Raw genomic sequence first — 142,136 nt, 5'->3', positions numbered from 1 at the left:
TTGGTTTCTGTGTTTGTCATTGTCATTTCCATCTTCATCTTTTGCCTGGAAACCCTGCCAGAGTTCAGGGACGACACTGACTTTTTGCCAGGTGTAACCCAACTCATCAACGGAACCCAAGACAGTTCTGTTCCTCACCCCGCCTCAAAGGACCTGGTGGCGTATTTCACAGACCCTTTTTTCATTGTGGAAACTATCTGCATCATTTGGTTCTGCTTTGAACTTGGTGTCCGTTTTGTGGTCTGCCCCAGCAAGAGTGACTTCTTCAATAACATCATGAATGTCATTGACATTGTCTCTATAATTCCCTATTTTGTAACCCTGGGAACGGAGCTGGCTACTACCCCTGATGAAGATGTTAACTCTAGTCAGAACATGTCCCTGGCAATCTTACGAATCATCCGTCTAGTGCGAGTTTTCAGAATTTTCAAGCTCTCCCGACACTCTAAGGGCCTTCAAATCTTGGGACAGACCTTGAAAGCCAGTATGAGGGAACTTGGGCTGCTCATCTTCTTCCTTTTTATAGGAGTCATCCTATTCTCTAGTGCCATCTACTTTGCAGAAGTGGACGAGCCCCAGACGCAGTTTGTTAGTATCCCTGATGGCTTCTGGTGGGCTGTGGTGACAATGACCACTGTGGGATACGGGGACATGTGCCCCATTACTATGGGGGGTAAAATGGTCGGCACTCTATGTGCCATCGCTGGTGTCCTGACCATCGCCTTGCCTGTCCCTGTAATCGTCTCCAACTTTAACTATTTCTACCACCGTGAGACTGAGCAGGAGGAAAAGCAGATGATGGATGCAGCGACAGAAGCTGCCCAGAAAACGACATCAGCTGCAAACAAGTATGGAAGCACACCCTCACTAAACAAAAGTAATGGTACCTGGCAGAATGAGAAAAATGGCATGCATTGATAAACTAAATAAGGCATTTGTATGAAGGGCATGAAAAAATGGACAAATCAAACATATCTAACAGCGAGATGCACTGAGTGATATCAGTTTATCTTTGTTTCTCACTATTTTGTACTGGCAGCATTTGTGCATATTATTACAGTATTAACAGGCATTACAAAGTATTGATGGGACAACCTTTACACAAGTTGTCTGACTAAGTAATCTGCATGTGGATGTGTCAAAGTGCAATTAACACAACAGCAACTATTGTGTCAGTTAACTGTATGACATGTACTGAACGGTGTTACTATATTGACTTTTATCCAGTGCAATTATATTTGAAGCAAAGTGTGATGGCTTATTTGTACTATAGACAAATATTTCACCTTGCTAATGTAGATTATTAGAGTCAATATAGAAGTGAAAGGCAAAGCAAGTTAGAACAAAATTGTTCCTGTGGTCTATATAGCAGTGAGTTTATCCCAGAGAAGAAATCAAATCGACAACTATTTTAATAGTCATAGCATTCAAACTGGAAGTATATTCAGAGCTCATATTACATTGCAGTTTCATGTTAGTCTATCCTTTGTCATATTCAGCAAAATCTAGATCGAACTTGGCATGATTTTCAAGGACAGGCGAATGTGACTTGGTAAGGCAAGAGGACATCGCACACATTGTGTTATCAGCAAATCTATAGTTGTAAATGCTCAGCCAGTGCTACGCAGCACTTTTCAATACGATACAGCGTAACAATATCTTTGTGATAAATAGTTGGCACATTAATAAATCTGCTATTAATCTTGCATGTAGTGCTACAAAATATAAATCAAATCACAAAACTGCTTCACATACACAGTTCAACTTGCTACTGTACATGCAGTAGTTGCATGGTACAGTTTCACTTACTAAGATCACAAACAGTATTTTCATACATGGTTTTGTTTTAATTATTAGACATTTTTATTATTCAGTACTTTGAATTTATTCACCAGATTATATAGATTTATCTAAATATGCAATCTATCTGGTTAGCAATTTTTATTAATATATACATTTTTCCCTTTAAAAACCATATCAATTTATTGCACTGAAAGTCTTTTTCCCAATCTCTTAAGGACTTTTTGGGCTTTACAACACCAACTTTTGGCAGGGAATACATATATAGAATGTGAGAGAACCTAAGTATTTGTGGTCTGACTGAGGCAACAAAAAGAGGAGAGGGCAAAGGCGAAACCAACATTGCACTCTTGTGACTGAGAATTTCTCCATTACCTTTGTTCTCTCATTTTTGTTGCATGGCATAGAGTGCCGAAATGACATATAACTCTGTCTTATTATCAATTACTGAAAGTTTGACATATTAACTGTAGCTAAATATACTATAATGTGTTCATCATATAGTAATGATCATTGTATTCCATGTGATAGAGACAGCCAATAGCTCAACTGGGTTTGTAAAATGTTGAAAACAAGTGATGAAACCAGGCATTGGTGTCACGTCAGGAGAATATGAACTGGTACCATATATGCATGCCACATTTCAAACTTGAAAATGTACTGTATGTGTGTGTATTATACATATAAAGACAACCTGTATAGAAACAGCAATGGATGTAGTCATAACTCAATGCCTTTCTAATAATCCTACAATTTGCAATGATGATGATGTATGGGTGGACAAACCAAAACTAATGTATTTTCCATCAGTGGAAACAGCAATACCTATAATCAACTAAATGAAATGCAATAAGCTGCAATGGTGACATTAGTTAGGCACTTAGGTATTCAGCACTTTACTATTGTTATCTAAGCACTTACAATATCAGGACTGTTACTGTGTGTGTGTCAACATTGTACAGTATACAGCATCATAATTTGCTATATTTTATTTATCCTGTAAAGAGTGCCTTTCATTAAATGTGTATCCTAACTGTGTGAAGTTTCCCTCTGTTTCCTCCACATATGTAAGCGATCCCATATTTACAATGCAGGACAGAACAAAATCCTGACCAGAAATGGATATTTTGAATGAATTCATTGATCTTCAAGATTTAGCTTGTCTCATGTGACGCTTTCACTTTTGAGACGAGCTCCACCTCTCACATCATTACACTGAGCAAATGCCAAGTTTTCCTTCTCAGATTTCAAACTCTTTCAAACAGGTATTTTTTGGTGATGAAAGGAGGTGTGAGTGTTGTGTCAGCGTATGGCTCCGGGGCTGAATACTCGTTATCACCCTATGTTAGCTGTTATTAACGCCTTCTCACTGCTGGTTCTCTGCACCGGTGTGATGATGGCATCCCTCTCTTTCTCTCTCTCTCTCTCTCTCTCACAAAAAAATGCTCCCCGGTGAGTCCTGTGCCTCAGAATGTGTCATTCCACAGGAGGAGAGAGAGATATGGGGTTCTTTTTATATCCGGTGCAGTAGTGTATACGGCAGACTGGAAGAGCAGACGTTGTTGCTGTGTGTTCTGTAACAAGCCTGTAATCTAATGAAGAAGTGAGTAGGATAGCTAAAAATAGGTGGCAAGATCAAAAAGGATTATCAAATCATGTGAAAATGCAACAGATATGGAAAACTGGCACATTGGGGAGTCTTTGTTGCTGTCCAGGATATGAAACAGAAGAGCTGAATAATGACTGATGATAAACATAATTAGTGCGTCCATCTATTAGCACGACTCTGTGCTAGATACAGAGAAACGCTAGTGCTGTGTGCTTGACAATGCCTTTGACTGGGACAGCTTCAAAAGCAAAAGCACCAAATTAAATATGCAGACCAAATGAATCATTTATAAGATTATCTATCTTGGCCTGCAAAGCTAAGAGCTGGGTGTTTCACTTGATGTATTACTGTCCCATACAGGCACATCAAGAACACATTCTCCAAGTGAGCCTGTCAATATGTTTGAACACTGGCTAACTTTGATCTAAGCACATTTTATACTATGTCTTATGCTTGTGATTTCGGATGTGCTGAGCTGTCCCTCTTAACTGCAACCTAAGTAGGACTGTCTTGTTAAATTGATTTGGTCATTCTCATATGGAAAAAACACTGGCTGTGTCTTTTCGCAGTCTGTTCAAAGGTCTTCTACTCTTGTCACTAGTTAACGGTCAGGTCAATTGTCTGCCCTTCTGCCCTGATGATCACTGATTGTGTAGTGATATCCCAAACACGAGGCCCGATAGTATTTTGCCATTTAACAGACAGGTGGCTCTCGCAAGGTCAGCCCCAATGTGAGTCATTTATAATTCATTGGGTGTTCCATCAAGAGATCAAATCCATCCTGCCTTTGATAAGGATTCAACCAAAGAAATCCACTCAAACACCAGCAGATGGTCCAATCGTGACACAGCAAACTATACCGCAATGCTTAATGGATCTAAAAATATCACAGTTGCATGACTCCATTCTCCCCCTTTCTCTCCCAGTAAGTGACAAACTGTGTCCCAATCTTGTAGAAGAAACAATGGATGGGTCTCACACTGAAGCTCAGACAGTGAGTCTCACATCAGTAGATTGGGTTACTGTTTTGTCAGCAGACACGCTACAAGCCAATTTCAGTCCTGCACAGACAGCAGCTTGTGTACTGTAGTTCATGCCCTCCAGAGGGCAAAGTCTCTTGGAACTGGGCAGCTTCTGTTTGTATTAAATCCCTCCAAAGTCTCCTGTTTCTTCCAGTGACTTTACCTTATCTGAATTTCAGAGCAGCACACAGAGACAGTGGCATCAGTCTGGATCACCGCTACAGTGACCTTGCTTTTACTGTTATAGAGCTCAGCAGATCTACTACTGAGTGGCAAAGCAATTTTTATGGGTTCACTTTTGAGTAAGATTCAACTACCATGCTCACCTACGGTATTACTTGGGCCATTGATTCTGTGCCCTGACTTTGCTGACCAAGAACATTCTGACAAGGGTTTTGCATTACTCTTATAGCTTCCTTATCGACTGCAGGTCTAATATAATGAAATCACAAAAGCAAAATATTTTCAAAAAAGGCTACACTATAACAAATGAGCAGCAAGTATCTTGGACATATTCTTGGCACGGGTTAAACCAACCGTGCTTGATATTCCATCTGCTCTCTCAGCATTGGAGGGAATGAAGGACAGGTGGACACACCCTGCTTCTTGGTGGGTGACAGAGGCTTAGGCACGCTGACGTAGCGTGACACAGTGTGACACAGTGTGACACCATGTGCTACATGCTCCTCCTCTGGAGAAGTATGTTTGGGAAGTAATTTCAAACATACGTATGATATCTGCTAGTTGTAGTTCCACTAACTTACTGGAAAATCCTGATGTCATTCAGATATCCCTCACATTTGTTAACAAACTGTCTCAAATTTCAAGGAAATGCATTGTGTTTCCTGCCTGTTAACACTCAACCTATCTGTTTTACATGACCAAGTCTGAACCAACTGAAAACAGCTATTCAAATATAACTGAGGAAAAGTACAAGCATTACTCTGACAGTTCATACATGTACTGAATCAGCCTGAATATGACTGTAATAACACTATCTGGATAATAGTAATACTAATTATAATAATAATAATAATAATAAATTTGATTTAAGAGCGCCTTTCTCAGACTCAAGGACACTTTACGTAGTTCAAGAGTTAAAAAATCTGAAAATCAAGTTCAAAAATCAATTAAGCTGCATTAAAACTGCAAAAATTAAAAAGAGGATAATAGTAAGACACTCAGGTTGTCATTTTCCTGAGTTATTCCTCTTAAGTCCATTTGTAAAGAAAACAGACAAGGAAATTGTCTGTATTTGCATCGTGGTCAGAAATCTCATTACATATAACCAGACTCACAAAAGTCCAAGTTTGAGAAAGATCTTTCTCCAGCTGTTAAGATCTATATTATGGGTTGTTATGGAAGTGTAAAGATGTTTCCTGGAAAACTACACCTAAGTTAACCATTAACAGCTTTTTCTTTCTTGTGGTGATGTCAAAGGGAACTCCTGTTATCCTAATTGAGAATTCATTGCAGCCAGACTTTGTTACGGCAAACTCTTCAATTATTCAAATGACATTTTGGTCTACCTCAATAATTCAGAGTGGCTTAAGGGAAGTTTGTGATGACCAGTCCTCTGTATATCAAATAAGCCATTAAAATTAATATCACATTAAATAAATAAATCATTTAGGGTATACTTGGGATGCTGACATTAATGGTGGACATTGTATTCTCCATTTTCAGTTTGAACATGCTTCTGTAGCTCAGTTTTTGTCTACCTTAGTGTTGCTACACTAATTCCAATCTATCATTTTTAAAATAGCAAAATTCAGTGTGTGTATTTATCATATAACCTCCAGCACAGTCACACAGGACTCCAGAGTCCCAAGATGGAGAAGGTAGGTAATGATTCAAGGAGATAAAGATTTATGACAGGTACCTGCACAGTGACTGCACAGCGCCCTCTCTGCCGCGGTGCGCCAGCCTGGAGGTCAACAGCCAGACCTTGTGGGATGAAACGTGAGTCTCACATTTGTCCTGCTTAACGCCCATGAAAAATGAAGCAGGTGACCTGAAGTATCACCCTGGATCAGATAGTAGACTTGTTGCCTTCAGAGGACCGCAGGCTGCTCTTCACATCTGCCACAGACACAAATCTTTACAAAGCCTGATTATGAAGTTGAAGTGCAAAGAACACTGGTCATGCAATTCCAGTGCAATGAAAAAAATAAATCTGGGGGATTCTACATAGATAATTACCACAATTACTATGACTGTGGTAGAGTCTACATTAGGCTAAGGCAAACCTGCCAGATGAGAGAAAACTCAACCCACTTAAGGACTTCAGTTCAGATTTCAGTGATCAGCTGGATTGTTGTTGTACTTTATGAAAATTATATTCCTGCACTTCCAAAACACAGCAGATCATACACTCCATGCTAATTGAGAAATGTAGGTAATTCCTGTGAAGGTTGCTGGTTTGAAATGTGGGTAGGCAAAGTCAATGAGTAACGCTCTCCCCTCCTTCAATAACTACTACTGAAGTGCCGTTGAGCAAGGCACTGAACCTATGGGGGGGAAAAAAGCTATGATGTGAAAGACAATTTAGGGCACAGGATTGCACTTGTTTACCACTACACATCTACTTGTGTGATCTCAGTGCCATTGTGGTGACAGGCAGGAGTTGTTTCACAATGTTTAGTGTGACACCATGTGGTATTACTTTGCTACTGCACATTGTAAACAGGTTGTAACAGGTTTGTCACTCATTTGTTGGCTTCTGAGCAAATTTGACATATAAAAGGCTCACTTGCAATAAAATGGAGCATAGGAGTACATTTATTTGGGCCCTGTGTACTTAATCAATTTTCCTGGGCCATTATAAACCCATTATTCTTCCCTTCAGTGCTCAGCAGAGGATCAAACAAGCATGGGCTCTGTCTATCTAAAGCCGACAAAGGCCCAATTATGCGATAGTCACAATCTATTTTCTGTCTGAATGTCTGGAGGAACGATTGTGGAAATTTTGAATCAGTCACTTTTGTATTGGGATGAATGAGAAAATCTCTGCATTCAGCACAAGGTTGTTGGGAGGAAGAAAAGTCATTTTTAATCCTCCAATCTCCCTAATAATGGAAAAAAAGATTAGCAGTATAATGGAGAGATTTGTAGGCTGGTTGGGGTTAGAAGGTCATTGGAGGGCGATAATTACAATTACAGGCTGCTGCAGTTTTTCCAAACAGTGTTAGAAATAATAAAGAAGCTGATTTGTGAACTATACTCACATGATGAATCCATTTGTAATACAGGTTTGGCAACTACTCAGTAATTTAACTTTATGGTTACATAAAGGTAACCAGGTTTCCCATAAACAAGCCAGACATGGCGTTACTCATAAACTGACACACTGCCCTGATGTTTATTAGTGTAATTATGCTGTTTGCTTGATCAAACAAATGAACAAGGGAATATTTTTCTGCTATGAAGACAGCTTTACTGTGAGCATAATTCATAAGCATTTCCTGGAAAACTTTCACAGCCCTACAGAGTAAACTCAGCCCAACTTGCAAGCGATTACAAATTCAGGGGAAACACCTTTTGTGGTGAAGTCATGGCTTTCGATATCAGTTCACCGCCATGTTGCCATGTTGGAGCAAATGATTCTCAAAGTTAAAACAAGGGAGAGAAGTGCGAATTAATTTGTTAATGAATTGATTTGAACCATGAATCTAATTGTCTGAAGAAAACTCTTTAAGCATCTTTGCTTTAAAAAAAAAAAAGAAAGAAAGAAAGAAAGGAAAAAAACATTGATATAACGATCCAAAGATCCCATAATATTATTATATTATGTGAGTTTATAGCGATTATTATCTCCTATGGTATCATTACAGTAATCCCATGGAATATTATGATATGTATAGCATCATTCTAACATTTACTACTATTATTTATATAGGATTATTAAAGTTCTTTTTCGTAAAGGTGCAGTGGTCGATGACTTGATTGAATCAAATGATCTGACAACCTATTTACTTCAATAGGTTACAACCACAAGGCACATGCAGTGAATATTGGCAAAAGGCTTTACTTATCATAGAGACATGACCTATTGATCTCAAGCCTGCGGGAGGAAGGAAATGATGTCTTCAGCATTTGTAGCTCCTTCCTGTAAAGTTACTGCCGAGCCATCGCATGCGAGCGACAGCACAGAGAGCGGCGGCGAAACCGTAAACAAGCTGTTGTGTCACCTGACGCAGCGCGCGCGCTCACCTGTCCGGGATACAGGTGTTTTTCCCGTCACTCCGCCCACTCTCTCTAGTGTTATCTGAAGATGACGATAGGCTCCAGGTCAGAGGAGGAGGCAGGGACTTTTCACTACAAGTCCAAACAGGGGTGGGGAATGTGATCGTCGCGGCAGTTCTGTGGAAACTACGTAGCCTACACCTTCATCAGTCACACTGTCTCAGTCCAAGCTGCTGCGCGTCAGTCGCATTTAATAGTTTTACAAATCTTCGGGAAGTGAAAGCCGCCACTCTGTAGTGTTGGTGAAGGAATTAAGGTGAGTCCATGTTGTTGTTTGCTCTAAATTATATATATGTAGGCTACAGCAGGGCAATTTCTTCAATTTCTTCAGTGTTTCTCATTTTAACTATGTTTCTGCAGTTCTTGCTTCCGCAAGAATAGGCTAGAATAGAATAGAACAGAATATAACTTTTCTAAGTCAATGCTGTCCCACAAAACGATACCTGATGTGTCCTGTAGCTTCGGTCATGTTCAAGCTTTCAGTAGTGCCTTCCTGAATTTTGCCTATTTAAACACAGAGGCGTTTGTTCTTCATTCTTTACACCCACGGCAAAGCCTCTGCTTGGATCACAAGTTGTTGCTTCCTATTTGGCATACATTAAATGCTAAAAAAAAATATCTAATGTTGAATGTGAGGTTGATTTTTTTAGTTTGTTTGTTTATTGCTGTTGTTGTAGTTTTGCCACCATGGAAACGCAGACGGAGAAAGGAAGGACGCCTAATGGCCAGTTGATCTCTGTGACCCGCAAGGATACAACCCGTCTGCTGGAGGTGTACGTCAAGCGCAGCCTCAGCCTAAACGATGGGGCACTGTTGGATAAGAAGACTGAAAGGAGAAAGAAGTGGGTGACGATGCCCCAAAAACGAATACGCAGACACTCCAGTGACCCTTCCGTTCACCTGGCCCCGGATTCAAATGATGGGGAAATTGGTGAATTTGCTGCTGCTGCTGCTGCTGCTGCTGCTGCTGCTCCCGAAACCCCCCCCACGAATCAGCCTGAGACACAGCCCGATGAACCTGAGAAAATGCCCAAAAAAACGAAGAAGAGCAAAAAGTCCTCGTTGTGGAAAAGTTTCTTGGGCTTATTCTCGAGGAAGGGGAGTGAGGAGAAAGAAGGAGAGCAGGAGAGTCGTCCGGACGCGTCGGAGGTCTCCACATCACAGGAGGCCTCCTCCGACGCTGCTGGTGCCGGCTGCCTCCCTGCCACCCCAGACTCCGTACGCAAGAGAAAGTCCACGAAAAGAAAGTCCATGAGAAGAAAGTTCTCCAAGAGGCGGCTGTCTCTGAAAAAGTCATCGAAGCCAGATCCTGCTAAAGACCTCAACACGGTTGAATGTAAGTTTGAAGGAGAGACAGGATTATGTAACCTAATATGTTGAATGTAAGAAGTAGTACTGCATGACAAACAATATGATCAAATGTTATTTTTAAGGTGTACTGGCCATCATACTAGGAGTAATGTGGGCCATAACATTAACTTTTTTGTTGAAATATACTTGCTGTGTGCTGTTTTTCTATTATGTTTTACAAATAACTAATTGTTGATTTGCAGCGGTTGTGATTGTTGAACCTACCTACTCCTACTATGAGAAGGTGTCAGAGGAAATGGAAAAGATCGTCCATGAGGTCAAGGAGAAAGAAGAAGTTCTCACAAATGGTAAGACGGGCTACTAAGCATTTACACTTTCTCTTACATCTTCTCCTTATGAAAGAGCTTCTTGTTTGGCTCGTGTGCATGGCAGTAGAAACTCATGTATGAAGACATGTTTTAGGTTGACAGCACATTTGGCGAAACATTAAATCGAACCGCACGCCAGCCAGCAGAATGTATTTGTCTGCCAAACGCAGCCCCACCCGTGAAAATTATAACCAGCCTGTCATTTCTGTTGGCTCCGCATCCCGGTTCTGCATCCTCCCACTCCAAAATAAGATTAATATCCACCCACATTTAATCCTTCCAACCATGCTATATTAATCGGCAAAACATATACGGGTATGGTAAGAAATAAGCGACAGTTGTTTGACATGTTTGACAGTTGATTGATTGATTACATTTATATAGCGCTTTTCTAGGTACTCAAAGCGCTTCACGTATCGGGGGGGTGGGTGGGGGGGAACTCAACTCATCCACCACCGATGTGTAGCACCCACCTGGGTCACAGTTAACATTCACTTCTCTTTTGTCTTCCCTCAGAGGAAGTAATAAACAGGATCATTGCTTTGACAAAGCAGCAGGGGGATGCCATAGATGACAAGGTTGGTATTCATGGATAATTCAAGCAAAAATTAGAAGGTGGACACATTGTACTATTAAACTAATTTGTTAGTATCCATATAAACGATAGATCATTCTAAGTATTTCTGTCTTTGTCTGGTTATACATGACATTGTCTCCTCAACACTCAAATGAAAATGAAAGTATGTCGTTAATTATTAACGATGATCAAGTCAAGATTGTTGATAGAGCATAGAACAACCAGGATTGTCATAAAGTGCTTTACAGAAAGCAAAGGACACAATAACAGATTAGAACAAGGATTATAAAATCAAGAGATAGAACAAGTAGATCATAAAACCCATGACACGACTGCATTAAAAAAGGAAAAATCCACCCTCAGGTTAAATAGATTTTTTGTGTTGTGATTTAATTTTTGGCGCACCCACTTTCCCTCAACCTGCCTCGTCTGCTTCTACTTAAAGGAATAGTTTGGTATTTTGAACCCTGGGCCCAAATAACATGTTTTCCGTCATGATCCCTATTAGTAGAAACCATCATAGAAAGACTGTCACGTATGCCCCTAGGTTTCTATTACAGTAGAGTGGGAGGGGGCAGCCGGTTGTTACCGGACGGGCAGAGCAGGCGGCTAGCGAAGTTATGGTTTCTACTAATAGGGATCATGACAGAAAACATGTTATTTTGGCCCAGACCTCAAAATACTGAACTATTCCTTTAAGCTAGTGATTTCCTACATTTCCCAGAATGCCTTTTGACAAGAGAAAGTGCCTGAACTTGTTGCATTTTGCTGTAAAGTTATATGTGAAGGTGGAGAGAGCGATAGCCGTAACTATAGTGGGGACATACTAAGAGCAAGAGAGCAAGAGTTTTTTCCAGTAAAGAAAAAGTGACTGCAGCATGTGTTGAGGCTGCATTGCATTGTGGTCTAGTGAGGCTACTGTCGATGGAAAAATTGATTGATTTGAATGTCGGTTCACAATAATGGGTCTAGAAAGAAGTCCTTGCTCTTTGATTCTGAGGAACTGACACCAAAACCTGACATTTACGGTTAGATAGATGAAACATTTTCTGCTATCAAACTTTTCTGCTATCAAACGCACATCACTTCGTCTGCGTGTGGCCAGTTATCCATGGAAATAAGAAAAATACAGAAAAGCAAGGTGCCAATAGCTGTTTTTTTTTTTTACAGTGTTAAATGTCCTAGGGTGGATTTTTTCTTTAACCATGAATGTTTAGGAGCAGTGAGATTCCCAGTTGGTCCAAGTTACTGACAGCAGTCTTCTCCCTTATCCCCATCTAGCTGAAAGAAAACCCCGCCCTGAACAACTTTTTCCAGAAGATATCGTACAGCTGCTTCCAGCAGTTGGCTGATGCCTATGTAGAGACAGAGACGACACCTACCAACAACAACCACCCCAGCGTCCTACCACCAGCTCCTGAACTGGTCAAGCTGGCCTTCACACTCGACTTCACTGCCAGGGTGGCTGGCCTCTCCAAGCAGAATATAGGTCACATTACTGGCTTGGGGAACCGCTACCTAGAGGACCGATTTGAATACAAACAGGTGATTAGTAGAAACACACCTACAGAAAAGAGATAAAGCAGAGGGGAGCACTAAACATTTAGTAGACAGCTTGGGCGTTCTTTATACTGCATGCAAATCTAAGAATTTGTCTGTCCTTAATGTTTCAGATGGAAATGTAACTGTTAAAATGTGTCTCTTTGTCTTACTTTGTCTTTTTGTCTTTACAGGCATGCACAGATCATCCGTGGTCCGACTGTGATGAAGATAATGACTGAGGCGCAGCCATTCAAAACGAAACCTCTACTGCAAACGAAACCAAACTTTATCTCAGCGTCACTGTTGTGCTTAACAATATGTTGCAAGCATCGGTTCCCTTTTACCAAAAACAATTTTTTGTCCATACAGGGAGCAACTTAACACTGATATCCAGACTGTAAACAAGCAAAGATTATAGACATGTTCATGTGGCTTTTTACTGTTGATTTAGAGAGGAATGAAAGGATGTTTGTGTAATTATCCTGCAGCAGGATATTTGCTAACACGTCTTTGTTTAAAAACCAGTTGACTGGCCTTGGTAAACACATGTGAGTACCTTTTGTAATGTGAAGTGTTGACCAATGTCACACTGTTTACTCCATATGGAAGACCAACTTCAAAAAGGAGATGTTAGTAAACAGTTTTGAATCATGTAGCAATATTTCAGGATGATAAACAGCTGATTCTGCTAGTGACACTAATAATGTGATTCACGATTAAATTAGCTGCACCGTGCACATTCATTTGTAATAATACAGATGAGCAATGCAATATACTGTACATTGTAAGCTAGACACCTCAGTGCAATACCTTTGTTTACATTTGTAGGATGTAAAGGTGAGGAACATCTTACATATTAAATAGACAATAGCAATAATGAAATGTGATGTGATTGCTATGTTTGTTAGATATGAATGCTGGCGTTCATATTATGTAGTAAAGAGATCATTAATTGAATGCACATTTTTATAACATTTTCTATTATGAAACCTTACATCACTGTCAGGATTTAGTTTGTGGTAATTAAATAATGTTATTGTTAATTATGTATGTCTCACTGACTGTGGATGATGATGATGATGATGACAGCAACTGCTTTAAATAATAAAGCCATACAAAATCAAGGCTTGTTTGGGTCGTGTTAAGACAAGCCTCACCCACTACTTGCACACTCCCATTCCATCAGGCAGTTACTGGAACTATCAACCAGATCCACTTTTTCCCTTTCCCAAGAAAATCCTCTCTTCCTCCTCCACTTACTAATGAGATGCATGGAGAGGTGAAGTCTATACTGAACAGTCATCTCTAATAGCTGCAGGCTAGTATTCCAGCTTATTTGACTGGATGCCCTTTTCTAGACCTCAGGATGGGAGTGTATCTTGTTATTGCTGTTGGTGGTGGTGGTGTTGGTGTTGGCGATAGGAGACACGCTAGTGGTGGAAAGCTGGAAGTAAAGGAAAGAACGACACCTTGATTCTGTGGCTCGTCTGGAGACAATCTGCCTTACTGCAGGGACGAGAGCCTGGCAGGGATACGAGAACATGTATCAGAACAAAAAAACAGATGTACATTCCTGTCTAATAGCTGAGCCTGAAATCAACATGCCTTGACAATACTGGGCACAACCATGATACGTGTAAGTGGATCATTTAGATCAATTTTGTTTTGAGTGATGAGTCATAGGGGCAAAGATGCAGAACATTTTAAAGATCCAGAATGATTTCAACTGGTGTTGATTTCTAACACAATGAGCATATATACTCTATATAGATGTATATTGTCAGTTTTTGATAGATGGTTCAAAGCCTGTAGGAGTGAGTGAAAGTCTAACCTTCCCTATGATTGTGCCTCCACTGCAGCCAATATTTCTCTCTTTGGGGAACAAATGTCCACTGTTGGAACTTCAGCACCCAGCAACAATGGAGGCACAGAGATTTTTTGGCTAGCTTGGCAAGTAGCTGGCTGGTTATTGTCTTGACAGACACCTGATTAACTACGCATACCATCGACCAATCAGAACATTCAAGAAAACCTGGGTCTAGGTGACATCATTTACACCAGGAAGTAGGCTGGAATTCGAAATCTCTTTGATTCTGTTGACAACCAGATGGAGAGATTTACAAAGGGGTGTTAGTTCAAATTTCCACAATGATGTCAGTTATAATAATGTGGGTAACTTTACATTAACAGGTCCTTTGTTAAATTATGCCATGAAATTGGGAAATACAATTCTCATTGCACTTGACCTTTTTTAGTAAAAAAAAATAAATAGAGATTCCTGCACACTGTCTGTACTGCAATTAAAACATTTATTAGAAAAATAGGCAACATTTCGGTACTGAGACCTTTGTCAGGCAAATATCAGATTGGATATGTTGGATAACCAGGGAAATGGATGGGCTTACATTGTCAGCGTACATCACAATTATTGAAGACATGAGAAAATGTGTTCTTGTCAACATTTATAATGGATTGTGGGTGCACAGTCCGCCAGGTGATTAGGAAATGGAATGTGACAGTCTGTCAGCTCCATGGCTGAGGCGTGCAGTGATGGGTCTCACCTGTGAAAAAGGTTCCTTCGCAGGCAGGAGACCTTTCTAAGGAAAAGGAGGAACTCTTCACGGTCCTGCCAGTAGCAGCGGGGCCCTTGAAGGAATTTCCTGGAAACCAGCACAGCACCATGATGGCACACATGCACACACATAAACCAGAGACAAGAGAGCGGGAGAGATAAAGAAAGTAGACGCCCAGGGAGTTGTATATTGAAAAAAACATTCCCAACAGTCGTGACTCACTGACATGTGGCATGAACCACAAAAATCTCATTGGTGTTACTATGACAGTGCCCAGTTTTAAAGTCAAATCATTCCGTAAATGATCTATACATACAGTATTTCTTATATAATTGTGATTGTTCAGTACAGAGAAGGGCAGTGATTTATTTTTCTTGTGTTTTCTTATGTTTCTTTCCCTCCCATAGTAGCTGATAATCACATCTAGAGTTGAAAACCTTATGATGAACATAAAGTCAGGCGACTAGCAGGAAAGACAAACAGGCAGGATTACCGGACGTGCGAGGAAGCAGGTGGCGGAAAACTTTAAAACCACATCGCTTCCAAAGATTACACAACAGCGCTGAAATGATCAGTGACAAAATAAGACGTCATACAATCAGCGCTGAATGAAAATAGGAAAACAAAAGCTGTATTGTAAGATAAGAATCTGATGATTCACATTTCACGACTGAGTTTGTTTTTCCAGTCTTATTAGCCGACATGCATTTAGGCAGGTACTCAGTCAGATCTGCTTAATTTATAATGTTTTATTAATGCCCATAAGGAAATTCTGTTTTCACTCTCCCCTCTTTACTGGAAGGTCAGACCAGGTAGCAACAGCACAGCAGTCCTGGCGTTGGTAGGGATTCAGTAGTTGATAAATGGGTTAACCAGGTGATTTGTTTTGACAGTAAATTAATAAAGGGGCAGGAAATATGTAGCTGCATTGTGCAAAAGAAGAAAAATATTTAACCTGTAACTGATAGCAATTGAGTTGTGATACTTACAATGTAGATATATACCCGATATAACTAAGGTTTAGCCTATATAATTCTAAAGTATGATTCTTATATAATTCTTCATCAGTGTTGTTTTATAGCGTGGCCTGGTCATGTGATGTACTGTTCAAGTATAGTGCAATCTGAATGGTCCACTGGTAATCCTATACTGAAAAATCACTTCAGAGTACAGTATGTACTGATCAGCATGTAGCATGTTAGTATCCAGTTCCTCTCTGCATGGCTAATTAACAACTAGGAATATGTTTTGTTCTTAAACCTGAACCATTGTAAGTTGCAGTTTCAGCTGTGTGGCCAACAGTAAGCCAGACAAACCACATGCCACTGTCTGCATTGCCCAATAATGATGGGTTGCAAAGTCAAGCCTATTTTTAGCCAGCAGCAAAATAGCTTTCAGCATTCGATTAGGATTTAGTTTCAGGAAATTCATTTTACAAGCCCTGACACCCATCTTATTTACTTCTGTAGCAATAAAAAATGTAAGGTATGGGAGAAACTCAAGCTATATATGGGTAAAAAGATCATCCTACCACCAGTGACAGTACAATGTGTGTAACAGTGTTGAAACTAACTTTGCACAGCCGTCATTTGTAAGTGCTATTTTAATCCGACTAAAGTACGACACAACAGTGTTTTGTGTAAACCTTTTACATTTTTATTGCTTTTTAAACTCTGAGAAAGCAGATTAATCAAAGAGTCCGAAGCCCATGTCTTCATCTGACTCTTCTGATTCCTCTTTCTTCTCTTCCTTTTTCTCTTCCGCTGGAAAGGGGGGAGATAAAGACAACAGTCAATACAACAGACAGATGGCAGTAGGAACATTCAGCTGCACTGGGATCCAAATAGTCAAAAACTTTGTGTTGCAAGACATCCAAGTGCAACTAGGCATTCATTTCAGAGTCTATCCAGACTGAGAACCAAAAACCTCAGTTTACATTTGCCATACTATTTGCATTGATAACGCATTATAGCATAATGCTATTTAAACTTCAAGCAAACCTACAGAAAACAAAACCATCCATTTTCTAATGTACACCAAGACTGGAGGGAAAAAAAACACTCACCGGCAGCAGGCGCAGCCCCGGCTCCAGCGGCTCCGCCACCACCACCAGCAGCAGCAGCAGCAGGAGCCGCTACAGCACCACCTGCTGGTACGGAGGCTAACTTGGAGAGGCCTGTGGAAGAAGTACAATATGTTTAGTCAGATTTTCCCTGTGCAACTCCATCGAATCTTCAATGTGTGGCGTTGGGGATTTCACTGAAAAAAATAAAAAATTCCCTGCAGCTTTACCTGAGTTCATGACTTCATTGATGTCTTTGCCATTCAGCTCACTAATGACCTGTGGAGAAATACCAAGCCTTTGTTTCAGCCACACAGCATCTTCAGCAGACAATAAAGAACACTTCTGGTAACGGCACAGTACATCTTTCTTATATGCCACACCTTGTTTAAGCGTTCATCTTCGGCCTCAATTCCTACGCTGCCCAAGATGGCCTTGATGTCCTTTGAGGAGGGGCTGGTGTTCCCACCGAGCACAGCCAGGAGGTAAGCGGCCACGTAACGCATTCTACATAGACAGAGGAAACAGGACAACGGTAAACAATTTCAATTACACTGCAATTTATGCCACCTTCATGTCATGTCATAAAAAGTGAAAGAATGGGATGATATAAGATCTGGCTGCTATAACTTTCAGCCTTTCACATGTTTAACTTCCACATCCAAAATCATTTATAGATTGAAAATCAACCATAAACAAACTGCAGCACACTTGCTTTTTGTAAGCAGAGTTGATTGTATTGCTGTGAATAACATACTTTTGATTTTTATTATTTTGAAGTTATTATTATTTTGACATCAGTGGATTGTCTCTGTTGACCAAGGAGGTTTAATAGTGTTGACACATTTCTGCAATTCATGAGTGGGAGATATCAGAGCCTACAAAATAAACCCCATATTCTTTTCTTATTTTATTTACATCAACCTGTGTTGACATTCATCTTCTCCCACCCTGGCATCCTCTGTTCATGTAACACTGTCCTGTACTTTAAGTCAATGTGTCATGATTGTATTAGTACCGTTTTCAATTAAGAACGAAATCCCACATATCCTCCTTGTAATTACCACTAGGAGGCTGGCGTGAACGTTTTTTCCTAGTCGGCAGGTCGTATTTACGGTAATTCCTGCCGTAACTGGAACGCAGCATAAACGCATACGGTACAAGGTAGCTAAAACTCTTCCACAAAAACAACACAGACTTAAAAATAGCACCACTTGAAATAAACATGGACCCTAGTAGGATTGAATACTGTGGTGAATCTACGGCGAGTGGAGATATGTGGGAGGGCCCAAGCCTGACATTAGCATTTCTTACTGTCATCTTTTTTTTTATATACAGGATTTAAACGTCTATTAGAATTCAATTCCACATGGATATTAGTAGAAAGGGAAGCGTAAGGTTTTGTATTTATGTTTTGGGGTCTGTAATGACACTGCGGCAGCGTTCAACATGTATAATATGCGGTTATTCAGCAAGAAACCGGAGCGGCATGGCGCCCAGCGTCCACCGTCCGTGAGGCGTTCATGAGCTCCAGCTTCGTCCTGTTGGTTATTAATCTCAACCGCCCGAACCATGTAATATGAAAAACTACTGTAAAACATCGACGAATCGACATTTGCAAGGTTTCAACACGTTAAATTTACACTTACTTTTAAGTCTGAACAGACACGAAACGTCGGTCACGCTGGTAAATCCGGAAGAGGGAGGGCGGCGGCACAGGAAGTTGTACAAGCGTTCAGTGCGTCGATTTCATTGGTCCGTTTGGTTGATGGACATGCATACGTCGTCATTTTGATAAATAGATAAAATTACTATTACTAGGCCTATTATTATTATTATTAATGGCAGTAGTTGTAGGAGGCTAGTAGTAGTAGTAGTAGTAGTAGTAGTAGCCTAGTACTCGTACTTTTTAACGGAATTGTAATGCAAAACAATAACCTTCACTAAAAAAATATATGTAAAATGTGAGATTGTGTTACATTTTAATGTATGCATGTGTAATTTCTTTTCCTTTTTTGTCTATCTTCCTTTTTTCTCACCTCTTCAGCTCTGCACCCATTTTGTTATTTTTTCCCCCTGATAGACAACATTGTCTTATGCAATGTGTGTCTTAATCACTCCATCTTGTTTATTATTTTAATGTATTTTATACACAAATGCAATGGAGTATTATCCATTTTATTCAAGAAAGTAAAATAGTGTTAAAAAAAAAAAAAAGGACTGCCTGTAGATTGTTTTTACAGCCTAAACTGCAATATAGGTGACAAACAGGTCCTCTTGTGGTTTCCAGGGATTTAGTCTAAATTTATTAGAGCTCAGTCTGCAATGGTGTCTCCAAACTAGTGAGGTCCCCTAACATGAAAATGGCATCCTTAGAAAATTACAATACCCCATTCTGATTTCATAATTAAAAACACATGACAACCTGTCGCCTGACTGTGAAGAATGAAGAGTCTCCTTTCTCCATCTGTCATAATGTGTAACAATTTTCACGTGTTAAATATGACAGTAGCAGGAATCTTAGATAGATAGATAGATAGATAGATAGATAGATACTCTTTGGAGGCACACAATTGTGTCACTACACTGAATAATTAAATTTGCTGGATGGAAACTTGTCAAGTAAAATGTTACTTTGCTGCGAAGGAAATGTCATCTAGTTCAGATGTAAAACATTTTATAGTTATATTTTGCAAGAAGCAGTGTCATGTCATCAGCTTTAACAGAGCATGCTAACTGTAAAAACCCAGAAAAAAAAGTGAAGGACACCAGGCCACTGTCAGCATCTGACCAGAGGGTGGAGATACTAGAGATCAGGGTTCATGAATGAATGGATGAATTCCAATTCAGCTGAGGAACTGGAACTGGAATTTGAGAAAGACCTACAGGAAACATAATTGGAAGTTAATTGGAATTACAGGAAGTTGTATTTGATTCAATGAAATTCTATGAAATTCCATGTTTTTTTTTTTTTTTTTCTGCTTATCTGAGATTACACATAGTGTTATATCTTATCAATAGCCTACTGAATATCATAAAGGGACCTTTCAGGTGGTATTTGATGCATAACACGTAATCAATCTAAATACAATACATTATGAACAAATGCAATTGATTGAAATGTCTTTTATTTGATTCCTAATGTTTGATTTATAACATTTAGCAAGTCGAGACAAACTCTCTTAGAAATGGAATTTAATGGAATTCAATTCTGTTTCCTGTCATTCCAATTCCACTTCTGTTTCCAGCTGGGTGACATTCAAATTCTAATTCCAACTCCAGGAATTGAACTGGAATTTACCATGCATCCTCAATTCAATTCATGAATGCCCCCAACCCTGCTAGAGATGTCTAAGAACATGCATTGCAGCAGCCCAGTGAGCCACACCGATCCAGTTAATTGCATACTTTGTTTATTTTTTATCAATTCACAATCAGAATTGAAATTCAGAAATCAATAATACATGTATCTCATCCAAGTACATGCAATGCAAATACATTCTCCAGTGGAAATCTGGCCTAAAACAATGTAGAAAAACACAAAAAAAATAACAATTAAATCAAATCAGACAGTAATGTTGAGCATGTGGTTTGAAGCGCTCTGCATCCAACCTACAATTCAATCAGCTCCTCCTGCTCCTCCTGGGTGAAGAGCCAACCAACCAGCCTGACCGCTGAACCTGACACAAACGCTGCAATCTTCCTCACATCTGTCACAAACCATATCTTGTAGCTAACTTCTCCAAACAACATTAGGAGAAAAATTATTAAGAACCCAAGGAAGATGCGATCTATGTAATAGGTGACCTTTTCTCTGAAGGTCCACTGCTCCCACGGCAGGGCGCGCCGGGCTTCACAGTATCGGCTAATGTGTATCAAGGCCTCCACGTCGTCTTCCATCTCCTCCACCTCTTGGTTCTCCTCAGCTCCGTCTGTGTCAGCCATTTTATAGTGCTTTCTTTTTCAGTTTGGTACTGCAAATCAAAGTTCCCTTCAGTCCTCTGAGGATGTTAAAACGAAGAAATTATTAGATTTGCTTTTTTGGAAAAAGTCAACGAGAGACTGATGTGCAGAAATAGAGATTCATTTACCGTGTGTCGCTGCTGTCTTCTTCCAGTAATAGGATGAATTTCGGGGGCTTTGCCTCAAAGTAGATTAGTCTTTTAGATGGTATGAGGAGAAGATGCATACAGAAACCAGACTCTTGGTTATTTGTCTCCACACCTACACCATGCTTGCGCCATGCATGGTAGTGCCGCTGGTCAGGACAGTGCGGAGCGAAGGCAGTAAATGGCAAGTTAATTACAACGTGTACGTACCTCACTAAGACGAAGGCTGGGGATTAGGACACCCTCAGCAGTTTCAAATCCCTCAACAGGGATGACAGATGGTAAAACACGTAGTGAAGAGTGTGTGTGTGAGTGAGAGAGAGAGAGAGAGAGAGAGAGGGAGAGAGGGAGAGAGGAGTGACAAAGAGATGGCGGGGGGGGTGATTAGGTTAGATTGAGGATGAGGGTTTTAGACACCAGCTTACTCGTGTCAGTCTATTCAAGCATATTAGGGTCAGTTGGTCAGCATACCTGAGGGGTGAATACACACAAATCTAAGTAAAACAAATATATTTCTGGAGCTCACTGGAATACATATGCAATATTGTGTTTTATACCATGGTCTGGGTGAATACTCGATTCTGATTGGCTACAGGGTGCCCATTAATTCCTGTTATACCGTGGTCTGGTTGAATATTCGATTCTGATTGGCTGCAGGGTGTCCATTAAGTAAGGGATAATGCCCAACATGGTGTCCATTATCAGGAATTAATGGACGACGGGGAGGCCAGGCCTCTGCTTCCGCGGAGTAATGGAACTAGTAAAGCTGGGACTAGTAATGGAGCGATCACTGCACAGTATCTGCCTATTACACTGAAATATACTGTAGTGTGAAGGTACAATTCATCACATATATAGCAATATATGCTCCTCTGAACACATGCAGCCATTCAAATTATAATGAAAGTGTTTAGTCAAAGGTTTTTTTTCATCTAAAGATGATTTAGCTTTCTTATCTTGTGCTGTACACCAGTGTAACAAAATAATGTATATGATAATTCCTGATAATGGACACCTACTAAGTAGTTCCAGTGAAACTGTCTGTTCACCGTTCTAAATTAATGCGCTGGCTATGTAGTATCAGCCTGTATCTAAAATGAGTAAACATAGCATAGTGCCTCATCATTCTCTGAACACCACAGGATGGCGACTGTAACACACAAGCTGCAAGAAGTACACTGCCCCTCTGAACTTACTGATACTTTGTGTCACATACGGTAAGCGATCATCTCACATCCCATTCGCTATTCAACTTGCTACTTCAGGCTGCGGCCGACAGTACACATGGTCTATCTCATTTGTTCGTGTTGGGGACAATATGGCTGGCTAGCTAGCTAGTCTTGTTGTTAAACATACTGTCAAATTATATTTACTGTTTGTCAACCGTACGCAATGTTATTGACTTTGAATGTTGCTAGCATAACGTTAGCTTTCTGGCTCATAGCTGAGCCAAAGGGTTCTATGAGCTGAGCGGACTAGAAATATCTCCCGTTGCCAAGTCGTATCTAAGGTTCGTCCTATTTACTGGAGTAGTGAACAACGTTTCCATTGCATAAGAACCTTATGGGATGGTAATGATTGTTCCAGGTATTAGTCAAACCCTCAGGTGTTACCAGGGAAACTGAGTTATGGCTTGTGAAAAACTTTAGATTTTGATTACCAAACGCATAAAAATATAAATTAATGGTCTCAATTTTTTTTTTATTTGGCAAGTGACCATGGTATAAGCGGGATAATGCCCTTCGAGGTGTCCATAATCAGGAATTAATGGACAATGGGGAGGCCAGAACCGTCCGATGCGCAGCGGACGGTTGCCTCCGCGGGCATTATCCCTTACATACATTATTGCATCCAAAAAATTGAGTATTAAGAAATCAAATGACAAAATATTCAATGCATATTCCAAACCAGATTAGATGTGAGGGTTTTTTTTGTATTAAATATTGAACATGCGTGGAAGTAGTCTGACATGGACTAGAGCCAGGAAGAGGTTAAACTGATGACAAAGCAGAACTGATACAGCTTTAGCAGAAGCTTTAGCAAGGTGGGAATAAATCACTTCACCATAATGCTCTGTGTGTAATTCACTCAAAGGCCCGAGAGCCTTTTCAACACCCCGTCACAGCTATTGAAATATGGCTCAAACCAGCTGAATTAGCTGAAGAGGTGGTCTGGATCCTGTGATAAACACAGATGGCTCAATTGCTTTGATGTGGGAGCTGCCAGAGTTTTGTTTTATTTGGATTTGGTGATTTGATTGGTGATTTGTTTTCTAGGCTGAACCTTTTAACTTCCCTGTATATTGAATGGTCTTCCATGAAAACACTGAACTTCACAGTATGCTGTACTATGTATTGATCTAAATCCTTCCTTTCTCAATCTTAAGTTATTACCACTTTTGTTTACGTGTGATTTCTCAAAGGCAGCAGTAAAAAATTAAGACAGAATTACCACTATGCGCTGAATTGAAACTCATTATGTAAATTCACATTTAAATCATTATTCAATGAGCAAACTTGAAACAAGAATAATTCAATTAGCAAACAAAAGCATGTTTACTATGGTGAACTTACCAGCAAGCTTTTTTCCTGTGAAATGTTTGTTTTACCACTTATTATGTAATCGACATATAAAATTCAATATGAATTAATAAGGACAGCAGTGAGTCAAAACATAATGCAGGCTGATGGGAATATTATTTTTTTCCCCGTTTTCAGTCAAATTTTGACTGTCAAATGTGAATGGGTCAGAAATGAACTTGTCCTGTGACTCCATGAAGTGCTTTGTTGTGTCTGTTAATGGGTCCATATCCCACATTGCAGTCCTGTAAGTCTCATCACTGCTCCGTGGCATCATCTCACTGTAAATCATGTGCACGGGACTGAGGCAGTCCTTGTTACAGGGTGACAGCCGTTTTCTCCGTCAGGACCACTGTGCTGGTGGGGCAGGGGCTGGGCTCCGTGGGCTTACACAACATGCAACGGCGAGCGATCTGGATCAGCGTGACACGGAACCGCTCTATCCTAAAAGCGTAAACCAGTGGATTGAGAGCCGAGTTCACGTGGGACATGAAAATGCCCGCATACATGGCAAACTTGGGAATGTAGCACTCTGGGCAGAAGAAGTTGACACAGTTCATGATGTGCAGCGGCAGCCAACATAGAGCAAAGAGGAAGACCACCAAGGCCAGTGACTTGGCCAGCTTCAGCTCCTTCTGATAGTACCTGTCCCCATCACAGGTGGCCTCCGCACGCCGGTTAAGCTGTCGCCGGATCACCCTGAAGATCTCCCCGTATAGAGCAATCATTATGGTCAACGGTACCACCACCCAGCCAAAGAAATTGAAGTACACCATGTAGTTCATGCTCATGACAGTGGTGAATTTACAGACAATGTCGCTGGAGCTGCTGAGGTTTCCACGGGCGTCCTGGTTGTGCCAGCCAATCATTGGAACCAATCCTGCGAGAAAGGAGAGGATCCAGCACAGGCAAACGGCCACCCATGCCCTCTTTTGGGTCACTATGGTGCTATACCTGAATAGGGTCAATGGAAAAGAAATAAAGGCAATTTTAAATGCAGGCAAATGAAGACAAAGTCACCCAGAGTCGAGCAGATCACTCTTAACGAAAGCCAGTCCATTTTATCATGACTAAACACTATGGTTGCTACTACTAAACAAACAAAAAGGAGTATGGATGACTGCCAAAATCCCTTAACAAACTATCCTTACATCACTCATTTAGGCAGACAGGGCATTTTAATTTACCTAAAAGCTTTTGATGTCCAGCCCATTGATTTGCATTAAACTGGGCAGAGATATATGGCGCCATGTCAGGCATAGATTCCAGCAACAGTGGGAACCACTGCCGAAGGAATTACTTGCTCTCTGATGCCAAAAGAATTTTGAAAAGACAAAGAATAGGGAGCCGAAGCAGAAGACCGCTCAATGGTTTACTAGCGGCTAGGTGGCTAGCGCAATTTTCCAAAGACATGGGGGGGCATGTCTTATATCAAGTAAACAAAGTGTTGAAAAATCATCTTGCAGGACGCACAAGAGGTACGAGACGTACACACTTTTGTAACTTTTGAGGGAAAAGGCTTGGGCACCTGACTGTGTACTTATACGTGCAGTCAGAGCTACACCCGTGAAATGGCCTCTGTTAACCGTAAGGAGTGTACCAAAACAAGAAAAAGAGACCATAACTATCACTAGCTATAAAATTTTCATGGTATAACATTAACGTTACACCGTACTAGGTTTACTAGGATAATGCTGTTGGGGTCATCACCAAAGAAGGAGTTCAAATGAATGATTGTGTCATGGTTGTGAGTTTCTACCTTTGTTCATTGTCTAGGTTTTGTATTTCTTTGTGTATTATATTTCCCTGTCCCAGTTCCCAGTTCTTTTAGTTCTACATGTACCATGTTTCCTGTCTACCCCAGCTATGTTTCATTTGTAATCACCCCCCCATGTGTAGATTAGCCTTGTTCCCCAGTCAGTCTTGGTCGGGTCATTGCTTTCTGTTACATGTGTCAGTTTATGTGTGAAGAGCTCTCGTTTTTGGTTTCCTGTGTCACCTGCAACCTGTTACATTAAACACCCAGTCTTGGGGTTTGATCACCACCTGCCTCGCTGTCCTGCATTTGGGTCCTCACCACACCTCCATGTAATAGATTGTCACGAACAAGTTGTGCCTTGCCAACAGATGTTGGGTACTGTAGTGTGGGAAATGTAAATACATTCATACATAACATCAATTGAATTCCACAGAAATCAGGCTAAAGGCTGAGGAATAAATATCAGTTAGGTCTATGGGAGCTGGACTGTTCTCAGTTTATGCAGTCCTGGAATAGACAGGGTTAGACAGTAGACAGTTAACCAGGGCAGGGCTGATGTCAATTCCGGCTCCCTGTAGCTATCAGCCATGAATATTTCATCGTTCTTATCAAGAACTGTATTGATCATACTTTGCCTGTCATAAAATATTAATCAATAAAAACTGAACCAAGATGATCCTCCCAAAACAATCTCTGCTTTCCTTTAATCAGTTCATACCTATCTAAATTCACAGAAAACCAAGTTACACGTGTTGAGAGAAAGAGTGACAGAGCGGTGCGACGACAGAACTCACCTGGTGGGAATCTTGACCCGCAGGTATCTGTCGATGGCGATGGCCAGCAGGGAGAGGATGGAGCTCTGGGTGATGATCAGCAGCAGGCAGGAGAGGAAGAGGCAGGTGTAGAACTGAGTGTTTAGTCCCAGGCTGATGATGACAGCCAGAGGGATGACCAAAACCCCCACAGCAATGTCCGCCACCGCCAGAGACACAATGAAGCAGAAGGTGGTGTCCCGCAGAGCCCGGTTCACACACACCGCCAGAACCACCAGCACATTCCCCAACACAGAGGCCAGGGCAATAGCTGTCTCAATGGAGATGTACAGCATGTCCACATGCTCCCGAGGCTTGATACCAGGAGAGGAAGACATCTTCACCATCTGCAGGTCTCCGTTACCTTTATTCCGATTCTAAATAGGTTAAATTAGATTTCTGAAGCTTCTGTTCGCTGCTTTGGGTTGTGGCTTCAGCATGGTGCCATCTTCCATGTTGTATGTTCTCTTGCTGAGAAAAGTGTGGGTTTTCTCTTTGCCACATTTGCACAATGAGTGGCCCTTGTACTGATGAAGGGATGCTGAAAGATGAAATCCCAGCATATTTTTCCAGCTCCACACAAGACAGGGAACCTCTGCATCTCCACTCTCTCTTCTCCCTCCTCACTTGCTCTCTCTACCCCCCACCCCCTATATCTCTCTCTCTCTCCCACTCTCTCTGTTTCTCTCTCCCACTCTCTCTCCCTCACTCTCTGTCTCTCTTCCTCTTTCTCTCTCTCTCCCTCTTTTGCCCAGTCTGTATAAAGCAGTCGTTAAATCAAGGGGAGGGACTTTGGTCTCTTTGCAGCACCCTGCATCAGTACCTTACTCACATTAGTGTGTGTGTGTGTGTGTGTGTGTGTGTGTGTGCATGTGTTTTTTGTGAGGAGCTGCAGTGTTTAGTAGGCTGTAGGCTTTGGTCATATTAAAACTGACGGGAAGAATGCCCCATTGAAGATGGAAATGCGTAGGTGCATCTAAAGTCACAATTCACTTATTGCTGATTAGATTCTCGCTGATTAGACTTATTGCTGTTTGGACTTTGACACTGACCTACAAAGGAACTCAACAGGCATTTGGCTTCTTACTCATTGGCATAAACCCAGAACATGATGTTTTCATGTGAAATAATTGTAAACTGTGCCGTATGAATTATGTTTTTGCATGTGCAGGTCTATGTCAAAAGCTGAGATATTCTGTAAAGTGCATTAGATAATAACACAGAGGCTATGGATGCAAACCTAAGTAGTTTTTATTGTTGTAATGCATATTAGATTCAGCTCTTTGCCTTTAGCCTGTGTCATGTGGGTGGATTATTGAAGGAATTCATCATCTTTAGTACGACTGCAGTCCCCTCTAGTCTTAATGCTCACCTACACTCCCCACATTGATTTCCCTTTAATCATGCAACATCAATACCTTAGAGACATGGGGGCTAATTGGTGTTATGTAATGAGTGAGTTATGGTAGTACTTCAGGTACAATTCATGACTTACTCAACCCAGTTCGATTAGTAAGAAGCAAGATATTTCAGCAAAGCATTTAAGTGTAAAATAAATAATTAGAATTCTATCAGTCAATTGCAAAATGTTATATAGTTTGTCTTTTTAATCATGAATTTCCTTTCCTTTCTGTTTCCTTATTTTTTTTTGTCATGCTGTATCTCTTTTATTCTTTAAACTGCACACTGTAGGTCTAGGTTTTCTGTAACTTGAAAATTTACTTCACTTCAACCCACATTCTTCATTTTTGCCGGAAAATTACATATCAGAAGTAAGTGCAAGGCACACCCAAAATTTTAATTACTTAAAAACTTTACTGGTTTGAATAAGAAAATGTCCATCTGTGGATCCAAAAACTTTGGCAGCAAGTACAAAGGATGGATTAATGAAGCAATCACTGAGATGGGCTTCAATCCATTAAGGAGAAGTTTTCGATGTCTGCCTGTAAACACATTCATTTCATTCTCTGGCCTTCGTTTTGGAGGAAAGTGATGAGTTAGGATTTTGTTTTGGGACACTGCCCCTGATCTCAGACTGTAGTCTGTTCATCAGTGTGTCAGTGAGCGAACACTAGCTCACGTTTACAGGGCTTGTAACATCTATCCACAAGCCTTAATTATCTCAAGTGGGAGTCCACGTGAATTACTGGCACTTCTGGACATTTCTGAGTGTCAAAAATTAAGATGATTTACAATACTGTGGTGTGTATCATGAACATACAGGTTGAGCACACAGGGATACTATTTAATCATCATGTCAGCTTGGATCGATCAGTAAAGTAAATCTTCTCCATCAAGTGGTTGTGGTTATATTAACAGTATGGCTGAGAATTGAGAAATGGAGATTCTGTTGGTGTAACAATTATTATTTTGTCAGTATCTGTAACTGTCCACTTGTTACAGATAGAAAATATTACTTGAAATCTTCGTTTTGGTCATGCCACATGACATATATATCTATATCTATATCTATATATTTATATATATTTATATATATATATATATATATATATATGTTCTGTGTGGAATTCAGACCAGTATTAATGTGTTTAGGGAGCACATTACCCCATTGACATAGCAAAGCCATCTGTGTACGATTTCTACACTGAAATTTCTTCCATTTATGTTCCTCCGCAGAATGCTGCCTTTGGTTGCACCACACCACCTATCAATGTCTGTGAATAGAGGTAATTAATTTGATTATGGCCTTGCAGGGATCCGCTAGCGCATATGTGCCAGAAGGAGTATGCGACAATGAAGCTTCTATTACCGGTTTCAATTAACAAAATTATTCTCAACATCCTCACCAATCGTCCCATTGTAATGCAGAGCTGACGGATGCCTCAGACAGGTTTATTTCACCCTGACACAATGATCCTGCTTACTGTGCTGCTTCTGCATGCGTCTACATCAATCGGCCAACTTCAGCTATTTTAAGATGGATAACATGGGTGTTCAAATTAATCAACTGAATGGTGTAGCTGAAATCAAAACTAAACAGGCTCTGAATCTGTACTAAGTGTAGGACAGCAGTGACTCTACAGCAGTGACTGGAGATAAAAAGATCTAGTTGGCACCAGTCAGATATGGTATGCAGTCACCCTATCCGAAAAATAAGAAGGCTATTTTTTTCTGTGGGAGGAGCCATATTTGTATTTACAAGACCAACACCTTGTTGAATGACCAAAAATGGCAGCACAGATGCCTCTGAAGTTAATAGAGGTGAAATATTTTAGGTGCTTCAACTCATGTTTGATATGTATCTCCAAGGTATGGTTTAAAAGATGGAAGTAAAAGTTAGAAGATGTTTTACTCAATGTGTACAACAAGATTATTAAAGCTACTACCAGTAGAATTTGAAACTTGATGATTTTGGCGACCCCCTGTGTCCTTCGCGGTTGTATTTTAAGTCAGCTGTTGCAAAGACGACTTGCCACTTTGTAATTTGAGAATGGTATATTGAGGTAAATATTCTACACTTAGGGGCTTTAAAATGTCAGGTAAACAAACACTGGCATTTGCCGAACATTTGAGAAAAAGTGGAGACACGCCTCAATGTTTATTGGTTGAATGATTGATTGAAAATGTCACTGTGATCCTGGGGCAGCGGATGTATAGGAGAGTGTGGATGTTGATGTTTTACTCTTGCCGTTTTTAACAGGGTGTAATCCTTATTTTGTTGAACAGGCCTTGGAGGAGCATGATGAGTCAAATGGAATCAAGCCTGCGCTTAATTGCCCTGCTGAATAAGCCATCAGAAACCATTAGAGTAATCCTGATGATTTCCATTAGGGAGAACTATTAAAAACCATTATAAACCATCATAACCCATTAGTGTAGCGATATGAGCTTCTGCTCTTTTCTATCTATAACTCCTTTCCTCTGAGCAGCTGGATGTGTGTGTGTGTATGTGTGTGTGTGTGTGTGTGTGTGGGCTGGGTCAGTATATAAAGTTTAAATGACAATAGGCCTGTCTTCACAGTTATGAAGTCATTACAACAACACTACAACAGCTGTCAAATCCATCATCAGTTGAAGAATCTGCCAAGTGACTTTCTTCCGTTGACTGTTTGCTATGATCATAATTTCTAATATTATGACAATGTGGTATTGTAGGCCTATCATGTATCGTACTAAATTGTGAACTGAACATATTGTTACACCCCTAGTAAAGACTTTACAATATTGTTTCTCAACAATATTGTTTATTTCTGTTATGTCTGTTTATGTCTGTTAATCCTCCTGGTGTCCTTTAAAGCTCCAAGTGATTTTCCACAAGATAGTGACAGAAACTGCAACACATTTGTAAATAAACCCACAGCAAAGCTGCTGGACTATGGAAGCCCCAACAGGCAAACCTAGTGAAGGACTGTGCATAAAGGCTAATAGCTAAGATAAACGTACCGACAGAGAATTGTTGCCGGTTACCAGTCTCGCTTTGCCAGATTTTCCTCCCGCTGAAGGTCACATGTCCCACAATGACAAGTGAAGAGGCGGGTAGCAAGTTTACTAGTTGAACAAGTTTACTCACTCGCTTCATTGATTCCGCTATTACAAGATTTTTTTTCAGGAATGGGAGGGAGAGAGCGCCGCTTTCATACAGCGAGGGAGGAGCTTGGATGGGTCGGGAGGAGCTTTGATTTGGACTGACTTTGACAACAAGCTTTAGAAAAGACGTGAAAACAGCAACACAGGTGGCCCATGTGTGTGGCTATTTGTTGATATCATTAGATAGCATAGTTCAGGATTGGTTATAGGGTCTGAAATCACTTATTGCAGGTTTAAGATTACTTACTTACTGTTTTAGCCCCAGCTTCTCTTTTCTTCAATTTGAGCACGTTCCTCTTTCTCGCAGTGTGAACTAGTTGCTTGCTTTAGCCTAATTCGCGGTTCCTGGTGAAAAATTAACGATGGACCTTTATAGTAAAAGGCTTGAAAAAATAAGCCTCTCATTTATAAAACATTTGCACAGTTTTGCATTGATGATGACTCATGATTAGGTTTTTGAAGTGTCAGCACGGTTTCAGGACAACAGTCAATATGCGTGGGTGGTAGAGTTTCATGCTTCAGTAAATCATTATGCTTTGTTAAGGCAGCAAATTCAGAAAAAAACAAATTCCTTCGTAAAAGACAGGGAAGTAAGCTACAGTGTTTAGTTCCTTCTAGTTCTGCGCCTATCACTTTCATTGTTATCTCTCTTTTTGACTTGTAATATGTAGCACTTTTGACAAAGTGATTGTTTGCTTTGCTTGCACAACTTTATTCTCTGTCATGCCAGCTCAGTAATGCTGGGGATCCATTCAGTGATGGGCCGAAAAAGGAAGTGAAATTTGTGGTCCCCTTGTGACCCTCTAGGGCTTGTGGGTAATCATCCAATTTTCTGATCTCTTGACCAAACAAAAGTGGGATATGAGCCAGCCCAAAAATGACTTAGCTGGAACATACCGGCTATACACAGATCAATGAGAATTCAATCAAGAGAGACAGAGAAAAATAAACTTTGTTCTGAAGCTGCATATACAAATAACATTCAACATAATTCTTTGTGTAGTGTTGAAATGTTCAAATCTATAATCAAATTTTGCATCGTCAGAATAGGAAGTGACTGGAGATGGCAACAAATCTGGAATCTGCAATCTGATTAAGTGTGCTGCATAAGAGATACTAGACTTTGCAATCACGTCAAAGCTGGAATCAACTTTTTTTTTTATTACTCTCTTTAACTCTAGACCAGCATGCCAAAAAGCATCTTCCTTTTAAAAGACTGAGCCAAGAATAAATCCATTCTGTACTGCTCTGTGTGTAGGCTGTGTGTGTGTGTGTGTGCGTGTGTGTGTGTGTGTTTGTGTGTGTGTGTGTGCCCGTGTGCGTGCATGTGCACACACAAGAGAGAGAGAGAGAGGCTTATTATTGTGTGGGGATTATTGTGGAGGCTGGTTTATAATATAATAAATATAATATAAATTGGTTGGCTGATGAGCAGACTGAGGGAAAAGCAAAAACTTTGCACTCACCCATCACTTTTCCTTTGCTCTTATGCGTTGTGAGACACATTTCTTGTGTGACATTTTACATCAATAGGAAAAAGTGTATTTTCAGCACGTTTTCACATCAAATATGTAAGGGATACTGCCCGACGAGGTGTCCATTATCAGGAATTAATGATCATCCATTAATTCCTGATAATGGACACCTCGAAGGGCATTATCCTGCTTATACCATGGTCACTTGCTAAAGAAAAAAAATTAAGACCATTAATTTATATTTTCATGCGTTTTATAATCAAAATCTCATAGCCATAACTCAGTTTCCCTGGTAACACCTGAGGGTTTGACTAATACCTGGAACAAGCACTACCATCCCATAAGGTTCTTATGCAATGGAAATGTTGTTCACTACTAAAGTGAACAGGACGAACCTTAGCTACGACTTGGCAACGGGAGATATTTCTAGTCCGCTCAGCTCATAGAACCCTTTGGCTCAGCTATGAGCCAGAGAGCTAACGTTATGCTAGCAACATTCAAAGTCAATAACATTGCGTACGGTTGACAAACAGTAAATATAATTTGACAGTATAGACCTTTTTTGTGTTTGAACAGCGATGATGTATTTTGTGGGCGGAGCCGAACTGGTGGCAGAAAATGAGAGTTAGCGGTATCAGGTGTCAATTTACAACATAGGAATATGGATCATCCGGACGCCTTCTCCAATTATTTTAATGGTTTGCCAGCAGAAGACAGGTTGTCTTACACTAATAAACTAACCTTTAGCAATGGGGTGAGGTTTCCTGACCCGTAGCCTACTCACTGTCGGATCAATGGGTCAAGGATCCAACTAAATGGTCAAAGTTACAGTGGCCGGACATCTTCATATACCTTGTGGAAACACCCAGCGTCTATACGAAAGAAAACTCAAGGCATACAAATCTCTTGACGCATACAATTTTGTACTTTGCGGTCATGTCCAGGACCTTGAATACTGAGATTTATCGAATGATTTCTGTGTGTTACGGACCGACATGCTGCCTAGCCAGCGGCAAGGACATAAAATGCAGCTATACAAGACGTGGGCTATTATAAACAAGTCAAACAACTATATACTGTATACGTCTAATTTTTCCAATTCTGTGCCAGTCAAATTTAAGACAACGTTAAAAACTCCGCTGTAGACTGTTAAAATATACATAATAATAGTCCATACATCCATACTGATCTCCGTTCCAGCGCATCCCGTCTCCTCTCTCCGCCGTTGTCCTCTCCAGATTTTACTTTTCAAGCTTCAGTTTATCACATGCATGATATTGGTCAGCCTGCTTACTGAGAAACGAGCTACTTCCCGATCTCAGCGGAGTCAAAACATTTGACAAGTCATTTTTTTCACCACAAGATGGCACTATGACTCTTTAAATCTCCATTACATTGGGCTGGGCTTTTGATGTAAATAGATGACATTAGGTGTGTTGTTATATAGATCTGTTGCACCAGTTTTTCCCTTATTCCGGGGATCTCGCCCGTTCCCCTCTACTTGTTTCCTCTGTTTTTCTGCCACCACACTGCGCGCGCAACTGCAGTGACGTAACTGTGACATCCGCTCCAAATTGGTCTATGTTTAACAACAAGACTAGCTAGCTAGCCAACCATGTCATTGTCCACAAATCAATATCAAGATTTTCACGAACAAATGAGATAGGCCATGTGTACTGTCGGCCGCAGCCTGAAGTAGCGAGTTGAATAGCGAATGGGATGTGAGATGATCGCTTACCGTATGTGATGCAAAGTATCAGTAAGTTCAGAGGGGCAGTGTACTTCTTGCAGCTTGTGTGTTACAGTCGCCATCCTGTGGTGTTCAGAGGATGAGGCACTATGCTATAGTTACTAATTTTAGATACAGGCTGATACTACATAGCTAGTGCATTAATTTAGAACAGTGAACAGACAGCTTCACTGGAACTACTTAGTAGGTGTCCATTATCAGGAATTAATGGACACCCTGCAGCCAATCAGAATCGAGTATTCACCCAGACCATGGTATAAGAATACTTATCCCACATTTACACTGTGATCAACTTGGTTGATCGCTCTATTCAGAGCAATTGTGAGCTTTGCGAGAGGGTCCAGTTGCATCTATGTAATGGTCTTGTGCAGCTACACAGTTTTGACATCATGTATTTTTTTTGCTCCTTTGGTGGCTTCCATAGCATTGTATTGTATTGATGAGTTACAGCTAGCTAGCTAGCACTTATTATGTAGTATTAATTGAAAAGAAACAGGAAAAACACTCAATAAAATTACATCACCATTAACCACAACAATGGTGCAAGCATTGTTTTTGAGATGTTTATTTCTGAAGTCTTTCAAATAACAGTTCTAGAGGACTGGGAAACTTCCAATGGTCCTAATCAACTATTGTTTATTAAACAAAATCACATCAGTATAGGGAGACAATGAAGGGCACAAATCTGATTGGCTGTTGATGGCTGATGACCACGAAAAGTTCAGCCATGGCCAGCTTTTCTCGGGCGACAAGCTTGTTGACCGTCCACACATCGGCAGAGTTTCCCTGGTCGCTCAGCCCTACTGGGAATGAATGGACTTCTATTGACTTGTTGATCGTGTTTGCAGTGTTAATGTAAGATTATGATAAACTTGTCTCCAGGTTGGTTATATCCAAACAAGATGTCGCTAATTAGGCAGAAATTTCTTGACAAATTTCTTGTAATTAATCACAAAATGATGTCGTCGTTATGTGGAATCTATTCAGTGTGAGCTCAGCCTTCATCAGTGATATCAGTGATAACTTAAATGGTTAAACGCTACAAATTTTGAGCCGCACCTAATGAAAATGCATCGCTTCAAATGTATTGATATGGAATTATCTGTAAAACAATCTTGTTTGGCGACAAGAAACTAGTCTCATTTCCTCCTGACAGAATTTCTGTGAACACTCTTATCATAAACTGCTGCAGCAGACCCCCTACAATACAGTTTGAATGTTTTGTCAGACCTGGCAATGGGACATACTGTATAAGTTAAATGCAACCTTGCAATTGCAAACAAATGAAATAACATTAAGAATGTGTTTCTCTGAATCTACGAATCCTGCAAACGCATAGATACAAAGCTTGCAAAAAAATAATCAAAGGGTGACATCGCAACTTGAAAAAAAAAAAAAAACACCCAAGTGGTTGAGGACTTCCTCAAAAGTGACACAAAAATAAGACAAATGTCACAGCACAGCACATTCATACTCAGGACATGTTACACCACTAACCAGTAAAAGCATCAGCTGTATAGGAGGCAAAATGTGTGTGGGAGAGGTGATCTACACATTGCTGGAGGTGATTATTGCCGTTAGCTGCTGTCTGGGTAACATGTTAGTGATCTGGGCAGTGTGGTCCAGCAAAAGCCTACAGCAGGCCACTTTCTGCTTTGTGATCTCTCTGGCTTTGGCTGATTTTTTGGTGGGTTGTGTGGCGATACCGCTGGCTGTGGTGGTGGACGGACGGGTGCAGACTTCATTCCAGGCCTGTCTCTTCATCAGCTGCACGGTGATCCTGCTGACCCTGGCCTCGGTCTTGTCTCTGGCGGCTATCGCAGTGGACCGCTACCTCCGCGTCTTCATCCCTCTCAGGTAAGCTGTCTGCTGATCTGCACTCAGGCGCACAACACACACATCCATAGGTATATGTGGTCCTGGATAGCTCAGTGTGCAGAGAAAGGTGGTAACACTGATATGATTAGGAATCCAGCACCCACTTGGCTCACCGTTACAAAAAAGTAGTAAACTTGAAATGTATTTTTTTAAAGTATACCTAAGTGTGACAAGGGCAGTAACTACAAGTAAGTACAAGCCTAAGTAACTATTCTCAAGTGTACCTTTTGCAAGTACAACAAGTAAAAGTACACTTATTTTCTTCACTTCTTTTCTTATTTTCTGTCTTATTTTTTTAGTTTTAGTATACTAACCGTGTACTAATAAACATATATTTTTTTTAAGGGCACCCATGCTAAAACTGTATGTATGATGTGTTTTGGATAAAGCATACAAAAATGTCATATGATTATAACTTTTATTATTGATTTCTTCTCACACCAACCAGTTACATACCATGTCAAGCATTGAAGTGATTACAGTGACCTTGTGATGTTTTTTATACACTGTATTGTCTACTGAGATAAAAAGAGATTTTACCAACAATTTCTAATTAAAATTCTTTGTGACACTGCAGAATGAATATATAATAATGCATGGATGATACTCGATGATACCAGTAATTACTGCTGTGCTCTGCAGGTACAAAAGGACCGCAACACAGAGACACACTTGGCTGGTGGTTGCAGCAAGTTGGCTTGTTGCTGTAGCGCTGAGTTTCACACCCATGCTCGGATGGTACAAACAAGTAACCCCCCTGTCTCCGTCAGACAACTCTACTATTGTCTGCAGGTTCATAGATGTGATCCCCATGTCATATCTGGTTTACTTCAACTTTTTCCTCTGCACCCTGACACCTTTGTTGGTTATGGCTGTACTGTACTGCTACATCTTCTGCACAATCCGGGGGAACCTTCGAGAGAAACCGGGGAGCGGCATCCAAACCCAGTCTCACGCCTACCTAAAGAAAGAGAAACATCTGGCAGGTTCTCTGTCTCTGGTCTTGGTCCTGTTTGCCCTTTGTTGGCTCCCTCTGCACATAATGAACTGTATTGTCTATTTTGGTGGGCCATCAGATGTACCACAAATTGCTTTCTACGTTGGCATCCTGCTCTCCCACGCTAATTCAGCTGTCAACCCGGTCGTGTATGCGTTCAAAATCCGCAAGATCAAGTTGGCATACCTGAGGATCTGGAGAGAGTACATTGTATGTGGAGAAGAACAGCAAAGATCTCAGACTAGCCAGACTACAGACAACAATCCCAGCAACGCTAACAGTGTGGCCAAAAATAACTGAGGGGAGACTTCATGTGCTCCTTTGTTCTTAAAGGCATGGTTGGATTTAGCACTTTTTTTTTTGTTTTGCATTTATTTGCTAAGCTATTGATACAAAGACTGACAGTAAAGGACGATGAGTTTTTTGAAGATACAAAAGGTTAATAAAGTCAATTAAGTGAACTGAAATAAAATAAAATAAAATCCAGAATGTACAGTATCTGTAAAAGATCAGGCTGGTGTTGGAGAATATTATGATTCAGCACACACCTTTGCCGCAATGTGTGTGTGTGTGTGTGTGTGCGTGCGTGCGCGTGCATGTGTGTGTGTGTGGGCATGTGTTTGTGTGTGTGTCTGTGTGTATTGCGAAACCTGTCTCGCTGAGGAGAAGCAACTTCCACTAAGTTTCATATCACTTGTGTTTCTGAGTTCCAGTTCTTCAACTTTATTTCAACAGAAAGTGTGGAATTACGTTGCCTTTCTTTGAGAAAAGAAATAAACTTTCACGTGAGTGTAAACCAGGTTTGAAGAACCAGGCATTGATTGAACAGTTCACACATAACAACTCACTAACAAGATTTCAGAGGAATGTGTCATTTTTACTTTGGGGACAAACATTGTACTTTGTGTTTGCAGATTGTAGCTCCATAGATGTGATGGCATATACAGTATAACATCACCATAACATGAAGAACCAACGTTATAAACAAAATGTATATATATATTTTCCTGATTATAACAATGATTTATTTTCTTCTTAACCAAGCAAGCTCAAGAACACTTATTTATAGAAATGAAATATGCCTACTAAACAACCGGCATCATCTGCCAAACTACATGGCAAAGTAGTGTCTTTAGACTACAGCACAGTCAAGAAAGTACCAATGCTGCATGTAATGTACAACTCGCCTAAATGTTTTATTCACAAGAGTCATCTGGAATGCATCATAGAAGCTTATATGTTTGTCAGTGTGTGTGTGTGTGTGTGTGTGTGTGTGTGTGTGTGTGTGTGAGTGTGTTTGTACATTAGAGTGACAGACAGAGAAAGACATCACAGACCATGTGAGTACTGGCAGGCAGAGACAGAACAGAGGTCAGTGCCAGCAGAGTGATCGTACAAATTATAAAAATACAGGCACTGAATGAAGTGTGGTTCTTTCATTTCATTAGAACGGAAGGTAGCTGAAGTAAAGGCCTTGCCACACAACCCACAAGGAAGTCAGAAACTGGGTTGCTGTAGACTTTTACTGGACCATACAGCCTAGATTACTAACATATCACTCACTATGATTACTTATACAGCAGATAACATAACAAAACAAAAAAAAAACACCTCCAGTACTACAGTATGTACATTTATATTGTATTTTTTAACCTTTATTTACTCAGCGAACGTTTTCTAAGCGCTTATGATCTTTTTCAGCAATGCCCTGCATCAGATTCTGTCACGATTACACTGAAACACACTCACACTTGGGAGTTGCTCCATACAGCCACATTGTTGGCCACAGAGCAACTCTACTGCAGCAGTTGGGTACAAAATGCCTTGTCCAATGGCATCATGATGATTGTTGTTGTCAAAGGCATAGAGAGCAAATTAAATTCAATTTCTCTTTCCAGATTTTCCTTAACCTTTATCCTACAGCTGCCACTATATAAACCATCTATATAAACCGACTACTAAGCATCATTTCAACTGCAACTCCTGCACTATAGGTGTGGCTGTGTACACTTACACCACAAATGACTTATGTGTGCTTTTTAGAGGAAGTTATTCAAAATGGCATACTTCTCCTATAACCTATTTTCTGAGCTGGAAACCACGTGTCCTAACTTACCTTAGTTCTATGAAATTCATGGAAGACACACATTTAAGTTTAAAATATTTGACTAAAGCTTTTTAATGCAAAAACTACAAGTGACTTGTCAAGTTTTCCTTTTACATTTTTGTCGTCATATATCTTATCTATATGTGTGGACACAGCAGTAATACCAACTTAAATACATAGCACGACAAATAACAACAAAAAATATACAGTTTTCAATGCTTTAAATACAACTTCTGGAGTCAGTTCTTCCATTTTGAGACAGTAGATGCACAGATGTCCTGTGGTTTAGATGAGAGAGGGTTTATCTCTCAGAGTTTCTGGAGTGATCTGATACTCTTTGGCCACAAGATGGCATAAAAGTGGCTCCACCGCCACACAGTCAGCAGATACCCGGGTATCATTGAGCTTCATTCTACGGAGTTCCAAGCATTCATTGTACCTCTCAAGGAAGGCAATAGACTGTATAGTTATCACCTGAATAGGATTCACTCCATCCCACAAACTATACAACCTACTACCTCACCTTGCTAGGCTCTGTTCATCTGAGTATAGTGAATAAACAAACCTCAAACACAAATCAACATCCTTGAAAATCCTTGCGTCTGCATTCTATTCCCCAAAAAAGGATCTCTGGAATATTTACTCAGCGTCTGATTGTCTTTATCCATGGAGCTTGCCATGTGAGCAGAGGTCAGTCTTCAGCATCACAGGAGATCAATCTGTCTCTTTAGGAAAGACAGTAGATTGTATAGTTATCTCAGAGGGAGGACACAAACCCCACAACTATTCAATCTACTACCTCAGCCTCGAGGACAGATATTATTGCTGCGAGGAGCTGGAGAGGAAACTTGTCCGTCGAACTGTGAGACAAAAACGAAGAGAGAACAGGTGAGTTTTCAGGTGTTATTATAAACCTGGGTCAAAAAGTATTTGCAAATATTTTGCATTTGTTTTAACGCAGATGGGTGGGTTTTACCACATCAGGACAATTCAGATAGAGTCCACATCACAGAAAAATTATTAAATCGTCTTTCAAATACTTTCCCTGTGATTTCCTGTGACTTATGCAGAAAAACTACACCAATTTTGCAGCTAAATAGGCTAAAACACATAAAATATTTGTAAATATTATTCTACACAGGTCTAGTTTTCACTAATCATTAAACAATTCACTCACATGGATAGGCATACATGTATGCATACACTCATGCACATCCCCACCAAACACACAGACAAACACACACAGGCACAGACAGACAGACACACACACACACACACACACACACACACACACACACAAACTCACACACACACACAGTCCTCTGACCAAATTATTCAAATGACACCCCCTGCCATGGAGTGAGGTAGTCTGGTAACAGTTTTATCAGGAATTACCTTCAAGGAGCAATTTCCTCTGTAGACTAGCCACAGAGTATGTTGTAAAACCAGGGCTTAGTTCACCAAGCTCACAACCAGCACTAAAACACTCATTCTTTGAGAGCTAGTGTGTTAATGTAAGTGATGATCTGATCCCTTGCATTTGTCAATGCAGATGTATTTGATCAGTGTATGGGAATGACAGGTGTGCCAAGTGTCACAACAATAAAGAGTCATACATTGGTATAGCTTGAAAATGTGCAAAAGAAATGATAGTTCCTGAACATTAAAGACAAAATACACTTTTGTCGCTGCAGAAAGTGTGCTAATTTGTGCAAGCCTAAAAGGTAACTCACTTGCATCCAGAGAAATTGGCATGTAATAAAGGAATGCTGCGCCAAGAATTAGTGCCTATTTTGCTCAGGAACTTGGCTTGGGTCTTTCCAGCTCTACTCTCCAACAGGCAGAAGTAAATAGCTCAATTTAAGCATGGCTTCCCCCAGTTACGTCCCTTTAGTCTGTACAGCCAGCAAGCAATGCAAAGCAAAGGAAGAAAAATGGACGAAAACAAAATGGCAGTACCTCGGCCATTTTAGGGAGTTGCTTGGCACCCATACCCAACATCTGTGGTGCAACCTGTTAACTTCTGCCTCCTTCTTATCCCTATCCATAACCTAGACTGGATGTGTTTTGTCCTGAATAATGCTAATTTATTTTTAATGTCTCTGTCATTGCCTGTTTTCACAGATTGGTATAAGGAATCCTGAGATTGATCCAAGGATTTGCTTATTCTTGTTTCTTATTCATAAATTGTTTCTGAGAGTTGATTCATCCTGATTCATTCAATAATTCATAAATGCACTTGAGAAACACTCAAGAAATCTTGCTTGAGATTTCTGTTTGTGGTTGAGATGTTTTAACAGGAAAGCCCAAGGTTACTTACTTCTTTGACTTCAAAAACTGGCCTTTTTTGCACAGTGTGAAAGCCACTTCAAGTCCTTTGAAAAAGCACTCTGTTTACTGTGCCAACTAGAGTCTGGGATACAAGCTGGGCAGAGCTGTCTGGGCCCCGACAGAGCCATACTTTGGCTGGGCTGACTGAGCCCAGACACTGTTATGGTAGACGATGGTCAAACCATGCAAAGGCTGGGACACTTTGCATAAATTAGCATGTGAACCATGGTGGCTGAAAAGCGGCTGGGCAGTTCATTAACATTCTGAATTCCTCTTTGGCCTAATTAATGCCGACAGTGATTGAAATGTTTTGGCAGGCCGTGGGGCTGTGGGAGTGCCAGGGCATGCTCACTGGGGCAGAATGAAAAGGCACAAGGGCAGCAGAGAGTGGGAGGCCTTAATTGAGATGTTGAATTAATTAGACGGTAAATGGTATCAAACTCTTCTGACTGGCGGGCCAATACAGAGGTGACGACCGGGGGCAGAAACACATTCAACTTTTTATACAAGAAAAGTTATGTGGACTATAAACAAATATTTGTTGTATTGCTATGCCATTACTGTACGATTTCCTTTGGAAACATAACACAAACTAAACATTACAGATAAGGCCTCACACCTGCTTAGCCAACTTGTGAGCCTACACAACAACGTTATGGACAGAGACAATATTCACAGAGATAACATTTTTCAATTCATCTCAAACAGACAGATTCTATTGTTGGATGAAAAAAACACAGGATGCTCTCTTCTACCTTTTCTTTCTTCTTGGCATGATAACAAGATGTGTTAAATCAGATATAATCCAATCACTGCAGAGGCACACCACAACCACACCACACTGAGTTGCCCAAAAAGAAGTGACTGGCATTCTTTTTGCTTAGATGAATCATTTCTTTCTGGAGAATGATTCCTCCTGCACACAAACCTGCACATGGTTAACCTGTGATACAGTTTAAATGAAATGCTCGCAATGCTTTGTTAAACTATTAGTTTAGTCAATTTGATTTCCCATGTAATATCCATTTTTCTACCTTATTTGATTTGAAGATAGCTAAACCACTGCCATATCTACGAGCAGAATACAACCACAGGCCAGTGAGGCATGCAAACAGGTACAATTTCATTTTTTCAATCTTTCTTACCTTTTCACATTACAAATTGCTCCTTGATGGTTTCCAAATGTCATATTTCTGATTGTATATGTGCATTTTTTGCACTAAACTTTTTTTTAAATACAATTACATTGTGCTAGGAGTATATGCCAATTAGCAGTTCCATTGGAATCTGTTAGTCCCTATGTTATTGAGTGGAACGACAGATTAGAGCAATTTGTTTTGTTTTTTCACCCCCGGAAGTGACGGTTTGACTTTCATGTATTCCCAGGCTGCCGCTGATTATTACAGAAAAGAAAATGGCTGATCTGTTGCAGAGTATAACAGAGGAATACTGTTAGGAATCCATAACCTTCATCTAAGACTCTCACTCAGAACATGTCAATCAACATATCGATGACTCGGCCATTCACTGTTGCTTCAGAGAGAGATGCCCAGAGCAGCTCTCCTCGACTTACACTGGTAAACATTCATCTTATTAAAGGTATCCATATTGTCGAACGCCCAGGTGCCAAACAATTGAGAATTTCTAGACGAAGGCACAAAAAATACCCATCGCAAGCTGGCGTTGGTCCATGTGGATCGGCGGAACACGAGGGACGACTGTGAGGGAAAAGACTGAGGTTGGATCTCTTATGCGGCTCTCTTCAATATTTGGTGCCAAGAAATGGGTATTGTCTGCGTGCCAAGCTGAATCTCAATGAGGCAAAAAGGGGGTGATGTCGGGGATGCGGCGTGGCAATGCCCACCGCTGAGGGGGGAGGAGAGTATTGGCAGCCAAGCAATAAGAGGATGCCATGTCAGAAAGGGTGTATGTGACAACACAATAAGGTATGGTGGCATAGCTTGCAGCCAGATGCTCGGTGCACTATCCATGCTACCAAGCCAGGTGCTCAAACATCCAGAGAAAGATCCATTGTTCCATTAGCAGACTTTGTCCATATGTGGGACAAGTGTGTACGCTTTCTATGGGCCTGAGGTTTTAGCTGCTCTTCACTCGAATCTCATGATCTGTGATACATCCTGTTTATTAAACTTCGGTCAGACAGGAGTTTACATTCATCTAGCGGGCCAACGCATTCTACCATACGCCAAAACTTTGTACAACTACCATGTAGGCTTTGTTTAGAACCTCATTTCCAAATTTGTTGTGATTTCAATAGAGCATCAATAACTGAGACAACCACCATATTTTACTCACAATACTTGAGTTGAATATGGAAGAGTAACTCTAGGCATTTTTATGACCTGCTGAAACCTCAAATTAGAGATTTGTGGTGCTTTTTTGTTGTCCTAATTGACTGTTCACAATATTTTTCTATTGGACAAAAAGCTTCATGACTCTGTAAGTCATGTGTGCCAACTGTAAAATCAGGGAGCTTTTCTCGATTCCTCAACATATGATTTTTTTGGAGATACTAGGCATTGCAGGACACTGACAATTTGAGAAATGTAACTTTGTACCAACCTCAAAAAAACAAAATGGTTTTGTGTACGAACCACAAAGCCACGAGCATTCCTTTTGGTTCAAGTTCCTCTTTTTTCCCTTTGTCATGTCTCTTCTTGGTGTCCTACTCTTTCTTCTCTTTGTGCATCATTTCTTTCCAAGACTAAACTTCCTTCTTCAGTGTGAGACAAGCAGTTGAACAGTCTGAAAACCCCCTACATGTAGAATATTTACCTCAATATATCATTCTCAAATTAATTTTAATAGCATTGTATAATGGGATGTAGAAAAATGACACCATTGCTGTGAAAATTGGCTTATGCTTTCTATGTGTTTATTCTGTGTCCCCGAGTACGATTCCCACAAATTGTGCATGATTGATTGGGCACAAACGAGACCTCAACCAAAACAGGAAGAGGAGTGCCTCACTTTTTCGTAGGCGAACAAACACATAAACAAGTCCAGATGCTGTCCAGTTTCAGCTAGCTAGCTAGGTGTTCAGCATCAACTGTTAATGTAGTTGAAGTTAGTAAAATCCTGGAATAATCAGGATAACCACATCATTCACCCAATGTACTGTCAAGAAGAAGAGATCCACTCTACTACAGCTACACTCTGGTAGGTTAGCTGTCTTTCAGTATCATGGTAACTTAGCCTGTTAGCCAAAATGTTTGGTTAGCATTGCCTAGACTTAATAAATTCCACAACTATCACACAAATAATGCTCTGCTAGCTCAATCTAGTTGTAAATAAAACATTTGCCAGCAAAAAATATTGTCAGCATAGATTAGGCACTGCAGTTACAAACACACATTGTGATAAACACTGAGCGAGCGAGCATCACTTAATGCCAGGTGAGAGACCGCCGTTTCGTTAGCATTGGGAAAACTTACAAAACCTGTAATGCAATAAATGGCTCTGCTAGCTCAATCTAACTGTTGCTGAAACATTTGCTGGCAAAAAGTAATATTTTTGTCAAAACATACTGTAGTTTAGCCAATGCAGTTGCAAAGCTATAACACCGGTCAGCGGGCATCAGTTAGAGAGAAGTAGAGGCAAGTTGTCTTTGCAACAGCTGACCTAAATTACTACCACTAAGGGACTCAAGGGGTTGCAAAAGTTTCAAATTGTACTGGTAGTACCTTTAAATATTCAGAGTTTTGGGGGTTGCAAGATGATTTAAGGAATGTGAATTCAAAACATTTAAAATATAGGAAAATAGTATCATATCTCTAATGTTTGCAATAATTGTGTTTTCACAAACATTATTCAATCCTTGGGCTTCTTCTATTAATCAAGTAAAAAGCGGGGAAAACACGGGGTCATGAGTGAGAAAGGTTTTGTTTTTAGTGGCCTCAGGTCAAACATCTGTCTATTAACTGGAGAGAGAAATCATTCATGACATTTAAAGATTCCACCGGAGGAGAATGCCAAGTCTTCACAAACAGTGTCTCTAAACAGGAATTACTGTACGTTTGTTGGTGACCTTAGTTGTCTTCATCTTGTGGTCTCAAGGTGTCAGTGTGACCACAGCACACTTTCGAAAACATTGTACTGAAGTACAACGTTTCAGAATGACAATGTACAAATCCCAATTGGTCAACCAATTTTTTCGAAAAGCACCCTAATGATTATTTTACATACTGCATTATACATCAATACTTTCTCTTTGATATAATTTCCACCATCACTGTTTGCTACGGCCAATGGTGCCTTCTACTTTCTCAACATCTTTATATTATGTGAAGCGTTTTCAAGTGCTCTGCTGTGGGTTTGTTTATTGTGCGATGCTTTATGTGAGTGAGGAGTATGATGTATATTTTACTACAGGCTGTGGAACCTTTTCCTCTCTCCGGGCCTAACTGTAACTATCCATGTTCCACTGTACTTACCTCTCAGTAGAGATAGTGACAAATAACGTCAACATAGGTGCCAGATATCTGCCTGATAAATTTTTGTTGATAACAGGAGAGTATTTTAAAGTTAATTTCATATACTTTTTTCTAATCATCAACTTATGTGACTCTATCCTGTTATGGGAAGCCCGCCAATCTAGTATCCGACATAGGTAAAAACAAGAATAAAAGCCAAAAGTTCGCTTTTTTTTTTGTACATGTCCTTTGGTTGCTTAAAGCTAGACCTGTTTTAATTAAGTGTTTTGTTCTTTTTTTTTTTTTTAAATGGCTGTAGTCAACAGAGAAGAATCAAATACTGTTCAATAGCCTTTGAGTCAGCGGCGCTAATAAACAGGAAGAGCTGAACGTGTGTCCTGATAAAGGCAACAACAAAAAAGAGAGAGACTTTGATCCTGGTAACCACAGCCTCACTGTAACCATGGGGAGGAGAGAAACGCAAATAGCAGAGGATATGTGTGGCTTTCCAAAAAACATGTCATCAAGCAGTGTAGCAAGTTCATCTGAGGAGGACTGGGGGAGGAGGAAATCAGTTCATTTTTTTTCTCTCTGCCCGTCCTCGCTGCACCCTCCCCTTTTTTTTCCTAGCTTACCCTTTCTGTACAGTATGCCATGCTCCGTCTTTATCACACCCTCAAACACACACACACACACACACTCACACACAAGTGCTGACTCGCATGTATGCAAACAAAGCCACACACAAATGCACACAGGCAATAAAGTGCCAAAATGTTTGCACAGTCATTTTCACAGTGAACGTGGTTCATAAAACATCGGTCTCATCGGTGAAGTGGGAAAAAAAACAAAAACAGTTTGTGCTTCTAAAATCATGATATGATTTTTTTCTGTAAAGTTTCTTTCAGCGTTTGTGCCTTTAGAAAAAAACTAAACAAACTTAAAGTATTTGATCTGAAATTGAGACCCTGCAATCTTACAATACAAGCCCCTTCATGTATAGAACAATGCTTGCATCAGAGGGATCTGGTTCATACTGGTTTGTGAACAGGTCTATCAAACAGCAGCAATACACTGAAGGCCACCTCAAGAAGCATATGGTTTGCCTGCATGATACAGTAACCACATATTTTCCTCCCATGTAGGGTTTTTTTTTTTTTTTCATTTTGTGGCAAAACACATCGCACACAGTTCCCACAGTACAGCTGAGGGACTTTTTTTTTTTTTGTTGTAGCTGGTTGCAGATTTCCCCCACCTATACCTAATAACACAATCCTGCACCACAGACACCAACATGTTTAGTGTAAAGGGTTACATGACTTTTATCTCAAAGTATTTCCTGTTTAAAACTTAGAGAGGCAGTAATCGCTTTCGAGAGGTTCAAATTTGTTTCCTCATACTACAGCTACTGGAGGTGTAGTGTGTTTGGACTCTCTCTTGCAGCAAATGATACTTAAATATCGCTTTTTACCACAATACTGTGCTTCCAGAGGCAGTAACACGACCACTAAAATGTCTTTTAACTCTTGGCGTGTGTTTAATCAAACAGTCCTACATAAACAGACTGTTCATTAACATTCGCTATACACAAAATGCTTTGGTTCTGATCATTTCTTAACGCGCTTAATCCGAGAAACTGCATTATTTAACTCAAAAATCTGAACGTGTCTCAATCGAACAGAAATGGCGGAGATTTCGGCATTGCGTTCGGTGCAAGCAAAGCAGACACGTGTACAGTGGGAAGGTGACAGTAGAAGAAGTGCAAAAGTGTGATAGAATTAAGGAATTAAGGGAGAGTTAAACCCAAAGAGGAATCATAAGGCCCAAACAGAGAAGCAGAATCAAAAATCAGAAATACCTGGAGGTGACTTTTTTTTTTACAGGACAGGCTAGGTGTTGACCCGCAGAGAACAGGCCATGGTGGCGGCGAGAAAAAAAAAAAAAGAAAAAAAAAAGGCGGGTTAGAAAGGAGACAAGAATGCATTTCCACATCCCACTCTTTCGCCTGCAAGACGAGGGAAAGGCTGAGTAGTGTACCAGCAAGCAACCCCACTCGAACAGGGGCTGGGGCTTGAGAGCAGTTTCTGGGCCATGCCCTCCTCTCTCCCTGCCCACTTTTGCCCTGCTGCCAAGAGGGATAGACAGGGAGAGGAGAAAGGGAGGCAGAAAAAGAAATCATGAGGTCACAAAAGCTTGCTTAAACACACATACCAAAGATATGAAATTCACTTGGTGCCATGCATACAGTAGACGCTGCAAAGTGAGTTTATGCTTTGAGGTCACTGAGTTTACCAAGTGAACCCGCCTCACAAAGGGGAACGTTTAGAGTCACATGTAGACTGTGTGTCATCAAATAGACATCTCACTTGACTATAGGCTATGGGGGAGAGAGAGAGAGAGAGAGAGAGAGAGCAAGGGAGGGAGGGAGACAGAGAGAAATAAGTTTGAGTAAAAGTATCAGAAGTGAGTACTTACAGGCTGTCTTGTAACAATGCCAAAAGGTCTGACAGATTTATCTGCAGTTGGCCAAACAATTCAATGCCAGATATTCCCGATGCATTTCAGAGCAAAGGAGTTAAAGGCTTCTCTCAGAGCCGTGCAGTAAAGCCTTTTGTCAGCAGTTGGCATCCTTCCCAGGTAGTACATGCCTCACAGTTCCCATTTTCGGTAGTCATTCCAGACGTCTTTAGCTGTTCTGCACCTGCCTGTGTTTTTATTTGGATTTGTTGCATAGCCGATAGAAAAAAAAAAAGAAAAAAAAAGGAAGCCAGTGAGGTTCTGCTTTAATTCGGTTGTAGTAGTGAATGAAAACCAGTGTTTACAGTCAACATAACGGACAAAATGAGAGGTCCTGGGGTGTTTACCAAAATTTACACTCGCTTTGCAGTAATCATCCTCACGCAACAAAATGTGTCACAGAGCTGTAAAGAAGAAAATAAGGGCGAGGAAAGGGTCAACCTCTGGAAATAAAATGGCAGGGGTGAGATCCAAAGACATTGTTCCACGTGGACCGTCGCCAAGAAATGTTAGTCACTAAAGTATTCCAATGTCCCACTCCCAAATAGGGCACAACGCTTTCATTTCATGTGTGTCCACCCCAAGTGCTACAGTCAGACACCCATCAGTATCTTTCCTCAGGCATTATCCAGGGCAGCTTCCTCTGTGACGTCACTGACTCTTCAGATTTTTTTTTTTTTTTTTCATGTCAATTATTCCCCATTACATATAAATCCTTTCTCCTCTCATGCAATCTTCTTGCAATTTTGTGTATTTGCCTGTAGAATTTGTAGTTTGCATGAGCAAAGTAAGCAAACGTGAGCCGCTCTGCTGATAATCTCAGGCAGGTCGAAGAGTGAAAAGGAGAGGAGCTGCAAACTCCCTTTACAAATCTTTCTCTGTGTGTCTCTCTCTTCCTGCTCGCGAACACTGAGCTTGTAAAAGTTTCAGCTGCGAGGGCTTGGGCCAGCCTCCATTGGCACCGTTTCAAAAGAGCACTGCCTGTTTCAAAAAGCGGTGGGGACAAGTCTGCGAGGGAGTGCTGGGTCTCTGCGCTCTCTCTCTCTCTCTCTCTCTCTCTCTCTCTCTCTCTCTCTCCTCCACCCTCGCGGGGCAGTGACCACTCTCAGGACTTTGCTCTCATGGCAATGCCAGCTCATGCCAGCTCAGTCGTCAGGCATCTGTTCATCTGTTAGGGATCCAAGGGAGTCTGGGTTACCCCGGAGAGGCTGGTCTCTATCACTCTCTGTCACACACACACACACACACACGGACGTAGACACAGATGCACACACACGGAGAATAGGAAATGCAGGCTACAGCCCTATTTCCTGGATACCTTGTCCTCCATTTAAGATGTGTGTCAGGCTCTCACGAGGCTCAGTGCTGCTTGGGTTACAGTTCACACACGGTTCTCGCTGCTTTGCCCTTATTTCTGTGGCTTGGGGACTCTCATCTGACCTTCCACGTTGCTTCCTTCCTGACACACTTTTATCGTTGTCCAAGTGTGCTATTGTTCTTTTACTATGCTCTTTCTTTTACCAGTTTTACCGTGAATAATTTCGAAACAATAATACACTTTGACAGTGACGTAAAGAGGTTTATGTTCAAGCTTAAGAAAAGGCTTAGAAAAACCAAGCATTGTTTAAATGCTATCACAAATACACAGCACTTTAAACCTCCCTGGTGTTATTGTAATCTGGCAAGACTGAGCTGTGCCTCTTTCCTTATGATTGTTAATGTTGATATTTGCTCAATTGTATATGATCTACTTGTGTCATATGGGGACACTGTCCTCTGATCATAACATCAGAGGCAGGCAGGGAGCAGACAAATAATACTTGCAAATACTTTTATATGGTTTTTTTTAACCCTATACTGTAAGGTGCCAGAAAATTAAACAATCATAGGAAAGAATTTGAAAGTCAACTTTTTTTGATAGGCATCTTAGCAGACACTGACTGACTTCTTCTGACAGAGGTAAACCCCACCCATTTGGTACTTCAAGCATGTTAAAACAAATGCTGAGAATTATTTGAAAAATCCCGGCTCTGATAGGGAGTCTTTCTGTCTTCTCTGCTATGCTCAAAGCCTCAAACCTTGCACAGTTATCTGTACAACACAAATGCATTGACCCTTCACACAGCTATCTGTGAACGAGAAGGGAGGCAAAGTTCACATGCTGTAGCTGTAACATTGATGAATAGATACCGGAAAAAAGAGCTGCTTCTGTATAGTTTAGCTTTATCTTATGAGGTTACAAAAACAACGCTGTCTTTGGAGCGTACAGAGCAAGCAAGATTGAATATTATGCGAAAGCGTGTACGCTCTTCCAAATGTTTGATATAGTAAACTGTGCCTTAACCACTAAGAAACGCCTGGTTGTCAAAACCTGAAATTGGTCCATATATTATGAAGCGGCCCTGAATGGTGCTGGTCAGATAATGTGCTTTGCAAGATATACAGTTCTCCCAATGCTACCCAAATGGTCATCAGCTGTAATAATACTTAATAACGTGTGTGTGTGTGTGTGCATGTGTATGTGCGTGCACGTGTACATGCAACGCACTCACCTACACATCTGTGTGCACGTCTGCATCTGCGTCTATGTTTGTGTATTGATGGAGATTCAATTGGCCTTAATGGTCTCTATGGCGCCAGTATCTGAGGACACACTCTCTCCACTGGGACCCTCCATTTGCTGCCAGAGCAGTGATGTCATCGCCCACTGACTGTACATATCAGTGTGAATTTCAGTAGGCCCACCTCCAACTCTTTTCTCTCTTATGGGTCAATATAGCAAATAATGTATGATGAATTGTATAGCCACAATACAGTTCAGCTTTTGTCTAGCTGGAGAGATAGTATTAACGAGGCAGACAAACACCAGAGAGGCGAAGGAGTGTTCCCAATTTGCTCTTTATTAGATTTGACACAGTGCTCTTTGGGCCTGCATGGGGAACTTTTGTCTCGTTTCAAACATTAGTCTCTTATCCTCTTACAAAGCAAAGTGTACCCTGGTGACATATGGTCCTATGAAGAGCACATGTGTACAAATAAAGAGATAGCTGCGGTTGAGAGAGATGTGAAATTTGATACAGCTGCTCCCGGGACAGTAACAATAACAGAATGAGTACAATAATGCATTATATGACAGTTGTTCCCAAAGTGGGGTTAGAGGAACCCCAGGGATTCCTCAGGGGAATCCATGTGCTCCCAAGCCATATGAGTGTTACTTTAATTTCACTGTTGTTACATTCATGTGAAGTTATAGGACACTGAGAGAAAAATGCAGGAATGTTTTTTGATCTGAGGTTTCACTCTCCTCACCTACAATATAAATAGTTCTTTACCAAATCATATCTCACCACAAAAATCTTGTCAAATCTTGTCTCTTATCAAATGGGGTTCTGTGGCCTAATGTTTATAAATGTTTGGGAACTCTTTATTTATCCATAATTTATTTAACCTTTCATACCTGAACTTTAGGCAGGAGTTCTTTTCAACAGGATGTGACCTTGTTTAACCATGTAGTGCGGGTTTGCCATTATTCTATGCCCCAAGAGACTATTTTTGTTCCTGAATAACATCATGCCATTTATAGTGAATGGAAAGGAGACCTCCTGCCATTGTCTCCTTTTCTCCTCTCTCTCTCTCTCTCTCTCTCTCTCTCTCTCTCTCTCTCTCTCTCTCTCTGTCTCTCTCTCTCTCTCCCTCAATCTCTGTCTCTCTCTCTACCCGCCCCACTTGAACAATCCCTCCTTTGGGGATAGATTCATTTAACCCAGATTTTCCTGTTTCGTCTTCATTGTTTGCCCTTCCTGAGATACGGGCCCTCTCTGTGTTGATGATTCACCAGGCTTTACAGTGCCACTGGGTTCACGTCCTCACCACCGTGCTGTTACAGCACTAAACGCAGGGGTGAACTAAAATATCATCATCATATCCCCCCCCTCAGACACAGGTCACCGCCACTGGAACGCTCTACCTTTATGTACTTAACATAATTTTCCCCGGCTTAGTGTTTGCACAACTGCTTTGAATGGCCCCCTTTTCACCATAACTTTGATTAATGTGTTTTCATTTCATTCAGGTTTGTTGTTACAGTTGTTGATGTAGTAAGAGCTGGTTTTATAAGCCTCCCCGGTATACCGTCTCTTGCCACTTCCCAGTGCTTCCACAATGTTTACCATCATGCCGTAATAAAACACAATCGACATGAAATAGGATTGGAAAAACAATGTGTGGTGAGAAACAGACTGTAGTTACTGTCTCTTTAAGATCTTGATGGCCTCTCCTCGACTCCCTTGAGGTCACTGGCCTTCCTTAGGCCGCCTGCCAACTGCCATGTTACTGTCAAGCGCTTGCAGAAATGCCAGCAAAGCCATTAGTCTAGACCCTTTTCACCAGTCAACAGGCTGGACAGTGTGAGCGGGACGGTGATGTGGAGAGACAAAGGGCCTGATCTCGTAAACCTACAAAACAAATTACTTTTCCTTCTTTACTTCCCATCACATGTTATTGTTCCTGTCAGCTGTGATTGCTCCCATCCCCTCTTGTGAGTGAAACCACATCTACTGTCCCGATAGTGCTGAAAAAGATTTGAGGATGTAGTCAAAAGAATAATTTCAGATGGGTAATTATGCATTTTAACTGATTCAATATTATCGTTGAAGTTGACTCAAACATTCAAAATATGTAAGGGTGAAATAAAGCACTCCCTTGTGCCCCCTGGTGCCTCAGCTGATTCCTGCACTGCTTTCTGTCTCTTGGGATACAGCAGCATCTGGTGGTTGACCCCAGGAATCACACTTTATTATTTATTTTTATTTTGAACCTTTATTCATCCAGGGAAGATAGACTGAGCATGCATGTCTATTTTTTCAGCATCACCTCCACTTTACACTCTCACTCTTAACACACACACTCACACCCAGCAGCTGTCCGGTTCAGTAATCACAGTCTTCTACTGTTGGCCGCTGAGCAGTTCCATTAAAACAAATGGGGGTTCCCTTATAAAAAAGAAGTTTATTTTAGTACACAGTTAGTATACTTCTTCAAAACTGCATACTGAAGAAGGCACTAGCCGAAACGTCTATGCATGATTTCCCTTCTGGAAAAAAAAAAAAAACCACAAATATAATGAGAACATAAAAGGTCTTGGAAAATGTATTTCTTCTTTGAGTGTGGACCATTTTTTCCACTGAAGACATTTGCTTGTTTTTTACGCACCAAACAAAGCAAAGGTGAGCGTGGTGATTTCTCCTATAGACTTGATTCTACTTCCTCAAAAAAATAAGAGAGTATACTTTTATTTTACTTTTGTTGTACCTGCAAAAGCTACACTTGAGAACAATATATTTAGTCTTGTACTTGTACTTTGTTGTTTCTTGTTGAATACTACTTTCTTACACTTTTGCAACAGGTACTGAGAATAGTATACTTTTTTTTTCTTACTGATACTGGAAGTATACTTTTCCAAATAAGTCACAATAAGCTCAAATATACCTTGGTGCACTTTTAGTATGTGTGAGTCAACCTCAATTATTCACATATAAACTTAAAGTACACCTGCAAGTACACTTTCATAAACCAAAAAGTGGGCCAATTTAGTCCCAACAAGCAACAAAATAGTACACTTAGAAGTAATAATAGTTTACCAGTTAGCACACTTCTTAAGTAGGCTATACTTACACTTCAAGTGTATTACTTTTTTATGAGGGTTGACATATATCTTTGGGTTTCAGTGCCTTGCTCAAGGGCGCTTACCTGTAGTTATTAAGGAGGAGAGAGCATTTCTTATTCACTTTCACCCTGGATTTTTCCAGCCAGACTGGCATTCAAACGGATGGCCTTCTGCTCATAAAGAACCCTTTTTGACCTCTAGGCTGCAACACTGTTTTCTTTTCCTGCAGTAAAATTAACTGATCAACTTTCTTTACTTTTTTTGTAACATGGCAACTGAAGAACATCTCAGAGGGACAGTGAAACATCAAGCCACACAAGCCACAGTTTCTTTTCCTTGTAAACCTCCACAGCTTTTCTTTGGAAAAAAACCCCAGAAATGCTCACAGATGGTGGGTAGCTGATTAGAGTAATCCAGACTGAAGGGTCAGGGTGTCTGGAGTGGGTGGTAGTCAATGGGGGGGGGGGGGTCCTGTTGCTTTGGTAAAAATCCTCTTAGAAGTTGGGTCATGTGACCCCTGTCCTCTGGGCTGCAGGATATGTATGGCTCCTTGTGGGCATTCACAACCTGGATGGAGACCTGCGATCACACTGCTGCCCAGTAAAACAGCTACCTGGTGAGGGACTGCGTGTGTGTGCATGAATTTGTGTGTTTTTTTATATTTCATATACATTCACATACAATTTTAAATGCAAGGGTTTCCATTCACTCAGTGCTCTCTGTTTCTCATATGCTTATTCATTAAGACCCAAACCTGGATCTAACCCCTTCCCACATCCACCATGCCCCTCCAAAAGGACGCGCTCAGAGAGGTCTGGACAGAGGACAGGTATGTCAAAGAGCTTTAAGCAGTGCACAACAGAACTTGTCACATGTGCAAATGTATGCATTTAGAAGTAGTTTCATTGCCAGGGCATGATAACTTTAGGTCCCACTATAGAAGAAAGCACAGTGTGTGCTCCCTTGTGATGCAAACCATACAAACAGCGATAATGTATATATTTTTTGCTTGTATGCAGGTTGTTGATGTGCTGTATTCACACTCAAGCAGTCATTTTAGTTTCCATCTGTATTCTCTCCAGACTTTGGAAGTAAAGAAATCACAAAAACATTGCTTCCTCACACCTTCCCCTTCCCGTACCTGAGGCCTCACGCTTTTCTCAATGGCTCTTAATGCTCTGCCACACCCCGTTTCCGTACTGTACTAGTCAAGCGGTGTTAAACCAATAAGTGTCAGGGGAAAGCTTGACTCCTTGCTGTTGGGCAGACCTACTTATGCCCAATTCCCACACCCTGCGTGACCTGTTAATGTAAGAATGACACTTGGTACCACAAAACCCACTGATACAGCGATGGCAAGGGGAAGAAGAGGAGCTTTTGACTGGGCTACTGGGTGTCACAAATGGCTTATGGCCCCTATGTTCCTTTCCCATATACTGTACAGCGATCTTGAATTATTGAATATTCATTCATTGAAGATCTTCTTTTCTTTAAACAGGCCCATCCTTGGATCAGATCTGTAAAAACAATCCTTTCAAATAAGATATGTAACAGAATAAAAACATAGCATTTAGTTACATCAAGCCTTGTGTTGAGACCAATATAACCCAATCATAATAAATATGTTATAGTAATAAATAACTAGTAAGCTCATAAAATAATATTACATTTTTTAAATATAATGATAAATGTACTTCATATTTTTGTCTCAGGCTTCAAGAAGATGATGATTCTGCACTGCAGCTGCAGGATCAGGTAAAATCTGCAAAAGTAAAACTGACCTCAATAATCCAACATAGATGCATGTTCCCTCCCTCAGCTAAAACTGGAAATAGCCAGTGAGAGAGTAAACTATAGCTATAAACTATAGCTGTCAAGCTGACCTATAGGTGTGAAGGCAGGCGGAAAGCAGAAGTGTCTTGTGACAATTGTACCAAAAAAGTCCCCCAGACCTGAAGTTTCACAGGGAGTTTTGCTACTTTGGATAGTAGACCCGTGTGTATTCCACCTCCATCCTGATAAACAAGTCTTCTCCCTCCTCCTAAGCCCTTGTTGGTTTCTCCCGTTGACGTGTTTCTACAGAGCAGATGGCTTTACACATAAATCCTATTAACAACTTTCTGCTGATGGAGACGCACTGAGTACAGGGCTTTCTCACTCTCTCATTATCTCCAGTGCGAAGCCTGCTTTTTTATTTTCTAACCTCTGAAAAAGAAGCACATGATGTGTTAGAGCTGACGTCGGAGGCCGCACCATGTCTGCAGAGAAGGTAAAAGGGTGGGGTTGTGGTTTTGTGGTTTGTTTCGAGACTTTCGAGTGCGACTGGTTCTCAAGGTTCATTTCTAGCTTGCAACCGGTCAGTGATGAAATCTCAAGATACCTAGAGCCGGGGAAATACGTGTCACAAAAATGACTTGAATAAGTGTCAGATAACTATTTTACTACTGTCATATAACTTTATTTACAGTTGCCAACCTATGTAGAGGTTAGGAGTTGGGTTGCAATGCATTCATTAGAGGCATAGTTTTCTCTTCAAGAATTTGAGAAAAATTAAGTTTCTCTTTGTGACTCAGAATAATTTAGATATCGTCATCTAAATCAGGAAGACATTAAGAAGGCTGCTCACGTAATATAATCTCTGACCCACATGTGAAGTAATTGCTCCCTATACAAATGCCAGGATGTGAATCATTCAGAGAAAGTAGTGCAGGTTACCCAAAAGGTACAATTTCAAAATTAGGAATCATCACTGTACAGGGGGCTGCAGCATAGACAACCTTTACACCTGACATGAACATGCATCTTGACTGCCAGCCGGACTTTACCCGCATATAGCTCATCCTCCTAGAAGTGTATCTGTAAATGCAACCAAGAGGGATTGAAGACGGCCAGCAATCCAATAATCAAAACCACATGTAACTGCAGTAGCATTTGCTTTTTTGTCATAAAAGGTCAAAGTTATCTCGGACAAGTAATCGTTATTATCATTGGTATCAACATTTTTTTCCACTGTATGGTCTAAAAAATGGCCTTCATCATCAAATGTGGTAACCAGGCCAAAAACGAAAACGTAATTCCTATATTCTATTAATTTCATAAATCTACTTATTAAATCTGAGGAAATGGCATTGTTATTCCAGATATTAATTCCAGATATTATCCTCTGGCTACTCAACAGTTTCAGGCCCCTCAGTGAATTGTGAGAATTAACTTTCAATTATTCCCAGTACTCATGCCAATCCCTGTGTCAGCAACAACTGTACAGTATTTACAAAGAAAGGCAAAAAGGCTACCGCCAGAGTTTAAAATAGATTATTTTGAAAAATGATATTCTGATTAATGCGTTAATGAATAAGCATAAGAATTTGAAAAATGTTCTGTGGAAGAGGCAAGACCAAATAGTTTCCTTGTAATTTCCCAAAAGCTATGACTATGGTGGTCAGAAATGGGTCAAATTGTGATGTAATCTTTAACTTTTTTTTTTTTTTTTTTAATTCCAACTTATCATGGCAGTAGTAGTTTGTGGTGGAGCACAAAACCTCAAGACAACAGATCAAGTTTAGAAGAAATGTTTTACATTTGTCTTTGCCAACAATTATCTCAACACAACAGACTGCGATTATAATAGCATATAATAGCATATTCTAATTTGTATAAAGTAGATAAAGCATGATGAAATTCATTATGTTTAATATCATAACAAATCATCACAATATCCCAACTGTCTAGCCTGCTGTCATTACTCTGACCTGTGGATTGTCTGAGGTGATGACAGAAATAGATCTCATCGATGGTGAATCTGCATCTAATAGGATTACCTTTACCATCTCAATCACACTGACCTCCTTCTTTGTGACTTGGGACGGTGACAGTTTGTTCCTCTCACTTCATAACAGGGTTTGCTCTAGTGCCAGAGGAATGGCAAAAGCTTCACCAAGACAGTGCACAGATATCTTGGGGGAACAGGCAACAGAAAAACAAATCTGATTTATAAATTAATTAAAAACCAATTGGACAGGCTTTCCTTTTTTTTTTATTAATGATAGTTGTTGTTGTTGTTGTTTATGGATATCTCCCCCAGTTTCATGTCAAATGATGTTATACAAAAATCCTTATATAGAAAAATGTATGAAGGAACCCATTCTTGGATGGATATTTTGTGTGGTAGGGCAAAAGGGCCCGGGGTTTAAGCCCCCCTCGCACCCTACTGATGCATGTATATGGCCTTGCCTGAGTCTGTTCATTCACTGTATGCTTATGAAGAATTACATTTAGAACTAATATGCACAAAATAAGTTTTAAATTTTTACAAGTGTTTGATCCATACCAAGGTCAAATAGAGTTACAAATAATTCTGAGCCTCTAACAATTCAGAAAGAGAGAGTGTTTCAAATTAAGCACAAAAAGGTACTAAATTGACTTTGAAACACTTTCCTGTAATTATATACACTTTCTAGCCCTTGTTTTATTGACTTCTGTGGTAAACCCCACCTATCTGACATCTAAGCAGGCTTGATTTGGTTTGATCATTTAATTATGTTTTATAAGTTGAAGAGGCTACTTGTCACGCAGGCAAGACAACTTGGCGCGTGGTCTTATGTCCCTCTAATACTTGTGATGCAACGTGTGTTTGCGATTTATTGAGATCACAATGCTTTTATCTAAGTTTCTTCGTAATCAGGAGGAGAGCTGTGCAAGTTACATAAAATAGTTACGAAACTTCACCATCAGAAATAGATTATTCAGTGCTTTAAAAAAGTCTTTACATGCATAGTATCACTGTGATTACCTCATGACCTGTTGCTTAATTAATTTGCCGTAACTGAACCTGATATCTTAAGTCCATTTATAACCAGCCAGAGTGTCATAGGAAAACAAGGTAGAAAAACAAGCTAATATCAGTCAACATGTAGCTTTGCCAGAACTTAAGTTATTGCATTTGGTATTACAGCATGACTATATTACAACATTGCAGGTATATATTGAGGATGGTTTTTAATGGTTTTTAATCAATTTAATCATTTCTTGTGAATGACTGAATGTAAACTTGTTTTTATTTCATATTAAAGTCACAGTATCAATAGTAGAAGTGGTAACAATAGTAGTAGAATAATTTGGACTGTTCTCTTTTTAAATTGCTTTTCCCTTCTTACCCCTCGCTTCCCTTCATATCTGAATTTGTGATGGTGAGTTATTACACTTAATGTTGATCTTTTCAGTAGCAGCCAGAATAAATGCTACCATTTTGATATTGAGATCTCATGCAACTTGTTAATTCATTTCTTTACTGTCTGTCTGTCTTTCTCAATTCATTTTGCTTAGTCTTTGTCATCTTTTGTTTCCTACCCTCCCCTTCTTCCACAAGTCTCACCTCTAGTCTGTTTTGTATTCTTTAAGAAAAATTCCAGAAACCAAAAAAGAAGAAAGACGAGGCCAATGGCGCGACAGAAGCCAAGTCAAATGGAACTGAAGCCAAACCCAAAAAAACAAAGAGCAAGAAGAATGAAGATGTGTCAGAAGAGGAGAGCCCTGCCATCCAAAGTAAGTAGCTTTAAAGATGTAATCTATGATATTTTAAGTGTTTCTTTTGAAGAAAGTGCTGATGATGATAATATCGAACAGTGTAATCTAACCGCATATGTCACATTATTGTCTTCCTCTCAAACATTAAAAAGACGGAAAGAAGGTGAAAAAAAAGAAACCAGAAAAGGATAAAGAAGAACCAGAGAAAGAAAAAGAAAAAGAGAAAGAGCCAAAGAAGAAAGCCAAAAGTGCTCCAAAAAAGAAGAAAAGTAAGTCATCAATAGTTATTACTGCAATGGGAACACAGGCACATTTACCATTATATTGTGTTAAAACTGGGACGTGTGAAGCCCTCTGAGACTGTAACTGTGAGTTGGGGCCTAATAAACTTGACTGACTGACTGACTATTGTTTGGGATCCCAATTTGAATGTATGTGGCAGCTCAGTAACAATAACCCTTAGAAGGCCAAAAATCAGTTGAATGGTGAATAAGGTTTTCCGTTTCTGCAGGTTCAGGCACAGAAGACGATGACGATGATGACGATGAGGAGGAGACCCCCAAGAAGAAGACTAAGAAAAAGACAACAAAGGACAGTTCTCCATCTGCAAGTTCCAGCAAGGAGAAGAAATCTAAATCTAAAGGTATGGAAAACAGTTTTCTCAGGGGAGTGTTTTTAAAACAACATGTGTAAAACCAGACTGCTGCTAAGAGGATTAGATGATTTCATTGAGTAATTGTGAATAAGTGGGAACATTGTAGCAAAACACAACTATTAACTAAGTGGCTTGCCCCGAAGTAATAAACTGTGAAAAAAAGGTCCTGAAAGGTTTTGTTTGGATGTAGTTCAAAACCTAAACTAAATAGAAATGATTTGAAATGATGTGAGATTATCTGAAATTATCTGAAATGATCAGTGTTTCAGGGTATTTCACTTTTAAACACACATGCCGTTATGATCATGAGCAGTCAGGGTGGATGCTTGCTGTCCTGGGAGCTTGGTGCAGGTTTCCCAATTTGGCACCCTGCTGCATATTTTGCCATGCTGATTTTCCATTCAGTTGCATTCCTTTTGAAAACAAAGAATCTATAATAATATTCATTTTGTTGTGTTAAGAGCCCTATTTTCTTACGATACCGGCACATTAGTTGAGTTGTGTTGCTGCATGCGTGTTTTTCTGACCTATATGAGTCACACAGTCATGTAAGTTCTCTAATGACCATACACCTATAATCATTCCCTGTAGGATAGCGGTATCCTGCCGCACTTTAATATCCTGACAACATGACATGACAACATTAATAAATACTGATTCAATCCATATGCCAGCTTTCATTAGGTGTTCATCTCATACATAGGTTGTTTGTGACAGCACATTATAACAGCACACCGGTTTTTCAATTTATTGAGGAAAAAGGAAATTCCTCAAATGAAATAAATAACCTCTTGGCAACAGCTATTTTCAGCAAAACTCAACCTCTGTTTAGCCCTTAAAAGTGGTGTGATGAAGCTGTTTGTCAGACATTGTTTGCTATTTGTTGATGATCTTGAGTTCATGGAACGTTTTAGTGTGTTCAGAAATAAGCCATAAGATTTATGAGCAGGTGATACTGTTGCTTGACTGTTCATGAACTTGTACAAAAGTAAATGTACTACAAAAGTGAACATATTCAACAAAGGTGAAAAGTTGCTTTGAAGGGAAATGCTGAAGTTACTTGTCCGCTCATCTGAAACTTCCACATCCATTGCCCAGTGCATAAAGCAGGGGTGAGATGTATATTGTTTGCCTTTGCATTTAACCCTACTGCTCAAAGGATTCAATTCAGTTTTAAACTTCATTAATAATCCCATTCACAGACATCCTTGTCAATCTGAAGCCACATCTGGCTCCCCTTCCCATTAAGATATAACTTCCTTGTACCTTCCAGACAGCCAGTCCTTGGATGAGAAGCATTTTGGTCAAAGAGCACAGCAGGAAAAAATACACTATACCGTAGATTTTAATTTGTAATTAAAAGCAGTACACTTTTATTTCAACGAGTGACACCATGGAGTTTGCCAGCACTTTCTCATCACTGATGTCTGATGCCAGCAACAACAAAAAAATTTAAATTAGAGGGATGCTGCTGAAGAACATAGGAGGAAAACCACTCCATGACCTTAACACAAATTGGTCTGCAAAAATGAGCCAAAAGGGGAAAACGGCTATATTTTACTATGCCTGTCTTTTACTCTAAGCCAAATTCAGTGGTGTGTGTTCACGTCATTCTGCAGTATGGTGTTATTTCAAGATGGTGATGATATGGTATTATATCAAGAAAGGATAACAGATTTTCATTTGTGCTTGTTCCTCCTTTTCTCAGAGGACAAAGATTCTGATGGAAAAGAAAAAAAATCCAAGTCTAAGGAGAAGGATAAGAAGAAGGAACCAGCTTCTATGTTCCAGATAAATGGAGACAAAGACTCTAAAAGCAAGAAGAAAGGTGAATAAATATTGAAATCATACAAACCTTTATGGTCCTTTTGCCCAGCACTGAACCCCTTTACTGCTCCTGAGGCATTGCACCCTGCAGTGTGTATGTGTGTGTGTGTGTATGTTTGGTTGTGTCTGTGTGTGTATAGTTTTTGTTTGGAGGGGTAAATTGATCTTGTAAAATTGTAATATTTTGTCATCATTGATGGAGACTATGCCTTGATATCATCACATATTTAGTAATTTATAACATATCGATTGAATTGAATTGTTGTGAAATTATAAAAGTTTTAATAAAACTGTTCTATGACCAGCTGCCAAATCAGACAGTGACGACAGTGAAGAGGAGACCAAGTCAAGCAAGTCAAAGAAGAAAGCCTCCGGCGGCTCAGCATCCATGTTCCAAGCATCAGGAGACAAAGACAAAGATAAAGACAAAGACAAAGACAAAGACAAAGACAAAGACAAAGACAAGAAGACAAAGAAGAAAGGTGAGTGCATTAGTAACTTCTTCCTTCTTTTGAGTCATTAACAAGCGTATGATAAACATGTTATTGTCTGTCTCAGGAAAAGCAGAAGAGAGTGATGATTCTGGCTCAGAAAAAGAAGAAAAATCAAAGAAGAAGAAGGGTAAAGGGAAGAAGAAAAAGGTATGTGTTGTTGCTTTATGGCCTCAAATTTCCATTAACCCACCCTGACTTCCCCCTTAAATTTCCTTTTAAGTAGCATCAAAGTTACCCAATACGCCATTACAGCCAATAGATAAAAATCTAGATGTATTGTGTATAATTTTATACATATTTCCCTATAATTCAGCATGACATATTTGGTATCTTTAAAAACCTTGGGATCTTGACTAGGATTTAAAATACATGTCTTTGGGTTTGAACAAAACTTGTTCACACAACATGTGTTTGTAATGATGGTCCCACCGGTTAAGAGCACACAAATAGAACAGACCTTTCAGTCACTCACTTCATCTTATACACAAGAGGCAGCATTTAGTTTCTGTGCAAGCGATGTGATGCACACAGTAGACATGAATGGTTTCAGTCAAAACGTGCTTATTCATACTTATGTGTTTTGTGTCCAGGAGAGAGCTCCGTCACCTGAGATTGAGTTTGACAACTTGGAGGAGTTTGTGATGCAGCCGGCTCCACAGGGAGTGACAGTCAAATGCAGAGTGACGCGGGACCAGAGGGGGATGGATAAGAGCCTCTACCCTCTGTACTACCTTCATCTTGACAACGAGAAAAAGGTCAGGGAATAATTTTCTCAGAGGGGTTCTTTTATTATAAATTTGGATGAATTTGCGACGAATTTGAGTAAAACAAGTGAGCATTCCTTAAGCATCAACAGGGGAAGTAACCAGATAATAAAAGTGTCATGAAAACAAAAAGTACAACATTTAACAAGAAAAGTAAAGTGAAAACATCCCTCCTATCAGCAGTTATGTTACTTAAATTAGTTACTTTAGTATTATTATTATATATAATTATTATTTATTATGTATTCTTTGATTAAATGACATCCCATTTAGATATCTTTGTAATGGCCTTTTCTCACCTGATGTTACATTGTATTTTTATGTTGATTTTTTCTGGTTGTTTTTTTTGCAGACATTCCTATTGGCTGGGAGGAAAAGAAAGAAAAGCGCAACTTCAAACTACCTTATCTCCATTGATGCCACAGATTTATCAAGAGGGGGAGAGAATTTCGTGGGAAAGTTGAGGTGCAGTACACTTCACAATTAATTAATTAATTCATCCTTCTAATCAATGGTCAACTCCCTCAGCCAAACAATCAGCATACAAAAATCAGCATATAAAACATGTAATAACAATCAACTATTCATTTGCTATTCATTCAGTAAGTTATTTTTCATATTGTCTAGGTCAAATCTGATGGGGACTAAGTTCACTGTCTTTGACAACGCTCTGAATCCAGAAAGAGCTCTTCCAGACATGTCTAACGCACGCCAGGAGTTAGCAGGCATCATCTATGTAAGTCATTAGACAGCACACTCTAAATTATGTTAAAAAAAACAAAACAAAACCTGTAAAATTCAAAAATCCTGATCTCACTTATCTTTGGCGTCAGGAAACCAACGTCTTGGGGATGAAGGGGCCCAGAAGGATGACGGTCATCATCCCAGGAATGAGCAAGGACAGTGATCGAGTGCCGCTCCGACCAAGAAATGTAAGCATACTGTGTCAGAGTTTACCAAATACACAGGATCTGATGTAACTACAGTATCTGTTGTGCTATTAAACTAGGATGAGTGCCAACATAAAAAAAACCTAGAATGAATATTAGGGGGAGGGAGTGGATGGTGAGTACATGTATGTAATTTGACCTCCAATTGTAGATGTTTTGATTGGTTGATTTATGCAGATGACTCAATAGCAAACTCAAGCATCCCAGAATCCTCCACTCTATACATCAGACCTACACTCATCTATACCGGTGATTCTCAACCTTTTTCATATCAAGGACCCCTAATTTAGTCCACATTAGGTCTACGGACCCCCATTTATGAGATAGTTTCTCTCTGACCCAAATCTGAGAATATTTTGTGTTTGTATTAGATATGATTTTGGCCTGAATTCCACTGTCTGTCTGAGAGATAACAGTGAAACTCTGATCAAAATAGTCATTCTTCTACATTCCCTAATTGTGTTAACTTCTTGTAAATTAAATAATGGCAATTTAACAATTCAACCCCCTCAAGGACCCCAGGTGATCCCCGGACCCCACATTGAGAACCGCTGATATTGCACTGTACAGAGGCTTACATTTAACCCACAACATCAGATTATATTCAATTTACGGTTATATGCATCCTCCATCTGTCACAAGTACAACATGAGAGGCCAGCGAGCAAACTAGGTTAGCATTTGTTGGTGTAACCTGACTGATGTTTCGCCAACTCTCCTCAGGAATGTGACGGTTTGTTGATAAGGCACCAGAATAGAAGGATGGAAAATCTAATCGAACTTCACAACAAGACGCCTGTGTGGAACGAAGAGACGGCATCTCATGTGCTCAACTTCAACGGCAGGGTCACCCAGGCCTCCATCAAGAACTTCCAGATAGTCCACAGCAAAGACCGTGAGTCAGCGCTCCCTCTGTTCACATGCAGCCCTCACCTTGTCTGTCTGTGTGCTGTGTTTTATTTTGGCAAAGTAGAGACCAGTCACAGGTGATGACACGTCACTTTGCTCTAGGATGTCAGTTAACGAGTTGTGATCGCGTGTCTCGATTCTTTCTCTCTTTCTTTCTACTTATCTACATATCTATCTAATTATCTGTCTGTCTGTCTCTAGAAGCTTAGCCACACCTTCTTTAATGAAACCAAACTTATTGATGTGTTAGTTTACCGGCCAAAACAAACAATTTCTTTGTTAGACAGATTTCTCCCAGGGCGTGTGTGTATTTAAAATGGTTAAAATGGCAGCTTTGTTGTTTCTTTGCTATTATGGGTTATATACATTTCCATCTCAGATAGATAGATGGAAATGCCATATATCCCTCCTTAATGAGACTTATTGAGGTGTTAGTTTATCCCCTCAGGGTCTATCTATCTATCTATCTATCTATCCACTAAAACAACATACTGTCTTTTCCAGTGGACTACATTGTGATGCAGTTTGGACGAATAGCTGATGACATTTTCACGCTGGACTTCAACTATCCAATGTGTGCCGTGCAGGCCTTCGCCATTGCACTCTCCAGCTTTGACGGCAAAATAGCCTGTGAATAAGAAAACCAAGACGTCTGCTCATCCTGCCGTCACTAACTTCTGGTGAATATTATGCAACATTACCACACCCAGAACAGACCGGCCCGGGTCTATGGAATCGCCTTCAAGATTTGATGTGATGGGTGGTGACGATGAATGATTTGTGCTGTTGCGTTTGCTTTTATGGGCCTGTGTTTTCCCCCCCGGGATTAATAAAATGTATCTCATCAAATCTCTCATCTGATCTCTTATGGCATTGTGCAGAGAGAAGAGAATCCTGGTTGGTTTTTGCCTTGGTAAAGCAGTGGGAATGTCCTGATGTAGTGTCAGCATCAGTGTTGTCTGTGAACCAGACAGACAAAGGACTCCAGTGACTGGAGAGTTGTGGACTTTTTGAGGCGATAATAGGACACCTCAGTAATGAAGGTGTTAATGCTATTTTGGCTTTATATTGTGCTGTATTTGAAATACCAATAGGTCACTATTGTCTTGTCTTGTGCTCGGATGTTTTAATCATTGTGAAATGCAAACACAGCAAACATTTAGTAGAGTTTCTTTGACAGGATATTCAAATATTCCGGTTTGAATTTGAAGAGTTTCGCTCCATAATAAGATACCAACAATCTGAATAAAATGACACTCTCATAAAATGATTTATAGCACAAAATGAAAGCAGATTATGATACTTTTTGAGGGATGCTTAAGTCGCTTAAGTCCTTCATTGATTTTTATAACACTTTCACACACTGGACCATGCAGACTTTAAATAATGAACTTCAGGTAATGTAATGAATTAGGCTTTGTTTTTAAAATAGATATATAACATTTTGGAATAGAAGTCTTCATTTTGTTTAAGTGTCTTTAGTTCTTCCTGTCTAGTTTTAACCTATGGGTGTTCTGACAAACTGTTTATCCTAATTTAGTTTCAGTACTCAGGAGATTTTTCTGCTCGTCTCAGATCCTCATGGAGTCTCTGATTTGGTTCTTTGAGCTCCTGTAGATTTTTATATTTACCTGTTTTTCTTTTTTTGTTCCAAATGTTTTTATTTTTATTTCACTGATTATGCTGAACACTGCCTTTGGTGCATTTTTAGGCTTATTGTAATAATGTTGTTTAATAAAGCATGTGACTGAAGGCCCCCTGAACTCATTAGTATTTATTGTATGAAGTAAACAGATGCATATTAACTGTACAGTGTAATATGCTAAAATATTACAATAACATCACCTGCAACATATAAAATCTTTGGATATTGCAAGCAGCCAGTACTATTACTGGAATGATAAACTGGCATGGTGAGAGTAAATCACCCACCCTTTCTTTAAAGCCGTAGTTTTTGGTATATGAATTGTTGGAATCGTTCTAAAATGTGTCTTGTGAGAATACCAGCGTCTACTATGAGCAGACAGCTGGCAGCAAATCAAAAAGTTTGCTTTCAGTTGAGATACAGACACCCACGCTGTTCTTCGGTGGTTACCTGAAATGTTGAGAAGGTCTTGCACTCACGATGAAAAACCTGTTTGGGCCAAGGAGCCTGAGAGTGAGTGAGAGGTGTGTATTCTGCCTGAACCTGCTCAGGCAGTTGTCCAAACTCGCAGATTAAATGAAGCCTGAAGCTGGCAGGGCTTCTGGACAGATGCTCACAAGTGAGTCCCCCCCCTCCCCATTGTCTTTTCTGTTATGTGTCCAGCTTGAGCAACTCCCAAGATTGTTGTTACTATTGTTAGATGCTAATACAATTATTGCAATAATCTAATATTCTGTCCTGAGGACTTTACCTGAGTTATTTTCCAACCAAGCACACTTCTTTCTTTGTAGAATTTTGCTATTTGGTCTCAAAGTAAATGAATGAATGAAGTATTTGAATAATCAGAGCTCACTTCAGATTTTAATCAGCAATCATACATTTAATTCAGACTTTACATAGGGTTGAAACATTCATGTAAAGTCTAATTAAATTCACCATTGGGAGCATTATTCCAATGTGTGCACTCATGCATTTTGTTCAGATTTATTCAGCCACAGGCGGGCCTACCAAAAGTTGCAACTACTTTGTTGACCAACAGAAGGAGCTGTTGCTGGATGGAAATGTGTTTCAGCTTACAGTAACAGTGACGAACAATGTCAGGAGTTGAAAGCTTCCTTTAATAAAATATAACCCTTAACAATACCCTTCTATGCATCAACAGTCACTACTTTTACTGCTGATTTATTGCAGCCAAGAAAGCTACACATTTGTGTTAACTGTGGATAGAAAAAATATTTTTCTGCACATAAGTGTATCACAGCATTCATATTACAAGAGAACAACATGATAATAATTTCAGTGGTTGTTCTTAAATAAATACATTTTTGTCTTTCTGTCTTTCTTTCCTCAACTGGTAAATAACTCATCTAGGCCTATTATAATATTTATCTAATTACAGTTTTGATTTGCAATTTAAAAAATAACCTGGATAATAAACTGGATTTGCTATAATTCAGTCAGCCTTATGAAAAGGAACAATAGCAATCCTGTAATAAATATTAGAGGGATGCTACACAAATGTAACAGCAAATCTATAAACTATAATACTACAATACAGTAACACTATATGAGACAATACCATGATCTACAATAAGGTCACTATAAACTCACTACATTGCTACATTATAATGGAATGAAACATGAATGAAATGCTGTAATTGAATATTCTAGGAATATCATGGTCTGTTGTTTTTTTTTTTTTTGTCAGGGAATGACTGGAAGAGTGGAAGCAGGAAGTCCCATCAGTGTGCGGCAGCGTTTTGGGGGGCGGAGCCTTCAGTGAAGTCTCTGCCCCCCAAGCCTGTTGATTGACGCTCACCAATGGCTCCTCCTTGAAAGACTTTTTTTTTCTCCCCCCCTTCGTTTTCCAGTGTAGTGCGTTGATTTCATACCAAAGTCATACTTAACATTCCACTTATACTGTCAAACCTCTGAGAAATATTACGGAAAACAATAAGGCGCCAAAAACATAATACAGTATCAAAATTGAGCAGTTATCCTCACTTTGAAAAGGGAAGGTGACTGCCAAAATAAAGGTAAGTTCTCCACAAATTTACCCTCTTTGTGTTAAGAGCCTTTTCGGTGAAGTTTTTCATGCCGCTTGTCTCGGTGAAGTTTTCAGATCATTGTCATTTTTTACATTTTTCCGCGGAGCTCCCTGCGTTGGGAGGGAAGAAAACATTTGCAGATTGATTGTCTATTGTGTTTGACTTTCTCAGTGTGCAGGATTATCTTTGACAAGCATTATACTAATCATATTTTTTTCACGAGTAGCCCGCTCATTGACAAAGTATTACAATAACCTTCTCTTTGACAGTATACAAGGGGGCCAATATGTTTCTTTTCTGTGTCGCACAGTTGATACCTGGATCCCATTCCCACAAACTTGTTCCCCAGAGGAATCCGGCAGTTAAACCTACTGACAGAGAGAGGGAGAAAAAACAAAAACAAAAACGATTTGGAGGAATACACAACTTTACAGTCTGGTTTGCGCCACTGCATCCCAAAGGTAAGTGAAGTTCTTGATTTGTCAGCATAGTCAAATGAAGTCAAGCACTCTTATTCTTCCACCAGTAGAACTGAATTTATTAGATAAGCAAGTAAAATAGAGTGTTTTATTTATTGTTAGATCGGAACACCAAAAAGCGCAATGTCAAATAATCCCAGTTTCAATCTGCATTTCTCTATTAGTTTATGTCTAGTGATAATAAGGGCTTGAACTGAATAAGCAGAATTTACACTACTATTTTTCAATAGATTTTAGTCTCTATATGGATTGTTATGGGTCAAATATTTGAAGAGTGACATACAAATGCCCTGTTCTGTTAGGTTTTATTATTTACTGCATAATAGTCATAGCCTTTTAATATAAAAAATATACATTTATTTTCACATATCTACCTCTAGAACTAGACTTCTACATTCCAAATACTGATGCCTGTTGTATCTATAAGTATTATACCAGTATGTTTTATTTCGAAAGGCTAACACTGGTGTATGTTCAGTTTATCATCTCATCATGAAAACATCATATGGTTCATTAGCAGCTGAAATAAATGTCTATTTCCTCATTAATGATCCAGTAAGAATTAAGTTATAGACTGTTACTGCTGATAGTTACTGCTGCTAAACAAAATTCAGGTTAAAATGGTAGCTTCATTGTTTCATTTCTAATAAGGGATATATGCCGTTTTATATATCATCACCACATATTTAATTTAGTTTTTAAATATCTATCTATCTATCTATCTATCTATCTATCTATCTATCTATCTATCTATCTGTCTATCTATCTATCTATCTATCTTTTCAGGGCAGTACTCACTACCCAATGCGATTCAAATGTAGATGGGGAATGCCTTTCTTTCTTTCTTTCTTTCTTTCTTTCCTTCGTACAAACAGAGCAGTGGTGATACACTGTAAAGTCTCACTAAGCACATAATTCATAGGTGAGGATTTGAGATGCATGGATATGTATACACCAAGCTAATTGTATAATTATATGAATGCCTCCGCAGGCAACACCTGCTCATCGTCTACTTTGTTAGTTTAGCTTGGGTAAACATTTCTGCACTGAGCTAAATGTTTTAGCTGATTAGAAAATTAAAAAGTGGCATGTGTGCTCCCCCCTCATCTCATCGTAATTTTGTTCAGTCATATGAGCTGCAATTGCACAGTTAAATCAGTGTGACTGCCATTCAACAGGTTTGGCCAAACAATAGAATGCTGTCTTTCAGGTTATTCAAAGTAAGCAGAATAGCCTGTTAACATTTCAGTTTGGGTGCCGTCTGTATGTTACAGACTGTTACATGTTTCATTTTTCACAGTGGCAAAACTCTTTAAATTGTGTCATATTTATTCACTTATGTTACTTTTTCACCCAGTTACAGCAAACTACCTGGCAAAAACCTCTCCGCCTCTGGGCAACCAGAGGGAGGGAGAAACCAAACCAAAAAAAAAAATGTTGACAACTCTTACGTCTAACTACGGAGCAGTCAAACAATATATACTGCTTTGTCTTATCCATATGGCTGTAAATTTAAATTTGACAGGCTTGTGGCGTGGTCTTTGAAACCAGACGGTGTCTGTTGGAGCTCACCAAAGTCCAAACTTAGTTTGGTGCAAAACTGATATCAGGGATTATCACTGAAGATTTCAAAGGATTTGTATGGCAATTAAGAGTTCTGTTTCTGGTGGTCATGTTAGGTCACGGTTGAGAGGCAAAATCTATTGGCTGAGTCCCTTAAGACTTTAGACTATACCAGTCTACTTTCTATTAACATGTGGAAATGATGTTCTGAAAGAAAACGACCAAAAAATACAACCAAACAATGCATCCTTGGTAAATGAAAGACGCTAAGACGCCTAATAATAGATTTTGATGCTGACGGGTAAATCTGGAAAGGATTAGCGTTCTGCTGTTCTGACAGATTCTCCTCATTGTTTTTATGCAGCATGAATACATCAGGCCTCCCAATACACAATGTGGTCTTTTTCTTAAACATATTTTATGACTTCTCAGTCACTGTGGAATTACCACGTACCGTCTCTACTGCTGTGAGATTTAAATGTGAGGGGGAAAGTTATACAACTCCACTAATGTCATGGGGGTCAATTAGATTATTGGAGTAATATCCTCTTAAAGTGGCCATTTTCTCTCTTTTGCTCCCCAGCTGCATTTCTTCAGGCCATTCATCAGAAGGAAGAGTTAATTAGCTTGTGTTCCCATCATGAGGATAAAATTACTGATCAAGAGAAAGTAGTATGCAAAATAATCCACAGTTTACATTTTCTAAACATATGTTTAATCAAATATTTCGCAGCCACTGTAGGTATTTCAAACAATTCCAAAATAAACATTGCTCTCATAGTGTTTTAATTTCAACAATTGTATTTTCCATGCTGTTTCCCATGTGGGAGCGTATCCTCCTTTAAACTACAGTGTTTGCTCTGGATGCGGGTCTGTTGACCGTTTGTCAGCAGCTTCACCCGTTTGTGTTAAACCCACAGAAGAATGGCTAATGAGCTCTGCCCATTTGTGCAGACGTTGGTTGCTTTTTAGCACCATCCCCAGAAGTGGTCGTCCAAATGGTGGGCACTTACCCCTCTGTCAACACAGATCTGAACAAATACCACTTGTGTCTGCGTGGTGAACACACAGAGGGCCTCAGAGAAGAGCCTCAGGCGCTCAGTAGAGGGGCATTAATGACAAAATCTGGGATACAATATGCAATCTGACCCTAACTATCAGTAGTGCTGATGATGAATGCATATTGTGCTATGAGCATTTTACTACAGAGATATAACCCACTCGACAAAATTCCACATTTCGAGGTTTGCGTGCGCTGGATCAGCCAAGAAAATGAAATGTGTCTGTGGAACTTATAACCATCTTCGCTTCATTCTTAAAATCCCCCTATAACACAATTTATCAACATTGTATTGTAGTTAATGCACTGCACATGTTTACATATCCTCCAACCATGAGGTTTTAACAGATAAGATTTCTGGCCTCCTGTTCTGACCACTCAGGGGAGGAGCCTGGGAGTGGCCTAGAACAGTATAGTCTTTGTGTCAGTTGTCCCCAAGTTGCTAAACGTTTCAGTTGCTCTTTCTCTGGCAACCAACTGTTAAGAGTGATGTTCCACATAAATGTAGTCTAAAGAGGAAGAGCTCAGCTAGGCCTGGGGGGAAAGAAATACTGTGAGGATACGTGCCGGTTTCTGTGGCTACTCCAGCGTCCATTATAGATAACAGGCTCCAAGCTGGGCCGGTCTGCTCTCTCACAGACTGGTGTGTGTGGCCTGTGTGTTGGACTGCAGCTCCAGTGACCTAAGGGCACTCATGTGAAACCCCTTTAATCCCTGTGCTCAGAGTGTTTGGGGGTTGCAGGATGACCTCCTTCTACATCGCAGAGTAATTCGTTTTGGCAGTCCCTAATATAATACTACACAGGTGTCGTGTTCATTTTCGAAAATGATCAAACCATTGTGTGTGCTTTGCCAAATGGAGACGTGAAGTACACCGCAGTGCAACAAAGTTCATTCCTGGTTACGTTTTGAATATGTTTTTCCCCCAGTGTAAATCCCCTCTATACAGTCCTGATCATAACCATGAGTGCCTCATACGGTGCTTTTAACGCCTTGTTCCACAATTTATATGGTTAGATGAGTTATTACTAGTGCATTCTATTGCAAAGTTATGCATGTCTTAAAGGTTTCACAGATTATGGCTTCAAACCGCTCGCCTCACCACAAAATGACCAATTCAGGCGAGGATGGCTTCTCTGCTACGTTCCCTGGAAAATTTCCGATTAAAATGCTGAATCAGGCTGTAAAAGAAGCACTCTGGCGCGCTCGCCCTGCTTTGTGTCAGTCTTTCCCTCTTCAGCTGGATTAAGGCTTAATTCTCTGAAAGTGTGACAATTCAAGGTAGACTGTGGCCAGCGCCATGCGGTGTTAAAATAGAACAAGAATTAATGAATCAAGCCTTATGTTCAGGCTCTGGCTTGATGTGTGATACTCATTTAAGTCTTTCGGTGACTCACTTCTTGTTGGGAAACCAATAACCCCTTCTTACCTCAGAGCGAGTTAGTCTGTTTCTAAGTACTAAGTATGATTTGTTTACAAAAAAAAAAAAAAAGACGAAAAAAGATCCAGTTATGGTGATTCTTTGGGGTTGTAAATGTTTCGAGAGGTATTTCAATTTGTTTAAGATTCTTCCAGCTCAAGTGTTTTAACACAGAAAATGCGGTTGCTCATTCTTGCATGCTAGACTTTCTCTGAACATTAGTGTTTTTCTTGGGCACGCAGCTGGTATCGAGCTGCAAATGTTTTACTTGACAGAGAGTGTGTGTGTGGCGGCGGTGTGTGTGTGTGCGTGTGTGTGTTTGTGTCAACCTTTCCCTCTGCCTCTCTGCCGTGTGAGCTGTTGGCCGTCCAGCCCTCCTCTCACTCTCAGCTCTGATTGTTTCCTGAGCGCCGTGCCAGATAGGAAGTAGGAGGAAGTTATTGGAGGAGCTGGAGAGAATTTATTAGGGCCAAACACAGACAGAGGAGGGAAAGGGGTGGGTGGGTAGGGTGGCTGGGTGGGGGGTGGGGGGGTGGAGGGGGTTTCTGATTCTCCGAGATGGGGCTCATGCTTTCATGAGTCTGTGGAAGGCGGTGGTGTCAGCGGCTTGGACTCCCTCTCCAAAGCAGAGCAAATGCAGAACAGCAAGACTGACACTGAAGCCTGCTGATCGCCTTCCTTTTAGCCCCCGAGTCGAGAAATAGTAATACCATTGAATGCGTCTGTGCGTTTATGCGTGTCTGTGTCTATTTCTGTGTGTGTCAGGAGTAAGGCAGTGTTTCCAGTTCTTGTCAGAGAGCAGCTTGCCTGGCCTGGAACCTAAAATGTTTTCTTTATCTGTAATCTGACCTTAGAGAGCAGCTGCTCCTTCTACCGCCAAGTCCTGTTGTTTCCCCTGTCAAGTGTGTGTTTGTGTGGCTGTTGGTGTGTGGGGGTCTCAGTGTGACAGAGAACGACTGCTCTACATCTGTGGGCGCCCTTCAACCTTAAGAATAGGAGTTGTGATTTTTATGTGTAAGAGTTTGGGATATTTAGGAGTTATTTGCGTTGTGTGTCTGGGCCTGGTGTGTAAATGGAGGATGGGTCTAGGTGTGTGCTCTTAGTCAGGCAGGGGGCTTTCGGCTGCCCTTAGGGGTCGACTTTTTGCGGGTGTCTTGTCAGCAAGTATTGCAGCTCTACCAGCAACCCAACAAAGCCAGCAGTTTGAAAGACATGAACAAATCTTACAGTGTTTTGGTTAGCAAACAGATGGAATTACATTCATGGATTCTGCCAGTGGGCAATGATGGAGAGACATGCAAACAGGCTCGATGGGTCTACATTGGAAGAGACAGATTTGAGAGAAATCTGTTAACAATCTGCTTTGGGACATGAGTCAGTAAAATTGAGTCATGGTGATGGGGGAGTTCAGACTTTTGGATTAGAGAGGATGGATGATTTTCACATAGTGTGTGTCACTTTTATGTGTCTCATTCGTGTTCCTCCTTCGATCCAGTGGACCAGGTGCATAAAGATGGTGGCTTCTTTGGTTGATGTCATTTGATACTCCTGGACCATCCCGGGGTGCAATAACCAATAATCTGTATGAATTGGCATGAGCGAATGCTGATATTTGGATGCAGTTGCACTGTGGTAATGATTGTGTATGAGTAATTACATGACTGTCTTTATGCATCTAGTCTACTGTGTTGTGCTGTGAATCTCCAATCTATCTTGACAGAATCCTCAGTAAAATAAAGTTTCTCTAAGCGTTAAATGATTTTGGTTGCTTAAAAGGAGGCGCCAACTTCTGTTGAAAGTCAGTTGCTTTGACAAATCACAGCTGAAGTGGGGAAAATGCTCAGCAGGACTTCATATCCTAAGTGAAGCAAATAAAACAAATGCCAGTGAGTCTGAAAGACATTGCAGAAGCTTAAAACCTTGAACTGAATGAAATTAGGAACTTGCAAGTACAGTACATATTGTTGAAAACGTTGTCGGTGTCGGTCACCTCCATGCATGCATCCTCTTAGTGGATATACAGCAAAACTGTAAAAGGAAGGAAATCTCCCTTCAAGCTCTGAAATATAAAAAAAATCTCCCCATAGCTTTGCCTCCTGGAGGCCAAACTCTGTGGATCTAGAAAGTTTTGTGTCTTTAAATTGAAAAGGTCTGTATCAATGTACAGTGTTGGTGCTCTGCCTACATTGGCGCATACTGTCCTCAACTGTTTTCCTTGGTGGTAATACCACTGTCCCAGCTCCATGGGCTTCCATGGCTCTCATGGTGGGATGTTTAGTCTCTGCAAAGATTTATTTCTGTGGTCCGTTCATCCTGTTCGTCCTTCAGTGTCAGTAGGTATGAGGAATGGTCTTTTCCCAGACCAGTGGAATGGAGAAGAGATGTTGCCATCATGCCATGAAAATCAAAGACATCAGAGCAATTTTGACTCCAGGTCTGCCTCACTTTAGTCTTTGAATTCCACTGTGCAAGTAGAAATCCAACTGGCATTTACATCTGAGAGCATCAAGAGGATCTTGTGTTCCGTTAAAATTTGTAATGCATGAATAAAAATTGGAAATGTAAAAAATCTTTGACACTCAATAACATTTAAATGTGTTAGTCAGCTCTATTATGCTAAATCGTCACTCCTGTAGTTTATGAATGTCTAGCCCTCCATTTGTTACTATCAAAACACACAAGCTTGTTTGTTTTCCTGCCTGTAGGTGTTTGTAAGGGATTTCCTACAGTGGCACACTTAACCAAATGCCTGTGATACAAATGTCTGTGATACAAACGTCTGTGATGGAATCCCTTCCCTTATTTAGACTATACCGACAGCTTTCCAAAGTGTGGCCGCCAGCCTGAGAATGACTCAGGAGAATTACTGGAATTCAATGGGACATTTCACTGTACACAATCCTGTCTAGGGAAAAAAAAACGATATACAGTACAGTGCCAATAAACTCTGTGGCTTTGTAGATGGAGCTGGGGCAAAGATAAGCCGATTGCTGAAAACAGACTGCAATGTGATCGCTCCATAAGGCCTGGGAAAATGGGAAGAGGATTCTGGTGCATGAATGGTGCCGTTTGAATGAACGTGTGAGGTGCATAGCTTTGCAGCGTTATTTACATTCCTGCTGCACATTGGAATTCTGTAGCATGTTGGTCTCACTGAGTCCCATGGCCTGACTCCCAGAAAGTGGGAGGGGAGGTGTGTCTCGCCTGGTTTTGTGTTAAATGTGAGCGCACCATGTCATTCAATCAAGACCCTTAATAAACCCTCCCATCTGGCAGCTGCCTAAAGGCGCTTTTCATCTGAGAGCCTTACAGACAGGCTTGTGCTTGGTGCGTCTACGTGTCTTTTCGTTAACTGTGTTTGCGTGTGTTGTATGTGTGTGTATGTGCACAGCCCCGTGTCTCTGAATGCATGTCAAAGAGTGTAATACCTGCAGTTTATCTGTGCATTTTTGTGTGAGCCATTACTACGTTGTGACGTTTCTCATCTAAACTTGGCTCAAAGGGGCATTAGAGTGTCTTGGGACGGCTGATCTAATATATTTAATGTGTTGATTAGAGGGGCTTTTCATTTTAAATGACGTGCCGGCAGTAAATAACCTTTGAGAACTGAAGGCCCAGGAAGTTCTTCATCATAATCCTTTCATCAGACTTCTCTGTGATTATCGACCCAACCGTCGCGTTTGATTCTGTGAAACCGTTGCGATAACGTTAAAGTATTATATCTAATTATCCTAATTAATTTCGTCACAAGATGTGTACTGTTGCCTTGATTTAAATCCTATGATTCCACGACAGGATGCATTGAAACAAGCCGTAGGGTAATGGCTCCTCCTGACAATGCCCTCCCTCTAGTCGTAACCATGAGTGTCATGTAGCGGGAGCGTGGCTCGGTCTGTTCCGTGCTGATGTTGCATTCCAGCAGAAACAATCCCACTGTTTTCCAGACCCCGAAGTGGACGCCTAAATTGGACAACCCCCCCCCCCCCCCCCCTCCCCCCCATACACACCCCCTTTCCCCTCCGCTCTCCAACCCACCCACCACCCACCCCTCCCATACATGCATCCCCTGGTCTCCTGTCCTTATTTGGGTAGAGACGTTCTGAGCGCTGGGCGGAGGGGTGGAGTGGGGGAGGGGGAGGGAGGGCGTTGGGTTGACACAAGGGAGGCAGGAGGAGAAACAGTGAGCACTCACAGCCCTTTCTTAATAAGGACATGTCTGGAATTCAAGCCCCTCTCTCCATGAAGAGCCTCTCTTTCACAGCACCCCACTTAAACACACTCTTATGTACACTTGGAGCTTGATCGAGGTCGTCAAATCTGCGTGTTGCATTAGGCAGCGCTTGACGCTCTTCGTAGCTCACTGTTAGAGGAGGCTCGCAGTGTTTTCTCAGCTATAATTGGAGAGAAACAATTGAGTGGCCGCCCCTCCATCTCATGCATTGTGCCACCAGTCTTTGATTATTGGCCTGGCATTATTGAAGCTGCTGCTCCCAACCACCTGAGGATTCATTAATGAAATACATGGGGCTGCCTGAGAAGAATTGTCACACCAGACCACACAAATAGCATCTGCTGTACTGAGTCTACACTATATTTCAGCAGTCTGTTGATACACACAGGCTAGCCACGTATTTAGGGGTTACAGCTAATTTCCTAGCATTGATGTCAGTGGCTCTTTATGCCTACTGATGTTACAGACTTTTTAATTCTTACCATTACACAAGTCATCATGGCTAATATCATGACATGCTGCCAGAAATACAAAGTTGCTATTTAGGAATCTATGAGTCTTGCTGTTTTTGTTTGTTTGGTTTTGTTTTGTTTTTTTGTTTTAGCCCCGCCTCCCTGTGGGTTTCTATACTAGAAGTCGACGTGTCTCACACAATCATTGGGATGCTACTTGTGAATTAAATTGTATCTATAAAGTATGATGCACTCAATGGCAGATTGCTAGGACAGAATGTGTATGCTTAGTTCTCTACAGTGTGCAGTTACTGGTCATTGGGGAAGATCCTGCAGTGTTTGTTGGGGCTGAGATGGATCACTTGAGCTGCTGATGAGTACTGAGTTTCAGTGGTAGGGTTTAACACCATGACCCTGGCCCTGGGGCCCCAAAGTGCAAAGGGTCCACCATAACCAATACCCTCCCAACTAAAATTAGCTCCTTGACTTGTGGGTATTTGTCAAACTCTTGTTTGGGTTTACTGACTTCCAAAAAGTGCATTATGTGTGGTGGAACATTACTGGAAGGTTTTGAATCAGGATATACAGTATTGCTGGTCTTCTTGTCTTTGATCCTCTGTAATTCCCTGTAAATGCTGATGGGAAGGGAAAGGAAGGATCACTAATCCTCCACCTCTGCCCTTTTACCAGTCTGTGGTTCTGGGATGGCTTGGTATAACTGCAGCCAATGTAAAGTGTGCAAAGTTTCTAATTTGACACTGAGAGAGAAAGAGAGAGAGAGAGACTGAGAGAGAAGCAGGGAATATACAGAAAAGAATAGAATAGAGTAGAATGACTCATATCCAACTGTTTGCATGCACAAACAGACGGATGTTTCATAGCGTCTGAAACATGATTCATTTTCAAAACATGTTGCAGAATTGCATACAGAGTGTCTCTTTTACTGAATCACAACCACAAGGTGTAGAAATATTCTGACTGCACTTGAGATTAAGGGGCTGTTATGAATCTCCATTATGCATTTAATTTTGTTGAAAAAATATATTTGAGACTTACAAGCATATACATAGATAAAAGACAAACATACTTCCTTGGTCCTACAATTTCATGTGTAATTGTACCATGTAGCATCACATTAGAGAGGCATTCTTGGGCTTTGAGAACTATGGAAAGGATTGTCCAGATTTACGTTTTACAAGTTTTAGAGGTTTTTTTTCAATAAGTTACCACCACAAATCACATCGCCAGACTGAAAATGATTTTCTTGGTTGATATTTGTATCACAAGGAGGAGGCTGTTTAATATCTTCTTACTTGATAGAATGTGCAATAACCTCAGGGAAGAGGTCAAATCTTGGTTGTAATGCAAAACCAGTTGAGAACAAATGATGCAGGATACTTTTAAAAGTTTATTATAGAACCTCTAAATGTTCTTGTAATTTGAGGATTTTAATTTACCCATAAGGCCACTACTTTTGACATTCTCTATATTTATCCAATATGTGTATTTTTGTCAACATCTGCAAAAAATGCCAGTGTAAAAACACAAGCATCCTGGGAGGATGATGGTTACCTCATAGCCTTCCATTTCAGAAACAATACAATGCTGAAAAGGCAGCTTGAAAAATACTTAAGATCTTTGCCTGCAGTCAGCCATAAGCCAACCACATTGGGATACAGTTCCCAGACCACAAGAATTCTTTGAGGCTAGTGCTGATTAGTGAGGTCTTTAAACTTCATTTTATGGAATATCTTGAATTCATTTGGCCATTTCAGAGAAATAAAATCTAGGAAATTATAGTAATAATTACGGTCAGTATTGTTTATTCATACAAATTTTATGATTGCAAATAAAGAAAATGTCAACAAAGCCAAAATAGTACCCTATAGATAAATGGTATTCCATATTCCTGAGATGTTTATTGTGCAGCACATGAAGCTCATGCAGTTCTGGGGCCCTTTTTTGTGACAACCCAAATAATTAAAATTTTACAGATTTCTAAACAAAAACAGTAGAAAAACTTCTCCAGACTAAATGGATGCTGCTGTTAATGCTTCAAACATTCGGCTGAAGGCCTGCAAGTATTGAATCAAGTCACTGCTCTAATACATTTCTAGTTGCCTGTATTTTATTTATCCAGCAGGCGTCTAGTTAAGTGTCTAGTTGAGGGTCAGGAGTGTTGCCATCTAACATCAAAACAAGGAAACAATGTAAGAAAACTGACAGTTTGCTGTGGCTATAGGCAATCTGTGCTAATATTTAGAGCCATTTATCATACTATAAAGAAAGGAATCTCTGTCTGTATGTGTGTCCTTCGCATATCTCGAGAACCGTTCGTCCGATCCATTTCTCACTTGGCGGGTGAATTGCTGGGGACCCAAGGACGTGCAGTGTCGGATTGGACACGCGACACGTTTAATATTAATACATTTTGAATAAACAAGTGAACAGCACTCTGTGCAGCAGCGGGGCTCAAAGCGAACGGGCACTGCACTAGTAGTAACAATGGGAACAAAGTCTGTCCCCTGCTGAAAATAACCTTGTATTGATTGACTTATCTTATATTACAACACCTGTAACATACACCAGCATAAGCCACAATGTGTGGCTGATGCAATGATTTAATGTGGAATAGTCCTTATAAGAAATAGTCTTGAATTAGGGCTGATAACAACACAGTTGTTACTTGGTGGTATGGGCTAAACAAGGTCCTGGACACTGTTCTGGAGTAGTGTATTATGTGTTTCTGTGTCATGATGACTATGATGATTCACAGATGTGAGGCTAAAATGAAAAATATTATATAAAAAACAATAATGCAATTCTCTTTTTCTCCCTGGTCTCCCACAGATCATTTGATAGTGGGGCTCGGGGTCGGGCCCAGGGGGAGCCGCCACCATTGCGTCCAACGAGTGGAGTGCCAACGGAAGCCCGGAAGATGGGCTGGACGGGGACAACGAGGAGCTGGACAAGGCCATGGATGGGGACGCCGAGGGCGTGTGGAGCCCCGATATTGAGCAGAGCTTCCAAGAGGCCCTCGCCATCTACCCTCCATGTGGCAGGAGGAAAATCATCCTCTCAGACGAGGGAAAGATGTATGGTGAGTAGACGGGATAATAGCCACATGCATTAGAGAGCAACAAAAGCATAACAACAATATGGTAATAGCATATTCCGTAATGAATACACAAAACTGATAAAATCCTTCATTCTGTGATCAGTCGTGGCTGAAGGAAGACAAACATTCAGTATGGTACCCTAAAAAGAAATGAGAAAAAGTCTTTCCCTCCTCTTGCACACATGTCACAGCTTTGACACAGAGGCGTATGTTTTCTTTCCACACAGAACTCCATTTAACAAGTCTGTACGTGTCGCGCTCTGACCCAGAGGCAGGTTCTTCCAGTCACACCAGCACTCTCAGAGCTGGTTATTGCTGTTCTCAGAGCATCTCAGCTCCTCGTCTCTTGATTTACACCTGTCTTTTCTCCAAACTGGTTTTCCTCTAACTTCTTTACAGCTTGGTTTTTATGCCTGCCATTTTATGGCCTTTGCTCTTCCTCGCTGCACCGCCTGCGAGTCTGTCAGTCGCAAAACCTGCTCTTTGTTTTTATCGCAAAACATCATGTGCTGTTCTCGCCATGCCTGTATTGCTCAGAGAGAGTTTTGCCTGTAGGTGACTGAGGCTGGTTCCTGGGGAAGTGTTGTGTTTGATGCCGGATGACTCAGTGAAATTAGCATTAATTAGCACAGCATGAATCAAGACTTGGGAACAAAAAACATCACATTGGCATGTTGTTCTGTCAAAGATTTTAAACATCCATAGGGTTGTAGTAGTTATGTTGTTTCCTGCAGCGTGTTCGTTAAATTGCAGGTGTGGAGCACTTAATGTCTTGAAACTCTCTGCATCCAGATGGATAAGTTGGCAAGTTCGTTGTTAGAATCACAAGCATCCAGGTGTTGGAAATTGAATGCATTTGTATTTTGTTATTTTGATTCTCTACTCTCCCATACCAGTTGGTGAGAAAACACAGACTGACTCAATAGCTGGTTTGAATTAGATTTTGGATTTGAAGTTGGAAATTTTGCTTTAAACAGCAATAAACATTGATTGATTGGAATTGTGCTAAGCTCGACTGATACATTTCTTTACTGTTTTACTTTGCATTGTCCTCAACAAACCTCTTTTTGGTTTGAGAAATCATGTTATTTTCACCATTGCAATGCAACTCCCGCAAGCAATGCTTTGTAAGATTTTCCTGCCCTTTAATTACTGTCCATGTCTCATAAACTTAAAATTGATTCCTGCTTCATTGTAACCATAAAAAACCATCAATCATTGTCATCAAAGTCCCAGACAGACTGTATAGTTTAGGAACATTAGTGTTTGTTTTTATGCTGCTTTTGGGTAGCTGTTCTGTGCTTGATGTCAGATGGGATTCTTCTGGCATGATTCACCCAGGATGGAATCTCATTCTCTCATTTGTCAGACAGATTTGGATATTTATGGACAACCACATACCTGAGATGACTCAGCCACTGCTGCTGCTTCTGTTGTTACGCTGAATCGCTGATCTTTTCTGAGGGAACAGAGAAAGAGATGTAAACTTGGACCAGACTGTTGGACTAATGAAAACTATGTTGAGTCTGTTTCCAGTTAGCTTTTTTATGTTAATCTGATGTGGGACACTAATGAATGTATGTTAGGCAGACTTGAAAAGGATACACTTAAACATAATAGTACATATTAGTAAACGTAATCCTTAATTTTCCTTAATGGCACAATTAGTTCACAACATAATTTGACTTTTGTACACTGACCTTAAGAACGGGCCATTGAAGGCATCTCTAATTGGCCTAAATAACTCTTTGGTTTGGTTTAGCAAGACAGTGTTGAGTCCCAAGCTCCATACATTTGTCATGAGAACGTCAACAAAGAGGCAGGTCATGCACAATCTGTCCCCTTAGCAACAAACTGTCAGGACCCCAGTTAGAGGTCAAGATGAATGCCTGTTTTTTTCTAGCACAGTAAACACCCTCTCCATTTACACTAAGTCATCTGAGGCTCTCCTGGCAGAGCCAAGGCATGCCCCAGAAGAAGCCTTCTCATAAGGTGATGACCTCAGACATCTAAAAGCTGCCCTGACGTGAGGTGAGGGGAATTTTAACGATTGCACTGTGTGTAATACTGTCTACCTTGCAGTCTCAGACTCCCAGTGGCCTCAAAAAGCAGGCAAGTCATCACTCCCATTGGGAATTTCAGATTTTCCGCAAGGATTTTTTTTCCCTTCGATGGGAAACCTGTGCAAATTTCCATTGCCGTAGCAGGATGACTGCTATACATGAGTATACTTTGCTCCACAGAAGTGTCCAGACTTCCCAGTAGCATTGCCAGTCAGTGAGCTCGGGGGTGAAAAAGAGTTCAAAGGGGAATACCACTCGATTTAACAATTCGCACATGTTAATAATCAGTCCAATAACTATTTCTGAACATGAACAACTCAAATCTAGAAATCAAAGAACCTAGAATCTACTCTGTAATGTAGTCTGAATGTAAAACCTCTAGCTAATCCATTGACTTTGTATGGGAGACTGACTTTATGGACTCACACAGCAGTTGTCTTTTTTTGTCGAAACTTTTACATCACATGTGCTTTATGTTCCAATACTTCTAACTTTTAACCAAACTACTTCAAACTACTTTTATCCAAAGTGTAAAATCTACCCAGAAAACCATCCTGGATACCCCAACAGTCATCTTTTCCATCTTTTTCATTAATTTTCCATTTATTTTTATTAATTCAGAGAGCAGCGAGACCGCACTGTCCCAGTTAAAATTCAGTGGTAGTATTCCTTTTGGTGTCTATCCAAGATGAAAAATCCAAAAGCAAAACATGAAAAAATAGTTGCAGCTTTAAAAACCAAAACACTCTACCATACGTTGACGAAAAGTATGCTCAGAAGATGTGAGTGTGTGTCCAAAAATGTTGCCTGTCTTGTTTTGCGTTGGGGCCGCGCTGACATGTTGTTCACCTGCGCGTCAAACCCCGAGCACACCTCTCTCTCAGCCCTGCAGCTGTCACCGCTGCAGTGCACTCTGGGTACGAAAAAAGAAATTGGGCGCTGGAGGGAGGCTTATGTCTGTTTCGACCTTTGTAGGCCGCGTTAGAAATGAGCGATGGGTTCGTTGCATGCACAGAGTTAGAAGAAAGACGGGGGTGTAAAGGTATCGTGGGCCGGGTGAGATTTAGGGTTTTGACAGACGGGGCAGCGGAGCCTGTGATGATGACTGAGCAGGCCTGGTGCTTCCCTGTCAGCCCCCTTACTGAGATGTAAGGAATGTTTTCAGTCATGGCTGAGCAGTATGTTAGCAATTTAGGATTACCTCAATGTTATGAGAAGGGAGGAGGGGATAGAGGAAGAGAATATGGGTGGGGAAAGGGAGAAGGAGTGAGACAGAGTGGGAGAAAGAGAGGGAGGGGGAAGAGAGATTACCTTTTTGCTCACTATCTTAGCGTGGAAGTGGAAAATTCCAGCGGACATGTAGTAAAAGAGAAAAAAAAAAAAGGCGTGTCCTGGCAGGGAAGAGGTTAAGAGCGGCAAAGTCAGCCTGCAGGGATCTGAACTGCGCTGAGTGGGTGTTGAGCAATCAGCGAGGGAACGAGAGAGAGGAACACAGAAAGGGGGTAGAGGGAGAGATGGAGAGATAGTCAGTGTGGGGAAATTGAGAGGCAGAAAACAAAAGAGGCCGTGCGTGTGAGTGTGCGTGCGCGTGCGCGCGTGCATGTGTGTGTGTCTGTGTGTATGCACCTGTCATGCTCCTCTGCTGTGTGTACCAACCTGTTCACCATCTGACTTGGGGCCTACTGGTCTTGCTGACCCCTCGCTGTGTCAAGTCTGAGCAGGCCTGCTGGGCTGCACAACTCCTCTTTTTGCACCATGAAATCAAACCTGTTGGTCACGCTATACATAGTACTGTCTGTGCAGATTCATTTCAGTCATCCAGGTAGTAAGATGTACAAAAAAAAAATATAGAAACAAAATCCACTGGACTTAAAATGAAGAATTGAAGACGTTTCACTTCTAATTAGTGCTTGGGAATTGGGCAATTGATTCCATTTCCAATTCCAATTCCCATCTTCAACTGTTCCATTTTAAGTCCAATAGATTTTGTTTCTCTTTCTTTTTGATATTATGCATAGTACTGTTGTTTGCATAATCGCCTCTCAATGCCGTCATCACACTGGATTCAAACTATCAGCCCAGTGTGGAGGATTTCATGCTGCCACTTTGTTGTAGTTACACATTAATCTGTGGTGGGGCTTTAAGTAAGAAATGTGCCAGGTCTTCAGCCTTTCTCTTTGATAGCGATTACTGCTCAACATGGTTAGAATGTTTTTTACAAAAATGTCTCTCTACCGTGCTGTGTGTTTACATAACATACTGATTATTTCCATAATCACTTTAAGGGTTAATAATAGCTTTAGCTTGGTTTTGCTGAGCTTCGGCTTTGGTTGAAGCCCTAAAAATCTGCACTGAATTTACAGCATTACCAGCTCCATAGTGTAATTCTGAGGCCACCTCACCGCTCTCAGAGAAGTAATGGAGTTCTCCTTCTCTCTCTCAGTCAGGCAAACTTGTGGCATTTCTCTCAAAAACTCTGCAGTGAGATAGCAGTGAGATTCATAGCAGCACTCTGTAGCTGGGAAGATGTAATATAATGTTTTTCCCTCTCTCCCCCTCAGTGGAAGAGATTGAGAGTGGCAGTTGGGCCGGGGTTGGGATTGCATTGTTCTCTGTCTGCCATCCTCTGCCTGGGATGGTCAGCAGCAGGTGTTGCTGTCCGTTGGGTACAGGGTCACACAGTGGTGTTGTTTTGGGAAGAGGGGCTGCCCTGCTGCCAGGTGGCAGTTGTTGGCAAAGACAGTTACAGCTTTGTGTTTCCTCCAAGAGTTACAGCATCAGCTGCCCCTTTGGCCCCTCTAACCGTAGCCCCCTGCCCCAACCCAACAGCCCTCACCCCGGCTCTAACCCCTGCTTCTCCCAGAGTTGGAAGTGCATGTGTGTATGTGTGTGTTCGCCCGGGCACTGGCTGTGTTCGCAGGCCCAGGCCAATCAGACTGGCTAGCACAGATGTGACAGGCTGAGAGGAATGCTAGGAATGCGGAGGCGCTGGAGCGGGCGTGTCCATCCTTGGCCCGGGGGAGAAGGGGAGGGGCTATCTCAGTATCGGCAGACAGCTCCGCTCTGCTCTGCTGGCCGGCTGGCGGGCTGACTGGTTGGAGAGTACAGTGGGTGCTGCAAGCCTGCTGGAGATGGCCTGCAGTACTTTTATGGTAATTGCACTTACCAGGGCCTTCAGGAGGCCAAGGGCTAAGGAGTGTGTGAAAAAACAGGACTTGGGAGTTTCTCCTGTCATTATGTGTCTGGATGGTCTGAATGCTGTTAACCCATGGAGTTCCTAGACACATAGCCTATTGTCTTTCGTGTGTGTGTGTGTGTGTGTGTGTGTGTGTGTGTGTTTAAAATGGGGTGTCATGACTGCTTGGTTGGTGTAAATTTCTGTCAGCAAGTTTATAAGTTCAGGTCATTATTCATAATGATATAGCAGTTCAGTCTCCCCCTACGGCCCAATTTTCAGCCACAGAAACCCAGTAAGCATGACTTGGCAATGAAAAGAGGTGAAAAAGACGGACTGATTTTCCCTCGAGACAACATAATAATGCTTTTTGCACTTCTCAAGCACTTCCCAAGCTGCACTCCACTGAAAAGGCAGCGCTCCTAAAGATCCGTGTCTCTCACTGGATGTAAAGAGGACCATGAAAGCCCAGAATAGAAGGCCTTTCTCTGCACAACCTGTTTGTGCAGAATGTCGAGTGTAGATGTTATGTCATGAAAAACATGGTCCTGTTTTCTAAGCACTCTCTGTAATTAGGCTACATGGCCATGTGAGCAGGCAGTAAAGAGGTGTCAAACGAGCTAATGAAACTTATGGGAAAAATATATCATCCCCTCAATAGCCAGCTTGTGTTAGATGAGAAATTCAAAATATTATTTTCCATAAGGAAATGGAGGTGTTATTGTGGCCTTTGACCCATGACAATCAGTATGTTTGCCCTAAGAACCTCTGAGAAAGGTCACACTGCTGTTCTTTCAGTGTGAGACCTGCAGAGAGATACAGCTAGTGTGCCACCTTCTGTCCGTTTTATGGTATTGTCAATACAAATGCTACATTTGCTATTCCTTATCCACACAGATTTGTTTCTAAAACAAATGTGTTCTTGTGTACCTTGTTTTTGTCTCTTAATATTATTGACTTTCTTTTCTGTTTTGTTACAGGTCGCAATGAATTGATAGCAAGGTACATCAAGCTGAGGACAGGCAAAACCCGCACAAGAAAACAGGTAAACATAGCATGGCTCTTTTTTATTTTTAGAAACAAATGCATGCATATGACAAACCAGCTAGACTCGGACGCATAAAATTAGAATAATTCCTGACAACAAAATGCATGATTTCAGTTTTAATTAGGTATAAGGCATAACAGTGACATCACCGGAGGAGTGAAAAGTATTTTTTCAGAGCAACAACCATTTTTTTAATGAAGTCATAGTTCATGTTATCCTTTTGAAAAAAACAAACTGACATGTGAATCACAAACTATTTAAATCACCTTTTATTGTTTGCATGAATTCTAATGATTTCACTGCTTCTACTGCTGTTAGTGTGTGTGCGTGGGAGCGTGCATGTGTGGGTGTGGGTGTGGGTGTGCGAGTGTGCGCGCGCTTGCCTGCATGTGTGTGTGGGTGCATCCGAGTGCATGTTGTTTATATGCTCAAAAACTGTTTCACACCCCTTTAGGTGTCTAGTCACATACAGGTGTTAGCGCGGAAGAAAGTTCGAGAATACCAGGCGGGTATCAAGGTAGGTGCTGCCAACTGGCCTCCTGGCAACACGGACTGGGCGTCTCTTTCCTCTTTGGTTACGGCTTCTCCCTCTTCCCTTGTCTTTTCTCTCCCTGTCTCCTTTTCTCTTCCCTCCTCTTGGCTATTCTTCTTTGCAGGTTTCTAGCCATTTGCAGGTTCTCGCCCGGAGAAAATCTCGCGAGATCCAGTCAAAGCTAAAGGTATGCGCTTCACCGCGGGCTGGGCGGGGCTGGTAAAGGCTTGGCTTTGCACTAACCACTTCATTTGTGCATATTATCAGTCCTTGTTTTGATGCGAGGACAGTTCCAGTCTGAGCGTAAAAGTTGTCGGTTACATGTGTCATATTTGATTGTGGCCGGTAACGCAGGACGCAAGCTTGGCAAGCAAGATGCATTGTTTAATGCATTCCATTTAAATTTTTAATTACATTAATACAAATGTTTTTAAGTAGTTAGTTCTCGGATGCGCCCAGGAAAACATAACCTTAATCTTGCTTCTGTATGCATGCAGTGCACAAAGAGACATGAAGCGTTTTTTTTGTTTTATTTTATTTATTTTTTTCTACTTAGGTCTTAGCTCCATTAACTATGGACTAATCTCAGTACTCAATAATGAAAGTATATTGGCTGATTGTGAAGCTTCTGCTGTAGTGGAATGTGACGAGCTGTGATGAGCAGCCTGGTGAAAGGTCTTTTTGCCGCATGTCGCCCTTGCTCCAGCTCTGTATCTGTCCTCTGTGCCAGCCATGCTGCTGCCTACATACTTTTCTGAGACTTCCTCTCTTCTCAAACCTCTCTCTACTTCGTTGCCTTTAGTTCCTCTAATGTATCTTTTTTTTTGCAATGTCATTTGTAAAATGAAAAGAAAAAGATTAATCCTTGTTACCATTTGACTTGCTTTTGACCTGTTTTATAGTCCTTCTAATCCCCCTCCTGGCCTCTTCATACTTTTCATTATTTTTGCATAGTCATACAAAACAAGTTAATATATCATCTGCATATTCATACACACATAATGCAGACAGCTGTAATTATCACTGAAGACATTGTGGCATTCTGTAGTGCAGACTTCAAATCACATTTTGTTTTTTTTTACTGTAACCACTTTGGAGAGCTAACCAAAAAGATTTTTTGCAAATACAATTTTATGGATGCCTTGAGCGCCATCAAGCGCCCCCAATTTCTGTTTCCTTTCCCCAAAGTGACACATTTTTGTTGTATAGTTATTATGGCAATTACTCTATTCCCATCTGTAGTTTGTAAACTCATTCACCAAAAATCCCATTGTACATATTGTACATTCTGCATTTGACTGTATATGTTTCTTTCAGAACATATAATTTGGGTCAGTCATGTGGCTATGTTGTCCTACATGAGTTCATTTTTGGATAATGGCATTTTGTCTCACTTTGTTGCACTGCAAAGGATTTAGTAACACTTTAAGTTTGTTGTTCCTTTAACTTTTAAATATTAGTACATGCAGTTGTAGCCATTGTAGACGCCCCCTTCAATCAAGCATTTATCCTGCATCTGTCCTGCATTAATACTGTGGACAATTCTTTCTTGAGCAATGTAAAGTGGAGCCAAAGAAGTATATTGTAAAACAAAACAAAAGTATTTCTCAACCAACTAGTTTCCAGACCATTCTTTTAATTCAGATGGCTGAAAAGAGCAAATCATTCCTCTTGGGGATGAAGTAAAAGTGCAACATTAGTTGAGGAAGCATGCAGTAAAAAGTAGGACTGCAGTGGCTGCATGTGTACAGGTCAGACGAAGTTTGTCCCAATAAAAGGAAAGTTTGTTCAGAAATAAATCTCCAGGGATCTCTGAATTTTACCACTTAGATTATTTTTTTCCTCTGTTAGATTACTAGTGGGTTGATCGGTGTGGTATTATAATGTGATATGTTCCTGGATTATACTGTACCACTGTGATGAAGTATCTGTATTGTTTTTTTTGTTTTAAAGCTGTTATGAAGGATCAGATTAGGATGTTCAATGAAAGAGAATGTCCCGTATGTCTGTAATTGATGTTGACATTTTATTTAATATTATTGATATATTATTGTACATTATTACAAATTTTTACTGCAGTCAAATGAAAGAAAAAAAGCACTCAAATATAAAAAAAAAACTGAACCAAATTGCAATGAATTGAGGTTCTGCAAAACATAAAAAAGATTTGCAGTAATGCATAGCGGCATCAATATTGTGCTAATATTATATTGGGAGTTCCCAAGCAATTCCCCCCCTATTATTTAATAATTGAGCTTTCTTGGCTATAAACCTGGGCCAAACTGTTTATGGTGTGTTTATATGAATTGGGAATTTTTCATGCAGTGGTAATGTGATAAAAATTATTGCACACCTGACATGTATGAAAAAAACAAAAACAAATTGTATGTCATCCAAAACTCTTAATTTATCTGAACACATTATTTAGGAGTGTACAGTACTAATGGTTTCTCTCTTCTCCGGTTTAGGCAATGAATTTGGTAAGTGAATTTGATTGTGCAATATGCTTCCCCCCCTCCCATTTGCTTGGCAGTGCCAGTGCGTTGTCCCCTTGCTATGGCCCTCTGCTGGCATGGCATCCCACCCCACTGCTATCCCATAATGAAGCAATGCTTAGGAAACAACCATGCTTTGAACCCGTTACTGCTGTGCATCTTACCTGATACAGTGTGATCCCCTCAGCCTCTGCCAAACGCCGAGGTGTAGCTTGCTTTGCACAGGGTGTCGCTCTGTTGATTTGAGGTCTCGCTTCTGAGGCATCTTTCCTTTAATTGCATATTGCTTAAAAGTAATGTTTACCCTAAGATATGTATTTGTGGCCAAAGACAAGATAAAGGTATGAGAATGAGACTTTTTTTAATCTTCTGTTTGCCTTTCAAGAGCAGTGGATATTCAAGAAAGTTTGGCTTTTTCTATGAAAGTTTTGATGTGTTTGTAAATCATATAGGCTAAAGTATGTATGATGCACCATGTCAACCTTTGATATGTCCCTATGTGACTTGGAGTTGGCTTTGTATGTCTCTTTGTGCTCACTTCTTTACCTCTCACACAGTAAACCTTGGGTCTTGTTGGTGTACACTGTTAGATGCAACGTGAATGCATAACAGAAAACTTTTCCTGCATTCCTTCTCCTTCATACTCCGTTTCTTATGGTGATGCTGATATCACTGACCTTTACTTTGTCTCATGACGCAGACACAAATAGCGGTGGGGTATTGCTGCTTATTTTTCCCTGTACTTCTCTGTGCTTCATTCTGTTTAACTGCTCTTTCTTTCTTTTGCTTTGTCCAAATCTGCTTTGAAATTTGAAGAGAATCAGCACAACAGCGTTATGATGTATGATAAATGTTTTGATGAGAAACAAGAAATGCTATTGACTGTTCAGGTAGACTCATGTCAAACTTGACCATAAATATTTCGGCCTTAGCTATTACTGAAAACGAGATATCCATCTACTCTGTATTTTAAGAAAAATGTGATTTACTGGAATATTTTGATTAATTTTAGAGTTTAGATGTTCTGATCATTCATGAACAAAAGATACAAGTGAAGACATGTAATTCAGAAAGTTGTTCTGATCTAATTTATACCGAGCATACACAATTAATACATTTTAGAAATGACTACGGGAACCATGCACTGTGATGTTTATTAGATTAGATTATGGTTTATTAGTGGATTATTAGATTATGGTGCCACCTTGTGGTGGATTCCCTTCATTTCTCTGTCCCAATCTACAGGATCAGGCGTCTAAAGACAAGGCCCTGCAGAACATGGCAGCACTATCATCTGCACAGATCGTCTCCCCGAGTCTGATCAAGAGCCAGCTCCCACCACTGCCTCCGGCCCCCTACCCCCCCCAGGCCAGGGTGAGACTCTTTTATCACTTCAATACAGGGGTGGGAAGAGTACTAAAACATCCTACTCAATTAGAAGTACTGTTACCTTGCTGGAATTTCACTTAAGTAGAGGTAAAATTACCAGTGTAAAAATCAACTGAAGTAAAAGTAAAAAGTAGCTTGTTTAAAATGTATTCAGACTAAAAATTACTGAGTTACTTTATAGAAAAGAGAACATTGTTAGATGTGATCTTTCCCCTGCAATTCTAAAAGGATAAGAGGACAGACTTCAAATTAGATTCTTAGAAATGACAAAATAAAGTGCACACTTAATGTAAAGCCAGATCACTCTTCTCTTCTTTGCTGACTGGCCGCTCACTGTGAATGGCTCCACAATTGGCCGATTTACAATTGTCCAGTTTCTGTTGCTTATGGGGAAACTACAACATCTGTACTCTGTAATTGATGTGATTTGAAATGCAGTAATTAAGTAAAAGTAAAATTACTGACTGAAAAAAAATATTAAATATAAGTTGTAAGTACACAACACAAAAAGCTTCTCAATTACAGTAACTGGAGTAAGTGTCATTAGTTACTCCCACCCTTGCTTTCAATACTACTCACACACTATTCATCTTTGCAATTACACTAGCAAAACGATTTTTTTTCACTCATTTCAGAAAAATGACAGCGGATTTTGGGTAGGATTTGATCTGAAGAACTACTTGTGCATAACTGATTTATTATACCAGCAATTGACATTATTAATTAATTATTTATACTACAAACAACTAACGTTTTTTCTACTCTCCAGTTCTGGCCTGGCCCAATCCCAGGACAGCCTGGACCCTCTCAGGAGTAAGTAGACCAATTCATTAATGCCACTGAAGCTATCTGGGGGATCTGGGATGACGTTCAGGGTGTCTTTAGTATCCGGTATCTGTGTGAGGTTGATGCTTGATGTGAGTGAATGAGTGAGTGAGCGAGTGAGGGGGTAAATGTGGGGTGGATACCGCTGGCATGTTTAACGGATCACGTTTTTGCACATCAGGCTGGTTCTAGAGCTCAACCCGGGAAGGACTCCTGGGCTTGGCCGCACCAGCCATGCGTAAGTTCCCCTTGCCCAGGTTCCTGCTGTGAGCACAAAGCAGCACTAACTCTCCTTCAACACTGTACTGTATGTTTCCTGCACTAATGTAAACCACCACCGAGCCACAAACCTGCTTCAAATTTGACTGTGAAATAAAAAAGACTGGAATAGGATAGAGAATATATATTATATTGTACGATGGCCTGGGGTCACTGAAACATTTAAAAGGTGCCAAAACAATAGATACATTACATCCAAGTGCATGGGACACTATGGAAGCAGAAAGTTACATCAGCTTGGTTGGTATTGTCAGCAAAAGCGTAACCCTGGCACTCGCTGATGCTATTTCGCATCGTATTGGCAACATACATTAAGACGTAATGAAGCAGAGGTGGACTTACGCCTAGCTGGTGCAACAACACATGCTTACACTTTGAACATATCTAACATGTCATTTTCAGGATGAGAAAATTCATCAGATATGCAAATGCAATAAAATCCACATGCCACCAACATCAGTCAGGTCCTAGACTACCAAATTAGAAATGTCACTTTTTCTGTGCATAGTAAATATGATGGGGCGCTGTTGTCTCACTGACCCGTTCATTCTCTTTCAGTATCAAACCTTTTGCACAGTCCCCATACCCAGGCCTACCGGGTCCTGTACCCCCACCCATATCAAGTGAGTACGGATTTCAGTAAAACTTTTCAAACTTTTTAAAAATGAAACCAAACTAATGAATGAAACCAAACCAGCTGGTGATGGCAGCTGACTGACATTGTGACCGTTTGTTGTGTGTGTGTGTGTGTGTGTGTGTGTGTGTGTGTGTGTGTGTGTGTGTGTGTGTGTGTGTGTGTGTGTGTGTGTGTGTGTGTGTGTGTTGCCCAGATTATGAACCCTTGGCGCCCCCTCCCCCGCCGGCTGCTACAGCAGTGCCAGTGTGGCAGGACCGGACCATTGCCTCCTCTAAGCTGCGGATGCTGGAGTACTCAGCCTTCATGGAGGTCCAAAGGGACCCGGACAACGTGAGTTAAAACATGAAATATAGCACATGGAAGAGCTTTAAGTAATCTTGAAAATTATAAGTTTAGAGTAATCTTTTTGTCAGTGAGTAATTATTGTTCAGGTAGGGAGAAAGGGCTGTGAGACCTTCCATTATCTAATATTGATAATTGATGAAAAGGCATCTCTCTGATTTCCACTTATGACAGACATGCAAATACTTTTTTTTTATGTTTCCGTTTTTGTTCAGATAGGTGAGGTTTGCCACAGGACTATACAATGAGTGCCAGAAAGCTAATCAATCACAGGAAATTATTTAAAAGTCAATTTTGTATACTTCCCTTTAATTGACAACCTACCTGACCCTGTCTGAATTGTCCTCATGACCTCACACTCTCCTGGTACTCCAAACAGGTTAAAACAAATGTGAAGAATTACAGTATCTGCAACTGTTTGGCTCAGCTCTGAAGTGAGAGAGCTGTGTTGCTTGGCAGTTAGTGGAAGCTAACCTAATCCTCTCTTCCTCCCTCTTTGCCCACTTCAGTACAGTTTTGCAGCTGAGGTTCTTCTCGAAGCTAACCATCTTCTCCCTTGTCTCTTCTCTGTCTCTCCCCACTGCAGTACAGCAAACACCTGTTTGTCCACATCGGGCAGACCAACCCCTCCTACAGCGACCCGCTCCTAGAGGCTGTGGACATTCGGCAGATCTATGACAAGTTCCCTGAAAAGAAGGGCGGGCTCAAAGAGCTTTATGAGAAAGGCCCACAGAACGCATTCTTCCTAGTAAAATTCTGGGTGGGTTTTCACTATCATTTTCCAATAATACCTTGTTATTGTGCATTCGAATTACACAGAAATTGGTGTGGTTTACGCTTAACCTTATCCTACTTCGGAAAACTGTCACACATCTTTTGGACAAGTATTTAGCTCAGTGACAGGCACTAACATTGGCAGGTTGCCAGGTTTGATCAGTTCAAGTCTGGGGCAACCCATGTTTAAAGTCACAATGAAATGAAAAATGACTTTTTCACTGTGTTAGCTAATTGTCCGTATCATCCAAAAGACCATAATGCTTACTTTCTTGTATTTTAATATGAAAATCCCATTACTTCTACTTAGCTGTTTTAGTGGACACTACATGGCGTACCAATAGGTGTACTTAACAATTCCAAACAATAACACCACCGCAGATTTTTTTTTGTTTTTTTAACAATTCCCCTTCTGCCCCTCACATCATACAAAACCTGCAACTTCACAACTTTCAAAGTGACCTGAGCAGCAACATAGTGTACTTTTAGGTGTTCCCCCTCCTAAACCCTGTGTCCTTCTCCTATGACACCATGGTCGTGTCCCTGGTCGTGGCTGGAATTTATTCATTTTGAAGAATCCGTAATTTTTGCGCTCAAATCTACAACTTACGCAATCCACTGTTTTTGCTTTACCAACTAAACTGAATATGCAGTTTCTCTTTCCGTGTTTGCTATGGTCCAACCTGCCCTCTTTTTGAACACAGGCTCGCCCCGCTTCATGTCCAGCCCCAACATCCTGTTTCAACCACAAATATGTCAAATTATGGAAGCAAGACACCATCAAAATACTGTTTCCTTGTGACTTTAAAATTCCTCATGGTGCTATGAAGTGCTTTGGTTACAAGCGTACACATACTGCATGTTATGATCATCACTAATCTGATTAAGTGTATGTCCTCTGCAGGCGGACCTGAACAGCAGTGGAATGCAGGATGGCCCTGGTTCTTTCTATGGCGTCAGCAGCCAGTACAGCAGTGTTGAGAACATGACGATCACTGTTTCAACCAAAGTCTGCTCATTCGGCAAGCAGGTGGTGGAGAAAGTAGAGGTAAGGTCATTCCTTAGTTTTCTATTCTCAAACTGAACTGATATCCTGTCAGAATCACATGCTAGGCAAAGACAATACTCACCCAAATGAATCACCAGCTCACTGCCAGCTGTTTTTGTTTTGCTCTCCTGTACGTATTTCAGACAGAGTACGCCCGCCTGGAGGGAGGAAAATGTGTTTACAGGATCCACCGCTCTCCTATGTGCGAGTACATGATCAACTTCATCCACAAACTCAAACACTTGCCTGAAAAATACATGATGAACAGTGTTCTTGAAAACTTCACTATCCTACAGGTAACAGTACAGTTGATTATTCTGGATTGTTACAAGATGCCAGCTTTTCTGAATTCAGTATCATAACAATACAATGTTATACAATGTCATTTTTCTCAGTCGTTTGCTTTATGTTTTCATTTTCCCTCAGGTGGTGACAAACCGTGACACGCAGGAGACCTTGCTTTGTATAGCATTTGTTTTTGAGGTTTCCACAAGTGAACATGGAGCTCAGTATCACGTCTACAGACTCGTTAAAGACTAACAGCCCTTCAGGGAAGTTTTGGAAAAGCCTGACAAAGCGTGACACAATCTCTCTTCAACCTGCTCAACTATCCAGGAAAAAAAAAAAAAAAACATTCAAACAATGTCACACCTAACTAACATGGACGCATTTTATACTTCAAAAAAAGCCGTGTATATTAGGAAAAAGAATGAATTCTTAGCTGACAAGCAAAGAAATTGGAAGAATTCAGGATTTTTCAAGCAGCCAACTACTTTCCATGTGTTTATACATGCTTTAGATGAAGTGGGTCACTTTTGCCAAGACAGTTGATGGATCTTGAAATGTTTTTATTGAGGGAATGAGAATGTGTCTATGGTTGTAAAGACTATTACAGTATCCAAGGGAACACACTCTAAGCAATAAGAGAAGTGTATATAAGATTGGAAAAGTACAGAGAGGACAGGACCATGGAGGAGGGAAACCAGAGCCAACTGGCGGTGTTACAGTAGGAAAGTTAGGAAAGCAAGTGCCTTTTCTCCAAAGATTATATCATTGCCTGCCACTTTGGATTGCCTTTTTACTACCTCTTGTTTTTAAATGAACAGAAAGTAGCCGGACAGGTACATTTTGTCAGTAAATTGGAACCAGATCTCTCAGATCTAGATCTTTGAGGCATACTTGTTATCTGGGCACACAGAGGGATGGGATGGGATAATTGTTTTTTTCATGTAGCCTATATTGTTTAAAAAGAATCGTCCCAAGTTTGACAGTCCAGATGTACAGAAAGAAGGTTGATTGTGTTACCCTGTTATGTAGTTTCTGCTTCATCGTGTTTAGTTACACAATAGAAAATCAGGTCTTACAAGAGTCTATATCTATCACCGATTTATGACACTTGGGATGCCTTGTACCATTACTAGCCTAACATATAGCCAGGGCTTTACCATCCTTACAAGATCCCCTATTATCTCTCTCTGTTTGAAGACATGTGCTTTGTTGCACTTAAAAGATCAAGAAGGGGTGAAGCAACAGCAGTGCTTATTTTCTGCCTTGAGTTATGTAGCCTAATTGAAATGAATTGTTTCTGTACTGTGAGTCAGCGGATGCTAAAGGAATATGTGTTACATAGGAGTATTTTGGGGACTTATGTTCATGTTTGTGATTAACTTTAACTCAGCACAGAGACCATATCTGCTTGATTAAAATGGAGAGAAGTTATATCACTGTTTCTTTTGTTTAAAAAAGAGGTTGTATGCTGTGAAGTTGATTCATTTGCTTCACCCTTCTCCATGTAATGCATGGAGAAGCCACATTAGTTCAATTGGTTCAATTTTCTACATCGATATTTAAGACAAAACATTTTACTAACATTATACATTAAATAATTTTGAAAATATGCAAATTTAAAAAAAAAATTAATGTCTTGAATGAGAGCTATCGTCTCTGTGCTGTGGAGTGTGACCATTGATTGTTATTTATAGGGTTGGAAAACAAATGGTGGGAGGGCAGGGTGGGTTACTAGTGATTTATTGATCATTTGCCATTGTAATGGACACATTAAAAGTATTGCAGGACTTTATACTAAAGACAGGATAACTGTCACCCCATGGCTCTCGCTAGACAAGCGATGGTGTCTGCTCTGTGTGGTTCACTGGACAGTTTTGTCATAAAAGTTCATACATCAGATATTGTACGGTGGATTAATTGCACCCGGCTTTGAATGTCATATTTCAGAAGCTAGATACAATAACACTCCTCTAGCAGGTTTCTCAATTTATCTTTTATACAGACATTTTTTTTTACCATTATCAAGATTAATGTTTTGTTTTGATTCTGTTCTTTTTTTGACTTTCAGTGTATGCCATATGCTTCACTGAAAATAACGTGTGATTGTGTTGATATTGATAATGAATAATGAGATATCTAATGTATCATATTCAGAATGGTGTGGGCAGGTTTTTTTTTTTTTTTTGGTTAAAAGGTGGTTTACTATTGTCTTGGTTACCATTGTGCATTGCAATTTTATACTTTCTGTTATCTTCAAAGTAGAGGTTGTACTATGTAATCAAACAAATGTATCTAACAATAAAAGACGCATGGTGCCTTTGGGGCCATTTTCCCCAGAAAACATATTAAACGTGTTTGTAAATTTGTTTTGTCCATGTTGTTTCTTTTCATATAGAAATTGCAGATTACATGGAAATGTTAGACTGCTATATATTGCCCGTGTTGTGTCTTTCCACACATGATCTACGGCCCAAAAAGCTACATGCTTATGATTTTCTTAGCAGTTTTACTGTTGCAGCTCTACATCCATATCTGGATTCCACTGCTGTAAGGGTTTGCCTCGCTAAAAGAACTTCACTTCCCAGAATTCAGTGCGGCCGGGGTTTCACGTGGTCCCCTGCGAGGAGGAATAAAGCCGGAAAAGACTTACCAAAGAATGAAAAATGTTGATGAGTATAGAAAAAACAACCTTTAAATATATTGTAACTTACTACTGATTATATATGGTTTATATGTACTTAGAGCAAAATGTTGCTACTCATGTTCGTTAATAAGGGTTTTATTTTGAAGGTTATAACCGGATGTGATTTTTTTTTTTTTTTTTTTAATGACATCACACTAGTGAAAGAAACACGCAGCGCTGGAACTAAACACTAGAACCTCCTCGGTTGGTTTGTTGTCTGAGATGAGTTGGACCAACCTACTATGCATTTCCTTGTCAGTACGCTAACAGGAAGTATTTTGGATTCATAGCCTGAACTGCGGGTACTCTTGAATTAAAACAGCTTACTGACGTCCTGGCTGCAACTGCAGAGCAAGCAAACAAGTTAACGTCAGCTAACGTCAGCACTGCAGTTCTGAAAGGTAAGTTAAATGAATTTCACTCGGGCAGCAAGCTAACAGCAGACCTAGCCAACTTAACTGTTCTGGAGTCCAGCCAACTAACGGTAGTTTAGCTTACGGGCACGTATAACTATTACCTGCCATAGCAACGACACAGATTCTAAAATAGAACTGCGTTCCAAAAATGTCATCGATTAGAGACAATGATTGAAATCACCAATAAAAAGGAAATCAGAAAGTTAGCGAGGGAACAACGAAGTAGTGTGTCTGACTCTGCCCACCTTGTCCAATAGTACTGCATTTATTGCCAAAACGCCACCAGACTCTGCTTTTTGGGTCACATGCAATAGCGCAATTGAGAAGTGGCAAAATCTCACACACCTGTTTAGACTCACATAAACCTCACTGCCAAATGTCAATGAGTTCATCTCGTCTGGGGGTTAACGTTTATTGGCCACGCAGGTCATATTGATGTTTACTCCCTTGTGTTATGTGCAGCATCCCTTTTCAAATCATGTAATGCATGTATTATTGTATACACTACTACACTTACATACACCATCGTGTTTAAGTAGTCATAGTAACTTGTTCATGGGACCCAGGGTATCATATTCTGGACAGACACATACACACATATTTGCATCCATTTTGTTAGACTTATACTGTATATATACTGTATAAATCAAGGGTTGGAGTTGCAAGATAATGTCTTTGAATTGCTGCTGCTGGCTGTATTTACACACAGAAAAAACCCTGTTTAGCCTATTCAAAAGAAACGTTTCCTCTAACACCAACCCTTCATTCATTTCACTATTCCTTTTCTCTCCAGGGTAAGCTATGTCAGCACTCTGTTAGCTCAGGGACAGTGTGCTGTGGCACTCCCAGGAGAATGGAGTGCATGCAATGGCCTCCTGCTTTGTCTCCTTTTATTGCAAATCAATATGCACTTGCCCACAGCAGGGCCTTTTGGGACTTGCCTGGGCCAGCTCAGAGTGATTATAACACATCATCAAAAAACCCAAGTTGCTTATTTTTAAACTAGGCTATAGCCCTGCAGGTACTTGCTCATTATTTGCCAATGCAGAATGCCAATATGAGCACTACTTTCATTGACATTGACAAATGCTATTTTTAATATAAAATAATAGAAAGATCACCACACAATTGACTGTTTGCTAAGGTGCTAGAGGCCAAAATAATTCAAAGTGGAAGAACAAAACTATAGAATCATGAAAACACTTTGCACAGGTTATTAGCATCTTATGGACTTTTCCTGAGGAAAAGTATTTTGCTACTGTATTGTTTACAGCTATAACATTGTTTACAATTGCTGTCCAGGAAGACGCCGCACAGAAAAACACATTTTCTACATATATAGCCTAATTTCTGCACCTTGGCAAAATTGGAATGACCCCTTTGCTTGTATGACAGGTATAGCTAGATTACAAGAGAGAATGCAGATTGTGTACCCAGGCCTATATGGAACAATCAAAATTTGTCTTGCCCTCAGAAAGTTGTTGTCTAGGTCATGGGTGACTCCAGATCACCCATGACCTATACCACAATGTGACACGTGACTTTTCAGCAATAAAATTTGGCCTTCAAATATGACATGTGACATATGACATATGACAAGTTTTGCTGATTCTGGTTGCCTAAAACTATTTAAGGCTAAGATCTTAACCCATGATCAGGCTATAATGTGCTGGGTTTGCACTCTTAGGTGCTTAGTGGGCAGTTTTCAAATGGTTATTAAAAATATTTGTGTGTTTGTTCCCCTTATCTTTCCAAAACATCTCTTTGGCTGACATGTTATGTGTGACATATTATTCGTTTTGTGATATATACAGTAGGCCTATATATTTTTGTATAAATCTTTCCATAAAGATAACATTTTATGAGATTATATTTCTGCGCATCCACTCTTGGCCTAGATGTGCCAGGTCTCCATCTCCCATTGCTGCATTTATTGAAATCTGTGTCTGCATTACTTCCCCTTGCTCTTCTTCTCCTATCTCTTTACATTGCTTATGTGCATATTGTGGAGTGATTGTCTAACGCAAACCTGACAATCTTTTTTGGAAGGTCACAATCTGGTTTTGAAGTTTTTCCGCATGCAGACATGTCACTTAATGTGTGATTGGCGTGATCAGATGGCAAAAATCGCGCTCAAACGACAACTTTAACTGTAGCTCTTCTTTGTCCCTTTTTAGAGTCGTCCCGGTCACCTCAACAGTTCAAGTCTGTTGCCCCGATCCTTCAGTCCCCAAACAGGCACCAGCCCAGCCTGTGCTGCTGCTGTGGCCGTCGTCACAACTGCTGATCCACTGCTCCGCCAGCATGGCTAATAGGGACATTGTCAGTCTCCGGGTCTTCTCTCTCAACTGCTGGTCAGTGGCTGTGCTTTGTAGTGGTTCTTAGTGTCTTGTTTTGTTCCCTGATACATTGCAGTGATGAAACATCTACCCTTTCTCGCTTTTTTTTAGGGGGATCCGTTACCTTAGCAAACACTGTCCTCAGCGCTATGCCATGATTGGGGATCTGTTGTGCAAGGAACAGCATGATATTGTCTTACTGCAGGAGGTTGGTGGAAACACACACACACACACAGACACAGGAATGTGTTTACCAAGTCAATCAATCACTCCTCTTATACACCGCAGTCAGTTCACCCCCTCATTGACTGACTCACACATAGTGAGGAGACATGTGGGTAGCCGGTAAAGCATACACAAATTTAATTTTGGTGGAATGAAGATCAAACTTATGCCGTAAATCCAGTCACAGACCCTCAGGAACAATATTAATTATGCAAAGATGTCTGGTGTTTTTCTTTCAAGTGACACATAGTTTTATCTTTTTTCCCTTCAGGTATGGAGCGAGAAAGACTATCTCTCCTTGAAAAAGAAACTTGCCTGTAGCCATCCCCACTCTCACTACTTCAAAAGGTAATGTTCTTATTCTTATCCTAACATTTGCATGAGGGCTGTTTTTCAAACTGTTACTTCTGAATCATACATTCAATCTATATGATGAAAATGCATAAAGAAACTGTCATTTACATTCTAAAGGCTACTGAGGTATCCCTGTGTCGAAAGCTATTAGTTACACTGTAGTGAACCTTCCGTGGAAAAAAATATGACTGCTAATTCTGTGTTTGAAGTCTAGCTTTAGAAGAGCAGGGTTAGGTACTACACAAAGGATTTTCTCGCTGTTTTGCAGCCTAATTCTTCCTTGACCTCCATACCAAGCCACAAGACTGAGATTAATCAAAGGCCCTACTTTCTAATCCCCTCAGCAGTTCACAAAAATGTGTTAACTCCAGTAGATAATGCCAAGTTCTCACAACTTCTAGAGGTCACACAGTAATAGCAGTAATGGCACAATGCAGACCTACATGTAAACCAGGCATGTGATTTATTTCCCCCCTGCAGTCATTAAGCAATTTATGCACACTGCTTAAGTAAAGGTTTTGTGTGTAATTTACAACTGATGCCCATGTGTTGCTTTTCCTCTTGCTCTTCAGTGGAGTCATTGGCAGTGGACTGGCCATTTTCTCCCAACATAGAATCCATGATGCATTTCTTTATCGTTACTCACTGAATGGTTATCCATACATGGTAAGTTTGGAGAGACACAGAAAATGGTGTATACACATTCCAAATAGGTCTTGATGCAGGTTAAAACTAGTGTCACAATTGAACTAAGGAAAAACAATACTCATACAGTGAAACACGCTCCTGTAAGCTTCACTTGTGCAACATTTCAAACCACTGTAGGTCTTTGTCAGGCCATATGAGGACAGATATGAAAACTGAGAAGGACCCATAGCGGTTTGAAACATTAAACGAGTTAAGCTAAGGACACACTAGGCGACTTTGCCTAGGATCTTCAGTCATAGCTTTCATTTGCATAACCTTAAGAGTTTTAGGAAAATCATAGCACGCACCCATGACAGGCGGTCGACTAGTGTGACACCCCCCCCCACACTCAGTTTTATAGCTCTTAACAGCTCCTGAGACTTGTATGACAAAACTGGTTTGATTTTGTCACCAGTCATAGGGGCGGGCTCTCGTCAACAGCCAATGAGATCTCAAGCGGAAGTACAATACACAAAGCAGATATTCCTCTCTCACCTCTAATTCCTGCCAAAGAGTAGTCAGCCCATAATTTCCACGACCAAGCAAATGTGGTCTGCTCCACGTTTTTCGTCTAATCTTCTTTCTTTTATCTCTGCAAATTTGCACGCATGCAGTGGCGGCGCCGAGTTTCTTGTTCTCCATTTTACTTTATGTACTTTCGTACAATGCTCCTCTAATTCCGGTGTGCCTCACCGTGATTGGCTGCAAGAGTATCACAAGGTCGAGGTACTCTTGCAGCGCAATACCAGATTTGGAATCGTGAGAAAATGTTGTGAGGTAATCGTGTAGCTTGTCATCCCGTGTGATGCCTAGTCGTCAAATCTGACATCCTCTAGGATAGAAAGTGCAGCGAGATCCAGAAACTGCAGTCATTACTTTTGACTCTTCCAACTAGAAGTTGTGTCACCTGACATTAAACTTATTTCATTCTGTGTGCATGTATTCCTTATCCTTTGCTCAAATCTAGAACGGATCACAGTGCATCAGATTCACAGTTTAAGTTAACCACACAAAAGATAGATTAACATGCAAATGTTATCAACCTCTGAATAGCCTAATCTCATAGCTAATACACAATGTGCTGTTTCCTGTAATACCTTAGTAACAACGTTTCTTTGTAGCATAGCATATGTCCTCTCAGCTGATTTGGCTCTTGTTTTAATTTTAATATCATTTATTAAGTTTCTATACTTTCCCCACTATGCAGGCCCACCATGGAGACTGGTTTGGAGGTAAAGCTGTTGGGATGGCCATCTTAAACATCGGCACAATGAAGGCGCACGTCTATGTGACTCATGTAAGCTTTCCTAACAAACAATTCTCATCCACGCCTGTATTTTATGTATGGTTGTTGATCAATGTGCTGCTGTCCCCATGTACCGTTTTTAGCTGCATGCAGAGTACTGCAGAGAGAAGGACCCCTATCTACCTCATAGAGTGGTTCAGGCCTGGGAGCTGCAGCAGTTCATTCGGTAGTGGCTCTTTGGCTTGCAGAGTCTACACATACAGTACAAGCCACTATATTTGTTTTGCCCAGTGCATTCTTTGCATATTGTACACACAGTCACACACACTCTCACCTGTTGCTATTTGAAGCCATTTGAAGCTATTGGAATGTTTAAAGCAAATGCTACAGAGTCAGATTGTGTTCACATTCAACAGAAGACTTTTTAGATAGTAAAGTTTCATCTTGACGTTAAGTCATTTGTGAATAATGCGTGTTTCCCTGCACATTAGCCATACCTCTGGTGGAGCAGACGTGGTGATTCTCGGTGGCGATCTCAACATGCATCCTCAGGACCTTGGCAACAGACTACTAAGGTCTTACACAGGCCTCCGAGACTCTTATTCAGAGACCGCTAAGTTTGATGTAGGTAGTGACAAGAATGCAACACAATTTTATGATTAGTATGTGTTCTGAAAATGTTTAACTTGTCGGTTCCATCTAAAACTTTTTTTTGTTTTTTAACTTTTCTGTTGCAGGGATGTGAGGATGGTATGACTCTAATAGTAGACAACCCTTTCATTAGCAAGAAAGAGATTGTTCCCTTTGAGAAGGGAATCCGAATAGACTACATCCTGTTCAAGGTGGGAGGAAAGATTTGTCTATTCTTAGACACTATGTTTATTTTCCATTCAGTCATTGTAGCACCATGTTGGATAAATTGTTTTCTATCGTTGCATGAATTGCTCCTTTGCTACAGTTATGCGACAATATTGTAAATAGTGTAGATGTTGTAACAGGTAATACCTCCTAAATAGTATTTTCCTTTTTTCCCCAGGGTTCCTCCAAAGTGGACATTCGATGTGAATCCATGTCCACTACCAAAGGCTCAGTCCCTGACCATCCTTTCCCATACTCTGACCATGAGGCGCTGACCACTGAGCTAAGGCTGGACCTGCTCACCCAGACTGAGATCGGAAGTGACAAGCAAACAAAGGAACAGGACTGTGCTGCAGGTAATTTTTCCACAAAACTTCACAAGTGTAGTTTTGTATCAAAAGAAATCAGATGCTGCTCTTCAGTTCTTCCAAGGTTTTTGATTTGCCATTTCTCCCTCCTCCCCCTCATGTCTTCAGGCAAGGTGGCGGAGTTGGTAGACATTTTGACAGAGGCCCGAACAGAAGTCAAAGTTGGTCTGCACTGTGCTGAGAGGATGCGCTACACTGCAACCCGTACCGGAGTGATGGGGTTGGCTCTGCTGTTTCTGGAGCTGGCCATCGCAGCTGTGCCCTGGTTGGCCCTGGGAGCAGAGCAACCTTTCCCCCGTGCCTCCTTCTACCTGCTGGGGGCACTGTGCTTCGCCATCCTGCTGACCACCACTCTGCTGTACATCTTCTATACCATGGAGGTGAAGTCTCTGCAGGGGGCTGAAGACCAGATGAGGCTGGCTGTGGGCAGTCTGCAAGAGAAGCTCCGGGGTTTTCCTCTGGCCCAGCCTCGTAACAACCAGCGGAGGCCCCCGGAGGGTCAGGAGCCCGGTGCCTTTGACCCGGAGGAATGACGCAGTAGCCATTGCAACTGGGTCAACACAAGGAAGTCATTGAAATGAGCTTTGAGAAGGACCTTGAAAGGAGTCGCTGCTGCTCTGAATGTGTTTTATGCTCTTGAGATTTAGATTTTTACTGCAGAATGCATGATGGGTTTAACTGAAAGAGTTGAACCATAAATGGAGGACATTTCTGAAAGTAGTGCAGGACACATGCTATGACACTTTTATACTTTTTTTTATACTTGTCTTTTACGTTTAGTTAGACCTAAATATCTATTCTCTGTTTGCCCTGAAATTTACTGTAGTCTATAACAAGACCCTATTTTAACAAAAGAAATACTATCTCTTGAAATATCATACAATCTAGAAGTTCCCATGAGTATTTTTCATAGTTTTTTTGCTGTACCCAGATGCTTACTTAACTTTTTAATTCTAAATTTCAGTTTCCATGCTTTTATTTTGCAGACTACATCACTAACCAAAAGTACTCCTGATACTAATTTCTGCGGGCTTTCAGCAGGCAGGCAGGCAGGCAGATGTGTGTTAGTCGGTGAGCAGATACTTATAGACTATATCACATTCATCTCATCGGCCTTATAAGAACCTGTGTTAACTCATATGACTTAATCCTATAACTTGATGCCACCTATGAAGGATGTTATGGCCCAGTTATTCATCGGCTTATATGGCATAGCTGCGCCTGTATCATACTCTAGTTTCTATATTCCTAGCCATACTGCCCTCTTCTGACTCAACATCGTAGTGCATAAGTGTCCATACTGTGAATTTACTTTTTGAATGCAGTCTTCAGTGTACTGACAAGTCACTAACTCTTAAAGGCTATAACAAACAAAATATCTAGCTTTGGTCAGTAAGGATATGAAAAAAATAAAAATAAAAACCATTCACAATAACTACAAATGATACATTTTCCATGGAGTAAACCAAACCATACCAACCAAGCAAACATTTTTGTTGTTGTTTGTTATTCCCTGGAAAATGTACCTGGTGTAGTCATTCTATTTACACACTGCATGCTTCCACTCAAAGCAGCTATATAAGTCATATAGTAAGTCATAAGTCTTATATAAGATCAAGACCAAGTTGGGTCAAGACCTGAGTCAAGACCAGGACCAGAACAAATCAAGTCCAATTCAAGACCATTAGGCTACTATAATTCTGCAGGTCTGCCATCATAGCAAGGTCTCAAAATGTACATTTTTGTGATAACATTTCAAAAGAGAAAAAGAAAACATGTAGGCAATCAAAACGATATATAGCAGATGTTACTGAATGACAGAAAGTAATCGTTCAATCTGATTAATTGTAATTGTGTTTATTGACCTTCAGACAGGTGAAATGCAGTAGGTGGAAGGATTAGGGGTTGGGGTTTGTGACTTTTCCAAAACGCATCCTGCCAGACTAAACAGGAGTAGCAAGTAAAAGTAGTGGTGCGTAGAAGTTTACTCAAAGAAGGCTCCTTTCCTGCTGTCAAGTCACCTCTTCCTCCTTTCCCCTCCCCCGTTAAGTCGTCTCCAGCTACTTTTTCCACCCGGCACACCTGGGGGCGGTCTCGGCCTCTCGGCCTGCGTCAGGTTCAGGTTCTGTCTGGGCAGTCTTTCTTTCAGCTGGCCGGAGCTGTTGTCTTCAAAGTCCTTTAGCAGGACTCTGTTCCCCCACAGTCCACAGCGCTGCTTCAGCTTCAGGTTGTCTCTGTGCAGGTTGTTGCGCAACTTCAGTTTGTCCAGTCTTTCTTCCAGCTGATTGCAGCTGTCCACGGTGTCCTCAAAGTCCCGGAGCAGGACTCTGTTGCTCCGCAGTCTGCAGCGTGGCCGGGCGACATTAAACAAACGCACAAATAACAGGCACAAATAACAGGCACAGACAGTTTGATCTGAGCAGCGGAGCTGCCAGATTGTGTTGTGAAAATGTCAAGAAAGAAGAAACTAGAAATTCTTTCTTATTTTCAACCCAATGTGAGTGAGTATTCAGGTGAATTTAACTTGTAGACAGATAGACATGTCATTGTCATTTCACATGATCCATCTTTGTAACTGAAATTACTATAGTGTAAAGCGGAGAGTGAAGGAATATGTAGCTGTCTATTGTTTGATTGACTGTAACAGATAAATATGTTGCAGTGGTGTATGGAGGACCAGTCTCAGATTAGAGACAGACCAGCAGACTTCAGGTGACTAGATGATGTACAAAGCTAATTAAGCTTAATAAAGCTAATGTATTCCTGTTTTTTCTGGTTGTTGATGCCATAAAAGTGATGCCTTCTCCTAACTGGTGCCCTTGTACACAATAATATTCAATTCATAAGAAAATCTCAACATGGACTAATAAGGACTACTGTGTCAGAGCCATGTGGTTATTTGAAATTAATCAACACCCCTCCAGCCAATCAGAATAAATTCATCCAGCACAAAAGTATAAAATAAAATAAATAAATATTAATGGTTGATATTTTGAGAGATTACTTTTTTGTCATGTCATGTTTCCTGAAGCAGCCAGTTTTGAGGAAAGTAGCAGAAAATAGTGATACTCGGGTACGATCACCTTCAAACAGGGAAATACTAGTAAAATATGAAACGAAGTGAATTGTATTTTTTAAAGGTAGTGTTATCCATTCTATCAGTATCTTAGGAAGGACAACAAGAGACTGAGGGAGTCAGTGTCAAGAGTGTCAGTAAAGAGCGGCCAAACCAACCAAACCCCAGATCCAGGTCAGGACACTGAACCCATGGCTTCACCAAAGCCTTTTCAGTTTATTTTATGTATGCAGTTGTTAGTGCTAAGTGTGATGGAAATTTTCCATCAAATTTGAATAATTATTTAAAACAATTCTAGGGCTGCAACTAACGATTATTTTCATTGTCGATTAATCTGTCGATTATTTTCTCGATTAATCGATTAGTTGTAGTTGGTCTATAAAATGTCAGAAAATGGTGAAAAATGTCCATCAGTGTTTCCCAAAGCCCAAGATCACGTCCTCAAATGTCTTGTTTTGTCCACAACCCAAAGACATTCAGTTTACTGTCATAGAGGAGTAAAGAAACCAGAAAATATTCACATTTAAGAAGCTGGAATCAGAATTTTGACTTATTTTTCTTAAAAAATTACTCAAACCGATTAATTGATTATCAAAATAGTTGGCGATTAATTTAATAGTTGACAACTAATCGATTAATCGTTGCAGCTCTAAACAATTCCATTCCATTATAATACAGAGGTATGTTATAAGATCTTTAATTTTATCAGTTTAAGATTCAAGTTAACAACTGTATAGTGATGTGTAGCCTACATCATGTATACAGGATTCTTCGATGCGAAACATCTTGGAACTTGGCTTGTAACGCAGTGGAGTGTCCCAAATCTGTAAGGCAAAATACATGGAATGTCCCTGGTTCAGCCCCACATTACTTGGGCTCAGCCCCAAATGTTGTCAAACCTTGGTGACCCTGCTTGAACCAATTATAGTGAATGAAAGTCATGCACACATTCACCACTAGAGAGCAATGTTTCATTGCTCCTGGAAAAACCTTAGTGTCTGTGGTTGGGTCAAAGCAAACACATGTAAGGTGTGTGCTGCTGGGGTGCTAAGGTGAATCCATTTGGGCTATACAAAGTAAATCAATCCAGCCACTGGCAAAGGTATTGGTGCAGTGGAGTGAAATCGGTTGGTTGCCCCTAAAATTGTGGCCAAATAGCGAGTTGACAAGGCCACTGTAGCAGATGTGTTTGGGCATTGTAAGGTTTTTGATGAGAAATGGCTCCAGTCAACTGTGGTTTGGGTTCCAACTGTCATACAATTTATATGCTTTCATTTGATGACGTTAAATGTAAATAAATGTTGCTATATGAAATGAATATGCCCATGTTATCTGTCATTTTGAAGATTACACCCTGCGAAGTGAGCCGCCCAAATGTTGTGCTCCTGCCAAATTTAATTACCAAAACGGCTCTTCACCAGCCTTTGCCGGGGATCAGGCTCGAAAGAGACAGGTGTGACAACGCATGACAGAAGAGGGCACGTAACACCTGATAATGCTCACTGCCATGTGTGCCAGCTCACACAAGCCAGCTGGCACATGTCCCCCCTCAGGGCAGGTGTACCCAAGGGTGTGGTATGTTCAAAGTTCTCTTGGTTTTTCCAGTACAAATACATTGAACTCATTCATTGAACCAATTCCAGAGACAGCAACCATTACGTCTGATGGCTCAGCCAGTGAGTAGTGCCATTTCCCATGATTAATATTAACGGCTGTGGCTTTGTCACAAATAAAAGCACTGGTGGCAGAGCCAAATGAGCATGGGTTAGGCCTATGAATGATTCAGTTTACATAAGTTCCCGTGAGGACAATTTTGCCATTTCATTGCATTGACATCAACCAAATTGCATTGACATCAACCAAGAAGTCAGCTGTTACCTTCCCTCTATTCTATTGTGTTTTGTTCTATTCTATTCTACTCAGTTGACTCACCTTTTTAGCCTGACACAAACCTGTATGACTCAAAATCATAGTAAAACTGATGTAAGATATGAGAGCATGAGAATAGGGTCTTTTAAGGGGAAATAAAACATAAATCAATGCTTTGAAAATGAAAATATAACTGGACCAACTGGAGGTGATAATTTACCAACCTTATTAATTACTATACATTCCACCCAGCCAATGGTAAACAGGCTGATAGATGGGTAGGCTAGGATTCCCAAACTTTTTCATGTAAAAGACTCGGAAATACACCAAGGATTTTTGTCCTCAAAATGAACCCCGTCTGAGACAACTGTCTCGATACTGTAAGAGTGTCGGTAATAACAGTGTGGACAGCTAAACCTGTTACCAAAATAGTCATCCTTATACATTCTGTCATAGTGTGAATTAATGGTGAAATTAAAGCATTCCTCATCTTCTTAGGGCCCCCTGGGAATCCCCTCAAGGACCCCCATTTGGGAACCACTCACTGCTCTACCACACATGGTGGCAGAGGAGGGTTTACACTGCTTAATTACATAGGCCTATATCAGCCAATGCAGAAAGATACTGTCTTTTTATATATATACTTTTATTGATATCTTTACAATTTGTAATTTTGGTAATACTTTAGATTAGAGAACACATATTACTATTAATAAGTTGCTTATTAACATGCATATTAGTAGTATTGGTTCATTATTAGTCATTACAAACTACTTATTAGCGCCTTATTTTGCACTATTGTATCCTATAAGTATACTCCTTTAACTAAGGATTTTTGCGAGTAAATGAGACATAAGAGGAAGGGAAAAATGAAAAGGGGGGGGGGGGGGTAAAGAAACAAGCAGGTGTATCTTTTCACATTATACATGGCTTCTATATATTAGAGATTTGGGCCATATGTGGAAAGATCTATTTGAATTCTGAGAACAAAGTTTAGTCAGAACTCTGAGATTCTGAGAAGTCAGACTTTATTCTCAGAAGTCAGACTTTATTCTCTGAATTCTGACTTTATTCTTTGAATTCTGACTTTATTTTAAACTCTTGATTGTCAGAATTTCAGAATATCTCAGAGCTCAAATACATTTTTCACTTGTGGCCCTAATCCCCTTCCGTGTCTTAGAATGTATTATTAATATTTCTACAATAATAAAAGAAAGGATAAAAAAAACAACAACAAAAAAACAAGCATTTATGCTCCTCACGGAAGACTCTTTCACCGGCTGCACGCATCCAAGATATCCATTAGGCTAATACTTGTCAAGGCAAGTTGAGAGTGAAGGCTGATCAGCCAGGACCCGCCTGATAGAGCTTGCATGCAGTTGAGTCTTTCAGGTCTATTGTGCCGCTGATGGGCGCGGTCTAATGGCTGAGGCGGAGGGGAGCGCAGGGCAGGGCAGGGCAGGGCAAGGTGCGCTTTTATTACTTCACTCAGCAGCCAGTCTGCAGCTGAGAGACTTCACATGTGAAACCTGCTCGGATGTTGTTGAGCCAGCTGAACTGAGCGAAAATGACGAGCCTTGCCCTCGATCCGCTGAAAACAGCGATCTCCATCGGGAATGTGGATGATACGTCGCTCGCTCTGCCGTCTGTGAACCAGTATCGATCAGGTCAACAGCGCGTTCTGGATCAAGTACAAACTATCAAGAGGACCAAGTTCAGGCAGAGTACTAAAACTGGATCTGCTTCTCTTTCTCCAACAAGTAAGAATATAAAAAATCTGAATGGAAAATTATGTTAATATTTACTGTAATTGTTACCACCAGAACTTTATTGTTTTATGTTTATTATAGAGTCTATAATTATTGAGTCTTAATTATAGAGTTATTTCCAAGTGATAGTTAACAGCCTATAGGGATATGTGTAAGATTGTATCAGTTAAGAACTTATGAGTCAGCATTTTGTGATGGGCTTAAAAAGGCAATTGGTCTCAGAAAATCTAATCTTAAATATTAAATCTAAAAAAAAACAAAAAAAAAAACGTCGAGCCTTATCTATTATACTGAGGGGATTTTTTTTAATCAGGGTAACAGTAACTTATCAAATAATTTTCATTTGTATCTTATTTTAATATTATTTATTAATTTGTAAGGGATGCACAGTATTAAACATACATGTTGCCCTTTGATGTATTGTACCAGATTGAGCTGAAACTAATTTTCATCTGCAGTCCCTTTTGGTCCACCATGTTCACGGAGTCAATATTGTGCAATCAAATGGAGATTCCATTTGCAAATAGCACTTGAATATCCATGATAGAAGATACACCATATAAATACACATGATTAAAATAAGGTTTACTGCGTGACCTTTGGTATGGAAGAAGAAGGTCTCATTATGGACAAACAGCTTTTCAGTAAATAATGTGTGAGATCTGTGGTCTCTGACGGCACATCTGGTCTCTGCTTCTGTTGTTTTAGCACTTAAATTCCTCTTGGTGATAGCATATGAATATCAGCATCAACTATATATATATATCAGCATTGCAGAAGGGTAATCGATTAAGTAAGAGCTCAGATAAAGGCAAGGTGTGATCCCTGTTGTGCAAGTATGATAACAACTGATTCACTTCTCTCCAGGCCCTCTGTACGACAACGTGTTCGTAGACTCCTTCAAGTCACTACCGAGCACTCTGAATGGAGGCGTCTTCGTGGGAAATGGTCTTTCTAAAGCAGTAAGCTATGGAACTTATCATAATATGAAACCCTAGACACACACACACACACACACACACACATACACACACCTTTCACCCTCCACCACCATCTCCACTGCTGCGTTATAACTACTGAGATGTAACTGGTAACTATTCAAATGCAAGTTTTCAAAACATTACTTTTTTCAGCAATCTGAGTGAGCAGTGTGTTGCTCTTTACCGCAATCTGATGAGTCTTTATCAAGTTCTCACTGTTATTCATGTTTTTTTTTGCAATCATAAAAGCCAGGAAGGATACATGCAACACCTGCCTTAACACACATTTTCTTTGGTAATGTCGCTCAAAAATGATTCACCCCCTCGTGAGCTTTCTCCCGTTTCTTTCTCAACAAATGTATTTCAAAATCTCATCTCTGACACATGAATTTGCATCAGCCTCTCCCATAGAAGCGGCCAGGCGTTCATATAATCATACTGGAAGGTTGCTCAATGATAGTTCTGTTATAATTCGCTTTCCTCATTGCCAACTCTATATCAGTCAGTTCATCGTCTTGCTTTTGTATCTGTGTATACTGGTGAAATTGCTGAAATAAGCCTTCTTCAGAAAGGATTATTGTTCATTATGTGCACTTGTGTTCTTTGGCTCTGCAGCTCAGCCAGGAGAAAAACATCAACCGGCAAATCATCAATAACACCAAGGGATCAACTGTCCAGAGGAACACAATGTTGTCTAACTATCAGTATGAGAGGGGTTTTGCCCCCGTCGGCTCTGTGGCGATTGGTAAAGCCAACACCAGCCGCAGTGAGCCCGATCTGGGTTGGCAGCTTTCCATGCCGAAACGCGCCACTCAGTCACAGAGGCTCCTGTCCAACCGGTCCAGTGCCTACGTGACAGAAAGGACCAGAAGTCAGTTCTTATCAAACAGCTCGCTACAGCCTCAGCCTCAGCCTCAGCCTCAGCCTCAGCCACAGTACATTATGAATGGCACAGGTCAGACCAAAACAAACAACCAGTTCATAGCTGGCCAAGTCGAAATGTACAAAGCACCCTCAAAGCATTCCATTGTTGAGTGTGCACCCAAGAGCAAGGGAGATTCTGGGTGAGCGCAATGAAAAATGACTAATATGCTTAATTTCATGTGATATGAGTGTATGGAATCTTTTATTCAATATGCGTCAATGCCCTCAGTGTGTATTCTGGAAATAGCATTTAGTTTGTTAATTAATGTGTTTTTTCCTACAGGTCAAATGGCAACAGTGGTATTGTTGATATCACTATGAAGGAGGCTGTGGATTATCTGTCCAGTGATGAGGAGATGTACCAGCACTGCGGGGCTTCTTTCATTCAGCACAACACCTTCATTGACGACAAGACTAAACAGGAGGTGATTTATCTTGTGCTGTCAGACTTCTAGAATTTCCGTCCGAATGTAACCAACAATTTTGATGGTGCACCTGGAGGAGGCCTTCTGCCCTTGGAAAGGCCCCAGGAAAGGAATAGTTCACCACAAAATGAAGATTCAGTCATTTATCTACTCATAGCTATTTCAGTCGAAACTCCATTGACGTTTGTAGGACAGCATGCTTTTGTTTGGAGCTGTAAGATGAGATGGAAGTACGGGGGCTAACTCGCTGTGTGTTTGGTGGTCATACAAACCTCAATGGAGTTTTGACTAACATGGGCGGGAGTAGATACAAGATAATGACTGAATTTTCATTCTGGGGTGAACTATTCCTTTACTGGGGCATCACTGAGGGCAGAAGGTCTCCTGCACGTACATCACCTGCCATTTCTCAAAGTGAATTAATTTAAGTAACAGTAGTCCTCCCTAGAAAATCTAGTTATTACTTGACTTTACTATTGAGGCTGCACATAAAACCAACAATTCTAAAATACTGCTTAAGATAAATTACTGTCATTTGGGATTTGGTATAATTACTGTGCGCTCCAGCAGTGCTAACCCCATAAGCCCGCTTGTCTCCCAGGTGTTAAAGCTCAATGGCATCGCTCCCCTGGTGGGTCTGCTGCGCAGCCCCAGTGTGCAGGTCCGTCAGACAGCGTCGGCCGCCCTCCGCACCCTGTCCTTCAAAAACAACAGCAACAAGGAGGAGGTGGAGCGCTGCGGCGGCATCACGGAGGCCGTGGCCCTGCTCAGAGACACAGACTCTTCAGAGATACAGAAACAGCTGACAGGTAGACGATGTTGGCTCCGGCACATATGCACACAGACATACACACAGCACAGACAGAGAGGCACTTAGATGTCTTTAAGGATAATCCTGTTTAGAAATTGCTGTCAATCACTGAGCTATTCTTGAGCACTGTTGTGCTGCAGAGGATATTAACATCTGAAGCATGTTGCCAAAATCTGCCCACTGGCAGTTGTTTCAGTGATCAAACCAAATATAGGAGTGGCTACATATGAACCTCAAGTCTTTGTAAAATTGACATTTTTGCACATTATGTTTCCTTTCTGTTGTTGCCACAGGCAGTGAGCTCATATTTGACTGATTTGCACGTAAGTATCATTCTCAGGTCAAAGAGCTGAGGTTGTGTTTTTGTCTCCAGGCCTTCTGTGGAACCTGTCATCTGTGGACAGCCTGAAGCCTGACCTGGTGAAGAGCGCTCTGCCTGTGTTAATGGAGCGTGTCATACTGCCTTGCACAACGGGTCCTGAGCGGACTGTCAATAACAACATGGACCCTGAGGTCTTCTTTCATGCCACAGGATGTCTAAGGTAAGCAAAATGTCAATGGTAATCTCACACTTGGCTTAGGTGGATCTGCCCTCAGCACTGCTTATTTCATTTACTTCAAGTTTATTACTTGGCATGCTTTTTATCAACCCTTTTTTCAATTAAATATGTATTTTGTCTGAACTTGATTGATTGCATTAGATGCGTAGCGCTAGACTGACATGGTTAAAAGAAGCAGATTAGCCAAGAAGTTGATAAAGCACAGCTGTGCTTTAATATACTCTTATGTAAAGTTTGAACTAGTCTGGGTATATCTAATGCAGATGACAGCATCATGATTTTACTGTGAAAACAACTTCCCTGCTTTACACAGCTTGATAGTTGCCCTATTATCAGCTTTCACAAAACTGGACTGACTTTCAATGTGTGGAATAAAAGATTATTAGCCTATACTGACATTTCTACCTTTTAGTCATGCAGAGAGAATTAAAAACGTTGGCCTCTCTGCATAACTGTTTCGCAGATGTTGAGGACTGGCTGTCAAAAATGTTTACATTTAAATTTGGACAAAGCTGAAGTCCTCCTTATAGGCCCTGAGTGCATTTCCAGCTAAATTTGTCCCGCTCTTGCTCCTCTAACTCAACATGTTGAGCCTGCTTCCAAGAACTTAGGAGTCCTGTTTGACTCGAGCCTTTACTTTGAGCAATATACTAAAAGCTGGTTCAGTCATGTTTTTTTTCCATCTCAGGAACAAAAATTTGATCGGTCTTAAATTTCAGCAATACAGAGAGCATTATACATGCTTTCATTTCATCTCACCTTTACCACTGCAATGCCCTGTTTACCTGCCTTAATCAAAAAGAGGTAGAATATGTTCAAAATTCTGCTCCAACGGTTTTAACCAAAACTAAGACGGGATCATCTCCCCCATTTTAGCATCTCTTCACTGGTTGCCTGTCCATTTTAGAATTAATTTTAAGATTTTATTGATTACTCTCCATGACCTGGCCCCCAGTTATCTTTCTGAACTTTTGATCCATTATAAACCTCCACAGAGCCTGCGAAAGACTAAAAGCGACCAGGCTTCTGCCATCAGGGCTGCCAGGCCTTTGAACAACTTACCTGGCAATGCCTTTTAATTATCTAATTGATTTCTGATTGTTGGCTTGCAAATCATACCACAAATAAACCCAATAAAGTGCCTACAAGAGCACAAATCATCAAAGGTTTCGAAATTATTGATTCATGACTAGTGTTGACCTCTAATACTAATACTAATACTAATGACTAGAATTGTTTTCTTAATGGAAAAATAGGGCTTTCAAATATCATCAAACTTATGTTGACTTAAAGGCTGATTCAAGGATTTATATTTAGGCTTTGTAATGTGTATGTTTTATCTGTCAATGTTGTTTTATACTGTTATCAGTTTGTTTTGTTAGAAACTGGAAACTTGTAACTCTCACTAAGTAATGTGACAGCAATTGAAGTCAGCCAAGAATCTTGCTGACGCATTTGATGGCTGCCTAATCGGTAATTTATCAAAACACTGTTTAACAGATATTTTTAATATTATTTTCAACAGAAACCTAAGCAGCGCCAAGCAAAGCAACAGACAGGCGATGAGAAAATGTCGTGGTTTGGTTGACTCTTTGGCCAGCTATGTCAGGGACTGTGTGGAGGCAGGCCGACCAGATGATAAGGTGAACAAAGAAAACAGTGTTTAATTTTACCGTCTGTTAATCCCACCCGCTCTCTCTGTCTCCTTCTTTCTCACTCTGTCTCTCTCACTCTCATTTTGTCTCTTAGTCACACGCAAACATGTCACACCCTCATATCCAAGGTACAGAAACTGAAACTGAACAAAAATAAAAGCAAACATTTGTCACTAACTGCAATCTGACAGACAGACTGCAGTCTGTCCTGAATTATTGACACGCTACATTTACACAAAATAGCAAAACTAAACAGGGAGATGCATTTTGAACTAGCCCAGCCTTTGCCATTTTGTTATTGACTGCAGTTTGTATAGAGCTAATCCTTACACGGCACATCTGAGTCATATTGTGGGCATGCTCTGTTTTCTGCTGCATGGGAAAGTATGTACTTTAAACAGTAATTTCTACAGTCATATGATCTGAGCGATACACCATGGCCATTCCATTTATGCTTAATATTATTTACTGGATTATCTAAATACTATTATTATGGCTTGGCAATAAGGCTTGTCCACTTGAACACGACAACTGCTTTGTCCAGACTTGTTGCAAGTTATTTAATTGGACAACTTGTATTCTTGTATTGTATTATTCTGTTATTTGAATCAATCATATAATTATCAGCTTCAGTGCTTGATTTAAGATTCAACACTACAACATGTGCTTCATTTATTCAGTATTATAAAACTTAGATCCCCTTTTTTAAATGAATTGAACAAACATCACTTTGCTAAAGTTGGATATAATTTATTCATGTGTTAAGGCCAAATCAGAGGCTAAATAGTAGCATAGGCACTGAAACATTTTATATTCAGTCTTGGACAAGTTCAGTATATTGTTGAACAAGTAAAGTCTATTTGTCAAGGTGCTCCAAAATGCCTAATGTCAAGTCCTGTATGTATTCTTATACTGTATGTCTTTTCCTTCCTAACTGTTGGAACAGTCCGTAGAAAACTGTGGCTGCATCCTTCACAACCTGACGTTCCAGCTGGAGGCCGAGGCCCCGGCTCTGTTCAGCAGGATGACGGCCTTGGCCAGGACCTCCAGCAGGAGCCACAGCCAGGGAGAGACCGGCCCCATCGGCTGCTTCAGCCCACAGAGCAGCAAAGTGCTGGAGCACGAGGTGAGATGAGGACGGAGCAGAACAGAGACAAGCACACACACCGATACGGATTTAGCTTAAGACAAGGAATGACATATTTTCAGGTCTAGACAGGACCTGTCTGTGTGTGTCATGTCATTCACACCTGCTCAGTGTGTAATAGTCACTTAATGACAATGTTCCATCCGACAGTCAAATCATGTCTGGCTTAAATTCACGCATTTGAAACAGTGTCAGCACGAGACATTGATTCCTGAAGGCGCACGGTATTTTTAACCTTGTGCATTGCATCGAATCTTATCACTTCCACTTCCAACAATAAAATGCAAGATAAAACCTGTGGGTTGGGCTTTGTTGTGTGTCAAGACAAGATATTTCACCAAGCACCATCACACAGTGTGAGATGCTTATCATTCAAATTCATTTCATATTTCTCAAAAAAATTCCACAAAGTCTGATGCTGCCTTTAGATGTATTTTCCAATGTGTATTCCTGTTTCCGTTCTGGTCTAGCGCCACTTTGACTACCCAGTGGTCGAGGATCCACATCCGACTGGAGCAGGCTGGCTGATCCACTCCAAAACCCTGCAGAGTTACCTGTCGCTGCTGGAATCCAGCCAGCGAGACGAGACCCAGGAGGCCTGCTGTGGAGCGCTGCAGAACCTCACCACACACCCAGGCATTGTAAGGAAAAACCTCCCCTGTGTAGTGTTGCTTTTTCACATGGAGATGGACCAAGAGACCCAAGGAACAGAATATAGACAGATTGTTTTGTAGAATTGTAGCTCATTAGTACTAAATTGGCTTGACTAGAAATTGTTGTCCATGTAGATAATTTTTCTACCTGTAAACCCATGATTCAAAAGTCAACCTTACGTTTGCTTGCATGCAACAACTTGTTTACTTAATTCTGAGTCTTTGATATGGTTTTCTATATCCACAGGTCTCCAGTGTAATGAGCCACACCATTGTGCAGAAGTTGAACGGCCTGCGTGTTATCACTCCCCTTTTGAAGTCGACCAAACCCAACTTGCAGAGAAACACAGTGGCTCTGGTAGGAAACATGGCCAAGAATCATCACCTGCAGCATGCCATAGGTGAGAAGGAGATCCAAGACAGCGCTTCACAATTTCTGTTAAATGACTTCCACATTCTGTTTTGACCAAAGTTAATTTTGTTTTGTGAAAAATGTTATCTGATGTCCATGGTTTGAAACATAAAACTGATTAAATATCTAAAATGCTAATATTATATGAGAAAACAAATTGAGTTTGCTAATAATTTCAATAAAAATGTACTTCGACTTAGACTTTGTCAGAGCAATGTAGATGTCACATTTTCAAAATGAGCGATATGTTATTTGGAATGAAACCCTTCTTTAACCAAAACAATTATTTGCGATTTTACAAGTGTTTGCTTGTGATAAATAGCCAATGGGTTTTGTTTGTCCTGTCATCGAAGGCCGGAAAACGCTCCCAGAACTGGTCGGCATCCTGAGCGCCGGCACCAAGGGAGCGAATGAGTCTGACGACACTTTGGCCACGGCGTGCCAAACGGCTCACTGCCTGCTTGTAAAGGAGCCTGAGCTGGGCAAGCGCCTGCTAACCAACAACCTGATCAACTCACTGAATGATCTCAGCCAAAACAGGTAAGGTTACATGGAAGCAGAGACAATTTGCAGCATATAGTATACTGAGTATTCAAAATGTTAGGAATACTTGCTCCTTCAACGAAACAGACTGACCATGTGAATCCCGGTGACCCTGTATTGATTTATCAAGGGAAGCAAAAAGGTTAAAGAAGGATATTAGATATTAGGGATACTGTCCAATATTTAGCATGCTCAGTGTTAGAGCCCAGTTATTGCTCTAAGCCTGAAAATTACTTTGACAATGGTAATAATCTAGACGTTGACTGATGTTGCTTTCCTCTCTGTTAGATATTTCCCCAAATCCAGCAAAGCTGCAGCTCTGCTTCTCTACAACCTGTGGTCAGAGAAGGATATACAAAGCTTCCTGAAAAAGGTGAGTTCAGACTTATCCTGGTTGCAAGGATGGGTGTGTCTTTGTTATTTTTTTTCCCCGTTCAACTCAAAAGTCCACACCTCTCTCAGGTATTTGAGAGAAAGCGGGGAAGACAGATTGGAGGATTAGACGGTGATCTCTAATGGGAAAATACCCATGAACACCCATGAATGTGAGTGAGGAGCTAAAACGATACGGCTAAGGAATCTAGTAGCACAGGTTCAAGGAAACACTCATGGGACTTCACGTGCATATGGATAATAGCAAGCTAGCTCATTGTATTATACAATTTTTGAGGATGGATACTTATTAGGACCCTAAACTCAAGACGTAATATTGAGATAAAACTTGCCATGAGAAAAGCGCAAGTAAGCTTGCAGGTCATTTTAATTATTGTGGTGTAATGCTGATTTTTGTTGACTATATGTCCTGCAGCAAGGAATGAATAAGGCTTCCTTCGTGAATGACATCACCATGGCGGCACACAAGTCTGTTCAGGTCATCGAGTAACACGACTGATATGGATCTCTGATTCACATCTACTGACCTAACTCAACTTTAAGCCCACGCCACACCCATGGGACATGAACATGATGTGGCTGAGTAGCATCCTCTCCATTGTCATTTCACATTAAATCACACACAAAAAAACAATGTATCAAAACAATGTATCCATCAACAACAGGTTTTGGCCCTGTATATACAGTACTAGTACTAGGGAAAAGGGTGGAGGTGAAAGGTCAAAAATGATAGTGTTTAATATACTAGCAACGGGCCTGTCATTGCTGTACGTTTTTATTTGCTTATTTGCTTTCTTCTTTTTATTGATATCAATTTTATTCCATGTACATTTTGTGTCTGTGCCTTCATTCTTCTATCTGGCTTTATCAGTTGGCTTCATTTGACATTTGTAAGGTTGAGATTCAGATTGTTGGCTATATTTTGCACTAGAGACAGATCTTGGTTTTGTAAAATGAACAATGATTAACATAATTTCTGTTGTTAAGAATGATGAGTTAGAGATTATTTTCTTTGTAAGTCTGTCATTATTAAGTTGATTATTAAGTTGACATTGACATTGTCTCCAGCAGTGATACTCCAATTTTTGTTCACATTATTGTAAATAGCACTTTGATTGCATGTTTCAGTGGACGCATTAATCTTTTTTTCATGTGTACATCTGTGATCTTTAAGTGACCCAATATTGTTCCAAAGTGTCAATAAAGCTGACAGAGATATGCTCCTCAGACGGGAAACGATACCAAGGGTTTCTGAATCATCATTGAATCTTTGAATGTTGTATTCGTTGCTATAAGCAACCTGTGACAGTCATAGTTATCTGGTGCTGTGTGGAGAGTGTGGGATTAGTGAAACCTCCCTCTTGTCTTGTCGCACCCCTCTAGGTTCTGCCTCTGGGCAGATTACCAGCACACATCTTTCAAAAGTTATTTACTCCACCCATATGATTTATTTTCCAGGGTTTAAGACAGAGCTATTGGAACCAGACAGTGCAGCTGTTGTTGCTTTGAGTGTATTATGTAGTTGTTGACCAGATTTGAACATGGGTCTCCCACACAGCTAACCACAAATCCACTAGTCAGCCAGAGGTGAATCCAGTGTCCATGGGGGATATTTTGATTTGGCCTCTGGCAGTTTTGCTGTTTCATAATCCTTTCATTTAATATGAGTTATGTGCTCATAGCATTGTAGCCTGTTGGCCATCCAAACAAAACTGATAGATAGATAGATAGATAGATAGATAGATAGATAGATAGATAGATAGATAGATAGATAGATAGATAGACAGACCTCGAGGGACTTACTGTAACTCATCCAATCACAGAAATTGTGTGCCAAGTTGTGTGCCAAGTACACTTATACTTCAATAGGTTTGACAGACACATTTGGTCTCATTAAGGAAGGTGCGGCTAGGCTTTTAATAGCTGTGGAATTAGTGCTCACCTGCAAGTTCCCACCATTTAATCAACCAAAGAGTGGCAGGAAGGAACAAGACACGCTATTTTTGTGTTGTTAAATCAAGATATTTTATTCATTCTAATCACAAAATAGTAGCCACTGGAGTCAAAGTTAGTTTTGACTTCACATTTGTTTCTATTCTACGAAAGATTCAGGGTTAGATTTAGGGTCAACATAGCACTTTTGCATTCATTTGAATGTCATCAACTGCTGTTGCTGAAAGTGTTTACCTTTCAGATAATAAAGTCAGCAAAATGGGCTACACACTTCCCGTCTCCAGTCAATATTAAATAAACACATGCGGCAACACTGGGACTGATCAGGACATTTTGCAATCAGAAAATCTATACTACATTTCTGGTGTTTACCTCAGCATGCTCTTCATTTCACAGCTAATTGATTTAAGAGAATCTTAGGAGATATTCAGACTTGCTCATTTTACTCTTTTGTGACAATTAAATGTTCAAGTATTTATTTAGAAAACATGTTATTATGCTCTTTCAGTCACACTCTATGATCTCAGGGACTTGAGGATGTTCGCCTCTCAGTGTAGGTGTGAAATCGTCAGTATTCCTCTGGTAGATGTTAGACGTTACTTCCTCAGGCCACGCTTGCTCCTGCTGCCCTTTGAACTGAGAATAAAGTAAAGTAAAGCAGAACTCCATTGTATCAGCCAGTATATAACATAGCAATAATGCATACCAAAACTGCATAATTACAGTACAGTAGAACCTTATTCATCCAATTTTCCGATGTGATCCTTGCACTGTTGGTTGCTTCTAATGTTTGCAGTCTAGGGATTTTGTTTTCTATTCTATTCTACTATTCTACTATTCTTCTCTAGTGATTGCACTCATCAATCACTGTCTTACCCACTGCCCTATATAGCCATAATTTGATTTTGATGCACAGAATAGGATGGTGATGAGGTACATTCAGACATTCAAGGAATCACTGTAATCAGAAGAGAACTAATTGTTGTACCTTTTTAACCATTATACATATTCAGTGATACTTCAGCTCAGAAATGTGAAGATTTTACCACTGCAATGAATAAAAAGTGAGTAATTTGTCAAAACTTATATTAATGTCCCTTGTATATGACCTACTTTTACTTGTTCAGACATATTCACATGCTTATAGTTCAGAATTTGGTCAGCAGATTTTTTTTTTTCTTGCACATATGGCACTACTGAAGAACAACATCTGCCCCGCAGTGTAGTCAGTCTATTATTTAGGAATAGACATACACTAACTTGCTTGATCATGCATCCTGAATCTGTTTTCTGTCAATAATACCTGCATAAATGTAGCCTACTATAGTCTATTCTGTGTCTGCGTGACCAATATAATTTAACCCTCTGCAAATGTCCTTTTGGCGAGCTTTGAGAGTTTGAGTGCTGCTGCTGTCCCGGGATAGCTAGTGAAGGCTTTTCACAGCTGCCTGCCATGAGAAGGGGATTTGCTACCAAATAGTATTTGAGTATCACTGCACTGCCATTTTTATCTACTGTATCTACCCTGGTACTTGACCCTGCAGCTTACTACTTAAAAAAACCAATACATTATTAATTATAGTTGTAAGCTACAATGAAATAAATAACAGTGATTCTGTACTTCTATGTGAGAATATAGATTTATGTATGTTTTGTATTGATAATAGTTAAATTAATTTAGATAATTCAGCTAACAATGCATTTTTTTTAAGCTCTTGCATCTATTAAAATGCCTGAAAATGAATTATTGGTCTCCATTCTCATAGTCTTAGCTGGAGATTATAACTGTAAACCAAGACCCAGGCTCAATTTCAATGTGATTATTGTTAGGAATTATCAATCATACATTATACACTCTTGGCTTGCCATATCCTGTAGGCAAGCTGAAGTCAAAAGCTTTTTATAAGTATTTTATTACAGCCTGAGTTTAGATCGCACTCACTGTAATTCAGCCTACTTAAAGCAGAGATCTGGAGGTATTTGCAGAGCAACAGGGACTGTTCACTGTTTTATTACGAGCTGCATTACCAGAGATGATATCACATAGCAGTTTTGAGGTCTCTCAGCTGTTGTACTGCCATTACAGCCCATCTATCTCCCTCTTCTAGTCTATACATGTTTGTGCATATGTTGTTCAGATGCCCTTTGTTAAGACACCTCTCACGCTCGCCTTTTGTTTTCCCAATCCTGTTTAGTTGGGTATACTCAGGAAATAGCCCTGCTACGGGGTAGCTGGCACCAGCAGCTGTCACTGAAGCCACTTCAAACAGGCGGGGAGCAGCAAGGGAGAGAAGGTGAGGGGAAGTTGAAACAGGAGGAGGTGGAAACTCGATGAGGTCGCTAGGTGAGCGTCTACATCGGGGCAGGCTTATCTGTCTTAGCAGGGAATTATCATTTCTGACTCGCTGTTGGAGGAAAACAAGAGCAGGAGAAAGTCTTTCCCCCCTTGTTTTTGTTTGTTTCCCCCTTTTTTCTTAATGGTTGGCATGAATAAGTTCTTTTATCCATCTTAAAGAAAGGTCTAGTTTGTTGTCTAAAACATAAATATTTGTTATTGTATTCATATGGATAACAATTATAGTTGTCAGATTACTGTGCCATAAAAAGTAACACAAATCATCCTACAAAGGTCACATTGTTGTATATTACACTGTATTACTAGATGACCACTTTAGCCTCAAGACTGTGCCATACTGCCACAAATAGATTAGTTACCAAGTTAACTACAGTGGAAACTAAGGATATGCTTCACCACGTTTATACCTTTTTTCTGCATTTTTTTCATGCAGTACATGTGTTGGAAAGCTCTGAATAAAAGTCATAATACCCCCAGTGATTTTGGTACTTTCAGTGTATGTTCTAAATACAATTGACTTACCTTTTCTGATGATCGCTGACCCGGTTTCTCAGCACCGTGACCTAGATAAACACGCATTTGCACGTAATTGGTACATCCATCACATTTTGATTTACTGATTTTGACTTGTCACTCTTTCACCTTCCTGGTAAGGCGTGTGAATTGGTGTGAAGTACAACTAAACTTTGGCTGAGTTCCCACGTACAGTAACTGAGAAATTGGGTGTTGAAAATTACCCATAGATCTATCTGCCAGTTGTGGCGTGTGGCTATTTTTGGCCTGCATCCTAGAAGCTTCAAAAGACAGCATTAACAATAAAGGAGAGCAATGTAAAATCATTCATATCTGGTAGCTTACCTCATACTTCTGCCTCGTGTACTTATACTGAAGTTCAAATTTCTCAGCCTCTAGTTGGTGCATCCACTGCCACAGCTCATTGGCTTTTTCCCTGTGTCAGTATGGATGAGGAATATGACAGTAAGTGTTGAAGAAAAGTGTTAAGGTTGTGAGTAATGGAAAATTATGCATCCTTTGATCTAAAATTGATTACAGAAACAATTTTGTGTGAAGTGAATATTGAGAGCAGCAATTATGGATCCTTGTGGGTTAGGGTTTGGGTTAGGTCAGAAAACATATTTGTTCAACAATTCATCAATAGCTTATTGTGTTAGTTTTACCTGAGTTTGTCCTCTCTCATGTGATCAGTGCTTAACTCCTTACGGCGATCGCTTAAAATCTTCTTCTTCTTTTCTCTTTCCGTCTGTCTTTTCGTCCCACCCTTGTTCTGTGTCTGTGGTTAGGGAACGCAGCACATGTGATGATGCGTTAAGATGCGTTAAGTCTCCAGCAGCTCAGGACTTTCATGTTAAGAAAATTCACATTTCATCACCTTGTATCCAGAGAAATTCAAGCTGCTTAGGATCTTCTTCTTCTTTGCATCATCATCTGCTTTCTTCTTTGCTTCTTCCTCTTCTTTCCTAGCTTTCTCTTCCTGGTGGGCAAAACAAAAAACAAGCCTTGATCACTCTCGGTTACAATATTTGCAGTCTTCATGTTTATTTATTACATCCATATCAGACCTGGGTTCAATGCAAAGGGTTGTATGCAAAAATTATTTATAATGTTTGTTTTAACCTGCTTGGAGTGCTAGGTGGGTGGGGTTTTTCCCACTGTCAGAATGACTATGTTTGAGTGAATTTAGAACATTTCTGCGATTGACAGCCTCACTGACACCTCTGATGTGAAACCACACCTTGCAGGGACTCCAAACCCCTTAAAACAAAGCCTTGTGAATATTATTTGACCTCTGTATACGTACAGCTAGTTTGTTTTGCCGTTCTTTCTCTCTCTCCGCTCTGATCTTCATCTGCTCTGCTCTCTCTGATCTGCGTTTATCCTGAAGAACAAAATGAAACATATTTTAGAGACAGAAAGAAATTCTGCGCACTTTCAAATATGACTTTATGACACCACTTTATGAGTCAGGACTTACATGTGAGCCATCCATTATAGTTAAGCATTTCACGTGTGTCTTAAACAAGAAAAATGCATGTGATTTTGCAACAAAGGAAGGGGATATAAACATACAATGCGATCTGTAAGGCTGAGGAGCTCCTCTTCCTCCTTCTTGCGGCTCTCAAAGTGAGCCTCAATCAGGGTCTGGAGCTCAGTCAGGTCCTTCTCCATACGCTTTCGATGAATGTCCTGACATCATACGGAGAGAAAAAATGTGGGGTGAGAGAGAAAAGTTATCTCCTTTCTGCCAAAAGCACACAGCTGCAAGTATAACTTTGATCTACGCGGAGGTGCGCTTACATCAAAGTCCACTTTTTCTCCATCTGGGATCTTGGGAGCGGCCAAGCCAGGCACGAAACTAGGCCTGAAGAGGCAAACATGAAAATATTTTCCATTGGTGTGAAGATTTCTCACAGTGAATCTACTTCACTTTGAATTATCCTGCAAATTTTTTAAATGTCGTTCTTACTTTGACTTTGGCTTTGCCTCCTCTGTATCTCCAGTGATCAAAAAAAGGAAAAAGAAAAAAAAGAAAAGTCAAATCTTTATCACTACATTTATGAAGCAACTCATTACACAACAAGAAACAACTTGTGAGGTAACGCATGAGAAAATCCAGAGAGCAACATTTTTTTCCTCTTTCTCACACATGACCTCTCTCCGTACTTCCTTGTTGACCCTTCCATACCTCCGTCTTCATTCTCCTCGGCGGCATCTGCTGAAAGATGAGAGGGTCAGTGCAATGTCAACACTGACAGTGATGTAGAAAAAGTGCAGAGAGCTCACACTTAAATAGAGGGTGATGAAACCCACGGACACCTTGGGGGACAGTGCTAAACCAGTTTGGACCAACGGCCACGACCCGCCTGATCCCCCCGCAGACAGCCCTTCAAATGTAAGCTTTATTTGTGTAGCACTTTTTCAAAACAGAGTTACAAAGCGCTTTACTATAAGTCAGTACGAATAAGTTTGAGTTGAATAATAAACAAGGAAATCCACTTTTTAAAATAGGTAAAAGGTAATAAAACTTAGGTATGAAAGCCTGCCGAGAAAATTGTGGTCGAAGAAGTAATTTAAACAGCAACACTTATTTTTTGCTAAAATGTCACTTATGCCCCTTTCGCAACAAACCTTCACCTTCGTTATGTGACTGAGACTAATTAGTATTAAATATCACTGGAAAGCTCTTGTTGAGCTCTATGTGTTGTCAAAACAAGACATTTGTAACCATAAACAAAATCAAAATGAAGGGGAAAATCCAAAAGACTCAAGTGAAGACACTAGATTAAATTTGGTGCAAACAGGGTGTAACTGCACTTAATAGTTTTTCTTTTTTTTTTTTTATAGAATATCAATTTTGTGATTCCTTAATCTCTCTAAAATTATGAAAGGTTCCTATGTAACGCTTTGAATAAAAAAAAAGATGCAATCATTTAAAGTTTTGGTTTTGCTCTGCGATAAAATTAGGAAAAGGTCACTTACGCAACTTTCACTTCACACCCTCTCTATGGCCATACTATTACATGGAGAGCTTAATCTTAATAAGCCCGCCTGGTTAAGCCAGTCATAGCACAAATGTGTCAAGTGTCATTGCTGATTGGCACATTGCCATTCCACTTACACAATCTTGTTTGTCTCTAATTTAAGTGAAGGCACAGCAATCAGTAATGATGGACAACTTCAGACACATAGCAGTCCCTTTGCGTGACTGAGGCAACACTGTAGAGACCATCTCCTGTCAGCACTGACAGACTCGGCCAGAAAGGTATGCAGGCATGTTCGTTTTTTCCTAAGACTCTGGGAAAGCAACTGAGGAAGTTCTTTAGATTATCGTTGGTTTTAAACAATAGATCACTGTCATGTTTATTGCTGCAGCTAGGTGTGGCCCCCATACCTTGGCTGGCTTCCTCCTGACTCTCTGCCGAGTGAGACAGAGAAAGAGAAACAGAGAAAGAACTTGTTCATCAGTCGTCAAGTTTGAGTTTTTTTTGTCAGTCATCAATATTTATCTCTCCTCCACCAAGGGGCATCAGTGCAGAGAACACATTCAACACAGGACAACATTTCTTCTGTAACTTAAACTAGTGTTTAGTTCGGATATCATCAGAAAAATGCAATGCTCACTGACTGTAGTTATTTATATACTAGATCTTGCTAATTCATTCACATTTAATGCTGGATAATGTAGTCTTGGGTAGACTTCATCACCAGTCTAAAAATAACATAGGCTAACAATTTTGAAGCAAATGCCTATCTTCTTTGTATCTTTAAATGTGATGGGAGAGTAGGAACATCACAATTCAAAGTCCATAATTCAAGTTAAAGTTTGCTCTTCAAGACACTTAATTCTTTCAGTGCTAAATACATTTCATACTTATTTTCTGGGGGTAAACTTACTTCTCTAAACCACAGCTGGAAATAGCCGCTGTGAACTATAGTTTCAGCTGAGATTTATTGATGATATTAGAGCTAGTATTGTATTTCATCCCCCAGACTTTTATATCCCACTTGTAAATCAGCAGTGAATGTCATGATGTTTGTCAACTCTCACGCTACACAGCTGCCCACAGCTTGTTATGAACACAGTTATGTCTACTTATAGCTGGCATGCCAACAAATATTAGCATAAGCAGAAGCATAAGTACCTTCTATCTCCTCCTCCTCCTCTACCTCCTCCACCTCCTCCTCCTCCTCCTCTGCTATCTCTTCCACCTCCTCCACCTCTTCTGTGCAAAGCAAGCATTTTGGGTCAGCAAGCAATCAATCTCCCAACAAGAGGACATCAGAAATATAGCAAACTAATGCCCATTAACCACCAGAGTGGTTTTCATTAGATCAACATTGTTTGTACCACTTGCAGATTTGTTGATAATGCCTTAAAAATAAGGTGAATTTTTGAAAAGAAAACTTTTGATCTGCATTTTTCTGATCTTCTACATATGTTTTATTTAAATATATGGATTTCATTACATTAAAGAAATTTAAAACAATGGCCTCGACAACATTTGTATGAAAACTTCCTAACAGCAGTAATAACATAATCTATACATTTTCTATAAGTGATAAAGGCAAGGTAAACAGGGTGGGTTGCATTACCATTTCCATTTAATGTTTTATCAACCAGATATGCCTTTAATAACAGCTAATGGGGAAGATAGAACTTAATTTAAATGATAGTCTTACATTCAAATATTCTTTTATTTGTAGTGCTAGATATCAGAATAATGAGGCTGTGGAGATTAAGTGTTTTAACACTATTATAAAAAAATAAATTAAAAAAAGTTTTGTTTTTTTTCCAATTTACCAATACTTGTCATCGTAATGCTTGATATAATTTGTCCTTCATTGAAGCAAGACAATGATTTTTGCAAGTTTGCCATCAACTTCTACACAGTTTGATTTATCATTTGAAAGTAATAACAGTTTAATAGTAGCTGTAGTACTCTATTTTTACATCCCCAGATTGCTCTCTCCTCATAGCCATAGGTACTGTGTGTCAGAAAGTGATATCAGGCCTTTAGTCAGAGTGGCCTCAGTAGTGGAAGGTAACACAACCTCTTTCCACTGCAAAGAAGGTAAACCAACCTGCATTCACTGGACCTTTAATTGGCATAACAATGAGACTGGGTATTGTGCGCTCACCACCGTCTTCCCCAAGGTCCTCTATTCAGAACAACCTGACCTACATCGCTCTCTAACACCGACTCCACTCTGCATACAGGGAGACAGGTGCTGCTTAGTTTCAGGGACAGCCGGGCTGCACCGCGGCCCAAATGGATCGACGCACAAAGCAAGACAGAAATAGAGGTACAGTAAGACCCCTTATCTCTTTGATGGGGACCCAGCGCACCTCTGAAGTAACAGGACGGTGCCCGGGGGATTTTTATTCAAGGTAAAATAGCTCCGACCTCACACAGAGAAGACTGACAGAGAGAAGGAGGTCAAATGTGGGAGAGGAGCTCAAGGGCAGCAGTTGCCTGTACGGTGGCATCCACATGCCAAAAATACAGTGTGCTGTGTGCTGAAGCCAGCGGCTTAGCAGATGCAGCGTGTTAAGTAACTAAGAATGTTTAAACACGAGGCTCCAGTGTGTAAAGCAGGTCACAAAATGGCAGAAAAAAAAGCATTTGAATATTGATTAATTATTGACACTTTTTGTCTTAGATATTGTTTGTAATACAGTACATACCAACAATATCTTCCTCTTCTTCTCACCACAAGCATAAAGAGAGATGAAGATTAGAGGCCAGCTGTGACGGCATTGTACTTAACAAGCATATTAAACATGGGCACAAGCAAATATGTCATACATGCAGCATCATCAGAACATGCATTTAGTTTTTCTTCATCAACATCTGGTAAATTAAGATTATTGTTTTTCCATGGTTTAGATACAGCAGTTAAGTAGCTCCGAGCATCCGCCCAGTGAGGATTTGTCCCTGATAACATGCAAGCAAGGTACCTGAATCTATACCACTAACAATAGTTGAAAAAAGTAAATAAATAAATAAGTATACTTGAATGATCAACTGTAAAGACTCAATTTGCCCATGTGTGTGGTTTCAATGGAATGAGTGAATAGACAAACTGACTTACGTTGTTGCCCCCTGAAACAATGACAGACCAAAAAAGCGTTTTGTTACAATTGATTCAGTCTGCACTGGTATCACTTAAATTGTTTTGATCACTCTCCATACTGAAATCATTCCATTACTTACTCATATCCCACATCTTCTGTGTCCGACATGTTTAGGATGCACCTGTATGAGTAAAGAGGTGCAGAGGTGTATTATCAGTGGCAAATCAACCTGATACAATGATGTCATCTCTGCATTGATTTAACCCAAGTTAGAAATATGAGTGTTTGCAATGTAATAGAGGAATTACTAGAATTACAGCCTTTTTACTGTCCAAAAACACACAGCAGAGCACACAGACTTACCCAGATAGTGCGAAGTGCGCCTGAGATGGGGGTCAATGGGGAATTGTATACTGTGCCCCTCTCTGTGTGTCATAAGCTTTTAAACCCAGTAGTGGATCACATGGCGGCAAGCTGCCCATGTCTACAATGGGTGGGCACATACCTGCAAACAGATGGTAGATAGCATTAGCTAGAATGGGAAAACATGCGTTCTCCGTGGACTTGCATTGTCTATTTTTACACGTCAAAACCTGGACTTAGCAGCACGGGATTAATGCTCTCAAAAGGTTTGGTTTCTCGGGTCTGACGGACGAGGGGAAGGTTAGAAATAATCCATGTGAACATACACCCATTTGCACATGAACACACACAGGCACAAACACATGTGGAGTTGCTCTGTTGCCATCAAACATCCATCTTAATGAGTCTGAGTCATTTAGTCTCATATTCAGCCTTCAAATCCTATTTTTCTGCCAGTGAGGTAAGATAACTCCACTTGTTTCCAATGCAGCTTCACTTGTTTCAGGAATTTTCTAGAAATGAGTGTCAATATCTTGAAACAAATCAGAATACGGCAGATCGCTGCACTACTATCAAGAAAATGACACTTGATTCTACAAAATTCTTGAAACAAGTTGATTTGCATTAGAAGCAAGTGAAATTATCTCAACCCACTGGCCGATTTCTTCGCTTATTTTAAGTTTTACGACTCGATAGACTAAATGACTTGTTAAGACGGTGATTTTTTGCAGCGTACTTTCCTACAAAAGAAACACATTATTGACTACACATATTGGATATCACCTATCGCACAAAACAAACACTACATTTTAGAACGTTATCTAAGAGCAACAATTCATTCCCTAGGATAGTTTTGTATTGTGCAGTTGAATAATTAGGAGGAGTCCCATAGCAGAGTGCCAAGGGAAAGAGCGACATAAACCTCACACCCTTCAGCAGCTCCGTTTCCAGCACTTCGCCTTTAATCTGAATCTATCTCCCCTCAGTGCTCACATGCAATAACATGTTTTCACCAACACCCTTTATGGTGCCAAGTCTTTTGATAGTCCCAGTGTTGTTTGTGACCCCACACAAAGCAGACCGGTCACAGTATTACGATGCCTCTCATGAAAGCCAAAGACAAAATACAACACGTTTTAAAGGCCTGATCTGTACTTGTAGAATGGTCTCCCCTGTTGAAACACTGTCACCCCAATTCTGGAGTAGTTTATTGGATTGAAGATATATATTTTCACCCTGAAATTTATTTTCTGAGCTTTTTTTTTTTTTTTTTTTTTTTTTTTTTATTTAGCCTTTATTTAACCAGGTTTGTCCCATTGAGATCAAGGATCTCTTTTACAAGGGAGACCTGGCCAAGAATAACAGCAACACAGTTTCAACAAAAAATGAACATAAAAACACATAGAAAACACATAGATTTGAGTAACATTAAAATGATCAGATAGAACATTTGCACACAGACAACCTGGTTTCAATAGATTTCACCATAGCTTTAAGGTCATTCAGGGTTACTAAGTTTTGAAGTTTAAGATCAGATTGGATCTCAGATTAGATTGTTCCATGCAGTAGGTGCAGAAAACCTAAAAGCTTTCTTCCCCAGTTCAGTTCAGACTTTGGGAACAGCAAATCGCAGAATGTCCTGAGAGCGGAAGATTGTAATTTCCATATTTCAAATTTAAAAGAGACGATAAGTAAGAAGGAATTTTGCCAAGAATGGCTTTGTAAATCAAAACATACCAATGACTGAGGCGGCATGCACATAAAGCAGGCCAATTCACTTTTGAATATAATACACAATGGTGAGTAAGAGATCCACAGTTTGTAATGAATCTCAGAGCCCCATGATATAGGCATTCATGTACAACACATCACCATAGTCAAGAATAGGTAGAAAGGTAGACTCCACCAATTTCCGTTTCACACAAAAGAAAAGCAAGACTTGTTCCTATAGTAAAATCCTAATCCCAAATCATCCCTTGATGATTTGGACACAAAAATTGACCATATATGACATGTATTTTGGGGCTGTAAATCTCTTACATTAGTATGTAAACATACAAAGTAGCCTTAGTAAAACATGCATTTTGAGTTATGATGGGTTAAGAAATTTCCAAAGCTTCTTTTCTTTGTACAATTCAAAACATGAGTGAGTATACCCCAAATGAAAATAAATTCTGGCCTCTGAAAGGGATTTTTCTGCCAGATACTTATTTTGTGGCAAATATTTAGACTGTCTTTTGTCCTGTGTTTGTTTACATGGGAGAAAACTGAGATGTTTGTTTGGTAGATGAAGCTCGGGGCTGTTTGAACACAAAGGGGCTAATGACCTATTTTCTCTCTTAAACATGTCCGGAATGTAACCTAGATAGTAATACTTCTTGTTGTGTTTCCAAGCTTTTTTTTAAAAGTATTTCATAAAACAGCTCAGTGAGAGAAATTTGTTTTATTTTCCAGTATCAGATGAGTGGGGAACACAGCAAGAACACAGCAGACAGTGTTACTAAGGTAGACAATCTATATTGACTTTGTACTTTCCCTTGATTGTATAAGTTTTCCAGCCCCATTGTATTGTTGCATGTGTCAAACCCCACCCATCTGGCACCTGAGTAAACTAAAACAAACCACAGAAAACATTTATCAACACGGTTTGACCCTGGTCTGGCACTAATCCCAGCAAGTTAATCATCTCAATCAAATCTCAATCCTTTTAACACCGCCTGTATTTTAATACACCTTTTAGCTTTTTAACAAGCATTGCATTCATTAAAAATGAACAGGAGGAAAATTAACATTGTTTGACCCACATTTTTACCTTGAGTTGGTTGAAGCTCTGCTGGTTGGATCATGATCTTTACCTCTGTACAGAATCACAGCAGACTGACTGTGAGCTGATGCTGCCATCTAGCTTCAAGTGGCAGAAGTGAAAACTGGAAAAGGAGACTGACTACAGCACAGTGGATGCTGTATATCAGTGGTTCTCAACCTTTTTCATATCAAGGACCCCTAATTTAGTCCACATTAGGGCCACGGACCCCCATTTGATGATATGTTGTCTCTCGGACCCAAATCTGAGAATATTTTTATTGTTAGATATGATTTTGTCCAGAACTCCATGACTATCTTTATTGTAGGTAGAGACATAACAGTGAAACTATGATCAAAATAGTGATTCTTCTACATTCTATAATTGTTCTTGTAAATGAAATAATGAAGTTTAACGATTCATCGATTTGCTGGGGACCCCCTGGGATGCCCTCAAGGACCCCGGGTGGTCCCCAGACCCCACGTTGAGAACCACTGCTGTATATCACACCACAAATCTTTGGTAATCTTTAACCAGGGTTGCATGGTAACAGATTACATGTAACTGGATTAGAATAATCTGATTTCAAAAACTGTTACTTTTACCACAGGGACACAGTATTTATCTCACAGTTGAAACATTTTGTTTGTAACATTATAGAAGCAAACATAATTTTGTACATCTGACAGTAAAAAATGTTAAATAATCATTTAAGATACTAATTGTAATAAATTACTTTCTGTGATTCAAACATTTGATCTATCCTTAATTTAAATGGTTATTCTATGTATTTTGGAGAAACTGAACGTAATCAGATTATGTACAAATTAAAGAATTATAATGTATAATTTTTGTTGGTAGTGGCTAATCTGATTTGGATTACATTTTGAAAGTAACCTTCCATATCCTGTTGCTAGCCTAATTTATTATCCTGAAAGTGTTATGTTTTTCTGCTCCTGGATAACATTTCAATGAGGGAAAAGCAGTCCATAAAACTACTAATCTGCACTGCAAACAATGTCACAACTCTACTGAAACAAACCAAAACAGCTGATTGACATGTTTGAATCTAAAGCTTTCATTCCTGCAATGTGAAAACATGAGCAAGAAAAGAAATATGAGACAAAAGGAGAAAGCACATATCCTGTTTATTTCAGAGACAATGAAACATGAACTTGCACTGCCAAGAGATCCAACACTAAAAAGACAGAAAATGAATGTATTGTAGGAAAAGACAAACAAACACTTGGAAAATATTTTTGTGACCTTGTAAAGTAAAGTATTTATTCATTTGTGGTCTCTTTCTGTATAGTCATTGGACCACAAACCATGGTATTTGATATAAAAATGAAAGCCAACTGTTTGTTTGCTAACACCCGTTTACTGGGTGGGGCCTTTTGCTGCGTCGAACATCTTCTTCCTGCCCTCCATGCCGGACATGGCTTCCACATTCTTCCTCCAGTCACTCACCTCCACCGTCTTCTCCTGTAGCACACACAGAGAATCACACAGAGGCATTTCTTTATTTCTTCACCTGTGTAGAGTGTCTTCCGCTCACAGGGCTGAGATCTTTGCTAAGATACTGAAGGACCAGTCAAATCTACAGTGAAGAAGATCTTCCACACACTTAGATCTATGCAATTTACACTTATTAGGCCAAGCTTTCGGTCTACAAAACCTTCATCAAATTGTTTTCTCTGTTTATTTCTTTATCAAACAAAAATGTTCTCTTTCTCTCTGGGTATGGGCTGGTTCATTGGTTTGTTGTAGTTTTAGCAAGACAAAAAATCAAAGTTGTATTCATTGTAAGTCACTCTGGATAAGAACATCAGCTGAATGCCAACAATGTAAATTAAATAAATTATCAGCAGAGGAAACAACTCCACAGCTGCAGCTTGCTAGTGGTTGCTACCATTTACAATCAGCATCTCTTTCTCTCTGTCTGTAATTATTATATATATATTTTTTTACATCAAACCCACCTTCTCTGTGTCCTCCTTCTTGACTGACTTGAGGTTGGCCCGCAGGTCCAAGGAGACCTTGTGTTTGGATCCCAGGAGGGAGCGCAGGATGGCGTCAGCAGACACCCTCACCCTTCTCAGGTTGGGTCTCTTGAACTTCCCTCGCAGATCCAGCACCTTGATGTTTAGGTCTTTGATCTGTGGAGAACGCGGAGAGAGATTTTAATGTACTGTATGTCATATGCCATAGACAGACAGTCTGTTAAGTATAGATCAATGTGTGTTAACCCCTTGTATCCTGACTTTACCTAACTTTACCCTTAAATTTCACCTTAAGTAGCTTAAAAGTTAGAAGAAAAAAAAAATCCTAACTGTAGAACAATGTCACATCCATATTCTTTATCTGATTGTTCCAACTCTTTTTTGAAGCTCTAGCTTCTTATATTGAATGAAATATTCAAATACAAGATGCCATGTTTTTATGGCTGCACCATTACATCAAATGGAAAAAATCTAGATGTTTGTGCGTCATTTTATACACGTTTCGCTGGAATTCAGCATGACATATTTGGTGTCTTTGGAAAACTTGTTATCTTGACTGGAATATAAATTAAGTTCAGTAGGTTTGAACAAAGCTTGGCCGTGCAATCTGCGTTTGTAATGATGGACCCAGTGGCAGGTGTGGCAGGGAGGAAGAGGTTAATTAAAACCTAGGCTTTCTAGGTGTGTTGCGACATGCTGTACCCATTGGACCGCTGCTTTACTGCACTGTAGTAGGGTGGATAGACATTCTTATCTGTGTCTATTTATCTATTGGCTGTTGATGTGGAAGTTGTTTTTATCAGCGCTATTCATTTTTATCTTTCCTTTCTAGTGTTCTGTTACCTCTCTGGTGTTGTGCAAGACTTTGGCTTCGATGTCGTACCGCTCCTCATCAACCACGTCTATTTTGGCATGTAACTCCTGGCATAATGTCTGCATGGGAAATAAGAAGGGGGGTAGGTGGCTAAATGTTACACCAACTGAAATAAATTAGATTTCATTGGGAAAAATGTTCCACGATATCATTTCAGCATACATACTGTATTATTAGCAGAGAATTTGATCAATATCCAATAGCCAATATGAACAAAACAACGGAGAGTGTAAGATTATACCTGTAGTTCTGCTAAGGACATGCTGCTGGTCTGTACTGGGGGAGCTTTCTCCTCCAGGTACCTTTCCTTCTCATCCTCTTTTTCCATCATCTCTTGCTCCAAATCATCCTTAGCCTTGGCTACCATCATGCTCTGAAACACCATAGGTAGAGGTAAATCTAATGGTTTTGATTCACTGACTTTCTCAGTCTGTGCTAATGCGGTTCTGGATTTACTGTCTGTTGGAGGAAGGACTCACCTTTAGCATGAGCTTGCGAGAAGCAGAGATCTTAGGTTTCCTCTGCAAAAATATTTTTATTTATATATTAGTGTAACATTGTATTAGTGATAATGTTAAATTAGTGCTTGTATTGCAGTATTAAAGTGTGTTTCTTAGTGAATAGTGCCTTGGGAAATCTTACCTCTGGTCTGTGGGTGGACAGTGATTTGAAAATATGAAAAGGACACAAAAGGGACAATCACTTATAACACAATAACTTCAAACAATTGATGAATTAGATCTGTAACTGTACATTGCCATACATTATCTTTCACAATCTGTGTTTCTATAGATAAATCACATTTGTTGTATGCGACTGATGCTCAGATTTGGATCTGCATGGAAACAAAAACAGAAACACAATACACTTACGCTTGCTCAGGCATCTTGGCTATTTCAGATTCCCCCTGGAAGACAAAAATAAAACCTTTTGCCTCTGAAGTGCTCGACACTGGGGACCACTTGAGTCTAGAGCCCCAGTGGGTCTTAATTATGGCTTCCATTTTAGCTCCACTTCGCATTGTGTTCCACTACACATACATTCCACCATACAGTCTGCCGTATTGTGTTACAAGAATGGATATACAGTATATGTACAGGTATGTGCATGTGATCTTTAAGCAAAATCTTGTGTGTCCTCTTGCATTACCAGTTCTTTGTCATCGATTCATTCAGTTTTTGGACGTGACTGTTTTCATGTGGCCAATGTTTGTTTTGTTTTTTATCAAGTGTTGTTACATCTTACTCACAGAAGGGCCTGCTGGGCAAAATCAGCCAGTCACCTCCCAGTGCTGATAGTGGCACATCCCCCCCAAAAATGGAAGTGATGGCAGACAGGCAGAGGCATGCAAGGTCATGCAAAACATGGCAGCTATTCCAGATAGATAACAATTCCAGCTTTCTCCCTCACTTTGCCACTGGATAAAGAAGAGACACAAATAGAGCCTGAGGCCCATTTTCCTGGAACTGTGCTGACCTAACCTTTTTTTTTTTCCTAGTTGAGTTTACCAATTAATGAATCTATTTAGCAATATTAGAAATATTAGGAGAAAAAATAAGAGCAATAAACAAAAAACAAAAAATTCTTTATTATTGAATTACTCAAAGGCTTGTAATTCTATTTAGTCCAGTGAAATACTGATTCAGATCCAGGTCCAGCTTTCACTTCTTAACAGTGTGCATGAATTGAGAAAAAATAATTGTGACAATTTACCATTACCTTTTTATTTAAATCTTATTGTTATTTGTAAGGTCTTTGTAATCGATCCAGAGATCTACAGCCAGAAACATAAGCATTGTGACAGTGAGTTGACGTTATTGCTGCTGACTGATTGTGTAACATTGACTTTAACTGAAAGGATGAATATGAGGTGAAGGCAAAACAGTCTTTCAGCTTTTTTTCCAGATCTTCTTTGACATCCATGTTAAACCATGTTAAAGCAATCATGCCAGCAAAAACAAACAAGACCCATTTTTGGTCATCATCCCAGCTTAACTTCTAGTCAAATTGATCCAGAGACAAATGCAGTTCTCAGATAAAACCAACAATACCTTTATGACTGACTGAAAAAAATACTTGCTTTTATCTAAACAATCATTAGTAATTCAATGGGTTGCAACAACACACCTTACCTTTCTCTACTGATGCTGTGGAGGCTGGCAGAAAGAAAGTGATGGAGAGAAGAACACACCAGAGTATTTATCCCAAGCTCCTATTGTCCCTCCTATCTATCACAGGGAGACTTAAATAGACACACACACACATGCACTTACACACACACACACACACACACACACACACACACACACACACACACACACACACCAAAAGAGGGAGTGGTCTCAGGATAACAGTGATTCTGATGCTGAAGTTTCCAGTTGTGTTGACAGGTCATGACCCTCTGGTTCTTCTGGGTAATGTGTGTGGACTGCGCTCTGTGCCAAGACGGGATAAACAACAGGCTCGTCAACTTTCACTTCAACACCTTTACAGTCACCTGTTAATTTGATTTTCTCTTTTACTGGAAGTCAAGTACTTCATCCACCATGGATCTTCTCCACCGTCCTACGCCAGTCTTAGTTATGCTAACAGACAGCAGCCATGTGTATATGTGGGAAGTTAAAATTACCCTTTTTACAAATTAAACCTGCAATAAGTGATATCAGTCCTTAACTAATGTGTGCTATGTGGAGATTTCATTGAGACATAATGATATAAACTAATATCCACACAGCAGCCAGCTACGTTGCGGTTTTCACCTCTTTTCCAAAGCTTGTTGCCAAAATCTGCACAGGAACGAAGCTCTTCCCGGTCCGTTCAGTCGCTTTTCGTTTTTTTTTAAACTAGCTTGTCTCCTCCTTCGCTGCTTGAAAGCGGCCATCAATCCCTCCCATTCCTGAAAAAAATTCTCGTAATGGCAGAATCGATGCAGCGAGCAAGTAAACTTGTTTAACTAGTAAACTTGCTACCTACTTCTTCACTTCGTCATTGTGGGACATGTAACCTTCAGTGGTAGAAAAATCTAGCAAAGAGAAACTGGTAACCGGCGACACTTCTCAGCAGGTACGTTTAGCTTAGTTATTAGCATTTATCCTTCCATTTGTCCTTCCAAAGGCCTCTGTAGTGCAGTGGCTTTGCTGTGTGTTATTTACAGAATGTGTTGCCGTTTCTGTCACCCTCTAGTGGCCAGAAAAATGTGTTTATTGCCGCTTTAATGCAAACTTTATTGTATGTACAGTTGAGTAGTTCACTTCCCCCTGTTCTACAACTTTAACCAAAGCCACTGTAAGAGATGTGGCTTGTTAGCGTAGATGATTTTCTTTGGCCAGTGAGAGCGGTTTTGGAGATGTGCCCTGTGCCCCTGAGACTGCAGGCCCCCTTGGTCTGATTAGGATAATAGCTGCAGACAATGCTAAGCCATGGCTTGATGATAGGAATGCACCACTGTACTATGGCTAAGGCCTGCCAACTAAACATAGACAAATTGCCGTGCCATATGATGCTGCCACTCTTTGATATTGGGTCCCAACTTGCATATGTGCAAGCTGTGTATGTATATTTGTGTTTGAAGCACCGTGTGTGTGTGTGTGTGTGTGTGTGTGTGTGTGTGTTTGTGTGTGCTGAGCAAAATGTGTATGTGTGTGCATGTGTCTGTGTGGATGAGGGTCTATGTGCGCAAGGACAATAAATCCCTCAATGACTCAATGAAATCACTTGTGTCTGGGTTGTGTTGTGTTAGAGATTTAGTTCTCTTTGGCATATACAGTAATGACAGAAATGTAGAGATCCAGTTTGACCTTGGGCATATACATAGCAGCACTTGTTAGTGAGACACCAGTTTCCATCACACAGTAATTGGAACACATTTTTGCTTCATTTAGTCTCTTCAGTTTGACGCAAATGGAAAGGTTGTCTCCAGGGAGATGGATCATTTCCATCCACTGCAGACCAGCTGAAATTTGTTATTGTCTGTTTTGTATGGTGTCCAAAATTTCTCTTTCCACAAAAATAGACTGACCAGATGAATTCAGGTGAAAGTTATGGACCCCCATTGCTTTCACCAATCATTTCGAGTTCAGTCATGGGCATGTAGATGAAAATGGAGAACTGAGACAGGTTACAAAAGAATTTGAGAGAACTGAGACATGGATTGTGCAAACAGGGGTGGGGGGTTCTTGATATATTACACAGTGAGGGTGGACTATACTTATAATAAAAACAGTATTTCACCTTTTTGTTTGTAAGATCCAAAGCCTAAACAGGAACAGGGGTTGCAAATTAGCTTTATCTGGAAACCCAGCGGTGCATCTGTTTCATGTTTTTTAACCTGTAACAATGATTTTCTGCATTGTCCCTGACAAATAAACCAATAAATACATACATAAATAAAATAACTCCTGCTACTACTTCTACTTTACACTGAACACATGCATTACGTTTGTGGTACCACATGAATGCCTGACAGTGGTTGCTGTATTATCTCCTGCCACAAAGTCAAAAATGAGGAGGAGGAATGATGAAACAAACTAGAGTGAAGTGAATCTGTTGAGGTCCAAGATAATGGCATTTGCTGTATTTTACTGTATCTTTTATTTTTTAATTTTTATTGTTAGGGTTAGATGGTGGAAATTTGCAAGATTTCTCCTTTGCGCTTGCTGAGTCAGTATGTTTGAAGCCTGTTATTGATTTGATTTA

General features: G+C 40.3%; 11 protein-coding genes across 14 annotated transcripts in view; 7 read left to right on the top strand and 4 right to left on the bottom strand.

The window, feature by feature from the left end:
- LOC139663576 (potassium voltage-gated channel subfamily A member 10) overlaps positions 1-918 on the top strand; it is a 1,695-nt gene extending 777 nt beyond the window's left edge. Inside the window, exon 1 of the mRNA XM_071542288.1 lies at positions 1-918. This exon is cut by the window's left edge and continues 777 nt beyond it. Within this exon, the coding sequence (XP_071398389.1) occupies positions 1-918 (918 nt within the window).
- A 7,877-nt stretch (positions 919-8,795) lies between these two features.
- LOC139663596 (bcl-2-like protein 12) lies at positions 8,796-13,582 on the top strand. Its single transcript, XM_071542317.1, has 6 exons — positions 8,796-8,932; positions 9,354-10,012; positions 10,230-10,334; positions 10,872-10,933; positions 12,214-12,477; positions 12,666-13,582. The coding sequence occupies exons 2-6, from the start codon at positions 9,364-9,366 to the stop codon at positions 12,711-12,713; spliced, it is 1,128 nt and encodes a 375-aa protein (XP_071398418.1). The 5' UTR covers positions 8,796-8,932; positions 9,354-9,363; the 3' UTR covers positions 12,714-13,582.
- A 3,098-nt stretch (positions 13,583-16,680) lies between these two features.
- Positions 16,681-18,842, bottom strand: rplp2 (ribosomal protein, large P2). The gene is made up of 5 exons (XM_071542307.1): positions 18,759-18,842; positions 17,493-17,616; positions 17,340-17,388; positions 17,113-17,223; positions 16,681-16,810 (listed from the first exon to the last, which is right to left on the bottom strand). The coding sequence occupies exons 2-5, from the start codon at positions 17,613-17,615 to the stop codon at positions 16,734-16,736; spliced, it is 360 nt and encodes a 119-aa protein (XP_071398408.1). The 5' UTR covers position 17,616; positions 18,759-18,842; the 3' UTR covers positions 16,681-16,733.
- A 5,272-nt stretch (positions 18,843-24,114) lies between these two features.
- Positions 24,115-26,715, bottom strand: LOC139663570 (adenosine receptor A1-like). The gene is made up of 2 exons (XM_071542281.1): positions 26,351-26,715; positions 24,115-24,751 (listed from the first exon to the last, which is right to left on the bottom strand). The coding sequence occupies exons 1-2, from the start codon at positions 26,713-26,715 to the stop codon at positions 24,115-24,117; spliced, it is 1,002 nt and encodes a 333-aa protein (XP_071398382.1).
- Positions 26,716-35,669: 8,954 nt separating this feature from the next.
- LOC139663580 (adenosine receptor A3-like) lies at positions 35,670-39,181 on the top strand. The gene is made up of 2 exons (XM_071542296.1): positions 35,670-35,998; positions 36,662-39,181. The coding sequence occupies exons 1-2, from the start codon at positions 35,670-35,672 to the stop codon at positions 37,314-37,316; spliced, it is 984 nt and encodes a 327-aa protein (XP_071398397.1). The 3' UTR covers positions 37,317-39,181.
- A 17,142-nt stretch (positions 39,182-56,323) lies between these two features.
- On the top strand, positions 56,324-66,701 carry tulp1a (TUB like protein 1a). Its single transcript, XM_071542323.1, has 13 exons — positions 56,324-56,338; positions 59,478-59,610; positions 59,745-59,861; positions 60,116-60,235; positions 61,980-62,075; positions 62,380-62,556; positions 62,639-62,721; positions 63,159-63,323; positions 63,685-63,797; positions 63,960-64,068; positions 64,166-64,264; positions 65,005-65,176; positions 65,695-66,701. The coding sequence occupies exons 1-13, from the start codon at positions 56,324-56,326 to the stop codon at positions 65,826-65,828; spliced, it is 1,533 nt and encodes a 510-aa protein (XP_071398424.1). The 3' UTR covers positions 65,829-66,701.
- A 2,024-nt stretch (positions 66,702-68,725) lies between these two features.
- Positions 68,726-98,466, top strand: LOC139663577 (transcriptional enhancer factor TEF-5-like). 3 transcript variants are annotated; one of them, XM_071542290.1, is made up of 16 exons: positions 68,726-68,871; positions 69,194-69,344; positions 80,939-81,188; positions 87,425-87,489; positions 87,947-88,009; positions 90,493-90,504; positions 91,765-91,893; positions 92,544-92,564; positions 92,678-92,721; positions 92,915-92,971; positions 93,571-93,635; positions 93,843-93,979; positions 94,578-94,751; positions 95,670-95,813; positions 95,957-96,109; positions 96,240-98,466. In XM_071542290.1, exons 3-16 carry the CDS (start codon positions 81,065-81,067, stop codon positions 96,351-96,353), a joined length of 1,302 nt encoding a protein of 433 aa, XP_071398391.1. In that variant the 5' UTR covers positions 68,726-68,871; positions 69,194-69,344; positions 80,939-81,064; the 3' UTR covers positions 96,354-98,466. The 3 variants fall into 3 exon arrangements, with proteins under 3 accessions (XP_071398391.1, XP_071398392.1, XP_071398393.1); XM_071542291.1 differs by lacking the exon at positions 90,493-90,504; XM_071542292.1 differs by lacking the exon at positions 92,544-92,564.
- Positions 98,467-99,047: 581 nt separating this feature from the next.
- smpd2b (sphingomyelin phosphodiesterase 2b) lies at positions 99,048-108,396 on the top strand. The gene is made up of 11 exons (XM_071542306.1): positions 99,048-99,185; positions 101,378-101,554; positions 101,651-101,747; positions 102,036-102,112; positions 102,691-102,784; positions 104,013-104,102; positions 104,195-104,277; positions 104,543-104,675; positions 104,789-104,893; positions 105,088-105,265; positions 105,386-108,396. The coding sequence occupies exons 2-11, from the start codon at positions 101,505-101,507 to the stop codon at positions 105,808-105,810; spliced, it is 1,332 nt and encodes a 443-aa protein (XP_071398407.1). The 5' UTR covers positions 99,048-99,185; positions 101,378-101,504; the 3' UTR covers positions 105,811-108,396.
- A 3,336-nt stretch (positions 108,397-111,732) lies between these two features.
- pkp1b (plakophilin 1b) lies at positions 111,733-121,733 on the top strand. Its single transcript, XM_071542305.1, has 13 exons — positions 111,733-111,982; positions 112,859-112,953; positions 113,587-114,035; positions 114,179-114,320; positions 114,922-115,129; positions 115,505-115,673; positions 117,217-117,334; positions 118,293-118,472; positions 118,964-119,134; positions 119,394-119,547; positions 119,912-120,098; positions 120,390-120,474; positions 120,910-121,733. The coding sequence occupies exons 1-13, from the start codon at positions 111,790-111,792 to the stop codon at positions 120,982-120,984; spliced, it is 2,226 nt and encodes a 741-aa protein (XP_071398406.1). The 5' UTR covers positions 111,733-111,789; the 3' UTR covers positions 120,985-121,733.
- Positions 121,734-122,397: 664 nt separating this feature from the next.
- On the bottom strand, positions 122,398-128,731 carry tnnt2b (troponin T type 2b (cardiac)). 2 transcript variants are annotated; one of them, XM_071542275.1, is made up of 11 exons: positions 128,714-128,731; positions 127,508-127,537; positions 127,289-127,310; positions 127,120-127,183; positions 126,892-127,008; positions 126,623-126,700; positions 126,194-126,295; positions 125,982-126,094; positions 125,662-125,752; positions 125,326-125,366; positions 122,398-123,083 (listed from the first exon to the last, which is right to left on the bottom strand). In XM_071542275.1, exons 5-11 carry the CDS (start codon positions 126,988-126,990, stop codon positions 123,044-123,046), a joined length of 564 nt encoding a protein of 187 aa, XP_071398376.1. In that variant the 5' UTR covers positions 126,991-127,008; positions 127,120-127,183; positions 127,289-127,310; positions 127,508-127,537; positions 128,714-128,731; the 3' UTR covers positions 122,398-123,043. The 2 variants fall into 2 exon arrangements, with proteins under 2 accessions (XP_071398376.1, XP_071398377.1); XM_071542276.1 differs by having other exon boundaries at positions 127,508-127,534.
- Positions 128,732-135,749: 7,018 nt separating this feature from the next.
- Positions 135,750-137,965, bottom strand: tnni1b (troponin I type 1b (skeletal, slow)). Its single transcript, XM_071542285.1, has 5 exons — positions 137,921-137,965; positions 137,683-137,814; positions 137,411-137,500; positions 136,547-136,723; positions 135,750-136,049 (listed from the first exon to the last, which is right to left on the bottom strand). Exons 1-5 carry the CDS (start codon positions 137,927-137,929, stop codon positions 135,945-135,947), a joined length of 513 nt encoding a protein of 170 aa, XP_071398386.1. The 5' UTR covers positions 137,930-137,965; the 3' UTR covers positions 135,750-135,944.
- Between the last annotated feature and the right edge of the window lie 4,171 nt (positions 137,966-142,136).

The sequence above is a fragment of the Centroberyx affinis genome, unplaced genomic scaffold (assembly GCF_046629955.1).
Source record: "Centroberyx affinis isolate AG114_WGS23_722 - 3 ecotype Tasmania unplaced genomic scaffold, CSIRO-AGI_Caff_v1 ptg004049l_1, whole genome shotgun sequence".
Taxonomy (NCBI): Eukaryota; Metazoa; Chordata; class Actinopteri; order Beryciformes; family Berycidae; genus Centroberyx; species Centroberyx affinis.
The sequence above is the reverse complement of the archived record's forward strand: the minus strand, read 5'-3'. Positions and strand labels throughout refer to the sequence as shown.

What these genes read in the sequence shown, in the direction of transcription:
- rplp2 (XM_071542307.1), bottom strand. Translation starts at nt 17,615, where the DNA reads ATGCGTTACGTGGCCGCTTACCTCCTGGCTGTGCTCGGTGGGAACACC. An exon ending in CAATGAAGTCATGAACTCAG is followed by an intron (nt 17,224 to 17,339) that starts GTAAAGCTGCAG and finishes CTTCTTCCACAG; the next exon opens with GCCTCTCCAAGTTAGCCTCC. An exon ending in CGGGGCTGCGCCTGCTGCCG is followed by an intron (nt 16,811 to 17,112) that starts GTGAGTGTTTTT and finishes CCCCCTTTCCAG; the next exon opens with CGGAAGAGAAAAAGGAAGAG.
- smpd2b (XM_071542306.1), top strand. Translation starts at nt 101,505, where the DNA reads ATGGCTAATAGGGACATTGTCAGTCTCCGGGTCTTCTCTCTCAACTGC. An exon ending in ATATTGTCTTACTGCAGGAG is followed by an intron (nt 101,748 to 102,035) that starts GTTGGTGGAAAC and finishes TTTTCCCTTCAG; the next exon opens with GTATGGAGCGAGAAAGACTA. An exon ending in TGAATGGTTATCCATACATG is followed by an intron (nt 102,785 to 104,012) that starts GTAAGTTTGGAG and finishes CCCACTATGCAG; the next exon opens with GCCCACCATGGAGACTGGTT.
- LOC139663596 (XM_071542317.1), top strand. Translation starts at nt 9,364, where the DNA reads ATGGAAACGCAGACGGAGAAAGGAAGGACGCCTAATGGCCAGTTGATC. An exon ending in AGACCTCAACACGGTTGAAT is followed by an intron (nt 10,013 to 10,229) that starts GTAAGTTTGAAG and finishes GTTGATTTGCAG; the next exon opens with CGGTTGTGATTGTTGAACCT. An exon ending in AGAAGAAGTTCTCACAAATG is followed by an intron (nt 10,335 to 10,871) that starts GTAAGACGGGCT and finishes GTCTTCCCTCAG; the next exon opens with AGGAAGTAATAAACAGGATC.
- LOC139663577 (XM_071542290.1), top strand. Translation starts at nt 81,065, where the DNA reads ATGGATGGGGACGCCGAGGGCGTGTGGAGCCCCGATATTGAGCAGAGC. An exon ending in TGTACCCCCACCCATATCAA is followed by an intron (nt 93,636 to 93,842) that starts GTGAGTACGGAT and finishes TGTGTTGCCCAG; the next exon opens with ATTATGAACCCTTGGCGCCC. An exon ending in TCTTCCTAGTAAAATTCTGG is followed by an intron (nt 94,752 to 95,669) that starts GTGGGTTTTCAC and finishes TGTCCTCTGCAG; the next exon opens with GCGGACCTGAACAGCAGTGG.
- pkp1b (XM_071542305.1), top strand. Translation starts at nt 111,790, where the DNA reads ATGACGAGCCTTGCCCTCGATCCGCTGAAAACAGCGATCTCCATCGGG. An exon ending in GAAATGGTCTTTCTAAAGCA is followed by an intron (nt 112,954 to 113,586) that starts GTAAGCTATGGA and finishes TTGGCTCTGCAG; the next exon opens with CTCAGCCAGGAGAAAAACAT. An exon ending in GATACAGAAACAGCTGACAG is followed by an intron (nt 115,130 to 115,504) that starts GTAGACGATGTT and finishes TTTTGTCTCCAG; the next exon opens with GCCTTCTGTGGAACCTGTCA.
- tulp1a (XM_071542323.1), top strand. An exon ending in GGAGAGCCCTGCCATCCAAA is followed by an intron (nt 59,611 to 59,744) that starts GTAAGTAGCTTT and finishes AACATTAAAAAG; the next exon opens with ACGGAAAGAAGGTGAAAAAA. An exon ending in AATTTCGTGGGAAAGTTGAG is followed by an intron (nt 63,798 to 63,959) that starts GTGCAGTACACT and finishes CATATTGTCTAG; the next exon opens with GTCAAATCTGATGGGGACTA.
- tnni1b (XM_071542285.1), bottom strand. An exon ending in TGTCCTTAGCAGAACTACAG is followed by an intron (nt 137,501 to 137,682) that starts GTATAATCTTAC and finishes TTTCCCATGCAG; the next exon opens with ACATTATGCCAGGAGTTACA. An exon ending in AGAAGGAGGACACAGAGAAG is followed by an intron (nt 136,050 to 136,546) that starts GTGGGTTTGATG and finishes TGTGTGCTACAG; the next exon opens with GAGAAGACGGTGGAGGTGAG.
- tnnt2b (XM_071542275.1), bottom strand. Translation starts at nt 126,990, where the DNA reads ATGGAGAAGGACCTGACTGAGCTCCAGACCCTGATTGAGGCTCACTTT. An exon ending in TCAGCCTTACAGATCGCATT is followed by an intron (nt 126,701 to 126,891) that starts GTATGTTTATAT and finishes TTTGTTCTTCAG; the next exon opens with GATAAACGCAGATCAGAGAG. An exon ending in ACACGAGGCAGAAGTATGAG is followed by an intron (nt 125,367 to 125,661) that starts GTAAGCTACCAG and finishes GTGTTTATCTAG; the next exon opens with GTCACGGTGCTGAGAAACCG.
- LOC139663570 (XM_071542281.1), bottom strand. Translation starts at nt 26,715, where the DNA reads ATGGTGAAGATGTCTTCCTCTCCTGGTATCAAGCCTCGGGAGCATGTG. An exon ending in CGGGTCAAGATTCCCACCAG is followed by an intron (nt 24,752 to 26,350) that starts GTGAGTTCTGTC and finishes GACCCTATTCAG; the next exon opens with GTATAGCACCATAGTGACCC.
- LOC139663580 (XM_071542296.1), top strand. Translation starts at nt 35,670, where the DNA reads ATGTGTGTGGGAGAGGTGATCTACACATTGCTGGAGGTGATTATTGCC. An exon ending in CGCGTCTTCATCCCTCTCAG is followed by an intron (nt 35,999 to 36,661) that starts GTAAGCTGTCTG and finishes TGTGCTCTGCAG; the next exon opens with GTACAAAAGGACCGCAACAC.